This window comes from Oncorhynchus masou, chromosome 23 (genome assembly GCF_036934945.1).
Source record: "Oncorhynchus masou masou isolate Uvic2021 chromosome 23, UVic_Omas_1.1, whole genome shotgun sequence".
In the NCBI taxonomy this organism is placed as follows: domain Eukaryota; kingdom Metazoa; phylum Chordata; class Actinopteri; order Salmoniformes; family Salmonidae; genus Oncorhynchus; species Oncorhynchus masou.
The window spans coordinates 39,358,293-39,502,471 of record NC_088234.1 but is presented as its reverse complement, the minus strand read 5'-3'; the positions used below and the strand labels follow the sequence as shown (position 1 = coordinate 39,502,471).

The window sequence follows — 144,179 nt, the reverse complement described above, 5'->3', positions numbered from 1 at the left end:
TAACCTCTGGCTGTGAAGGAGAAACAAGTGTTAAAGTAGCTCTGAGGAGAGTAAACTAACCTCCAGCATCCACACGGCATAAAAGAGGAGTAAAAGCGGACGCCTTTATTACAGACACCATCATTACAAGTCATTCCTCGGATGTGCGTTTTCTCCTTTGAAGTAAAAGGATTTTGTGTTTGGTTCTGAAATGGCAGTCTGGTTCGAGTTTACCGCGCACATGCTTTTTCTAATGCTAGGTTGTTGTCTTGGAACTTTGGAGGGTCGGACATTGAGCCGAACCCCATGGGGCTTGCAGGGACAGGGCAGCGATGGAACCGATTCTCCGTTTGACCGAGACAGAGCTAATCAGGATGTGGTCTCACAGCACATGTACAGGCTGTATGAGAAATACAACAGAGATCTGAAACGACTCAGAGAGGGAAACACTGTCAGGAGTTTCAGAGCCAGCCAAGGTGAGTGTGACTGTGGTATGGCTGTCTATGATGCTGGACAGGAAAATTAATGTTGATCAATTAGTAATATCCTCAACTCTGATATGCGACCTAAATTCTTGAGATGCACATACATTGTGGAGTATGTCTGTCCTCAGAGGGAAAGGCGCTGATGAGATAGGCATGGAGAGAAATGCAACGTGCATAGGCGGTGCCTTCACTCACAAAGTTATGATGAATTTATGGTTATATTATATAACAACCGAAATGTCTTTTAGTTTTTCAATAATATCAATGATGTACTGCCCCCCCCCCTCCCCTCCCCCAACTCCCTTCTAGTAGGCAACCTAATTAATTGAAATAGCCAACAGGGGGCTGAAAAAAGCCGAAGCATGTGGTCAGACACCCCAAATAGGTAGGATTGTTTTGGAACCTTCTGAGAATGCCACAGTGCTTTTTATGACGCACTTGGGCAGATCTGTATGAGTCGCTTCAGCTGTAGTGTGATCCTGCCACAGCTCCAGCCGCAGACGAGCAAGAATGTGTGTAGAATTCGCCCCCAAGTGGAGCCCAGCTGCTGCGCTGGCCACGACAACAATGCGGTAACTAGGAGACAGGCGGACACCAATAATGCACCATATCTATTTTCCCTTAAAGGGGCCACTGAATCCTGGGCTGGAGTATGAAGGCTTAGCATGCATTGATGCCATTTTCCTGTGGTGTTTTTTTATGAACAAAACAGGCCCACATTAACTTAACATTTTGTTTAATTTATTTAACCTGTATTTTATCAGGGAGTCATACTGAGACCAAGGTCTCTTTTACAGAGGATCCCTGAATTAAATAAATTACAGAAAATACGCATCAATATGCTTTTTAAAAGACAGCTGTCCAGATGCCCAGATATTTCTAAGCATTATGGACGTATGCTTAAATCAGTTATTTTTATGCTCTCTGGAAAACAACATATACTTAGTTTTACCTGCATTCAATACAAATTTTAGATCGATAAAAATTTTCTATAGTAAAATGAAGATTAAACTGGTCAACTGTGGGGGTAATAGCATATACAGCAGTATCATCAGCATACAGCATGCAGGTTACATTTTTTTGTTAATGTAAACAGTAATAAGTACAGGACCCAGAATCAACCCATGTGCGACACCTTTCGTAATATCCAGGAAACCTGATTTAACACCATCAGTAGATACACATTGAGTTCTATCTGTCAAGTCATTGTTAAACCAGCTACATGCAGCCTGGTCTCGGCCAACTGAGGAAAGCCTCTGAATTAGCAGTAAGTGATAAAACTGTATCGAAAGCCTTTGACAGGTCAAGGAAGATCAATGTTGTCTTTTATCCATACAGGTAACCACATCATTCATAACTAGGAATGTGGCCGAGAGAGTGCTATGACCTGTTCTAAAACCTGACTGATCAAAGATAAGAAATATCTTAGCTGAGAATTAATCAAGGTTTCTAATATTTTAGCTAGGCAAAAAAAGTTTAGAAATAGAGGGGGAAATGATTTAGGTCGCAAGGGTCACCACCTTTGTGAAAGGGGAGTACATGGGCCACATTCCGAACCTTGGGGATGGTACCAGATATAATCGTCAGGTTAAAAATATTGGTTAACTATTCAGCAATCAGGGGGGCAGAGAGCAGCAGTAAAAATGGATCAAGCATGTCCTCCCCAGTGGAGTTTTTTTGACATCAATCTTAAGCAAGGCATCTAGCACATCACAGATAGTCAATTGTTGAATTGAAAAAAAAGATTCACTAGAAGTTGACAGGTTAGACGTTGAGTCAGCCATAGGCGGGCAGAGGGAGAAGCAGTCTATTGAATGAAAAGGGTCAATTAAACCACTGTTTATCTCAAATAAAAAGCCTGCAGAGATAAAATTGTGATTAAAAGCATCACTTATTCCACTCTTCTCAGTTATGAAGCCAGACTCAGGCAGAACTTGCTTAGGCAGGGAAGAAGAGGAATTTGTACGCTTCAGTGCATATACTGTTTTCCAAAATGTTGAAAGATCACCAGCAGAGCCATAGATAAAGCTTAAAAAATGGCTCGGTTTAGCTTTTTTAATCGAGATACTACGTCTGTTTCTCCATTGTCTGAAAGTTTACCAGTCCACAACACAGTTTTCCTTGCTTTGGCCCAGGTCTGATTTCTCATCTGAATGGGCTATGATAGCTCCGAAAGAAAATCAAGGGTTAGATCTATCTTTGACTCTGAATTGTTTAAAAGGGGCGTGTTTATCTGCCAGAGGAATAAATATAGAGGATAAATGTTCTAGAGCCAAAAACGTTTTACAATGTCTCTTCTTAATTAATTAAACAAGGATTAGTATTTTTCTGTTTTGTAAGGTTGGGGGATTGTGGACACCAGGTCATCTGATGTACTCTCCTTCTTGGTCAAATAGCCCTTACACAGCCTGGAGGTGTGTTGTGTCATTGTTCTGTTGAAAAACAAATAATAGTCCCACTAAGCACAAACCAGATGGGATGGTGTATCGCTGCAGAATGCTGTGGTAGCCATGCTGGTTAAGTGTGCCTTGAATTCTAAATAAATCACAGACAGTGTCAGCAGCAAAGCAGCCCCACACCATAAAACCTCAGATTATCTAAGCATTTGAATTTCCCACCGTAAAGTATGGAGGAGTCTCCATAGTTTACGGTGGGAAAACACATGCGTAGATCATCTGTTCACCCGCACTGCGTCTCTCAAAGACACGCTGGTTGGAGCCAAATATCCAATTTGGACTTCAGACCAAAGGACAAATTGCACCGGTTTGATGTCCATTGCTTGCGTTTCTTGGCCCAAGCAAGTCTCTTCTTATTAGTAGTGGTTTCTTTGCAGCAATTCGACCATGAAGGCCTGATTCACACAGTCTCCTCTGAATAGTTGATGTTGAGATGTGTCTGTTACTTGAATTCTATGAAGCATCTATTTGTGCTGCATTTTCTGAGGCTGGTAACTCTAATGAACTTGTCCTCTGCAGCAGAGGTAACTCTGGGTCTTCCTTTCCTGTGGCGGTCCTCATGAGAGCCAGTTTCATCATAGTGCTTGATGATTTTTGCGACTGCAAATTTTCCGTATTGACTGACCTTAATTGTCATGCCTTGACCTTAGAGATCATTTTAATTCTCTATTTTGGTTAGGTCAGGGTGTGACTAGGGTGGGCAATCGATGTTTTCTATTTCTTTGTTGGCCTGGTATGGTTCCCAATCAGAGGCAGCTGTCTATCGTTGTCTCTGATTGGGGATCATATTTAGGGGGCCTTTTCCCACCTGTTGTTTGTGGGATCTTGACTTTGTGTAGCTGCCTGTGAGCAGCCCAGAACGTCACGTTTCGTTTTCTTATGTTTGTTTTTGGTGAGTTGCATATTTATTAAACATGTGGAACTCTGAGTACGCTGCGCCTTGGTCCATTCATTCAGACGATCGTGACAGAAGATCCCACGGACCAAGCGGCGTGCCCAGGAGGATCAGGGATCCTGGGCCTGGGAGGAAAGCCAGGAGTGGAGGACATCCTGGACGTGGGACAAAATCATGTCAGGAGACAGAAGCCTGCCATGGAAGCTGGCGGGGGCAGCGAAGAAGCAACAACGACGACACCGGGGTTCACGGCCAAGACGGAAGCCCGAGAGGCAGCCTCCAAAATATTTTTGGGGGGGCACACGGGTTGGTCGGCAGAGCCGAGGTGTGAACCAGAGCCAGTCCACACGGGGTGGTCGGCGGGGCCGAGGGTTGAACCAGAGCCAGTCTGGGAGAGGAAGGTGAACTTGGAGGGGACTGAAGGGAGTGAATCAGAGACAGTCAGTGAGTTGATGGGGAAATTGGAGGAGAGTGTTATGAGAGAACTGTTGTGTGTTGGTGCATGAGGCATGACATTCGCCCTAAGGAGCGTGTCCTCAGTTTAATGCCGCTAGCCATCTGGTGAAGACTGTGCCGGCCCAACGCACTAGGTCTCCAGTACGCCTCCCCAGCCCTGCACGTCCTGTGCCAGCTCTCCGCACTCGCTTTGAGGAGCGTGTTATTGTTCCGGTACAATGTGCGCCGGTTCTATGCACCGTGTCTCCAGTGCACCTCCACAGTTCGGTACGTCCTGTGCCAGCTCCCTGTACTTGCCGTGCGAAGGTTGTCATCTGTCCAGGACACGTTGTGCCAGCTCTAAGCTCCAGACCTCCAGTGCGCCTCCACAGCCCGGTACGTCCTGTGCAGGCTCCATGCTCCAGGCCTCCTGTACATCTCCTCAGCCCGGTATGTCCTGTGCCAGCTCAACGCACCAGGCCTCCTGTGTGTCTCCCCAGCCCGGTACATCCTGTGCCAGCTCCACGCACCAGACCTCCAGTGTGCCTCCACAGCACGGTACGTCCTGTGCCGGCCCCACACTCCAGGCTCCCTGTGCGTCTCCCCAGCCCGGTACGTCCTGTGCCAGCTCCACGCACCAGGTCTCCCGCGACGGTCTGCAGACCAGAGCCTCCTGCGACGGTCTGCAGTCCGGAGCCTCCGGCGACGGTTCCCAGGCCAGAGCCTCCGGCGGCGGTTCCCGGTCCGGAGCCTCCGGCGACGATCCACGGCCCGGAGCCACCGTCGACGATCCACGGTCCAGAGCCTCTGGCGACAATCCACAGTCCGGAGTCCCCGGCGACAATCCACGGCCCGTTTCCTCCGGCGACGATCCACGGTCCAGAGCCATCTGCGACGATCTACTGTCCGGAGTCGTCTGCGACTATCTACTGTCCGGAGCCGTCTGCGACGATCTATGGTCCGTAATCCCCAGCGATGATCCACGGTTCGATTCCTCCGGCGATGATTCACAGTCCGGAGCTTCCGGCGATGATCCCCGCACCAGTTGGCGGCGCTACGAGCGGAGCAGGATCTGCGTCCCTCACCGGAGCCGCCACCGAGGGTAGATGCCCACCCGGACCCTCCCCTATAGGTTCAGGTTTGCGGACGGGGTCCGCACCTTTTTGGGGGGGTACTGTCACGCCCTGACCTTAGGCATCCTTTTAATTCTCTATTTTGGTTAGGTCAGGGTGTGACTAGGGTGGGCAATCTATGTTTTCTATTTCTTTGTTGGCCTGGTATGGTTCCCAATCAGAGGCAGCTGTCTATCGTTGTCTCTGATTGGGGATCATATTTAGGCACCCTTTTCCCACCTGTTGTTTGTGGGATCTTATTTTTGTGTAGCTGCCTGTGAGCAGCCCAGAACGTCACGTTTCATTTTCTTCTGTTTGTTTTTGGTGAGTTACATATTTATTAAACATGTGGAACTCTAAGTACGCTGCGCCTTGTTCTATTCATTCAGACGATCGTGACATTAATGTCTTAAAGTAATGATGGACTGTCGTTTCTCTTTGCTTATTTGAGCTGTTCTTGCCATAATATGAACTTAGTCTTTTACCAAATAGGGCTATCTTCTGATTCCCCCCCCCCCTACCTTGTCACAACACAACTGATTGTCTCAAATGCATTAGGAAATATAGAAATTCCACAAATCAACTTTTAAGAAGGCACACATGTTAATTGAAATGCATTCCAGGTGACTACCTCATGAAGCTGGCTGAGAGAATGCCAAGAGGTTGCAAAGTTGACATCAAGGCAAATGGTGGCTTTTTGAAGAATCTCAAATATAAAATATATTTTGATTTGTTTAACACTTTTTTTTGTTACTACATGATTCCATATGTGTTATTTCATAGTTGAGGTGTCTTCGCTATTATTCTACAATGTAGAAAATAGTAAAAATATAGAAAATCCCTTGAATGAGTAGCTGTTCTAAAACGTTTGACCTGTAGTATATATGGCCACTCCTCTCCCTATCTAGAATCTGTCACATCAAAATATATTAGAATAATTTACTTAGAAGTCTTCATCAGATACAGAACCATTGAACCATGTTTCTTAGCATGTTTAGGTCCATTAGACCAATCCCATTGCGAGATTTAAAGTCAGATGGGTATATTCAGCTCATTCCCATAAGAGCTAACAGGCGTAGGGTCATCTGCAGCTGTTTGTTGAATAAGTTGAGACTTTGCCAAGGTCCTGGGCCAACCACGTGAGAGCAAAGTAGTCTGAGCATTTGACAAACCTCCCTTAATTCGCTGGATGCAGTGGCTGGGGCGGAAACTGGGAGAGCAGTGTTGGCAGAGCTCAGTCTACCTGGATGAAGCTCCGGCCAAAGGAGTGGCTGTTGGTGCTCAATTCTGTGTGCGCACAGGAGGCCTTGGTGTGCCTCCTGTTGCAGGGTTGGGGCTGCCATTGGGGGCAGGAGTGTCCCAGGCCTGTCCTGGGCATGGGAGTAGGGAGGGTAACCAAAACTAGTCTGGGAGGGAGGTTGTGGGGGTAATTGAGGAGGGTGGTGTGGAGGGCAGTGTGGCTGGCAAAGCTCCATACTCTCAGCATATGAGGGCTGATGATGTGAATGATACATGGTGTGGACTGCATCATGTGGTGCACTACCCTCAACAGTGTTTTTCCAGACCCTATGGTAGTGGTCGGTGCTGGGTGGAGCTGGGCTGAGTTGAGGTGGGCCTGGTCGGGTAGAGCTGTTCTGTGATTGGTCAGGTTATGTAGAGCTGGCTGTGCTGTGATGGGCCGGGTCTGGTAGAGCTGTGCTGAAGCGAACCAGGTCTGGTTGAGCTGTGCTTTGATAAGCCAGGTCTGGTTGAGCTGTGCTTTGGTAAGCCAGGTCTGGTAGAGATGTGTTGCGATGGTTCAGGTCTAGTAGAGTTGTGATGGGCCGGTTCTGATTGAGCTGTGCTGTGACGGACCTGGTCTGGTTGAGCTGTGCTGCTACGGACCTGGTCTGGTTGAGCTGTGCTGCGACGGACCTGGTCTGATTGAGCTGTGCTGCTACGGACCTGGTCTGGTTGAGCTGTGCTGCGACGGACCTGGTCTGGTTGAGCTGTGCTGCGACGGACCTGGTCTGGTTGAGCTGTGCTGCTACGGACCTGGTCTGGTTGAGCTGTGCTGGTACGGACCTGGTCTGGTTGAGCTGTGCTGAGTCGGACCTGGTCTGGTTGAGCTGTGCTGCGACGGACCTGGTCTGGTTGAGCTGTTCTGCGACGGACCTCGTCTGGTTGAGCTGTGCTGCGACGGACCTGGTCAGGTAGAGCTGTGCTGCGATGGACCTGGTCTGGTTGAGCTGTGCTGCGACGGACCTGGTCTGGTTGAGCTGTGCTGTGACGGACCTGGTCAGGTAGAGCGGTGCTGAGGCGGGCCTGGTCCCGGCACGCAGTTCACGGGAGAGAAGTGGTGGAGGGTGGTGTGGGGGGGGGCAGTGTTGCTGGCTTTTCTCCGATCTCTGTTAGGCACCGGGCACAGGTCTTAATAATATCGTGTTCACACTACAGGTTCCCCAAGGGGAACCACACCCCCCGCTCAACTCAAACCGTGGCGCACAGAATGCAAAAATATTCTTAGAAATATTTAACCTCCACACATTAACAAGTCCAATAGCTCAAATGAAAGATAAACACCTTGTTCATCTACCCAGCGAGTCAGATTTTTAAAATGTTTTACGCGAAAACATAGCACATATGTATATCAAACCACCACAAAGACACAGACGATATGTAGCCATTTTGTTGAACAAAAGATGCAATCACAAACGCAGGATTAAAAGAAAAATAATTCACTAACCTTTTGAAAATCTTCATCAGATGACAGTAATAGGACATGTGACACAGTACATTTATGTTTTTTTCAATAATATGCTATTTATATCCATAAATCTCCGTTTACATTGACGCCATGTTCAGAAAATGCTAAAAAATGTCCGGAGAAATTATAGACAACTCCGCCAGATAACGCCAGATAACAGCAATACACATCATAAACTTTGACTAAATATACATGTTCTACATATAGTTAGAAAGATACACTGCTTCTTAATGCAATCGCCTTGTCACATTCATTTTTAACGTTACAGAAATCGTTAGCTATTCAATAATCTGAGACGGCGCTCAGATGTAAGCAATATTTCTCCGCTATGTTGGAGTCAACAGAAACACAAAATAACAACGTAAATATTCCCTTACCTTTGATGGTCTTCGATCAGAATGTAGTGGAAGGAGTCATACTTACCCAAACAGTGTTTGGTTTCAAGTCGTGTGTCTTTGTGTTAGCAAATGCGACAAATTCCAGCTGAAATGCATCCAAAATTACTTCTGGTCTCGAGGGGTTGCGCATCAAAACTTCAAAATTACATATTGTATGTCGACTACACTGGTCAAACTAAGTGCAGAATCAAGCTTTAGGATGTTATTAACGTACAAAACAATTCTCAAATCCACCGGACAAACTGTACTCTTCTCGTGCAAGATGGAACAAAGGGCGCTCTGTGCGCAACACGCGCCTGAAAGTGCATGTATTTTCTCGCGACAACCAGTATTTTGCCTGCCAAAGGGTCAAAGCTCGCGGGATTTGCACAATTAAAGTCTCTACTGATAGAAGACATCTCCCGGAAGACATAGAAACTGATCCCAGATCCATAGCTGGTTGGGAAGGGTGGGGGCGATGACGTCAAAGTTGGCCCAACTTTCCTGATGAGAAAAATAGTTTGGGAGATTGGCTGCCCTGTGAGTTCTGCTATACATACAGACATAATTCAGACGGTTTTAGAAGCTTTAGAGTGTTTTTTATTCAATAATTATTATTATATGCATATATTAGCAATTTTGGACAGATTTTTTTTCAGTTTACTACGGACACGCAATTCATCCAAAGGGGGCAGTATTGTCCCGAGCCTTAACAGGTTTGTCTGATTTGCGTCTGATTTGTCTCAGGGAGTTGGTGGCTGGTCTGCTACTCCTGTGGGGTGAGGTGGACTGGCCACCCAGAGCAACATCCTTTAATGGCCTGGCGAAGGTGGGGACTGCCTCTGTACAGGTGTACATTGTCATAAAGACAGTCATAAATCTCTCCTTTGGAGCAAGGTAGATATTACTGTCTTTGCAAGCGGGTAAATGGTGGAGGCCCTCTCTATCACTCCCCTTAGTGATGTGGGCACCCTGTGCTGTTTGGCACACAGGTCATTGGTCCCTGTGTGAATGATTTTTTGACTTGGAGAGCTAGGCTGGGCCACAGTCAAGTGCTCCATAAGCTCTCTCTGTTGTTGGGCACTTTGACACCTTTTTATTTGGGAAAGTTGTATTCTCTAATTTAATCGTTCCATTTGAGTCAATCATTAATATTATGTCTGGTTTCTCGTCAGGTCTATGGAGGATGGCAGGAGTAATTACAGGCCGTGAGATGGGGATGGAGGGGGTCAGCTGGGTTGGTGCATTGGTTGGTTGGCTTGGTTGGGTTCGTTGGTGGGTTCTGATTCAGCTGTTGGCCTGGTCCAGGGTTTTTGTGGGACCCTTTGTAGAGTGGATGGTGGCGGCTAAGAAATTCCTGCCTTAGTTCATATAGCTCTTTCTGCAGGTTGTGTATGTGGCTGGCGTTGACTGTGCCGGATAGTGCGCCTCTCTCCGTCTGCACACTGCCACCCTGAGAGCCGAAACATCCTGCCAGTCTAACTGTCGTCCTCAACATTGTTCATTGCACACGGCAGCTCCCAGATCCCATCCCTATGCTGACGCACCAGGCTGATCTCCTCCTCTATAAGATGCTGTGGTACTGCAGGTGTCGCGTGTGAGAGAGGCGTGCTCAGGGCTGTGTCTGCTCCAGGTGAGGGAGGGAGAGGGACACTGGGGACTACATACCGAGTCACAGAGGGAGTGAAGGCTGTTGTAGGTAGTGACAGTAGAGAGGTAGATAAATTCTCTCTGCACTTCGATGAATAATGAAACAGCACATTACACTTAGATTAAGATACTTTCTCAAGGTTCAGAATGTTTCACCGCTTCAGCCTCCTTTCCAAGTGCTCTTCTGCTTATTCTTTTGTTCATCTGAATGCTTGTTTCCCTATCAGGCCTGAACGATCCTCCAGAAATCCCTTAGAAATCCTTCCGCTGTCTCCCCCAGGGGGTTTTGTGCTTGTTTACCTCTGTCCTAATTCTTGTGGTTGTTCTTTTGTTGGGTTTATAATCGTCCTATCCCATCCCTTCCTTGGGTTGCCTGATGATTCAGCAGTTGAGTCTTGCAAGAACCAAGTCGATCGATCTCTCAAAATCTCTCCAAACCATTTGCACAAACAAACGTTCCCCTCGATGAGCAGAACACAGCAATGCACTAAAATAACTCAACTGTTTACATATAATATAAAAATGTCAATTTAAGGAGGAGCTCTCCTTTAAGTGGTTATCAGATATCATAACACATGTTTGTTTTTTTTAAACTGCAGAAGCCATGTCATCTAAAGAGAGATGTAAGGGAGTTTTGACAACAACAGGAGATCTGTAAAAACATTAGGTTAGTGTCTAGGTGCGTGGCAGACAGTGTTGGCTGTATTAGTGGCTTAGGGGAAGCTTTGGAGGAAACTGAAATAAGCGTTTCCATATGCCTGAGGCTGGATACAGAGTAATGTATATCTCTTAAGTCACTCCATACATCCGCAGACGCATATACAATGGACAATACGTCTGCTGTTTGCCTAGTGTACATCATGAATATGTTATTCATGCCTCCCTCCCCCCACTCCTCTGCACCCATCTCCCTCCCTCACTCACTCCCCCTCTCTTCTCCTCTCCTCTCTCCCCATCCCCCTCACCCTCTCTCTTTCCTTCCCCATCTCCCTAACTCTTCCCCTCTCCTATAACAGCCAGAGAACGATGGGTTCCCTCTCCAGAGTCTGGTTCCACTCAAGGTTTCTTCCCACCTAGGGAATCAATGTGCCTCTGTCTGCTCTTTAGTTGTTAAGGCCTGGGTCACTGTGAAAGACTATCTGAAGTAACATATTTCTCCCCCTGTAGACTCGTCTGACCAGAGGACGTTTTACCATCTGAACCTGACGTCTCTCCAGGACTCAGAGCTCATCCTCTCTGCCACGTTTCACTTCTTGTTCGACCGGTGCCCACGGCCAAGGGCCTGGATGGGCAAACGCTACAAAATCCCGGCCTGTCGCTCTCTAAACCTCCACCCTGCTCCCTACATCCACCTCTTCCTTCACTCCAACCCCTCTGGGTCAGGGTTCAATCCAGGGTCGCAGGTGTCATTGCTAGGCAACGTGACATTTCACCCTAACCAGAAAGGGTTGTGGCAGATGCAGGACGTGACTGTGGCGATAAAAGAGGCCAGGGAAAAGGGCAGTCATTTTGTGTCGGTGGAGCTGGACTTTGGGCTGCAGTACCACAGACAGCCAGAGGACACACTGTCGGGGGCCAGTCTACCTTATTTGTTGATGTATGCTGATGACCATGCACTAGATGAGCCCAACAGTGTGGCACAGACTTTACAGAGGTATGGCCCTGAGGCTGAGGTGAAGGAAAATTCTTCTCACCCTTCTCGTCTTCCCCCTAAACAGGGGTCAAAGAGTCGTGTGAGAAGGGGGGTACCATCCCATCCAGACTCCATCCAAAACAACGAGCTACCAGAGGTGGAGTACAGGCCTAGCGGATCCAGGAAAGATGACCTGTTTGAAACCGCCTATCACACCCTGAAACCTATCAATCCCAAGCATGGGAGGAAGGAGAGGATGAGGAACGGCCAGGACGGAGAGGAAGAAGTGAAAGATGGAGAGAGGGATGGAGGGAGTCAATCGCCAGTTCTGAGCTTGGACGAGAGGACCCCAAAGAAGAGCAGCGATGGAGGGAGTAGGTTGCAAGACAACATTGAGGGAAGGAGTGATGAAAGAAACGATAGAGGGAAGGCAGGAGGAAGTAGGTCACCAATGCTGAGTTTTGATGCGTGGACAATGCGCAAGGCGAAGAAGAGACAGTGGGGATCGGAGCCCCAGATTAGGAGCTGCTCTAGGAGGACACTCAGGGTTGACTTTGCCGACATCGGCTGGAGTGAGTGGGTCCTGGCGCCTGAAGCCTTCGATGCCTTTTACTGCGCTGGAACCTGTGGATTCCCCATGCCCAAGGTAAAGACTCAGACTAGCCGGATTTGAACCCATGTGAAATCCAGTCTTTGGTAGCCTTCTGAGCTAAAGGCGAGATACAGATTCAATACATATGGCCAATGTTCGAGCACAGAACAGAGCTTATGTAAGGCAGAGAGGACACATGACTGCGGAGAATGTTTTTCTGGTTCTCAATTTGGAATTGCTCCATTGCTCCCAGTCTGATGATATGTCTACAACATTTATGAAATAGTATAAATCAGTAGATACATTACTGGCGGACACACTTACATATATGTTATGTTTTCCCTACTTGCACTTTATTAAATGAATAACCATTGTGCTCCTAAATCATAGATAGCTTTTATCAAGGCTAGTCTTCCTTCTTTAAAAAAAACAAACAGAATAACCTTAATGTAATTTTTCCTGTTGAATTATTACAGGCATTTGCCCGTTTTATTACAGGCATTGCCTCTACCTACATGTTCATATTAACTCGATTGCCTTAACTAACCTGTGCCCCCCGCACATTGACTGTACAGTATATAGCCTCGATACTATCATTTTATTGTTGCTCTTTAAATATTTGTTCTTTTTAAATGTTCTTATTTATTTTTTACTTCAGTTTATTTGAGTAAATACTTTCTTAAGACTTATTTTTCTTAAAACTGCATTGTTGGTTAAGGGCTTGTAAGTAAGCATGTCACTGTAAGGTCTAAGGCTCTGGTATTCGGCGCATGTGACCACTAAAATTGGATTTGATTTGAAGTTACAATGCTGTAACCTCTCTCTCTCTCTCTCTCCGTCTCTTTCTCTACCTCACCGGCCCTTTCCCATTCCCTCCCCGTTGCTTCCCTCTCTCCCAGGTGCTGCATCCCTCTAACCATGCAACCATCCAGAGTATTGTCCGTGCGGTTGGGATAGTTCCAGGGGTCCCAGAGCCCTGCTGTGTCCCAGAGAAGATGAGCCCTCTGGTGGTTCTCTACCAGGACGAGGGAGGTAACCTGGTGCTCAAGGTCTACCCCAGCATGTCCGTGGAGAGCTGTGCCTGCAGATAGACCCAAAGGACAGAGGGGAACAATGTTGGACAAGACAGGATGGAATGGCAGGAATTTAAAAGGAAAAAGGGAGAAAAAAAAGGGAAGGAAAAAAAGACACGAGATATATTCATAAACGGACGGATGAGTCGAGGTGTCTGTCCATCTCTTCGTCCCTTGTGTCCCTCAGGCGTTTGACGCTGAGATAGGTGAACGCAAAGAAGCGTTGAAGAAGCACGTTATCTGTCATTGCAGCACCAGTCATGTCCTCCAGTAGCAGTAGACACACGCCACCACAATATTCTCCACATCTACCATACCCTCGTCAAAGCAGCATCACCACTTCAAGGACTACAGGTACTGAGAGAGCTCTCTCCCTCCAAACAACTTTAATTAAAATTGTTACGTTCAAAACCAGGGATGCTTGACTGGCGCTGTGTTTAGTTTTAGTTTTTTAGGCACTGATCATGCTTACTTTAATATACCCATTTCAGAAAGAAGATATGGCATGTTACTTCTAAAAAGAAATACACTGAGTGTACAAAACACCTTCCTAATACTGAGTAGCTCACCCCCTCCTCTTTTTCCATCAGAACAGCCTCAATTCCCCGTGGCATGGACTCTAGGGGTCAAAAGCGTTCCACAGGGATGCTGGCCCATGTTGACTCCAATGGTTCCTACAGTTGTGTCAAGTTGGCTGGTGGATCATTCTTGATACAGACAGGAATCTGTCGAGCGTGGAAAAACCCAGCAGCGTTTCAGTTCTTGACACAAAGCGGTGTGCCTAGCACCTACTACCATAACCCGTTCAACAGCACTTAAATATTTAGTCTTGCCTAGGGCAAGTTACGGTGACCATTTTACCGCAACCGTGGCGGCACGTCACGACGGCAGTCAAATTCCACGTTTTGTCACGGTAATTAGGCCTACCAAACTAGTATCCTACCAAACTAGTATCCTACCAAACTAGTATCCTACCAAACTTGTCACTCTTATCACTCTGACATCAATGAAATTGTTATTGAAAATCAGGAGTATAACCTACCTGGCTGGTATGAAAATGAAACACAGGAAAAGCATCCTAAATTCTCTATTTAAGTGCATAGATGACATGTATATTTTTTCCCTGCCCCTGTTTCCAGACAGGTGCATGATAATGGTCCATTCTAAATCAAAACAAATTTCACACATATATTAATTAGTATATGTAAAGACATGATCAAATCAAGAATAGTCTAATGGGTGACAATATTAGCCTATCACTTGTGAATGATGCCCAGCCTGTGTGCAGTAAGGCAAGAAACTGCGGGGGGGGGTTTGCGATTTTTAAAAATCATAGTCTCACACCTCATGTATGTTTTGATAAGGTTTGTATCACAACTAAAGTAACTTCTTAAAATTAAGCACATTAATCTGCTTCACACCGGGTGTAGAGCCTAACTGACATACAACACGTGAGTTTCAAGTTTGGTGAAGATCATTTTCACCATTAAAAAATGCAACTTTATAATAAAAGTATTACATGCTTATTTGCATTACATCCTCATTGCTATTAAAAGTTTATTTTTTAGGATCTACCGCATCCCACAACTGCCCCAGGCTAGGTTTGGAATATTTATTTCTCGCAAAGAATAGCATAAGTCAACTTTTGTACTATGTGGGATAGCAGATTAACATAGAATAGTGCAGGGATCATCAACTAGATTCAGCCGTGGGCCAATTTTTCAATATTCTTTTACATATATACATGTATATACACACACACTACTGGTCAAAAGTTTTAGAACAGCCACTCGTTCAAGGGTTTTTCCATTTTTACTATTTTCTACATTGTTGAATAATAGTGAAGACATCACAACTATAAAATAACACATATGGAATCAAGTAGTAACCAAAAAAGTGTTAAACAAATCAAAATATATTTTATATTTCAGATTCTTCCAAAAGCCACCCTTTGCCTTGATGACAGCTTTGCACACTTGGCATTCTCTCAACCAGCTTCATGAGATAGTCACCTGGAATGCTTTTCAATTAACAGGTGTGCCTTCTTAATTTGTGGAAATTCTTCCCACCTTAATGCGTTTGTGTTGTGACAAGGTAGGGGGTATACAGAAGATAGCCCTATTTGGTAAAAGACCAAGTCCATATTATGGCAAGAACAGCTCAAATAAGCAAAGAGAAATGACAGTCCATCATTACTTTAAGACGTGAAGGTCAATCAATACGGAACATTTCGAGGAACTTTGAAAGTTACTTCAATTGCAGTTGCAAAAACCATCAAGGCTATGATGAAACTGGCTCTCATGAGGACCGCCACAGGAATGGAAGACCCAGAGTTACCTCTTGCTGCAGAGGACAAGTTCATTAGAGTTACCAGTCTCAGAACTTGCAGCCAAAATAAATGCTTCACAGAGTTCATGTAACAGACACATCTCAACATCAACTGTTCAGAGGAGACTGTGTGAATCAGGCCTTCATGGTTGAATTGCTGCAAAGAAACCACTACTAAAGGACACCAATAAGAAGAAGAGACTTGCTTGGGCCAAGAAACACAAGCAATGGACATTAGACCGGTGGCAATTTGTCCTTTGGTCTGGTGTCCAAATTGGAGATTTTTGGGTCCAAACCGCCGTGTCTTTGTGAGACGCGATGTGGGTGAACGTATGATCTCTGCATTTGTGTTTTACACCGTAAATCATGGAGGAGGAGGTGCTTTGCTGGTGAGACTATCTGTGATTTATTTAGAATTCAAGGCACACTTAACCAGAATGGCCATGACATTATTCTGCAGCAATACGCCATCCCATCTGGTTTGGTGGGACTATTATTTGTTTTTCAACAGGACATTGACCCAACACACCTCCAGGCTGTGTAAGGGTTATTTGACCAAGAAGGAGAGTGATGGAGTGCTGCATCAGATGACCTAGCCTCCACAATCCCCCGACCTCAACCCAATTGAGATGGTTAGGGATGAGTCGGACCGCAGAGTGAATGAAAAGCATCCAACAAGTTCTCAGCATATGTGGGAACTCCTTCAAGACTGTTGGAAAAGCATTCCAGGTGAAGCTGGTTCAGAGAATTCCAAGAGTGTGCAAAGTTGTCATCAAGGCAAAGGGTGGCGACAATGTAGAAAATAGTAAAAATTAAGAAAAACCCTTGAATGAGTAGGTGTTCTAAAACTTTTGACCGGTAGTGTGTATATACTGCAAATTGGTCGCTAAGAAGCCTAAACCGATATAATATTTGACTAAAACATAATAATTTCACACCTTGATTACATCTGGGAACATTTTCCTGCGTTGGGTGCCGTCTTTGGATAGGACGTGAAAATGGGTGTCCTGACTCTGTGGCAATTAGAAATCCCATGGTGCTTATTGTAAGAGCAGGGGTGTTTTCCCCGGTGTCATGGCGAAATTTCCAAACTGTCCACATTCCATCATGGCCACCTAATCATCCCCCTCATTACTAATTGGCGGCAGGGTAACCTAGTGGTTAGAGCATTCGACTCGCAACCGAAAGTTTGCAAAATTCATATCCCCGAGCTGACAAGGTAAAAATCTGTCATTCTGCCCCTGAACAAGGCAGTTAACCCACTGTTCCTAGGCTGTCATTGAAAATAAGATTTTTTTCTTAACTGACTTGCCAAGTTAAATAAAGGTAATATATATATATATATATATATATATATATATATATGTATATATATATATATATATATATCACTCCTCACCTCTCTACCTGAAAGCTGAAGTGTGGTTAGAGTTCTGGCACAAAAATGAAAATTCAGCAACAAATAAATTTGCTCAGAAAACTTGTGGGACCAAATAAAACCACCCGCGGGCCACCAGTTGGGGAACCCCGGTGTCGGCTCCATTACATGGATTTATTGGACTTTAAAATGTAAAGGTCTGCATCAGTGGCTTCTGGGCTATGCATGGAAGCCAGGAGATGCTAAATGTGTTACTGTTAATTAACAGTCAATTACCATGAGACCGGAAGTTATTTGCTCAACAATCACTGGCAGACAAATGTCATGACCACCACAGCCCTAGTCTTGCCCATTCTCCCTTTGAATGGCACACACGCAATCCGTCTCAATTGTCTCAAGGCTAAAAATCATTCTTTAACCTCTCTCCTCCCACTCATCTACACTGATTGAAGTGGATTTAATTCTAGTGTCATCAATAAGGGATCCTATATTTCACCTGGATTCACCTGGTCAGTCTATGTCATTGACAGAGCAGGTGTTCATAATGTTGTGTACATTCAGTATATATGGCAATATTTTTATGACCCACTTTCAAACAACCCCATATTTACTACTTACTTGTAGGTATACCCCTTTTATATATATCAGTGGCTAACTGGAAAATTAGGAGGGGTGGGAGGTGTTTACATTTCAAATTAAGAAGGTATTAAACAATGGAAGTGTTGATGAATTTACCTGCAAAAAAAGCCGAGAACCATTCACATAGACCTGATACCTATATTTTGGTTACAGAGTTTGTGAAATTGACGGAATCAGGTCTTTAGGTGGGATTTAATTTGCCATGTATTTTTTGTACCCCCTATCTATTTCAGATACTCAGTAAAGCTAGTATTAAAACCATGGCATGGTAAAATGGTGGGATTTTAGTCTGTATATGAAAGGGATTGGAGACAGAGTCCAGGGTCATGTTCATTAGGGCACACCGTAGAAAAATATTTTTTCAACAGAAAATGAAAACAAGGGTTTCTTATTGGACAAGTTCAGATAGTACCCCCCCCCCCCCCCCCCCCCCTCCATGCCTACTGAGCAGGAACCTGGATCCTCATTCACCAATACTGTACATACTGTACTATACATCCCTATACTTTCCCCTATCTGAACAGTGCACAAAGGGATGGAGCTCATGTTGTTTTGTGTTCGTGTTTGTTTTGTTTTTTTTGGCCCAGATTCATTGGTCGCTCAAGCTAGAATTACGGTAAAAGACCTCAGTGTTCTATATGGGCAGCTTACAAAGTACATGTATTAAATACACAGAAAGCTTTAAAACAGATGCATTCAAGTAGCACTATAAGGTTAAGCATACTGTGTACGTATCATAAGTGTTTGTTTGAGGGACGTTTGTTTGTGTCATGTTGTAAAAAATGTTATTATAAAGTTTTTTTCTACTACTAAAACTACTCTCAAGTGAATCATAAAGATAGCTTTTGGAATTAGTTTGTCTTTTTATTCCCTCCTTAATAATATTTTCAAGCCTGTTATGTATAAGTGGAAGAAAGCCAGAAATATTTTCCTATATTGTATGTGAGAGTATTTTGAAATTAATTTGTCTGGGTGACCATACTATAACACATCGCTTTGGTGCAATTTTCAGAAGTATGTGGTAGATTTTCACAACTCTTAAGAAAAGCCTCAAAACTGATCAGCCAAAGGCATTTGTTTCAAAACTCTAAGCACATTTTTATTGACCAAGTACAACACAAATTCATATTGAATTTGGTAAAAAGTGACTAAGTGTTTCATCTAGAAATATACTGAGCAAAAATATGAGTGCAACATGCAACAATTTCAATGATTTTACTGAGTTACAGTGCGTATAAGGAAAGCAGTCAATTGAAATTAATTTATTAGGCCCTAATCTATGGATTTCACGACTGGGCAGGGGCGGAGCCATGGGTGGGCCTGGGAGGGCAGAGGTCCACCCACTTGGGAGCCAGGCCCACCCACTTGGGAGTCAGGCCCAGCCAATCAGAATGAGTTTTTCCCTACAAAAGACCTTTATTACAGACAGAAATACTCCGTTTCTTCAGCTCTTCGGGTGGCTGGTCTCAGACGATCCCGCAGGTGAAGAAGCTAGATGTGGAAGACCTGGGCTGGTGTGGATACACCTGGTCTGCAGTTGTGAGGCCGGTTGGACTTACTGCCAAATTCTCTAATATGACGTTGGAGGCGGCTTATGGTAGAGAAATGAAAATTCAGTTCTCTGGCAACTGCTCTGGTGGACATTCCTGCAGTCAGCATGCCAATTACACACTCACTCAAAACATGAGACAACTGGCCATTTTTTTTACCCCTTTTTCGTGATATCCAATAGGCAGTCTTGAACCATTGCTGCAACTCCCGTATGGACTCGGGAGAGGCAAAGGTCGAGAGCCATGCATCCTCCGAAACACGAAGCCGCCAAGAAGCACTGCTTCTTGACACAATGCTCGCTTAACCTGGATGCCAGCCGCATGTGTCGGAGGAAACACCGTACACCTGGCGACTGAAGTCAACGTGCACCGCGCCCGGCCTGGCCTGCCACAGGAGTCGCTAGAGCGTAAAGGGACAAGGACATCCCGGCCGACCAAACCATCCCCAAACCCGGACGATGCTAGACCAATTATGCGCCGCCTCATGGGTATCCCGGTATCAGATATGTCTATGTCCTGGGAAATGTTCTTGTTACTTACAAACTCATGCTAATCGCATTAGCCTACATTAGCTCAACCGTCCCATGGAAGGGACACCGATCCCTGAAGAAGTTAATTAATCAGTATCTTAGTATGCCACACATGTCAGGTGGATGGATTATCTTGGCAAAGGAGAAATGCACATTAACAGGGATGTAAACAAATTTGTGCACAAAATTCAAAAGAAATAAGCTTTTTGTGCATATGGAACATTTCTGGGATATTTTATTTCAGCTCATAAAACATGGGACCAACACTGTACATGTTGCGTTTATATTTTTGCGTGTTTCACTCTTCTCTTTTGTTAAAACAGATTTTAGTATTACTAAATCCAACTGCCCTGAATTGATGATCACTTTGGTAAACCTATAGATTTTACATGCAAATTGGTTTGTACAGATTTTGAGAGCCACGTGTTCGTAAAGTAAAAAATATAAAAAGTATGATATACAGGGTATTCAGAAAATATTCAGACATTTTCCACATTTTGTTATGTTACAGCCTTATTCTAAAAAATACTTATAAATCTACACACAATTACCCAATGATTACAAAGGGAAAACAGGTTAATCAAATTTTTGTCAAAAAAATGTATTGATTTGGAAAGGCACAACACTGTCTAAATAAGGTCACACAGTTGACAGTGCATGTCAGAGCAAAAACAACAATCCACAAGGTCAAAGGAATTATCCGTAGAGCTCCGAGACAGGATTGTGTGGAGGAACAGATCTGGGAACCTTCCAGAAGGACAACCCTCTCTGCAGCACTCTACCAATCAGGCCTTTATGGTAGAGTGGCCAGACAGAAGCCACTACTCAGTAAAATGCACTGCTTTTCCTTCACTCTGAGGTCCAGCTCATTCCAGAGTGAAGGAAAAGCATATGTGGGAACTCCTTCAAGACTGTTGGAAAATCATTCCTCTTGAAGCTGGTTGAGAGAATGCCAAGAGTGTGCAAAGCTGTCATCAAGGCAATGGGTGGTTCCTTTAAAGAATCTGATATATAAACTATATTTGAATTTGTTTAACAATATTTTGGTTACTACATGATTCCATATGTGTTATTTCATAGTGTTTATGTCTTTACTATTATTCTACAATGTAGAACATAGTAACAAATTAAGAAAGAAAGTTGAATGAGTAGGTGTGTCCAAACTTTTGACTGGTACTGTATATCTAAAATGATTTAAATCCAGAGCTATATCAGACTTGGATTCGCCTTCCCAAAAGATATTTCCCCAGGTGCATGAACAGTGAGGATATTTACGGAGGTTTTGATGAGAACCTATGGCCAGATGCTTAAGATAGGCTTGATGCAAACTAGTGCCATCGATACATTATTGTTGCTTTAATTTCTTTAATTTGTTTATGTTGTGAAAGATGTCTTCAGTGATCACACCTTTGATCCACATGGGATATAAATGATGGAAATTGGACGTTTAGACAATTTTATGGGTAGTGCAAGTGTATTGCCTAGTGTGAAAACAGTGTAATGTACAATACTGTAGCATACTACATTCAAATGGCAATTCTGAAACATGTATCAACACAGTTTTTTGCTATTGGATTAACTGGTTGTTAAACTAACAACATTGAGAAGACATCATTGTGTTGTGTTTTGGTGATGAAACAAATGTACTTGGGATCAATGGTTATGTGGTGAAAGACGTCTACAAACAAAATGAATGAAAAATGAAAGGTTTTGAATGTACGACTGGCTGCGTTACAGGTGTTACCAGTTTAGAGTTTTGTACGAAGAGTTTTGAAAATTCACCACATACTTGTAAAAAAATAGTGCCAAAGCAATAAAAAAAGTATTATATTTTAGAAGGAGATATTTGTTTTTGTACATGTGTTTTAAATTATGAAAAAGTTGCCATTATAAGAACTAGAATAAAAAGTAATTTAATCCAACTTTGTCAATGGAATATGTCATTGTTTTTAAGTCACTATGTGGTGAAGATGGTGACAATAATGTTTTGAAGTATCTAACTCTATGACAAACATGCAAAAACTTTAAGGCCACAAACCTGGCTGCTTGCTTTAACATGCTTTCAAGGAGGAGGCCATTTTGAACCAGATGACTCCAACTGCCCAAACAGCTCAAACTGTGTCTTAGCAAGGTACTATTTTATACCAAGATTAAATGGAGGTGGAGAGATGGTTTAATCCTTCATTGACAACGGTAAAAGGTTCCACTTATAAATCCTGCCATGTGGGTAGAAAATTATGAACATCCGGCATATTACATTTACCCAAAGCTATGAGAGGGTAAACTTCTCGTTCCAAGGTGAACCCACTTTAACACAGCCAACGTGTGTGTGTGTGTGTGTGTGTGTGTGTGTGTGTGTGTGTGTGTGTGTGTGTGTGTGTGTGTGTGTGTGTGTGTGTGTGTGTGTGTGTGTGTGTGTGTGTGTGTGTGTGTGTGTGTGGTGTGACTGATGCCGCTATAGACCATTGGCGGACACAAGAAACAACCAGGCAGTAATTACGATGTCATCCACTTGAATTTCAAAAGAAGGAGCATTGCACTTCACCTCGCTACCCATCTGTGCCCCATTCAAGAGGAGAATACGTTTGAGCGCAGGATGCTCCCCTCAATGGCCTTTTTCCCCTTCTGGGTGATTTCACTCCTCTTGAACTGAGACTCTTGTCAGCCTGTCATTCAGTCCCTAAGACCCTCACAGAGTAACCAGGTTTTCACTATTTGGCTATGAACCAATTGGATTGATTTAGCCTAAGATAGGCTAGCCTACTTACTGTACTTTCTAATCATAGTTGTTAAATTGGTACAGAGCTAGCTACATGCAGAGCGAGCTACACACCCACCTACTGGTCATGTAGGCCTAATATAAGACTTTAACATTTTTCTGTATTCAACTTCAGTGTATGAAAGTGTGAGAGGTTCATTACCTTGAGATTACAAACTGTAGCCTTGACATTGAGTTCAATGAGGGTAGTAGTGAGACCGTTCAACAAGAAGGAGTCCTCTAAATACCCTGTACCCTACTTTTAAATCATGAGAATTATTTGGGCAATCATCTTTTCACACTAGACCATTTGTGCAAGTACAATAATGGTAATAGCATACCATGATGATAAATATTAGAGTTGTGGCCGACTGAGTTGAAGACAGATTTCAGGTCAGTTCATTTAAAAAAATGTCCTGTGTCTCTGAACAGCCTCGCGGTCCAGCAGCTGTGCTCTGTTTCTGGCGGTCCGACTCCCTTCAGACCAGCAGCACAGGGCAGAAATTTAACCCCGACGTCAGCTGTAATCAGCATCATGCGTGAAAATCCTGTCGAGCCGTCAGCTTAATATGCAAATGTGGTTCAAAGCCTCCGTTCAGGGAAGAACCACAGTATTCCTGTTTTATAAATAAAGTGCAGTTTAGCTGGGAGGGCTAAGGGCAATATTTGGGTTTCCAAATGGAGACTGAACAATTAATGGAGGATATGAAGGCAGCTATTATGAGACGACAGAGGATTTTCTGTGCTCGTCTGAAACGGGTCTTTCCGCAAGTGATTAGAACCCGAGGCGAACCGTCATTCTGTTAATTAGGAGGACTAATATTGTGTGGATTTATATAATCACATTCACATTTATTCTGTAATGTCTTAAACAGAACTATGATTGTTTAACTGAATAGTCACAGCCAGAGTCTGTGCTTTCCACGGTAAATGCTATTGGGTTTGGTTACGTTGTGATTGAACTCAGAGAGGTCGAGGCCTGACTTACCCATGAACCTTCAGGGCCTGGTACCTACTTCCCGCCTCATTTGCCTGCAACAGAGAGGTAATGTCTGTAGGCCAGGTTTACCCTGCAGTCTCAATTTAGGTTTAGGGTGTTTTCACCAAAAAAAAGTAATTATCTTTAAATAGTTTCTATACTAGAGTGAAACTGAAAACTCTGTACGGACTTAGGGTAGCAAGAAGAAATTGGTTATTTTGGTTAAACAAAGGATGCCTTTCTTAAAATTAATCACTAAAAAGTCAATATTGTAAATAGATTCAGATGCTTCCATTTCAACCCCTAACTTCTATGCTGACCATGTGGTGTTCAGTTCACTAAGACTATCTGAAAGGACTAGACAGTCAGCAATATGGCTGAAGCGCCGCTCTAAAGGCATCACTCTTCTGTCAGATCTATGAGAACACTTAGGGCAGGGGAAAGAGACTTGGGCTGAGCACCTGACTTCTGAAATGGAATTGGACCTGGTCAATCATGTGGAAAGAGCTCACTCTAGAGGTGAGTTCAATCTTAACAAGTAAAACTGAGAAGAAATGTCATCTTTCCAGCTTTATCAAAGTGAGAAATTGCCAAATGGTTGACCTTGTGTGCCATTTGACACTGGTTCTTTTTGTCTTCAGGTTACAGACTAACAATGACTTTGCCCCCTATAGGCCACCATAGACAATCCATTATATCCAGTGATTAAAGGTAGAATCTTTAGTTACTACATACAATTGTGTGCTTGTTAATTCATGCAATATACCCATTGATTCTTGAAGACTATAGCTCATGAGCTTAGTTCAACTGTCGTACCAATCAGAACCCAAAATATAGGCTTTTTATTCCAATGTTTGTAAACAATGCAAATGTGAACATAAACTGTATAGCCGAAAAACATGGTTAAAACTACACTTTTGACATCATGGATGGTCAGTCCTTGGATCCATAGCTCTGTCTATGAATTTGAGAGTGGTTGCATTTCTCCAAGCCCATCCATCATCTTTTTCAAAAGCAGAGGTGAGATGACCGCTTTGTTGTTGATTAAATTAAAAAAAAAAATTCTTCAATGTTTAGCATAATTAACCAGACAATGTTCAACTTGGCAGATTTAGGGCCAGAATCAAGCAGATCCGCTTTAACCGATATTCGTATAGCTGGTGTTTTGTTGGAGGTGGAAATGCGATATGCCTCATTCACATTAACCATAAATAAGCACTCTGTTACGTGCCGGATGTCATTCATTTGAATGGGGAACTATATTTTTTTTTATGGTTCGAAAAACATAAAATATATTCTGAAATATATCAATTTACTTTGAATTTCCACGACCTATCTGCAATTCCATAAAAGTTTCAAACATACTGGGAAGATGTCTTTGACAACCCATAATCACAGAAGCAGGTCTTCAAACTCACATACAAAACAACAACAGATACATACTCAAGAGCCTTTCAGTTAAAGACATTTTTTATATTCTGTCAACAAAGATAATGCTTTGCATTTGGGGTATTGAGCAAGACTCTAAATGCAGATTCTGCAATGAAGAGGAGGAGGACATAATCCATCTGAATTGGTAATGTCCAACAATGAGCTCATTTTGGCTACAAGTTCAAGGCCGGCTTTCCCATCACTCCATCAAACCACATATTAACCCTTTGCCTACAATTTCCACATCTAATTAACATAATTTAAAAATCAGTCTGTTTAAGGTAGAGATATCTGTTGTTTGCATGGACTGATCATCTTAAAACAATTCCATATGTTAGCTTAACCCCCCCCCCCCCGGCTTAGACAGGGCTTAGAATCTAAAGGGATAACCCTCAGCTTGTCATCTTTGGTGACCTCAATGTTCATAGTCCTTCAAATAACTGTCAGGACCCGGTTTCGAACCTGGGTCTCCGGAGTGAGAAACAGTCACTTAACCAACTGAGCCACGAATAGACAGCAGAACCCAGAAGATGAGGCAGACACAGCAGTACTTAAGACGGTGTATTTAATAAAGAAAAAATCCTAAAATAAAAAATGGCAAATCCAAAAGGTGGTAGGTAAAACACAAAAAAAAAAAAAAAAAAAAGAAACTCACTAAAACTAAACAAAAACAAAAAACAGAATACTACAAGAACTTCACCCGGAATCGACAAGAGCACACAGAACACTAGGGCAGGGTGCCAACATACAAACACAGAGCACAGAACTGAGGGAAACAAAGGGTTTAAATACAATCAGGGGAAACGAGACACAGGTGCAAACAATAATGGGGATCAAGGGAAAAACACAGGGACAAAAAGCACAATGGGGACATCTACTGACAAAAACACGGAACAACCCTGGCCAAATCCTGACAGAATCCCCCCTAGGAACGGCTCCTGACGTTCCTACCAGCTCTCTCAGGGTGGAGGACCCTGAACTGACGAATGAGGTCAGGGTCCAGGATGTCTTTGGCAGGAACCCAGGAGCGCTCCTCAGGACCGTAGCCTTCCCAGTCCACCAGATACTGCCAGGACCGCTGCACCCGGCGGGAATCCAGTATCCGGTGGACGGTATAAGCCGGCTGGCCTCCAATGACACGAGGCGGAGGGGAGGTCTGTCTGCCGGGACAAGGGGAGAAAAACAACAGGTTTTAACAAAGACACATGAAATGTGGGATTAATCTTAAGGGATCTGGGTAAGTGTAGGCGATAAGAAACTGGGTTAACTCTCCTGGCAACCTTGAAGGGACCGATGTATTTTTGGGACAGCTTGCGAGACTCCACCCGTAGAGGTAAGTCTCTTGTGGAGAGCCAGACTCTCTGGCCGGGGCGCAGGGTAGGCCCGGGACGGCGACGTCTGTTGGCTTGTTGTTGATACCTCTGTGAGGAACGCATCAGATTAAGACGGGTCTTCCTCCACATAAGCCGACAGCGTCTGACGAATCTCAAGGCTGAAGGCACTCTGACTTCTGCCTCCTGGTCCGGGAACAATGGAGGAGCATAGCCAAACTGACACTCGTGCGGGGACATACCAGTGGAGGAGGAGCGCAAGGTGTTGTGCGCGTATTCGGCCCAAACAATAAAGGATGACCATGTGGACGGGTTGTCACGAGTCATACATCGGAGGGTGGTTTCCAGCTCTTGATTCATCCTCTCTGTTTGGCCGTTGGACTCCGGATGGTACCCTGAAGATAGACTGGCAGAAGCCCCCATGAGTTGGCAGAAGGCCTTCCAAAACCTTGAGGCGAACTGGGGACCTCTGTCAGAAACCACATCTTGAGGAATGCCGAAGACTCGGAACACATGATTAATTACCAACTCAGCCGTTTCCTTGGCAGAAGGTAACTTAGTCAGAGGGACGAACCTGGCCGCCTTTGAAAACCTGTCGATTATGACTAGGATAGTAGTATTGCCATGGGATGGAGGAAGTCCAGTAATAAAGTCCAATGATATATGGGACCAGGGTCTGTGGGGAACAGGTAAAGGGTGAAGGAGTCCTTGAGGGCGGAGGTGAGAAGATTTGCCCTGGCAGCACACGGGGCAGGCATTGACGAAAGTGGCAACGTCTTCTCTTATGGTAGGCCACCAGAACTTACGCTGGATGAACTCCAAGGTGCGACCTACGCCCGGATGACAGGTGAGGCGAGAGGAGTGCCCCCACAGAAGGACCTGAGTCCTCACTGCCTTGGGGACAAACAACCGATTGGCAGGACCTCCTTTAGGGTCCGGTTCGCTAGCTTGAGCACGTCTCACGGTATCCTCAACTTGCCACGAGATCGGAGCCACAATCTTAGCAGCAGGAAGGACAGGCATGTCCGTGTCATCTCGAATGGCAGGAGCGTAGACTCGGGACAGGGCATCCGGTTTGAGATTCTTCGACCCGGGCCGATAGGTGAGGATAAACTGGAAGCGATTGAAGAAAAGAGACCATCTAGCTTGTCTAGAGTTCAATCGCTTCGCCTGCTGGATATACTCCAGATTCTTGTGGTCCGTAAGCACTTGAAACGGGTGAGAAGCCCCCTCGAGCCAGTGTCTCCATTCCTTCAATGCCATCTTAACCGCTAGGAGTTCACGATCCCCCACATCGTAGTTCCTCTCAGTCGGGGTAAGCCGGTGTGAGAAGAAAGCGCACGGATGAAGCTTCTTGTCTTCACCCCTCTGAGACAGGACAGCTCCAACACCAACCTCTGATGCGTCTACCTCCACCACAAATGGTTCATCCGTAGTCGGTAGTATCAGGATGGGAGCAGAGAGGATGCGCTGCTTGAGTCCTTGGAAGGCCGTCTCAGCTTCTCTTCCCCAAGAAAACCTTGCATTGCCACCTTTGGTTAAAGCTGAGAGAGGAGCTGCCACCAAACTGAAGTTCTTGATGAACTTGCGGTAAAAGTTTGTGAAGCCCAGGAAACGCTGAACATCCTTAACGGATTTGGGGGTGGGCCAATCCGCTACCGCCCCTACCTTCCTAGGGTCCATTTGGATTCGACCGGGTTCCACTACAAATCCCAGGAATTGTACTCGGGATGAATGGAATTCACATTTTTCCGGCTTAACGTACAGATGGCTGTCCAGGAGGCGTTTGAGTACTTGTCTGACATGCTTAGTGTGTTCTTGAAGGGAGCTCGAAAAGATGAGGATGTCATCCAAGTAAACGAACACAAATATGTTAAGCATATCCCTAAGCACATCATTTATGAGCGCTTGGAACACCGCTGGGGCGTTGGTCAGGCCGAAGGGCATCACCAAGTATTCATAGTGACCAGTAGGCGTGTTGAAAGCGGTCTTCCACTCGTCACCAGGTCTGATCCGCACAAGATGGTATGCGTTCCGCAGGTCAAGCTTAGTGAAAACAACTGCTTCCTGGAGCAGCTCGAAGGCTGTGGCCATAAGGGGTAGCGGGTAACGGTTACGGACGGTTATGTCATTGAGTCCCCGGTAGTCGATGCAAGGACGTAACCCACCGTCTTTCTTGGCCACAAAGAAAAACCCTGCTCCCGCCGGGGAGGTGGATGGACGCATGAGGCCTGCTTCCAGAGAGTCCTTGATATAGGTATCCATAGCAGCTCGTTCGGGTGGAGATAGGGAAAAGATCCGACCCCTGGGGGGCAAGTGCCCGGAAACAGGTCGATGGGGCAATCGTAAGATCTATGGGGTGGTAGCATGGTGGCCCTCTGTTTGCTAAACACCAGTTTGAGGTCATGGTAACACTCGGGAACTCGGGTCAGATCGATGGATTCTAAAGACTCGGGAGTAGAACTCGGGGAATTCTGGAAAATACAAGTAGCTTGGCACGTAGGACCCCACTGCTTGATAGTGCCCACAGACCAGTCGATGTGAGGGTTATGGCTGTGAAGCCAGGGGTATCCAAGGACGAGAGGGAACTCGGAACAGGAGATCAAATGAAAGTTCATCAATTCCTGGTGTTGTGAAACTGAAAGTCTCAAGGAGGTAGTGACATGAGTGACAAGTCCAGATCCCAAAGGGCTTCCATCCAATGTAGTAACCCTCATGGGGTCACTTAGAGGTTCAGAGGGAACGCCATTCTTCTTCGCCCAGACACCATCCATGAAGTTACCTGCGGCTCCAGAGTCTACCAAGGCTTGAAGGTGAAGCTTGTGGTTGTCCCAGGAGAGGGTGACTGGAATGAGCAGACGGGAGTTGGACGGATGGGAGGAGGTTATGTTTCCCGTTACAGTTCCCCCGGTCTGTACGGGACAGAGCGTTTCCCTGGAGCCCGGGACACGTGGAACGGAAATGGCCCGGTTTGCCGCAATATAGACAGCGTCGCTCCCTCATCCGGCGGTCTCTCTCAGCCTGGGAGATGCGTCCAATCTGCATGGGTTCCGGTGGAGCCAGTGATGATAAAGGTGGGGACTCGGAGCTGGGACTGATAGGGGCTAGAGGTCTACGGTTGAGTTCTCTCTCTCTCAGACGCTGGTCAATGCGTGAGGCCAACTTGATCAGGGACTCGAGATTGTCCGGTGGTTCCCGAGTGGCCAGTTCATCTTGGATAGTGTCGGAAAGGCCTTTCAGAAAGCACACCGTGAGCGCCTCGTTGTTCCAGCCACTCGCTGCTGCCACCGTGCGGAACTGGATGGCATAGTCCGTCACGCTGCGCCAACCTTGATGGAGAGTCAGGAGCTGTTTGGCTGAGTCAGAACCACTGCTTGGGCCTTGAAACACTCGTTTGAATTCCTCAGCAAAGGCAGAGTAGCTGGCACAGCAGGAACTATGGGCATCCCACACAGCAGTAGCCCAGGCCAGGGCTTTTTCCGACAGCAGGGTGATGATATATGCGATCTTAGACCGGTCGGTGGGAAATGACGAGGGTTGCAGCTCAAAGGAGAGAGAACATTGAGTGAGAAACCCTTTACAAGCACTTGGATCACCTGAGAACCGTTGGGGAGGTGGAAGACGAGGTTCAGCCAGGGGGTTAACTGCCATGGGTACGTGAACTTGAGGTACTGGGACGGGAACTGTTGCCGGGGTAAGTCGATCAGATACTTGCTTAATGGAAGTCAGCATCTCCGACAGAAGATGAGAATGTCTAGCCATTAAGGCCTCTTGCTGAACCAGGGCGGCTTCGTGGCGTTGGACAGTCTCCTGGTGGTGGGACAGCGTGGCAAAAGGTCCTGGGAACTGGCTGCCTCTGGGTTCATTTTTGGCTCTGTGTTTCTGTCAGGACCCGGTTTCGAACCTGGGTCTCCGGAGTGAGAAACAGTCACTTAACCAACTGAGCCACGAATAGACAGCAGAACCCAGAAGATGAGGCAGACACAGCAGTACTTAAGACGGTGTATTTAATAAAGAAAAAATCCTAAAATAAAAAATGGCAAATCCAAAAGGTGGTAGGTAAAACACAAAAAAAACCTAAAAAGAAACTCACTAAAACTAAACAAAAACAAAAAACAGAATACTACAAGAACTTCACCCGGAATCGACAAGAGCACACAGAACACTAGGGCAGGGTGCCAACATACAAACACAGAGCACAGAACTGAGGGAAACAAAGGGTTTAAATACAATCAGGGTAAACGAGACACAGGTGCAAACAATAATGGGGATCAAGGGAAAAACACAGGGACAAAAAGCACAATGGGGACATCTACTGACAAAAACACGGAACAACCCTGGCCAAATCCTGACAATAACAACACGGTACTTCTTCTAGTTTAAATATTTATATACAAAACACGTAATTTGACATCTCTAACACCAAACCTTTTTGAGCAATTTTCAATACACCGATTCCTTTTTTTAAAGTACAATTGCTACTAGAAATCAGAAAATTCAACAGCATCAAAGAAAGTGGGAGAATCTAAGCAAGGCGGGGTGTTGGGAAGCTCTTTAGGCATATTTCTTAGACAAAGTCGACTAGTGTTTTTGAACAATAATAATTAATGTAAATATATGTTACTATAAAGGCAAAATGCTCCATATGCCATGGAATGTAAGCTAACAATGGTTTTCCTTAATTATTTATTTTGGTATTAGGGTACACCATGGCATTGCCGATGTTTTGTCCAAATGTGTTGTATCGTGTGTGTTTGTCTGTTTGAGTATTGTCATGTATATACATCGTCCTCACTTCTTGTGGTTGTCTGGTCTTGTTGTTGTCATGATCGTGTTGTTTGTATTTTGTTTAATAAAAAATATATTTTAAAAAGTATGAATTAATTAACAAACAAAGCATACTGACACTTCAGGCACTTCAATATCATGGATTGCATTTTCAACACTACAATAAATAAACTATCTCAATCTTGTCAAAAACAGAAAATACATCCTCCTACCTTGTAGGCTTACCAAGTATCGAAGGCTTGGCTTGACAAACTCTGATTGTCATTTAAAAAAAATGATGTTTCTTTCCATTCAACAAGTGGCCACTGCACAGTTCAGAATGATTGATTTTATTTATCAGTAAAAAAAAAAAACATATATATATATATATATATATATATGCACACACAGTACAGACGTCACAGACGTGGGCACAGATGTCAATTCATTGTCTATTCCACGTTGATTCAACATAATTTCATTTAAATGACGTGGAAACAACGTTGATTCAACCAGTGTGTGCCCAGTGGGTACAAAGATTTGTTAAAGTGACTGGGATTGCTCAATAAAGTTAGGGACTTATTTCCGTTGTGGTCCCTATTTGTACATCAATACATATACAATTACATAGATACAGACACAATGCAGAGATACAAACGAAAAAATGTTCAACCTCCTGATGAGTATGAAGGGGGGATTATCGGTACAATTTTTACAAGCTTGTTTGGCTGGTCTGTAGCTTATTCTTTAGATGTTTGGTTCTGCTGGTGAACCATGATGTGCAGCCATAATCAAAGTGACGCCAGACTAGCGCACTTGGTAGAGTCTTTAGGGTGTCTATAGCTAGGTTTCCATCCAATTGGCAACATATTTTCATGTGAATATTCTCAAATCTGCATAAAAACAAAATGGCCGAATCAGAATTGTGTTTCAATCAAATTGACTTGTTGAGGATAAAAGGATGTGTAAATATGTAGTGCACATACAAATAACTTTAGCCATTGAATTTCCAGGTATCGAATAAAAAATACAAGTTAAATGGGTTTCCATTGCATTTTCAGCTTTAGGCCTACTGATGTCACAAAAATGTTAGGTACAGTGCCTTGCAAAAGTATTCATTCCCCTTGGTGTTTTTCCTATTTTGTTGCATTACAGCCTGTAATTCACTTGATTTTTATGTGGATTTCATGTAATGGACATACACAAAATAGTCCAAATTGGTGAAGTGAAATTTTAAAAAAATAACTTGTTTCAAAAAATAAAAAGTGGAAAAATTGTGCGTGCGTATTCACTTTGCTATGAAGCCCCTAAAAAATATATTGTGCAACCAATTACCTTCAGAAGTCACATAATTAGTTAGATTGCACACAGGTGGACTTTATTTAAGTGTCACATGATCTCAGTATATATACACCTGTTCTGAAAGGCCCCAGAGTCTGCAACACCACTATGCAAGGGGAACTACCAAGCAAGCGGCACCATGAAGACCAAAGAGCTCTCCAAACAGGGACAAAGTTTTGGAGAAGTACAGATCAGGGTTGAGTTATGAAGAAAATATCCAAAACTTTGAACATCCCACGGAGCACCATTAAAACCAATATAAAAAAAATTGAAAGAATATGGCACCACAACAAACCTGCTAAGAGTGGGCCGCCCACCAAAACTCACGGACCAGGCAAGGAGGGCATTAATAGGAGAGGAAACAAAGAGACCAAAGATAACCCTGAATGGAGCTGTAAAGCTCTACAGCAGAGATTGGAGTATCTGTCCACAGGACCACTTTAAGCCGTGCACTCCACAGAGCTGGCCTTAATGGAAGAGTGGTCAGAAAACAGCCATGCTTAAAGAAAAAATAAACAAACACATTTGGTGTTTGCCAAAGGGCATGTGGGAGACTCTCCAAACATATGGAAGAAGGTTTTCTGGTCAGATGAGACTAAAATTGAGCTTTTTGGCCCTCAAGGAAAACGCTGTCTGGTGCAAACCCCTCTCATGACCCCGAGAAAACCATCTCCAGAGTGAAGCATGGTGGTGGCAGCATCATGCTGTGAGGATGTTTTTCAATGGCAGGGACTGAGAAACTGGTCAGAATTGAAGGAATGATGGATGGTGCTAAAATACAGGGAAATTCTTGAAGGAAACCTGTTTCAGTCTTCCAGAGATTTGAGACTGGGACAGAGGTTTACCTTCCAGCAGGACAATGAACCTAAGCAGACTGCTAAAGCTACACTTGAGTGGTTTAAGGGGAAACATTTAAATGTCTTGGAATGGCCTTGTCAAAGCCCAGACCTCAATCCAATTAAGAATCTGTGGTATGATTTAAAGATTGCTGTACACCAGTGGAACCCATCCAACTTGAATGAGCTGGAGCAGTTTTTCCTTGAAGAATGGGCAAACATCCCAGTGGCTAGATGTGCCAAGCTTGCAGAGACATACCCCAAGAAACTCACAGCTGTAATTGCTGCAAAAGGTGGCTTTTGGGGGGGGGTTGAAAACTTGAGCATGCATAACTTTTCATTTTTTTTGTCTTATTTTTTTGTCTTATTTCAACAAAATAGGAAAAATGCCAAGGGGGTGTATACTTTCGCAAGCCACTATAGATATAGTGAATGTGTTCTCTCTGGTATTGGCATGTTCGCTCTAACCCAACAGCTTGCAGATACAAACCAGGTATAGCACACTACATGATGAGATTATTTTGGACAAACTTGTCAAATGGCAGCCATCATGTCACCAGAATTAGACCCTCGATATTTATTAAAAGGAGCATCAAGCTCATCAACAGGCACTTTCACTATCCTGTGAAGTTAATCATAACCGTTTTGTCTGTAGCCTACTAAACTGTAGACGGAGCAGCCAACCAGGTGAGACTTGTTCTCTCTATCTAACGGTTGCAGTAGTCATCTTCATCATCATCATCGACTCTCCTCTTGTCCAATCAAGGCCAGATATTTGAGTCTTTCAACATGATGTCTCTGTGGAACCAGTGTATCTTCATCTGTGAGAAAAACAAGTTTGGCATGGGAACGCATGTGGAGAGGTCCTCTGCTAGCACTGGGTACTTCAAGAAACAATATTATTGGCCTCATGGTAGGACACACACACAATCAGTGAGTGTACAGTATCTCTGCTATATTGACCTTCCTAACTCTGGGTATAGGTGGACGGCATTGACGTTTTGTGTGTAAGGGAGGCCAACAGGTTCGCTGCAGACCACTGCAAAGCCAGGAAGGTGAGCTATGATTGCTTGTGGAGCTTGAGAAGATGAGTTCTGATTGGTGCAAAGATGAGAATGTTATAAGTGGTTTAAGAGCTTGAAGAGTGCTAGGAATCACCTTGTCTCAGACAGTCTAATCTCAGAGTGATGATCAGCTTCTAGTATTGCACCAGTGTCTCTTCCCTGACAGAGAGATGCTATGTGACCAACTCTGAGAGACTCTGTGGAAGAGACTCCAGTACAGAGCTGGAACTGGTCCCCGTTTAACCACTACTGACACTCCTTGTGTACTGCAGGGCCAAAAAGCATAGATATAGGAAGATGCTGAGAAACTGCTGCTCCAATAGAAATCCCTGATCAGCACTGTCTTGATGTTGGCTACCTTGTTGACTCTCTTGGATTGGAAACCTCTCTGGCAGGGTCCTATTGTCATGGAGCTGGAGACCTACTGTTACCATGGACACAGCATGAGCGACTCTGGGGTTAGATGAGATGTAATCTCTGACCTCTGACCCTGTGACCGTTCTCTAACCCCGGGTCTCTCTCTGCCTCCTCACTCCTCCTCTACTCTCTCTCTCATCCCGTACTCTGTTCTGTTTCAGCCTGACCCACCTTCTTGTGTTGCCACTCACCCTCACTCCCTATTTGAACCTGTCTAGACACCCTTTTAGTTCGGTATTGGTTTGGGATGCATCCTATTTCTCTAGCACCGCTTCCTTTCCAGGGCTCTGTCTCTCTCTCTCTCTCTCTCTCATCAACCAAGGGCTGGAGCTGAACCCTGCTAATCAGGTCTAACCCATCTGCCTGTGTGAGATTTAACTTCCTGTAGCAACCATACCCGTGAGGAGATCCAGGAAGTGTGCAGTAAGAGTGACCCCATCACTATGCTGAAGGAATGCATGCTATCCAACAACTTGGCTTCTGTCAAGGAGCTCAAGGTACACACATTTTCACCAAAATGCACGCACACACACAGACACACACACACACAAACACACACACACAGGTGGTCCAAGTGCTCAAATATTATTTTTTTATTCCCTCCTTCAATCCTTAAGTAATAGATGTAAAGATCAGGAAGGTGAACGAGAATGGGGCCCAGTTTGAGCCAGAGCCGTCATTGGACGAGCTCTGCAACCACATCTTCGCCAACAAACCGCCCATGGAGGTACGCCGGACCAAACCCCTGGGTCAAACTAAAGTATGTCAACTAGACACACACACACAAAATATGGACCAAACCCAACCCCTGGGTGAAAGTCTACTCCTCCTCTCTTCTTATCCTCCTTCTCTCATTCGCTTCTCTCGCACTTGGAGATGAGATTGTGGTTAGAGTTGAGTCTGTAGCAGCATTCCAAACCAGTTCATCACCTCTGACCCTGTGATGTCACTGGTATTTATTTACAATATGTACTGTGTAGCGTATAATATGTCATTTTATATTATGTCAGAATTGGTATGTCTTCTCCTGATACTGAGGGATTGATTTTTGAATGGGAGGTGAATTGCATTGGACAGCCCAGCACTAACAAACCTGATACGGCATATCAACCTCTCATCAAGTCTTTGATATGCTGTATCATGTGTGTTGATGCTGATATGTAAGCTTGCACACCCTATAGCTCTCCAGGAGCAGGGTTGTCCATGGCTGGCTTGGAGAGTGTGTGGAGGGTCTGGGTCTGTTTTTAAGATTTTGCTGTTTGTACAGTACCAGTCAAAGGTTTGGACACACCTACTCATTCAAGGATTTTTCTCTTTATTTTTTACTATTTTCTAAATTATAGAATAATAGTGAAGACATTAAAACTATGAAATAACACATATGGAATCACGTAGTAACCAAAAAAGTGTTATTATATGAAAATATATTTTAAATTTTAGATTCTTCAAAGTACGCACCCTTTGCCTTGATGACAACTTTGCACACTCTTGGCATTCTCTCAACCAGTTTCATGAGTCACCTGGAATGCATTTCAATCAACAGGTGGGCCTTGTTAAAAGTTAATTTGTGGAATTTCTTTCCTTCTTAAAAACCTTTTAGGCCTAGGTGTCCCGCTAGCGGGACAACTTCCGGTGAAACTGGAGGGCAAGCAATTCAAATAAATAAACATACAAATGATGGATATTAAACATTTAGTTACATATACATACATACATGTCTTATATCGGTTGAGAGCTTAAATTCTTGTTAATCTAACTGCACTGTCTGATTTACAGTAGCTATTACAGAGAAAACATGCCATGCAATTGTTTGAGGACGGCGCCCCACATCAAATTATTTTCCCACCGACACAGGTTTCATGAATTCACAAATAGCGATGAAATATTCACTTACTTTTTGAAAATCTTCCTCTGATTTGTCATCCAAAGGGTCCCAGCTATAGTGTCGTTTTGTTAGACAAAATCCTTCTTTATATCCCAAAAGGTCAGTTTAGTTAGCACCATCAATTTGAGTAATCCACTCAATCAACATGCAGAGAAATTAATCTGAAAATCTATCCCTAAACTTTGTTTCAACAAGTCAAAATACATTTCTATTCACTCCTCTGATACCCTAAAATGTAATCAAACTATAATATTTCTTACAGAAAGAAGTATGCTCAATAGGAAACTGATTTTAGCAGGTGCGTCCTGTTTTCATGGTGCGCGCAAACACAAATTTCCAAGACTATGTCCCTGTACTGTGTCCCTATTTTTGAAGTTACAAGCCTGAAACCTCGAACATAGACTACTGACACCCCGTGGGAGCCATAGGAATTGCATCCAGGGAGCTAATTCTCAGTATGACCTTATACTTGCCATTCTAAGAAGATGGTCTCTCAACAAACAAAATAATTCTGGTTGTTTTTTCTTTGGATTTTCTCCTACCATATCTACTGTGTTATATTCTCCTACATTATGTTAACATTTCCACAAACTACAAATTGTTTTCTTTCCAATGGTACCAATTATATGCATATTCTGGCTTCAGGGCCTGAGCAACAGGCAGTTTACTTCGGGCATGTCATTCAGGCGGAAATTGAGAAAAAAGGGGCCTAGCCCTAAGAATGAATGTGTTTGAGCCGATCAAAGATCATCAAGATTGTGTTATTGTGTTGCACCTTTAACCAATAGCCTAAAAAATTAACAACTCTTACAAATAAAGTATAAAGACTTTTACTTAATAAAGCCAACTTTTTATTGCCTCCATTAAGACATCCTCTATATCAAATTTGAGCAAGACTGCCCAGCCATTGTGGGAGGATAACCAACCTTCCAATTAATGGCAATGCATTTCTTAGTTGCTATAAATGCTGGGTTACTCAGTTTCTTCTGATAATAGTCTACAGCATCAATATTTCCAAGCAAACAAAAACAGGGAGAAGGGAGAATCTGTAGACATGCTGAGATAAAAGAACATACTCTTTGCCAGAATTCAGGCAGCCTTCACAAGACCATAACATATGCAAATACAGTATGTCCCCTATAGTGTTTTACACCTCCAGCAGAATAATTACATTTCTGAGTGCATGTAATTCAGTTTCCGTGGCATGTAGTATGTTCTGTGGATGGTCTTAGACTGTGGTAATATTATGTCAGATTATATGAACATGACTGGACATCCTAACATATCTGCATCCATTCATCATCAGTAACAGCGTCTCCCAGGTCTTCCTCACATGTTTGTTTTACATGCTTTGTGTCATAGCCTCTATCTACCTTTGATACAGTTTGGAAATCAACTTTAGAGGTTTGTCAGACTGCCTTGAAATAGGTTCAATCTTTGAAGCGTCTTATTTGTCCAGTGTTTGCTGCACAGAGAGAATAAAATGTTACATCTGCAGACGTTTACCTCTGCACCGTCGCAGACTGGTCTTCCCCCTGTCATAATCTGATCCTGCTCAGATGAGGTATGACAAACAATTACATTGGTGTACATTTATACATTATATTATCCATGAATCAAATCAATGGTTCAATAATTGAAATGAGCATTATTCCCAGATCCCAGACTGTAGTCTACCCATCAACTTAAGATGGAACTTTGTATCCATTCACTGATTGTTATAACTTACTGCAAAATTCACCTGAGCTCCGTAGACTGGTTTTCCCTGGCTGTCTGACCCTGCAGGAACACCTGTCACCATCTGATCCAGCTAAGACTTGATGAGCATAGTGTTTTGCAGAGCTGTTTATAACGTGTCAGTGTGAAAAGTAGTGAATTAGCTGGGGAAACTGACAGATCAATAACATTAAATACCTATACTGACTAATAAAAAATCTATTCAGAATATCGGTATTCAATCGTTTGGCCGCTGGTTTCATCACTTGATTCAGGTCTAGTATGATTGAGAAAAAAAGAATAGCTAAAGTTAGTGAGCTAGCTAGCTAATGTTAGCCAACTTTTGGCTGGTTCTAGGCAATGTACAATGTACATTATGTACATTATCCTATTTACTTCTGTTGAAACGGGACAAAGCAAAGGCTACAAAACTTTTCCATTCACACAACAGATACTGATACAGATACAGATACTGCTACCTGACAGATAGCTAGTTAGAGGCAAGCTAGCTGAACTGGCTGTGGTAGCTACTACTGAACTAGCTATTAGTAGTTCATTCACAATGAGTCTCAGACAGTTTGCAATAGAACATACCGGGGGGGGGGGGGGGCATCGATTACTACCTAAATGATTGGGATAATGTGGTTACCACCAGTGTTTGGAATACATTGAGCTCATTGACAAAACAGACCATGGGACGCCTTTTCACAAGGAGATGTATTTGTCAAAGTTTTGCAGTAAGCTATGCGATTATATTGGAGACAGGTTTATAGCAGTGAATGTCATCTATTAGTTTACTGTTATAGTATTTGTAAGTAGCAGCCAAATAGCAGCCAGGGAAACTATTTGTTCTCACTTTATGATAGAACATTCTGATTTGTCTGCCTGTGTCACGACCTTAGAGATCCTTTTAGTTGCTCTATTTGGTTAGGTCAGGGTGTGACTAGGGTGGGCAATCTATGTTGTCTATTTCTTTGTTGGCCTGGTGTGGTTCCCAATCAGAGGCAGCTGTCTATCGTTGTCTCTGATTGGGGATCATACTTAGGCAGCCATTTTTCCACCTGAGTTTGTGGGATCTTGTTTTTGTACTGTTGCTTTCCAGCCCTACAGAACAGTGCATTTCATTTTGTATTTGTTGTTTTTTCGGTGTCATCAATAAAAGAAAGATGTAAGCCTACCACGCTGAACCTTGGTCTACTCCTTTCAACGACGAGCGTTACAGCCTGACTGTGATGCTCTTTCCCTGAATTGTAATTATCGCTGTATAATTCCTTGCAAAGACTTGAGGGGCAATATTGAGTGAGTTTTGCAACTTAAGTCCCGCCCCTGTGTCTACATCACATATTTTCCGGTGTCCCTTTTGGTATAAACACTGAAGAGATGGACATACTACTACTTGCTATTCTACTTGCAAGGGTCCGTTTTCTGCTTTTATTTCGAGTTTTGCATTGCACAATATGTCAATGTTTCAAAGAAACATGGAGAAAGATTTGGGACCGGTAAAGGAGACAGGAATGGGGCCTCTGCCGGTGTGTGTGTCCTGCCAATTGTCTGAAAACTTTATCGGCTTCGTGTTTATGTGAAACATCTTCAGACAGACACCAATATGCCAGATATGGTATGTACTCTTGTCATGCAGCCGCATCCTTTGGTACAGTGTGTGTGTTTTTGATCTTGTGTTTCAATCAGCTCTTTTCTGGATGGGAGGCATTGTGAGTGGGAAATATTTGTTGCCTGTGCTATCATAATGATTAGCCATGCTAGTTCAAACATCTGAAAACAGACACTGTGGTGCATGTGTGATAATTAAATCGATATGTTTATGAAATCATTTGTTTTGAGTAAGTATTTTATCTCAAAGGAGCTCATGCAGATTATTTAAAGATGTATTTATTTATTTATTTATTTATTTTACCTTTATTTAACCCGGTTGGCCAGTTGAGAATAAGTTCTCATTTACAACTGCGACCTGGCCAAGATAAAGCAAAGCAGTGCGACACAAACAACAACACAGAGTTACACATGGAATAAACGAATGTACAGTCAATAACAAAATAGAAAAAAGTCTATATACATTGTGTGCAAATGGCATGAGGAGGTAAGGCAATATGTAGGCCATAGTAGCGAAGTAATTACAATTTAGCAAATTAACACTGGAGTGATAGATGTGCAGATGATGATGTGCAAGTAGAAATACTGGTGTGCAAAGAGCAAAAAAGTAAATAAAAACAATATGGGGATGGGGTAGGTAGATTGGATGGGGTATTTACAGATGGACGATGTACAGCTGCAGCGATCGGGTAGCTGCTCAGATAGCTGATGTTTAAAGTTAGTGAGGGAGATATAAGTCTCCAACTTCAGCAATTTTTGCAATTCGTTCTAGTCATTGGCAGCAGAGAGCTGGAAGGAAAGGTGGCAAAAGGAAGTGTTGGCTTTGGGGATGACCAGTGAGATATACCTGCTGGAGCGTGCTATGGGTGGGTGTTGTTATCGTGACCAGGGAGCTGAGATAAGGCGGAGCTTTACCTAGCAAAGACTTATAGATGACCTGGAGCCAGTGGGTCTGGCGACGAATAGGTAGCGAGGGTCAGCCGACGAGAGCATACAGGTCGCAGTGGTGGGTGGTATTTGGGGCTTTGAGTGAAGGAGGCTTTGTTGTGAAATAGGAAGCCGATTCTAGATTTAATTTTGGATTGGAGATGTTTAATATGATTCTGGAGGGAGAGTTTACAGTCTAGCCAGACACCTAGGTATTTGTAGTTGTCCACATATTCTAAGTCAGAACCGTCCAGAGTAGTGATGCTAGTCGGGCTCCAAAAACACCCAAATATTGTATGTCCTTTTAGAAACGGCAAAGCTCTGAGCGCGGTAATGCAGGTCTTTACATGTTGTACACATGAAATTGTGTCATTCTGAACTTCATCCGCAACTTCATATTCCATTGTGTCTGGACCCTTCTACAGAATGCCAAATCAAAAATAGAGATTTGGTTGCAAAAAGAAAACGACTTATCTTTTATTAAAGAAATGGCAGCAGGAGCTAGAGAAAAGGCAGCAGTGTCCAGCAAAGGCCATCTACAGCCTCATGGTACCATGGATGGTGTGTCTATTCCTCCTGAACGATGTCTCCCGTTTGTCAGGGACATGACGATGTACTTTCACAGGACCATCGATCAGTGCTGTGTTATTTTCCCATTCGCATGTTGAGGTGGTGGGTCATTTATTGATGTTTACTTTGTGTTTTTCCCTCTTATTTGCCCCGTCATCACACTTTTGAGAGCACAGTCTTCTTAATGCATCTTTTGTTTGACATGGCAAAATGCCTCCAAAAAATATGAAAAAATACATCAACATGAAGTGACTGTCACTGTGGTAGTCTTGATTGTGATTTGTATAGTGTGAATAACATTTTCGACTCTACAGATAGTTTTGTAACAAAACCTCAGGTCTTGGCACGTGCACACGAGCCAACAGCTGGCATATAGCCAACAGGTTGTCTACTTGATGAAGTTATTATGGATAACATCAATAATATTTGTATTTGTCAAACGGCAGTCATTATCATGACACCAGAATCAGACCGTCGATATTTATTGGAAAGGAGCATCAAGATCACCGTGCACTTTCACCGCCATGTGAAGTTGATCATAAAGTATTTAATATGTAGCCTAATAAACTGCATGGTTTCCCTAGTCGTAGTGGGAGGACCACGCAACATATCATCGTGTGATTCCAAGTTAACTTCAATATGATGGTCATTCTATCAATATTCCCGCATAAATGCGTTCCCGTCCCCATTCCTCGCATAATTAATTTTACCGACACAAAAAGATCCCACCATGTCGAAGGAAGTAATTATCTGTTGGCATTTACAAACTTCCGCCTTCCCTCACAGCTGTCGGGATTCTTTTTTTTATACACGGTATGACTACTCTCATAAAAACAGTAGGTGGAAACGTGGTTATTGTCCCAACCATTTTCGAGCTCACTATAACAGACAGCTCAGCAAACTAAATGCTGAAAGTAGTTGCCTAGTTAATCATGCATCCAAACAAAAATCCTGAATAGCAGTTTGGCTTAGTATACCGACACAACTGCGAATGTGAACGAATGAATGCCAGCAGAACAAAACAGCGGTACCAAGTAGGCATAGTAAAAAAAAATCTGAATATCAATCTATATTTAGGCTAGTTACATTAGCAATAAACAAACGCAATAAACAAATGGCGAATAGAGATCCAAATAACCAAAACATCAGTGAGTTGCAGTGAGATACCTACATCAGTGAGTTGCAGCCATGCACAGTGAGATACCTAGATCAGTGAGTTGCAGCCATGCACAGTTGCCTTGCCAAACAAATAGGCCTATAAGACCGCTTCAAGCATGGGAAACCATGCCGCTCATGAGTACTAAAACGGCAGCTTACGTACAGTTCCATTTACAACCACGAAATAACAATAGGCTACAAAGAAAACCATAATAGAAGGTATCTATTTCTAGGATGAAACATACCGATATGTAGCTAGACCCAGGGGCGTAATTTGGGTTCTTATATTGGAATTATATTGAATTCTGCTTATATCATCCATACCATAATAAACCTAAAAGTTCAAATGCCGACACCATTGAGTGCTTTTGAAAAGGAAGTGACTGGTTGCGGCGAAATCTCCACTGCGCTCTATCAGCACCATGGACAGCACCCTACACACGAAAGCAAGGCTGTTGAATAGCTTGCTTGCTGTGGAAGTGACTTTGCCATGCCATACTCTCGATTTTTGCTGAAATGACGCCACTGGCTATACCACCAAGATGCTGATCAAAACCAACAAGCTGGATTGTTTTTCTGAGTAATCGATCATTCCATTCTCAACGAAATATTATTGTAGGATCCCCTTCAAACGCCAGTTGGATTAGTTGAGCTTTCCTCAGGTGTAGCATGTTCCTTCTGTGCTGACTGAACACATTTGTCAAAGTGGAAAATTCGTTTTTGCATGTAGCTGTGGACTCCCCACTCATGAGCCCTATGATTTAATTTTGAATATCGTGTGGCATAGTGAGGTATGGTGCAAAACACATTGGCAAGTTGATTGTCTTTTCGGAGAGTATATTCCATCACAGACAGAAAATGTATACTGCCCCCCTCCCCTCTTGACTCTATCGCGTCTAATGTCCCCCTCAGTGGCTTTCCACACTGTCCACTGTGCTGACACAGCGCAGCAGAGACACAGATTTTGCGCCAACCTGTCACTCAAAAATGTGAACTTTTTGCTCTTTTAATACAGGGACATCAAAGCAAAACTGAGGGGGCACAAGTTTCAACTGGGGGGGGGGGGGGGGTCTGCTCATAGAGCTGGTTTATGAGCGCTCTTTGAGATAAGTACTGCTCGTATCATCATAGTGCAACAGCTCGAGTTATCTCACGGCGACAGAGTTTTCGGGAAACCGCACTTGTGGATTTGACAGCGCAGTTCCACTTCGTCAAAACATCAGCTATGCGGATTTCGGGTAAAGTGGATCTGATTAAATGGGGACCAAGTGATTAAGACTGTTCTCGCTGTCACCTTGTAGATTATGTCTTATTAGCTTGATGGTTGACACACGAAGACATGAGTCAGACTATTGTGAATGAGATTAACAAAAAAAATGTATTTTTTTAATGACGCAATTAGTTGATGTTTTTCAGCACTATAAAGCATTTCATAATAACACCTTGACCAGTATTGTTGGTTTGGGTACTAGCCCCACCTGGCCTCATAGTTGAGTCGTTACCCACCTTTAAACAAGGTAAAAAGAACAGCAAGTATCTTGGAATGAGATTGAGGCTACTGGACTCACTGGCCGTTGGATTGGAGGAAAATTGGTGACTGATGCCACCTGTTGGAATAGAAGCAATTTACGGCAATGACGTCTCAAACATGTGAGAGACAACTTGCTAAAATGGTTATTCAAAAAGATAAATGATGTGTTTCCATATTATCATCCACTGTGTTATTTGCAGTCATTTTCATCTGTATATTTTTATTCAGCAATACGTTAAATGGGCCAAAATGAAATGGGACAAATAGTTCAGGTTGTATGTCTTGTGTCACGTATGGGTGAAGCCAGGGAATATAGTGGGTCAAGTAATACAATGTCCATATGTTTCACACAAAATGTCTTTATGGAAGTGTAAAGAAAACACAGGGCAAGTGGAGTTTGGATCTGATGTTGTTGTTGTTTTTTTACATCAAAAAAAGCTAAATGAATCTACACATCTATCTCCGTACAAGCTCTGGTAATACTGTAGGTCTCGTCAGACAATGAGTAATAGACATTGAAAACATGTTTATAACAATCAGAGGTCAAAAGCAAGAGCTGCAAGCCACCTTCAGTCTCTCTCTTGAGTCCCACCCTGAGTTTCATAAGGCACGGATCAGACATACCGAGAGCTTGGACTTTAAGGTTATATCTGCAAAAAATATGATTCTGAGATAATTGTCTTTAAAGTTCTGAACCCTCATTGGTTTGAATGGTGTCAGTAATTTTGATTGTGTACTGTTTTTAACTTAACAACATTAATTGGGGTATTTAGAGTACTATATAGAACACTGAGTAAAACAAGAATGTCAATAACTAAATTTTTACAAATATGCAGATATAACCTTATAATCCCAATTACACACAATATTCCTATCACCTACTGTGCAGATAATCTAAATGAATATGTTGTGTATTCAATTTCGTATTCTGTGGACATCTAGTGGACACTCTGTGCAATCCTGAATGAGAACCTACGTGCCCAAATACGCCCTAATGCGTAATGATTAATTACTTAATTACTTAATTACTCTAAATTACTCTGTTCTACTCTTGTAATTACAGACAGTATGTCCGATGTCGTTTTCTTTAAATATACATTTTCTAATGTCTTTTCTTATGCAAAATGGTTTTAATTGTGCGATGTCATGTGACGTGAAAGGTGGTGCCGTTCCCGGAAGAACTCGTGGCAGATAGGGCAGGTAAGTTTCTCCTCTCGCCTCCTCCTCACCTGGGACTCCGCCGCGAACTCCTTCTTGTGGTGCGAGCGCATGTGTAACACTAGGTCAGACGTCATGCGGAAGGAGAGGTTACACTTGGCGCACCAGTTTTGCACTGACACCCCAATGGAGGTAAACGTTGGTGGAAGAATTGTTAAAGACGGCGTGGTTTGTAGTTGGTCTCCAATACTCCTGGACCAGTGCTCTGGCGCGTACGGGAAAGCGTTTCCATTAACCGGTGTAGGTAGTGTCTGTGCGCGAGGTAAATCACCATTCAACATATTAGTAGCCAATAGATTGTTGTATCCCAGAACCGTCTTTGAGGTAAAAACGTCTCTCATATCCTCTAGGCGGTTCAATTGAGCAGGTAATGTGTTGGATGGGTGCGCTGTAGAGCCGTTAGAAGTCCTTTTATAGGGTTTACAGAAAGCGCTTTTCTGCTCCTCCGCTCCACTGCGCAGAACGAATGAAAAAGCACTGCTGTTGCTGTTTGAGTTTAAATCAGCGCTCATCTCCCGCACTGTCTCAGAATCAGCCTCCGTTGGCTTTTCTTTCTCATGCGTAAAACTAATTTTCGCTGCTCCAACCTCTGTAAACGCACTATTTTTACATTCCACGTGGTCCTTTTTGAGCTGGTACTTCTCCGCCTTCAGTTTCAATGCAGAGCCAGTTGACTCTGGCGCAGTGGGGTGGTAGTCTCTGGTTATCTGTGTGATGTTGTTGTTGTTCGATATGTTGGTTTTCTCAAGTAGCACAGGTTTCCTCCATCGGGGATAACCCGTCTCCTCGTGTTTCCATTTCCGCGGGGAAATCTCAGCGTCTTCACTGGCGCCGTATCTTTTATGTTCCAGATCCCGAGCGATGTTGTGGAAGTCTGTGACGCGTCGTTGCCGCTTGATCTCCATGTGTTTGTGTTCGTAGGCCTCTCTGCTCAGCGCGTCATACTTCACCTGCGCGCACAGGAAGCGGCAGTGGGCCAAATAGGGATGCTCATTCTTGAAGACCTGGTTACATGTTGCGCATTTAAGCTCTGTGAAGAGATACACAATTTGTTCGTTAATATGTACATTAAAAAACACATTGGAGGAAAATTAACCCAGATATAAACTAATCAAATAACAATAGTCCATATATATTCTCTGAAAAGTTTCAGTCGTTTCCTCTTCCTTCTGTATTTTCCAATATGCATTACGCATTTACGCAGGCTACAACAAAACTCCTTGCAAAATGCTAAAACAAGCAAACAACATCGGTAACATTAGTAAGCCTATATGTTGAAATGAGGATTATGATGATGAAGATTAGGATGGTGACGAAGAGTTGTATTTCTATAGCGCTTTCCCAAGTGTCTATTTCTCTCTCACCTTCATTTTGTCCTCTGGCTGAGAAGTCAGTGAAGCCCAGTAGATGTGACAATTCCTGGTCATACCACACCAACAGTTCCTCTTCCTGAAGTATGTCCCTGGTGGTCCGGAAATACAGTTGGCCTCCCTTCAGGAACGCTTCGGTGTTCTGTTCCTCCCTGCCACACGCCGCCTGCACCAGCCGCAGCCAGGACAGCACTAGAGCAGAGCTCCGCATAGCCTCGGGGTCCACCTGTTGAGAGAAATCATTGTTAATATGCATTCATATAGACAACATTGTCAAAGTTTGAACGAGGTTCACCTCTCCTCAGTCACAGTGAAAACACTGAATTGATTCGAATTTGTAAAAGTGCAAATGTGACCGAATGGCATGGTCAATCATTTCCCACGGGTAGCCTATATGGAGGGCAAAGGAAAATGTATTAGGCTACACCAACACACATATCTCGTTGTAGAACATGTCATTTTGCTGTTGATGGTTCTTTTTTATAAGATTTAGATTTAGCCTATGTTTTTATGAAGAGACGCACTCCCTTCTATATATAGAACGACGTCTAATGTGTTCATTGTCTGTGGTATCCTAGCTTGCAAATTAAATTGTGTTATTAATAAATATTTCAAAAAAACGAACTTACTCTGAACACGTATGATTTACTTCTCTTGTCGCGGGATTTGAGCGCAATGAAGGCGACGGTGTCATAGAAAGTATTCTGAAGGATGCACGGGCCGAACTGTGCCCCAGCTGGGATGTTGCGAGTGACGTGCACGCTGGTATAGAGGTCTGTCGCGTGGTGCTGGAGGAATTTACCCTCACTGGTCCAGAGGGAACGAGATAAAAAACTCTGGTCCATGGTTAGCCTGTAGGAAAAACAAAATGCGTTAATAACAATCCATTGTTTAAAATTAATGTTATTTTATCGCCGTCTGATCCAAAGTGTAGGACATTTTAAAGGTGAGGAACAGAGCGTTTGAATGTGATGCTTTTGTCAAATAATTGTGAACATGTATTGCATTCTTATATTAAAACGTGGGCCTGATCAATTTGGCTTAAACATGCACAATCCCAAATAAGTAGCCCTATATAACTATCATTTATTCGTTTCGAAAATAGTAGACTAGATCTATGACTAGAGGTTTTGATTAGTTTTATATTTCTGAATAAATAGGCCTATTCATTTAATCGAAATATTCGTTGTTTTCCATCAGAAATCCATTTTTTAATAGCAAATAGTTCAGACTCCAGTTACAATTAGACCTATAGGAAAATGTGTTTTTTGGTTAATCATACTGTATCTTTATTATGCCACAATATGAATCACGTTCAATGTTATTACATATACATACTTTTAAATGTTTAAAACCACAGATTTGAGAGTTCATATCCCCGTGGCACCGTTGTCATTTATAAGTTGTTGTTTTTTAAACATAATTTGACTTTTTGTAGTTTATATTTTTCAACCATATTTTTGAGTGGCAAATTCTGATTTATGATATCATTCAGCTAAATTTCCTCCGACAATGTGTAGCAGGCATGTAATGGGTTTGACTTCTAGCGTCCTTTGTCTCAGTTTTTCAGCCGGTTTGTCCAATTGTCTTCCCATCTGCGCTGCAACTGCCTCGTTGGTCTACATGCGTCTCTGCTTCGAGTCAGTTTGGTCATATTAATATATTCATTATAGCCACACTGAGATTTGTTGTAAACAATGTCCATTCACAGGTTTTGGTATATTTACTTGAGCTGGACGTTGTGTCTATTTTAGTGTAGGCTATAGGCTTTTGATTAATAAGGAATATTTATTCTGGATATATCAAATACAATGCATATTAAATAAAACATTTATATAAAGATGTAGGTATTTTTCCAATAAATGTAATAGTCTAACAATGTCTGATGAGAAGGTTTTCATTCACAAGCACCAGTTGTAGCGTAAAGCTTTGCTAGAGATAACACTTTCCCTTTTCCAAAAAAACAACTAATCCAAGAGAACCCAAAAGTGTCTGTTGCATGCCCATAGCCCACTCACCGTCTGGTCGTGGAGGTAGCGTGTGGTTCGGTATGTCCGCGAGGAGGCTGGTTATCAGCAGGTACACTGGCCGCTAGAACGATTCTCCTTCCTTCGGTTGCTGTTACCGTCTGAAGACGAGAGTGATCACGACAGTGTCTGCCTCGTTACTGCCTCTCTGCTCCGCTCACACACACACTTAATGGCCGTCTTCGAGAGGATCAAAACCGTATTGTATCATGGGTAAATTATGACTGACTGACTGATCTACAAATATTAATGAGTGGTTATTTATGATGCAAGGTCTTTGTTGATCAGCATTCGCCTGCACTCTCGGCTGCAATGTCGGAACAAGCCCATTATCTCCATCAGTGACAGGAGTAGTGAGGCGTGCTTGCGCGCGCGCGCGCACACGCACACACACACCACACACTCACACAAGCTCTACCTTACATCAGTCCCTCCAGGGAAACTCTGATTGGTTCTTTTCTGGTTTTACAGTCCGGATAATTAGCATAAGAGGAACTCTGAACTGGTAAAGAGAGAGAGAGAGAGAGATGCCCATTTTTGCTCAAGGTTGCACAATTCATCGTCAGTATTGGTTTGTAGAGTCGAATTGCTAGTTGCAAAGAGATAACGTTATGCTTCATTTTTACCCAAACGAATTGTTATTAAGTTTTGTTATCCATCTTCGCTGGGAAAACCATACAAGTCATACCTGTGTTGACAAATCGAACATGGAACTATCTAATGTTCTTGGTTAGGAGCATGGAAATGAGAAGGCTTTGTAGCTATGTTAACTCATCATAAATGTAGCCTCCATCGAAATGTATGTTCAATTGCATAAGAATGCTATTCAAATCCACAGAACAATGACACAATATTTCGAAATGGTCTTATTCAAAATGAATTTACACCCAGCTGTATACAGAAGTATTTCCTATGTGTCAGTGATATTTAGTGACAAAGTATAAGCATTTCATTTTCAATCTTCAAATACCAAATACATGTTGACATTATGCCTAAATAGTAGGCCACCAACCGAAGCTGAAACATTTCCAATAGTCCCATGGTAGTTCTACTGTATTTTACACATTTCTCAGCCTGGAAGAGAACTAAACCCGTGATGCAGAATAATCTACTAAATTCTCATTAGATAATAATAATAATAATAATAAAATCGTTTCCAGTCTAATTTGATGAATAATGCATTTGCCCAGTGGCTAGGCCGGACCCCCTGGATCAGATGGCATTTAGTAAGCTAATGCTCAATTTTACATTTAGCCCCTGCAAATTAACCAGTATCCTATCGTTATTATCACCTCAGCGAGAGGCCAATTTGTCATTATCTCTTATGCACTGTAACTTCAACAGAGCTAATGCATTTCCTGAAACTCAAATACATTTACTACCAATCACTTTTTAGTTGATATCATACATTCGTTGAAATATGATGCGTAGGGACATTTATAAATTGTATGAAATAGTGTATGAAATATGCATTTCTTTACTTTTTGCATCCACAGCTCTACAATCCAGTCAATTAAGTATCCTTGTTTTATCAGACATTTTGGCTGAATCATATTGAGTAGACTTGTGAAGAACAGCGTTTCACCGGAAAGATGTTCTCTCTAACTAAACAATAAGATGTCAGGACACCTCTCCTCTGATACTCGATTCACCCTTACACTAATTGGTAGTTGGCATAAATTAAATCTGTGCCCGGGGGTGTGTGCGCCTCGCCACCGCCGCTAACTGGTATGCCCTCATCTGATGCGCTCGAAATCCAGACGTGGGGTGGAGAAAGAATTACAAAACATATATATATATATTTTTACATGTAATTTCATTTTTAAATAACTTTATGTAAATGCAACTTTTAACAAGCATAACAATACATATTTTGCTGTTTCAATCTTAAACAAATTGTTTTGCCATCCATTTCCAAGGCGCCATAATCTCAAAGCACAGCCTATACAGCAACTAAAACGTCTGGATCTCAAATTGAACTTTTTATGCACGGCAATGTATTTTTGAAGTCCACATCTCTCATCATCCGTCATGTTTTTGTAGGGTGGGGAGAAAGAGGCACTTTCTTGTGCATAGTGAAATGTGAGTCATTTCCTATATCTTTGTTGCCTATTTAACTTCCCAACCTATTATAGGGCTATCGGGATATTCATTATGATGATTTTTATCCCGGAAATGGGAAGTAATTCTGGCTGATCGGTGCCTGTCTAAGAAATCTTGAGCTGAGTCCTGTCCTCCACAACACCACCAGGAGCTGCTTGAGGCGAGAAATCCGGAGTGAAGAGGGACTTGGGACTGACGGCTGTTTATCGTATCACCGTGGACAACCGATCTAATGACCACCATATCGAAACTTGCGCACCGTTACATTGTCCTGGAGTGAATCATTATCATCAAGACTATAATGTGAGAGAGATTTCGGACTCGGTGATGTTTTGAGGTGTTAGTCTACACAACTGTCCGGGAAAGATGGCGAGAGCTTCCATTAGCGTGTCTATAGCCGTGGTGTTTTTGGGATTAGCGATTTTTACTGTCAAACTTCCCTCGGTAAAAGGAGAGATGAAAGAAGAACAGCAGGAGGAGAGGTCCTGTCAAGGTGCCTTCGATTTATACTTTGTCCTCGACAAGTAAGTGTCCGTTTTCATTTATGACTTGTTACTTTCTCCTCACTGCACATCTACTTGCAACCCGCCCAGTTATTTGTCAAACTGACTGCTGCGAGAAGCAGCGCGCCGGTCTCCCAATTCTTTCTCCCATATCTTCAAAACCGCCCTGACAAGCAAGCTATGCCACCAGTAACTTTTTCTGCTATTATATTTTTACTCAAATTATTTTGATTATTTTGATATTTCCTCAACAATAAACAAAAAACAGTAGCGTATGCTACATTTCTTAGGTCTTTACTTGTGCGTTGTCTCAGATTCATTTGATTGAATAGGAGTGTCTGTCATTAACTTCATGTGGCCATTCGGATTGTGTAGCCTGTTTTGATGTAAACACCTCGTTCATTGTGATAAATGCATAGTCCTCCCCTCCAGCCCACTGAAAGCTTCTGGGGCAAACAGTTGTTCTCCCCCAGGGGATAGGCAGGGCAGGCAGGATGCAGGGATTGAGTTACAGACTGATGACGCCAGTAGACACTGCTGCAGCTGCCAGGCAGACCATCGGAAGCTATCCCTCTAGACACTGATCTGAGGTCAGCGTGGTGCTTTTCCCCCAATGGTTAAGGATAGGATATGGGGAGGGCAGAACCTTCTCATAGGCACAGAACAGCAGCGTGAATGGTTCACTGGCAGACAGACAGTGAAAACCTTGAAGAGTAATGGTATTTTTAAAGAATATATCACCCCTGAGGTGTACAGCAGCTGTAATCCCGACTGCACAAAGACCTACTGTTAGAGGCTGTGTTAAAGTCTTCGGTACGGTATCCTCTCTCTCATCCTGCTATTGTTTCTTGGCTGCTGTTGGGCTTTTGGATGCGAGCACTGTGCAGTAACAAGGTAGAATTAGGTGGCGTTTAACACAGCTTACTGATGTCTAACAAACTAGCAGTAACGGTTGACAAATTGTGTAACATGTCAATAAAACATGCGTTTATGAATGATCTATTAATGGCTTAAAAATGATTATGACGTGTCACAGACTAATGTTATGTCCTGTGACTATAGGGCCCAGAGTTTCGCCTGGCCAGGTCATTTTCAGGAAAACCTCCTGGCCCTACCTACAACGGCTGCTACTCGTTCAGAATAGGCCAATCCCCGCTACTGGAATGCCATGGATGATAGTCATCATAACAACAGTAGGCTACTCTGTCTGTGTGATCGCTCCAGGTCCCAGAGTAGAGGCTCGGGCCGTCTAACCTCGCAACATTTCTGGTACATCTGATACAGATCAGAGAGGCGAGGAGAGGTTATAGAGGAGGACGCAGAATAGGCCGGCATGTCTGAACACGCCGAGAACTCTGACGACAGCAGTCATCATAAGGTGCTAGGCTAAACTGGCAATGTGTTGTACATAAGCAATTTTCTCCCACTGAAACAGAGAGAGGTCTTGTATATAGGTAGTGTATAGACTTCCAGGGAATTTATCAGGTGTACATTTTACATTTACGTCAGACTTACACGATCAACTCAGGTTATGTACCTTGCTCAATGGCACATTGGCAGATTTTTCACCTTTGTCGGCTCGGGGATTCAAACCAGTGACCTTTCGTTTACTGGACCAACACTCTCAACTGCTAGGTTACCTACCACCCCACAGGGTGCACAACACTGGTATTCATCACAAAGAATAAGTGTGAGAACAGACATTTGTTTGTGTAAAACTTGTGTTAGCTCCCTGACAGTCTTGTGACATACAATTGACCCAAGTTCAAACCCCAGTTAGTCACGTCCTCAGCATCACATCAGGCTAGCTGCAGTTCCTCACACTGGTTTCAGTGTTGATCAACATTTTTATATCTTTCTCCTTATGTGCCTTTTTTTAACCTTTTCTATTGTTGTGCCACTCCGAACATCTGTTAGTCAGCCTTCACACGTTACCCTTTAATCCTGAAAGTTTAAAACACGCCTTAGGTGGCTGGGCTGCCACGCATGGCCATGCCTCGCACACACACACACACACACACACACACACACACACACACACACACACACACACACACACACACACACACACACACACATCACCAAGCCTCTGGTACAGTGTCTCCACGTTGTTGTCTGGCTGTCTGGGGTTTTTAAATGCCAAGCAGTGACCTCAGAATAATCCTCAAGTATTAAAGTGTTTTAACTGTCTGTGATGTGTAGAAAGGCCTTGATTTGGTCCTGTTTAGGATCCTTTCTGTTTCTGGGCCCAGCACCTAAGAATACTGTGATGTGTGTATTACAATGTCACTTTCCAGTTTTATACACAGCATAGCAGAGGAACAGACTTAAAAGGAGTCCCAGACAGTCGGCATATTTGAGTTTACACACACACGCACGCACACACACACACACACACGAATCGTTTACATGAAATGACTCCCATCATTGACTGAGATTATATATCTTTATGTAATGTCTGATGTAGACATACTTATGAAAGTGCTTGTACCGCTCCTACAGGTTATAATTAGTGTGGTTGGTTAAATACATACAGACACACTGAATACAGCTAGAGACATAACGAGATGGACTTTCAACATGAAGTTTATGCCAATATGCCAAGAGGCAGCAATGTGTTAACGCACACGCACGCACACACACACACGCACCCCCCCCACACACACACACACACACACTGCAGAGGTGAGCCCTGTGTCCCTCCGTTATTCATACAGCAGCCTTTTCACTCCCAACCTGTTATTAGGTTTGCCCTGCTCACCAGGACCATCTGTTCCCCCTCACACAGACAGCCATTGTGGGGGAGGAGATGGGGGAGACAGGGGGAGGAGAGAGGGAGGACACCCCACTTTCCCTGCTGGAACATCTAGCCCCCAGCCTCCTGGCATTATTAGCATTTAGCATCTGCATTATTACCAGCAATTAGCCCTCATTAGCATTATTAGCGTTAGCCCCCTGGGAAATGAACTCATCCAATTGGCTGCTGTTGAATTCTGGTTGTTAGCGCTCTGCAATTCCAAAGTTGTGTAGCTTACGTACGCTACACTTACAAGCAAACTTTCTTTCTTCACTTATACCATAGGCTTTACACCCGTACGTGGTGGTGCAGTGGTTTAAGCGTTGCGCACAGAGAAATGTGGCAAATGGACATTGCTATAGTTATAGTTTTGTTTTGTTCCTTCAGATCTGGCAGTGTGAAACACCACTGGATAGAGATCTACTCCTTCGTGGAGCAGCTGGCTGAGAAGTTCCTCAGGTAGGATCTTTCATGCTGTAGTACAACTTGCCTCTTTAGCTGCGTCTCTGTGGTCTCAAATGGCTCCCTTTCCTTGTCCTCTCCTGCACTTGTGTAAAGAAGCCTCTGACAGGACTGTTTAACCCCGTCTGTCTACAGCCCCATGTTACGGATGTCCTTCATCGTCTTCTCCACTCGAGGAACCACCATCATGAAACTGACAGAGAGCAGGTATAGAGTTTCACACCGTCGCACAGTCACAATTTCGCCTGTCAATACTTGACCTGTCAAATCCCTTCAGGGGGGGGGGATCTCTCTCTCTCACTGTATCTTACCGCTGTGTGTCCCTTAGTGTTCTTAGTCTTCCCCCACTGTATTTGATCAGCTGTCATTCCTCTCCTCCCCTTCACAGGGAGTCCATTAACAGAGGTCTAACCACTCTGAGGAGGGAGGCACCAGGAGGAGACACCTTTATGAACCTTGGCCTGGAGAAGGTGATACTATCGCCCTTCAATATATCACCTCTCACTAACTAACTCATAGTATCCATACTGTTTTAATGCTTGACATCGATACTCTATCGTTCCATTTTTGTAGGCCAACGAACAGATACACTATGAGAACCATGGTAAGTGTCTGTGTGCTGTGCTGAGCACGTGTGTTTTGTATGGGTATGTGTTATACTGATTTCTGCAGACATGGCTCTGTTAGTATGTATTTGTATGCACAGGCTGGTATTGAGGAAATATGATGTTATCTGCTTTTAAAGGGACAGCCAGTGTGATCATTGCACTGACTGATGGAGAACTGAATGAGTGGCAATTTGCTACTGCACAACGAGAGGTGAGTACACACACCAGAGACAGCACGAGAGGTCAGTAGCGTCCTACTATAAAATCAAAGTTGGCGTTAACAGATTGTCAAAACGGTGTGTGTTTTCTCCATGCAGGCACAGAGGGCACGGTCGCTTGGAGCCATAGTTTACTGTGTGGGAGTCAAAGAGTTTAATGAGACGCAGGTAACTGACACTCATAAATACACATTCAATAGTCCATTCTGTGATCATCTGCAATGCAACAAGTTTATCTCATGTGTGTGTGTGTGTGTGTGTGTGTGTGTGTGTGTGTGTGTGTGTGTGTGTGTGTGTGTCCTATAGCTGGCTACCATAGCAGACACCCTGGAGCATGTATTCCCTGTCTGGGGGGGTTTCCAAGCCCTCAGGAGCATCATCAACTCGGTACGTATGGTATTTATGCCAGAATCAAAGGATAGTTTTTGGTACTTCAAGGAATTCAACACCATATTAATGGTTCAGTGGTCCATAGAAAGTGTATCTATCAGGTTATAGTTGTCGAATAACTATTTTATCATGTATTTTCTCAGTAGATAGAGTCCCAGATATACAGTATGTCTTGCCCACAACGACAAAATGTCTTCTGTGTTTTCATCTCTCAGATCATTAAGAAGTCCTGCATTGAGATTCTAGCTGCTGAACCGTCCAGTGTGTGTGCAGGAGGTAAGAGCTGGTCGTACCAAAGTTGGGTTGCACTTCTTATGAATACCCTCTTCATAATGCATTATAGATGTGTTTGAAATGCGCCATGAGCTATGCACAATGGATCTTTTGCTGTCAAACTGGGCTGAAAATATTAGTTCTGCTACCGAGTCTCTTAGGAAAAACTTTAAAGAACCAGATTAAGCCAACTCGTGGATTCAAATAAATGCAGTGACTTCAGAAAGTATTCCCCTTGACTTATTCCACATTTTGTCGTGTTGCAGCCTTAATACAGAATTGATTCAATTGATCATTAAAAAAAATATTCAGAAATATCTCATTTAGATTTCACACCTGTGAGTCAATAGATGTTAAAATCATCTTTGGCAGCGATTACAGCTGTGAGTCTTCGTAGGTAAGTTTTTCATAACTTTTCATAACCACATTGTACAATATTTGCACATTATTCTTTTTAAAATTCTTCAAGCTCTGTCAGGTTGGTTGTTGATCATCGCTTAACAGCCATTTTCAAGTCTTGCCATTGATTTTCAAGCCAATTTAATTCAAAACTAGGCCACTAAGGAACATTCACTGTCAGCTTGGTAAGGAACTCCAGGATATATTTGGCCTTGTGTTTTAAGTTATTGTCCTGCTGAAAGGTGAATTTCTCTCCCAGTGTCTGTTGTAAAGCAGACTGAACCAGGTTTTCCTCTAGGATTTTGCCTGTGCTGAGCTCTACTATGTTTCTTTTTATCCTAAAAACAACTCCCAGACCTTGCCGATGACAAGCATACCCATAACATGATGCAGCCACCACCATGCTTGAAAATATGAAGAGTGGTACTCAGTGATGTGTTGTGTTGGATTTGCCCCAAACATAACGCTTTGTATTCAGGACATAAAGTTCATGTCTTTGGCACATTTTTTGCAGTTTTAATTGAGTGCCTTATTGCAAACAAGATTCTGTACAGGCTACCTTCATTTCACTCTGTCATTTAGGTTAGTATGGTGGAGTAACTACAATGTTGTTGATCCATCCTCAATTTTGTCCTATAACAGCCATTAAACTGTAACTGTTTTAAAGTCACCATTGGCCTCGTGGTGAGATCCCTGAGCGGTTAACTTCCTCTCCGGGAACTGAGTTAGGAAGGACGCCTATATTTTTGTAGTTACCGGGTGATACACCACCCAAAGTGTAATGGATAACTTCACCATGCTCAAAGGGATATTCATTGTCTTCTTTTTTTAAACCCATCTACCAATAGGTGGCCTTCTTTGCGAGGCATTGGAAAACCTACCTTTTGTGGTTGAATCGGTGTTTTCTGTCAACTTATTATGTGGCTTGATAAGCACATTTTCAGTCGCACCATAAAAAAGGGGTTGAATGATTTTTAACACAAGACATTTCAGCTTTTAATTTCCTATTCATTTGTACAATGTTCTAAAAATCATTATTCCACCCTGACTGCATGGGGTAATGTGACACAAAATCTCAATTGAATCCATTTGAAATTCAAGCTGTAACACAACAACATGTGGAAAATGTCAAGGGGTGGGAATACTCTCTGATGGAGCTGTAGTTATTTGGATCAAACATATGGAATTTTGCCATTTCTGATTATGGTATTTGTCAAAGACAGACACCTGACAGTGAATGTGTTCTGGCCCACTGGTCCAGCTGAGTGGTGGTCATCAGAATACATTATCATAATGCGGTGTGTGAGGTGAGCGCATGGCCGACCAACCATGATGACCAAGGAAGTGACAGAGAGCGTATTGTCCTGAGAAATGAGTGTTTGTGTGTGTGTGTGTCAGGAAATTAGCTGTGCTTCTTTAAGCCTGGCTGCCTCTCTGGCCTAGTTTTCCACGTCTGATACCTTAAGTAGCCACTGAAAGAAAATGAGCGTGTGCGTGTGCGTGTGCGTGTGCGTGTGTGTGTGTGTGTGTGTGTGTGTGTGTGTGTGTGTGTGTGTGTGTGTGTGTGTGTGTGTGTGTGTGTGTGTGTGTGTGTGCGTGCGTGAGTGAGTGCGTGAGTGAGAGAGTGGTCTGGTGTGTGTAGCCAGCAGGATGGATGAGGGCTGACATGACCTTATTAGGACACACTTACTACTGTTCTGTCTCTACAGCAACCAGCGGAAGGGATTAGTGTTCACCAGACATGATCAATGTTCATTATGGAATATGAGAGAATTGGGGCGGGTGGGGGGGGGGGGAGATACAAAAAGAGAAGACAGAGAGTGCAAGAGGAAAAGAGGGAAGAGCGAGGCAGGGAGGGAGAGAGGGGGAGAGAGAGAGAGAGTGAGGAAGATAGAGATGGAAGTTATAGAGACTGGGAGTGGGAGAGAGTGAGAGAAAGAGAGACAGACCCTTCATAAAGACTTGTCTATATAATAATATGCTAATCAGGATCAGGAACGGCACGTCCTTGCCTGGTCAGCCTGTCCCCAAATGTCCCAAACAGCCTAATTTACTATTTGAATAATGAGAACAGTAATGGTCAGTGAACTAAGAGGCAGAATAAGTAGATTTAGAGGTTAAGTTGTCAATCAAGAGCAGCAAATGTAAATGTGATGTCTTTAGTACAAAGATGACGTTAGATGAAACTCTGGACTAAATCTTTTTAAAACTTTGCAATAATCCAGGACTGTTTCAAGCACTGTCCATTAATCTGAGATGACACAGCTGTCTAAGGCACTGCAACTCAATGATAGAGGCGTCACTACAGACCCTGGTTCAATTCCAGGCTTATCACAACCGGCCGTGATTGGGAGTCCCATAGGGCAGCGCACAATTGGCCCAGCGTCGTCCAGGGTAGGGTCATTGTAAATAATAATTTGTTCTTAACTGACTTGCCTAGTTAAATAAAGTTTAAATAAATAAAACATTTATTTAAAAAAATACAATATTAATGTGTAAAAGTTTTAATGCATTTTCAATTAAGATATACACTGGTATTAATTGAAAATACGTTTTCATAATACTGTGTGACAGAGTCATTCTTAACGAAGGTGGTGATAAACATGGGAACATACGGAGGCAATATGAAAGTATTTTTCCAGGACAGAAAATGCCCTAGTCCGGATGCTGTTATGAATGATAAGATGAGGGTAGAGAAGGACTGGGGCTCTTTTTCACCATGAAGCCTAACCAAAAAAGGTTATGAGATGAGATAACAAAATTGCACAGGAAATGTAAGTTAGTGCTACAGTCGCTTCAGGATTTAGATAAGGTTTAACTGTCTATATGGATCTCTCTTCCTGCCATGAGCCCAGCGCACAGTGATGGCAGCAAACACACATACATACTAACACACAAACACATATAGACGTTCTTCCAGTCCACACACAAGCACAACCAGACGCTCTTTTAACCAGCATACACACACACGTCCCTCACACTGATATAAAGTGACCAGACCGCACTGCCTGCAAACAGGCCATCAGATTGGACAGTGAACGCCAGCCACGCTATCTAACCTGACAGCACTGATCAGGCACACACACACACACACACACACACACACACACACACACACACACACACACACACACACACACACACACACACACACACACACACACACACACACACACACACGCACACACACACAGGCCAGTGAGAGGTGGTCTTGCTATCTAACCTGACAGCAGAGATTGCTGCTTTCATTAACATCTGACCTCTCACCCCGCCTCCCCCTTCCCTCCCCCTTCTGTCCACATTTCCCTGTACCCCCAACCCCTCGTCCCCATTACTGTCCCGTCGCACTAACGTGATTGAAGTGGCCACAATCGGACATGCCAAATCCCCCTACAAACACAGACACGCACATGCAAACACACACACAGCCCTGGCCTATCAACACACACAGTTTTGGCCACGCAAGGCGACAAGAGCACTAGTGACAAGTCGCAAGCCCCTGACACTCTTATAAGATGGCGTCATACTGAATGGCCACCGTTTTGCGAGCTCTGACCCAACTTTGCTATTTTGGCATTTATTGTTACATTATTTTCACTAAATGTATTCACTATCGTTTCTTATAACTGACAAGAACTTTTGAACATCAGATTCGGCAGTTATTTACCTAAATTCCGGCTTCGACTCACCTGTACTGGGCTTTTTTTGTAATTCCGACCCAATTTTTGGGTTATCCAAGAGGAAACGCCGGCGTTATAGAGGCAAGAGAGGGGGAGTACTTGCTAGATGTAGACGAAGGGAAAACTAGCCTCTGCTTCCCTCCATTCTATTGGCCAATGTACAGTCACCTGATAATAACATGGATGACCTCCGATCGCCGATTTGCTACCAACGGGACACTTGTAACTGCAATAGTCTCTGCTTTTCTGAAACATGGCTTTCGGACAAGATACCCGATTGTCAAATGTCTTTTCAGCTGTTACTGCGACATTCCACCTCAGGAAAAGAAAAATAACAAGATAGCACTTAACAAACTATGAGGCTATAAACAATCAGGAAAACTTGCACCCGGAGGCTGCTTTCCTTGTTGCTGGCTATTTTAATTCCGCATCATTAAGTCACATCATGCCCAACTTCCATCAATACGTCTCCTTTGCCACTCGGGCCGAAAAAGTCCTAGACCTCTATAACTCTACCCACAAGCAAGAATACAAGGCTCTCCCTCGTCCCCCAGACAGCAAATCAGATCATGACTCCATACTCCTGCTTCCTGTTTACTCGCAGAATGTCAAATGGGAAGTACATGTGACTCGCTCCGTTGAGAATCAGAGATTATGCTGCTGGACTGCTTTGCTAGCGCTGATTGGAATAAGTTCAGAGACTCCACCGATAACATCGACGAGCTAGCCACCTCTGCCACCTGCGTCATTAGAAATGAATCGGAGACGTTGTCCCCACAGCTGCTTCACCAATCAAAAGCCCTGGTTAACAGAGGTTGGCGCTAAACCACAGACAACCCTAAGGCTACAGCTGAGGACAACAAGTACAAGAAGTCCCGCTATGACCTCCACAGAGTCATAATATATATATTTTTTTAAAGCTAACAGGCATATTCACAGTCATTTTCAACCTCTTTGAAAAGCTATGAAAAGCTGGTTATGGCACACATCAACTCCATCATCCCAGACCCGCTAGTCCCATTAAAGTTTTCATGCCGCCCGAACAGATCCACAGACGACGCCATCTCAATTACACTCCACACTGCTCTCACCCACCGAGATAAGAGGAACACCTACAGTTGAAGTCGGAAGTTGACATACACCTTCGCCAAATACATTTTAACTCAGTTTTTCACAATGCCTGACATTTAATCCTAGTAAAATTTAGGATAACCACTTTATTTTAAGAATGTGAAATGTCAGAATAATAGTATTTATTTCAGCTTTTGTTTTTTTCATCACATTCCCAGTGGGTCAGAAGTTTACATACACTCAATTAGTATTTGGTAGCATTGCCTTTAAATTGTTTAACTTGGGTCAAACATTTCAGGTAGCCTTCCACAAGCTTCCCACAATAAGTTGGGTGAATTTTGGCCCATTCCTCCTGACAGAGCTGGTGTAACTGAGACAGGTTTGTAGGCCTCCTTGCTCACACACACTTTTTCAGTTCTGCCCACACATTTTCTATAGGATTGAGGTCAGGACTTTGTGATGGCCACTCCAATACCTTGACTTTGTTGTCCTTAAGCCATTTTGCCACAACTTTGGAAGTATGCTTGTGGTCATTGTCCATTTGGAAGACCCATTTACAACCAAGCTTTAACTTCCTGACTGATGTCTTGAGATGTTGCTTCAATATATCCATATAATTTTCCTAATTTTCCTATTTCATCATCTATTTTGTGAAGTGCACCAGTCCCTCCTGCAGCAAAGCACCCCCACAACATGATGCTGCCATCCCCGTGCCTCATGGTTGGGATGGTGTTCTTCGGCTTGCAAGCCTCCCCCTTTTTCCGCCAAACATAACGATGGTCATTATGGCCAAACAGTTATATTTCTATTTAATCAGACCAGAGGATATTTCTCCAAAAAGTGTCATCTTTGTCCCCATGTGCAGTTGTAAACCGTAGTCTGGCTTTTTTGTTGCGATTTTTGAGCAGTGGCTTCTTCCTTGCTGAGCGGCCTTTCAGGTTATGTTGATTTAGGACTCGTTTCACTGTGGATATAGATACTTTTTTACCTGTTTCCTCCAGCATCTTCACAAGGTCCTTTGCTGTTGTTCTGGGATTGTTTTGCACTTTTCACCCCAAAGTACATTCATCTCTAGGAGACAGAACGTTCGCGTCTCCTTCCTGAGCGGTATGATGGCTGCATGGTCCCATGGTGTTCATACTTGCGTACTATTGTTTGTACAGATGAATGTGGTACATTCAGGCATTTGGAAATTGCTCCCAAGGATGAACCAGACTTGTGGAGGTCTACCATTTTTTTATGAGGTCTTGGCTGATTTCTTTCGAATTTCCCATGATGTCAAGCAAAGAGGCACTTAGTTTGAAGGTAGGTCTTGAAATACATGCACAGGTACACCTCCAATTGACTCAAATTATGTCAATTAGCCTATCAGAAGCTTCTAAGGCCATGATATCATTTTCCTGAATTTTCCAAGCTGTTTAAAGGCACAGTAAACTTAGTGTACGTAAACTTCTGACCCACTGAAATTGTGATACAGTGAATTATAAGTGAAATAATCTGTCTGTTAACTATTGTTGGAAAAATTACATGTGTCATGCACAAAGTAGATGTCCTAAACGACTTGCCAAAACTATAGTTTGTTAACAAGAAATTTGTGGAGGGGTTGAAAAACAAGTTTTAATGACTCCAACCTAACTGTATGTAAACTTCTGACTTCAACTGTACGTGAGAATGCTGTTCATTGACTACAGCTCAGTGTTCAACACCATTCAGAAAAACATTCCAAGGAATATTCCATAGTGTTGTGTTTCTAGGAAGTTTCATTGGTTCTTGTAGAATACTTCTGTGTCTATGTATATCATTGCCAATGGCTAATTCTATTGTTACTTCCTAGAGAAGAACAGGTACTCGGGGACAATGGATTCAAGGTTGTGTTGGGGGGAGGGGGAAATAATATAGTCTCAACATAAGATAAGCTGGTCTTGTGCATCACTGTATGTAGCGTAGTGTGCTTATCACCTTTCTCCACTTCTTTTTAGGGCATTGGGCTCTCTTTCACCTGGAAAGGTTTCCTGTAGCCTGTTCGGGGCTTCATTGGCACCTGTGCCCTCCATCCTCTGTGTTCCCTTCCATACCCACTGCACTGCCAGGAATCAGAGTTGAGACTTTTTCCTCCAATGACTGCCTGATCAGAATAAATTGCGTGTGTATTTTCCTCAGCTTAGCAGACAGGTCCCCTTTTCCCTTGTGCCTTCAGAATGTTGAGTTTGGTTTAATAGTTCCACAGCTTAAAGATTGACATGCAAGTGTATCTACCGCTGCAGATCCTCTGGTGATACATCTACGCCAAGCTCCTCTGAAATCGGCTTGATCACGTAGCTGGAAAGGTCTCCTTTTTCCTTGTCTTCCAGTAGGGACAATATTCTCATGTTGTTTGGTCTCATTCTGTTTACTTGCTGGTGCAGTTCATCTTCTGAAGTTTGCACATTTGCTTCCAGAAGTCCAATTTTGTAGTCCTGTTCATCCATGCAACTGTACCTGGTCACACCACCCTGGATTACTGACCTCTGCCTGCCCTGACCCTGAGCCTGACTGCTGTTCTGTATCTTTCGGATTCTGCTCTGGACTACTGACCTCTGCCTGCCCTTGACCTGTCTTTTGCCCCCAACCCCCCCGTTTTTTTTTTAAAATAAACTCGTTATTTTGAAGCTGTCTGCATCTGGTTCTTCTCCTGAGCCTGGACATTTCCTGGATATACTTCATCTGCTTATTGCTCTAATTTGTATCTCCAAGTTGTTCTTCGTCTTTCCCATAAGGGAAGCTATGGCTTGTTGGGTTCAAGTCGCAGTGTCGCTTTACCCACAGATTGGTCCGCTGTCGTATATAACTGACCGCTCACGCTCTCACGTATGCTTGGGGATATGTTGAGTTATCGATTCTTTTTAGTACTACATTGAATTTTATAACTGCATTGTTGGGTTTTGAGCTTGCAAGAAAGGCATTTCACTTTACTTGTCCATGTGACATTAAAACTTGAAACTTAAACAGCACGCACACACACACACACACACCCACATGCACTAGATACAGCCAATAAATACAGCTCTCAGTGTCACAGGCAAACGCAAATGTGACCAACAGTGAGAGAAAGAGCAGAACATCTTCAAATGTGGCACTAAATATCACAACATGAAGAACATGAATGACTTTGTTTTTACATTAGTGCTGAACATGACATTCACTTCAATACAGCAACATAACTAATTATGATGTATTGGTGGCATTTCAGCGAGAGTGACAATGTTTTACCTTAGTTGCCTTGACCTTTTTAAAACACTGTTTTTTCCCTTGTGGGGAACACACACACCGTGATGTCTTTATCCAGTGAATTGTACACTTTCTGTAGCTTTAAATGTTAAAGGTGTGGCGAAGGTTCATTTATATTAAGAAGGGATGAGGCTAGAATATGCCTCAGTGCACAGCAAAGATCACACACAAACGTGCATGGAGGAATACACACACAGACACACCGTTGATGTCATAGGTAAGTTCAGATCTACTCTGTTTCCACTGGTAACCCTGCAGACCGCTTTCTAAGCGAGCCCCCCCTCTCTCCACAACAAACGCTGTACACACATACACACCACTGACACGCACACTCACATTCCAACATATGCTGGTTTGCTTCCATCAATGCGCTTTAGTGGTGCCTGGGGGTACCGAAAGGTCAGAGACACACACACACATATTCCTGTCCACACACACATACAGTCACTCAAAACCCTCCCGGCTGTGCAGGCAGAGATTTGTGAACAGCAGCACTTTTAGCATTAGCACCAGTGGAGCATATGCCTGTACACACACGCACCACGCACATCAGCACACTCACAACGTTAGCACCAGTGGAGCATATGCCTGTACACACACGCACCACGCACATCAGCACACTCACAACGTTAGCACCAGTGGAGCATATGCCTGTACACACACGCACCACGCACATCAGCACACTCACAACGTTAGCACCAGTGGAGCATATGCCTGTACGCACCACGCACATCAGCACACTCACAACGTTAGCACCAGTGGAGCATATGCCTGTACACACACGCACCACGCACATCAGCACACTCACAACGTTAGCACCAGTGGAGCATATGCCTGTACGCACCACGCACATCAGCACACTCACAACGTTAGCACCAGTGGAGCATATGCCTGTACACACACGCACCACGCACATCAGCACACTCACAACGTTAGCACCAGTGGAGCATATGCCTGTACACACACGCACCACGCACATCAGCACACTCACAACGTTAGCACCAGTGGAGCATATGCCTGTACACACACGCACCACGCACATCAGCACACTCACAACGTTAGCACCAGTGAAGCATATGCCTGTACATACACGCACCACGCACATCAGCACACTCACAACGTTAGCACCAGTGAAGCATATGCTGGTTGTTTTTCTCCAGCTTGAGTTGAGTCTTCCTGAAAGGTTAAGCATGGAGCACAATAAGAGAACAGGCAAAGAGCCTCAGGCTGTGAACACTTTCTAATGTAAAACAGGGCCACATGAGACAAAGGCATAGAAGTGGCAGAGAAGTGCTGCTGCCATCCTCACAGTCATATTTTTCAAAACAAATTTTCACGAGACTACTTTGCTAGAAAAGTATAATGCATTCAAATAACGTTGAATGGTTGGAGATAAATGGTTCTTACCGTTTCTGTTTCTTTCTCTCAGAGTCGTTTCAGGTGGTAGTTCGAGGGAACGGTTTTCTCCACGCCAGAAACACTGACCAGGTCCTCTGTAGCTTCAAACTCAACGACACACACACTCTGGGTGAGACACACAAACATATATGTTTTATGTAAGAAATGGGGACATCATTTTGTCTATAATTATATACTAAGAACATGTCTGATGAATCTCTCTCACACACACAAATGCTCACACACACATGTTTTCTGTGTTTATTTGCAACATGAAAGCTACAGTACACAGTTGAAACAAGTGGTCACTGCTCCTCTGTTTTGGTAAAAAGCTGAGGGATGGCCCTGGAGAAATGTAACCACTCTCGAATTCATAGACAAAGCCATGGACTGACCATCCAATTATAGTTTAAACCATGTTTTCAGGCTATACAGTGTTTGTTAATGCAAACATTGGATTAAAACAAGCTTATAGTTTGGGTTCTGATGGGTTACGAAAGTTGAACTAAGCTCATGAGGCATTTATAATTTATATTATTTAAGAATCAATGGGTATGGGCCTACCGATTGGCGCAGCAGTCTAAGGTGTCACTACAGACCCGGCTCTGATCCTGGACTGTGTCGCAGACGGCCGTGACCGGGAGACCCATGAGATGGCACACAATTGGCCCAGCGTCGTCCGGGCTTAGGGGAGGGTTTGGCCAGCCAGGATGTTCTTGTCCCATTGTGCTCTAGCTACTCCTTGTGGTGGGCTGGCCGTGTACACGCTGACTTTGGTCGCCAGTTGTACGGTGTTTCCTCCGACACATTGGTGCAGCTGGCTTCTGGGGTTAAGCGAGCAGTGTGTCAGGAAGCAGTGCGGCTTGGCAGGGTTGTGTTTCGGAGGACGCATGGCTCTTGACCGTTGCCTCTCTCGAGTCCGTACGGGAGTTGCAGCGATGGGACAAGACTGTAACTACCAATTGGATATCACGAAATTGGGGTAAAAACAATCAAAAATAGTGAATCAATGGGTACGTATCATTAATTTACAAGTCCAAAAATGAATGTTGCAACTACGGATTCTAGCTTTAATATGATGTTAAACCTCTTCAATTAACAGAATATAATGTTTCTTTAGATGAGAGGCCTGCTGGTGTAGAGGAAACCTTCCTGCTCTGTCCTGCTCCTGTTATAAAGGAAGTAGGAAGGTAAGTTACTCCTTTATCTACTGCAGTATTCCAGCGTATTCTTCAATCCTGCGTGGTCCTGGAGTACTACAGGAAGTTAGGGCATTAGTTCCAGCCTACTAACCTGCCCACTCTGTAGCGCTCTGCCACTGCTGCTGGATTGGTAGATTGGTTTAGCAGATCAGTGTCCTTGAAACGAATTAGGGCCAAAGTCGTTTGTTGCTGTGATCAATCAGTCACCGCTAACAACCTTAGACAGTAATCAGAGAGAGAATGAGTTAGAGAGAGGAAAGGAAAGAATAGAGGAGGAGAGATGTAGAGCCTAAGAACATGGTTTAATGAGACTTGGGGGAAAAAACGCAGGGGAAAGACAGAGTGTGTGCGCGTCGAGTTTGCTTGTGTGCATGTGAGTGTGTGTATGAACACAGTCACTACGGATGAGAGACGTATGCCCTGTCTAAAGCCTTCACCCCAGCATCCTCCGTAGCCACCCCAAATTTGAGAGCACCTCAGGGGGCAGAGAAAGATCTACTCTGGGCTAGAAGCTGGGACAAACTGCCCTCCAGCCCAGCACATAATTATACCGCTGTCCCCGACCCACAGACACCTCCAGGTGATCAACTGTCTTGTTGCTGTCACTCAGAAGTCTGAGGAGGGCTTGAGATTTTCTTGACTCGCGGTTAGATCGATTCACCACTGCAACCCACTCTTAAAGACACAATTTGCTTGCAAGCTGTAGCAAGGAGAGAGAGTTTATTATGTGTCTTTGTTTACTGTGACATTGGATTTAAAAGTTGGTTTGGTGAGTGTATTTTATTTCTCTATTTCTCCGTCTGTTATTAGTCAGTCTGCTTATTGATGGATCGAAATGTACAGAATGGTTAACTGAAAGAGGGAGGGTCATGCTTTTTAAATTTCAGTCAAAGGGACGGTTTAGTATTTGTTAAATCTAATCCAGCAGAGGGTCAATATTTCAATATTTCTCAGTGCTTAAGAATTAATACCTTATTAGGCTAGATATCGATGTGTGCCTGATGCTGTCCCCCATTTCTGATTCTCCACTTGGCGCTCAATATCAAGTGCACTTATAGGCTATTTAATGTAGTCTCAATCATTATCCATAACCTATAGGCTATAGGCTACAAAGTGCATGCTCGGAGAAGCACAAAGGTAATATTTTTAAGATAGCTGCTGGGATGGTGTAAATTAAACTAAACTGCATTACACACTGCAGGGGATATTCCAACCCTGAGTCCCGGCCTGCTCTGCTCTTGCTGATCAAAAACGTTTTTGTGTGCTGCTTAACCAATGGCTGTGCTGCGTAGGAGGAGGAGAGTCAAAGGTTTCTTCTGACATTGTTTGTCGTTGATTAAGCCTAATCTTGCACGTGGACTAGCCTATAGCCTAAATTCTGTTCAGTTTGAGATTGAGAGCGTGAAGATTATGCGGAGGACTGGAGGTCAACTTTGATACCTTGCTATTACTATATTTGATTTGATTAAAAACAATCGGTTTCTTGCCCCTTATGTATTTATCAGAGTTATTAAACTCTTAATAAGCCAGATTCAAGTCATTTAGAATGTGGTGCTGAAACATGAAGCAGTAGCAGATTCAGAAGACACAATAACCCATATATGTTTACACATTTATTCAAAATAAAAACAAAAACAGAAATACTTTATTTACATAAGTATTCAGACCCTTTGCTATGAGACTTGAAATTGAGCTCAGGTGCATCCTGTTTCCATTGAGTCCACCTGTTGTAAATGCAATTGATTGTACATGATTTGGAAAAGATTACCAAACGTATAAGTCCCCACAGTTGAGAGTGCCTGCCAGAGCATAAAACAAGCCATGTGGTCAAAGGAATTGTCCGTAGAGCTCCAATACATGATTGTTGGAGACTTTTATCTCCCTCACCAACTTTAAACATCTGCTATCTGAGCAGCTAACCGATCGCTGCAGCTGTACATAGTCCATCGGTAAATAGCCCACCCAATTTACCTACCTCATCCCCATACTGTTTTTATTTATTTACTTTTCTGCTCTTTTGCACACCAGTATCTCTACCTGCACATGACCATCTGATCATGTATCACTCCAGTGTTAATCTGCTAAATTGTAATTATTTGCCTACCTCCTCATGCCTTTTGCACACAATGTATATAGACTTTTTTTCCTTTTTCTACTGTGTTATTGACTTGTTTATTGTTTACTCCATGTGTAACTCTGTGTTGTTGTCTGTTCACACTGCTATGCTTTATCTTGGCCAGGTCGCAGTTGTAAATGAGAACTTGTTCTCAACTAGCCTACCTGGTTAAATAAAGGTTAAATAAAAAAATTCAAACAATTGTGTGGAGGCACAGATTTGGGGAAAAGTACCCAAAAAATGTCTGCAGCATTGAAAGTCCCAAAGAACACAGTGGCCTCCATAATTCTTAAATGGAAGAAGTTTGGAACCACCAAGACTTTTCCTAGAGCTGGCCAAACTGAGCAATTGGGGGAGAAGGGCCTTGTTCAGGGAGGTGACTAAGAACCCAATGGTCACTATGACAGAGCTCCAAAGTTCCTATGTGGAGATGGGAGAACCTTCCAGAAGGACAACCATCTCTACAGCACTCCACCAATCAGGACTTTATGGTAGAGTGGCCAGACAGATGCCACTCCTCAGTAAAAGGCACATGACAGCCCACTTGGAGTTAGCTAAAAGGCACATAAAGGACTCTCAGACCATGAGAAACAAGATTCTCTGATCTGATGAAACCTGTATGCCAAGCGTCACATCTGGGGTAAACCTGGCACCGTTCATCACCTGGCCAATACCATCCCTAAGGTGAAGCATGGTGGTGGCAGCATCATGCTGTGGGGATATTTTTCAGTGGCAGGTAGACTAGTTAGGATCGATGGAAAGATGAACGGCGTAAAGTACAGAGAGAAACCTGATGAAAACCTGTTCCAGTGTGCTCAGGACATCAGACTGGGGTGGAGCTTCACCTTCCAACAGGACAATGACCATAAGCACACAGCCAAGACAATGTAGGAGTGGCTTCGTCTCAAGTCTCTGAGTGTCCTTGACTGGCCCAGCCAGAGCCCGGACTTGAACACGATCAAACATCTCTGGAGAGACCTGAAAAATGAGAGAAGCTCCCCAAATACAGGTGGGCTAAGCTTGTAGCGTCATATCCAAGAAGACTCAATACGGAAGAGGTAAGATGCTACACTACAGGACTGTTTTGCTAGCACAGACTTGAATATGCTTCAGGATTTATCCAATGGCATTGAGGAGTTTACCACCTCAGTCACCGGCTTTGTCAATAACTGCACCGATGGCGTCGTCCCCACAGTGACCGTACATGCGTATCCCAACCAGAAGCCATGGATTACAGGAAACATCCGCACCAATCTAAAGGCTAAAGCTGCCGCTTTCAAGGAGCGGGACACTAATCCCGACGCTTATAAGAAATCCTGCTATGCCCTCAGACGAACCATCAAACAGGCAAAGCGTCAATACAGGACCAAGATTGAATTCTACTACACCGGCTCTGACGCTCGTCGGATGTGGTAAGGCTGGCAAACTATCACAGACTACAAAGGGAAACCCAGCCACAAGCTGCCCAGTGACGCGAGTCTACCAGACGAGCTAAATGCCTTTTATGCTCGCTTCGAGGCAAGAATCACTGAAACATGCATGAGAGCACCAGCTGTTTGATCACGCTCTCTTTAGCCAAGGTGAGCAAGACCTTTAAACAGGTCAACATTCACAAAGCTGCGGGGCCAGACGGATTACCAGGAAGTGTACTCAAAGCATGTGCAGACCAACAAAGCAGACCAACAAAGCAGGCGCAGACCAGTCTTCACTGATATTTTGAACCTCTCCCTGACTGAGTCTATAATACCTACATGTTTCATACAGACCACCATAGTCCCTGTGCCCAAGAAAGCGAAGGTAACGTGCGTAAATGATTACCGCCACAAAGCACTGAAGTTCTTTTAAAGGCTGCTCATGGCTCACATCAACACCATCATACCAGAAACCCTAGACCCACTCCAATTCGCAACAGATCCACAGATGACGCAATCTCAATCGCAATCCACACTGCCCTTTCCCACCTGGACTAAAGGAACACGTATGTGAGAATGCTGTTCTTTGACTACAGCTCAGTGTTCAACACCATAGTGCCCACAAACTCATCACTAAGCTAAGGAGCCTGGGACTGAACATCTCTCTCTGCAACTGGATCCTGGACTTCCCGACTGTCCGCCCTCAGGTGGTAAGGGTAGGAAGCAACACATCTGCCATGCTGATACTTAACACGGGGGCCCCTCAGGGGTGCGTGCTTAGTCCCCCCTTGTACTCCCTGTTCACCGACGACTGCATGGCCAACCATGATTCCAACGCCGTCATTAGGTTTGCTGACAACACAACAGTGGTAGGCCTGATCACAGACAACGATGAGGCCTATAGGGAGGAGGTCAGAGACCTGGCAATGTGGTACCAGGAAAACAACTTCTCCCTCAATATGAAAAACACAAAGGAGTTGATTGTGGACTACATGAAAAAGTGGTCTGAACAGGCCTGAAAATGCACCCCTGCCTGGTATGGCAACTGCTCGGCATCTGATCGTAAGGCGCTACAGAGGGTAGTGTGTTTGGCTCAGTACATCACTGGTGCCAAGCTTCCTTTCATCCAGGACCTATTTATTAAGCGGTGTCAGAGGAAAGCCTACTTACAAGCCCTTAACCAACAATGCAGTTCAAGAAATAGACTATTCTCTCTGCTATCGCACGGCAATCAGTACAAAGTGCAAAGTCTATGTCCAAAAGGCTCCTTAAAAGCTTCTATCCCCAAGCATTAAGGCTAATGAACAATTTCTCAAATGACCACCCGGACTATTTACATTGACCCCCCTTTGTTTTTACACTGCTACTACTCACTGTTTATTATCTATTCATGGTCTCTTTACCCCTGCAAGTGCCTTGCAAAAGTATTCATCCCCCTTGGCGTTTTTCCTATTTTGTTGCATTACAACCTGTAATTGAAATAGATTTTTATTTACATTTCATGTAATGGACATACACAAAATAGTCCAAATTGGTGAAGTGAAATTTTAAAAGGATCTTGTTTCAAAACATTTGAGGGAAAAAATGGAAAAGTGGTGCATGAATATGTATTCACCCCCTTTGCTATGAAGCCTCTAATTAAGATCTGGTGCAACCAATTACCTTCAGATGTCACATAATTAGTTAAATAAAGTCCATCTGTGTGCAATCTAAGTGTCACATGATCTGTCACATGATCTAAGTATATATACACCTATTCTGAAACGAAGTCTGTAACACCACTAAGCAAGGGGCACCACCAAGCAAGTGGCACCATGAAGACCAAGGAGCTCTCCAACAGGTCAGGGAGAAAGTTGTGGAGAAGTACAGATCAGGGTTGGGTTGTAAAAAATATCAGTATCTGTCCACAAGACCGTTTTAAGCCGTACACTCCACAGAGCTGGGCTTTACGGAAGAGTGGCCAGAAAAAAGTCATTGTTTAAAGAAAAATATAAGCAAACACATTTGACTCCCCAAACATATGGAAGAAGTTACTCTGGTCAGGTTCGACTAAAATTGAGCTTTTGGCCATCAAGGATAACGCTATGTCTGGCACAAACCCAACACCTTTCATCACCCCGAGAACACCATCCACACAGTGAAGCATGGTGGTGGCAGCATCACGCTGGGATGTTTCATTGATAGGGACTGGGAAACTGGTCAGAATTGAAGAAGTGATGGATGGCGCTAAATACAGGGAAATTCTTGAGGGAAACCTGTTTCAGTCTTCCAGAGATTTGAGACTGGGACGAAGGTTCATGTTCCAGCAGGACAATGACCCTAAACATACTGCTGAAGCAGAACTCGAGTGGTTTAAGGGGAAACATTTAAATGTCTTGGAATGCCCTAGTCAAAGCCCGGACCTCAATTCAATTGAAAACCTCTTAAGGATCCTCCCCTTTTTTTCTATTTTCGCCTAAAATGACATACCCAAATCTAACTGCCTGTAACTCAGGCCCTGAAGCAAGGATAAGCATATTATTGGTACCATTTGAAAGTAAACACTTTGAGGTTTGTGGAAATGTGAAAGGAATGTATGAGAATATAACACAATAGAACTGGTAAAAGATAATACAAAGAAAAAAAACAGTTATTTTGTATTTTTTTTGTTAACTGCTAGCTACTCTTCTTCCGTGGCATAACCCAACGGGAGAAGTGTTTCCCTAAAAGCTGTCTTTGTTTAAACATCTTCTATTGTACAGAATGTGAATAGCTTAACCAATTGATAGTGACAGACTTAGATTACTTCCCAAGCAAAATCAGCCTCAAAGAAATGAACAATTATATACAGTGCATTAGGAAAGTATTCAGACTTTTTCCACATTTTGTTACGTTAAAGACATATTCTAAAATTGATTAAAATGTTTTTCCCCCTCATCAATCTACACACAATACCCCATAATGACAAAGCAAAATCAGAGTTTTAGAATTTTTTGCAAAATTATAAAATAAAAAACTAAAGTATTCAGATATTTTCCTCAGTACTTTGTTGAAGCACCTTTCAAATTTGATTTGTAATATGCACCGAATACAACAGGTGTAGACCTTTCCGTGAAATGCTTACTTACAAGCCCTTAACCAACAATGCGGCTCAAGAAATATAGTTAAGAAAATATTTACTAAATAAACTAAAGTAGAAAATTACATAAGAAAGAAAATTACATAACAATATCAAGGCTGTATAGGAGGGGTTGAGGTCATTTGTACATGTACAGTGGCTTACGAAAGTATTCACGCCCCTTGGCATTTTTCCTATTTTGCTGCTTTACAACCTGGAATTAAGATACATTTTGGGGGGGGGTTGTATCATATGATTTACACAACATGCCTACCACTTTGAAAATGCTAAATATTTTTTATTGTGAAACAAACAAGAAATAGGACAAAAAAACAGAACTTGAGCGTGCATAACTCCCTAAGTCAATACTTTGTAGAGCCACCTTTTGCAGCAATTACAGCTGCAAGTCTCTTGGGGTGTGTCTCTATAAGCTTGGCACATCTAGCCACTGGGATTTTTGCCCATTTTTCAAGGCAAACTGCTCCAGCTCATTCAAGCTGGATTGGTTCCGCTGGTGTACAGCAATCTTTAAAAACTTATTTGGGATCGGTGTCCAGTCCACGGGACGGTTGAGCTAATGTAGGCTAATGCGATTAACATGTTGTAAGTAAGAACATTTCCACGGACATAGACATATCTGATAATGGCAGAAAGCTTAAATTCTTGTTAATCTAACTGCACTGTCCAATTTACAGTAGCTATTACAGTGAAAGAATACCATGCTATTGTTTGAGGAAAGTGAACCATTTTGAACATGAAAAGTTATTAATAAACAAATTAGGCACAACAGAAATATGGAAATGGTTCATTGGATCAGTCTAAAACTTTGCACATACACTGCTGGCATCTACAGGCCCAAATCTAAATTGCACCTGGGATGGAATAATACATTATGGCCTTTCTCTTGCATAAAAATACAAAAGAATGGTTGGTTTTCTCTTTGTATTATCTTTTACCAGATCTATTGTGTTATATTCTACTACATTCCTTTCACATTTTCACACACTTCAAAGTGCTTCCTTTCAAATGATACCAACAATATGCATATCATTGCTTCCCTGAAGCAACAGGGAAGTTACAGGCAGTTAGATATGGGTATGTCATTTTAGGCTAAAATTGATAAAAAGGGGCGGATCCTTAAGTTATTTAATAGCTTACATTTTTCTGTGTCTGTCTGGTGTGGAAAGATAGGCCTAACTTTTTAAAGTACGATGCTCAGTTGCCTAATGATGGCTCAGATTTATTAATTATTTGCAAACAGGGACAGTTTCGTTGCAAACAAGACACACTGATTTGACATTGGAGAAACGTGACAAGATAAACACATAGGCCTATCTCTCTGTCCATTCTTAGCCTGTAATTTCAGTCATTTGTGTGGTATTAAGTTTCTGGTGATATGTAAAAAAAAAATTTAAAAAATTGGTAGAATTTCATGAACATATTTTAAAAGGCACAATGCTTTTAATATAAAAGAGATCTTTCCACCCCTACTCTTGTCCACACGGTCTGCAAACCCACAACCTTCTGGCCCGTAGCCCACGTTGACACGTAATGCTTACTGAACAAAGAACTTATTCTAAAACTGCATATCTAAAACTCTGGTCTGTCCAAGAAGCGAGGGTAAACAGTAGACATGTTCTCTTCTATCCACTTTGTTTTCATTATTATTTTGGTTATAGGGGATGGTCACTTGTGTTTTTTTTCAAGCTCTCAGGGAGGGTTTAGGTCAAATATGTTTCGCTGAAGGGAGGGCCATCTATTTGCATTTCAGGGGTCTTATTTTCTCAATGTAACCCGTATTATAAATCATGTTCATTCCCTTAAACCAACTGCTTGTATACTGTTCAGCAAAAACTAGAAGGGTAGAAAGGAGCAGTCAATACCTGGCTGTCAGGTTGGCTCGTGCCCACAACCACACCCACACCCCCCACTCCCTATGGGCATAATTGTGCTGCTTCTCCATTTCTGTGCCCATAATGGTGCCCATGAGTCTCTGTGTTGTTCTATTACTGTTACTGTGTCACCCCATTAGCACATGCTCGACCAACAACACTTGGGGCATGTGAGTAAGAGGAAATCAACTGTGAACAACCCAAGGGCGAGACGATGAGGCCTGTTTTTATGTGTTTACCCTAAAGGTCATCATATTTCTATCTTTCACACTTGTCTGAAAATGCATAATCATGAGGTTATTTTTAAAAACATGATGGTTGATGGTTTGGTTATGTGTCATTAACAATACTGTATGTCAAACTGCACTTAGTATTCCAAACCCCCCCCCCCCCTTTTGCCCTCAGAACAGACTCAATTTGTCAGGGCATGGACTCTACAAGGTGTCGAAAGTGTTCCACAGTGATGCTGGCCCATGTTGACTTCAATGTTGTGTCAAGTTGGCTGGATGTCCTTTGGATAGTGGGACAATTCTTGATACACACGGGAAACTGATGAGCGTGAAAAACCCAGCAGCTTTTCAGTTCTTGACACAAACCGGTGCACCTGGGACCTACTACCATACCCCGTTTAAAGGCACTTAAATTCTTTGTCTTGCCCATTCACCCTCTGAACGGCACACATACACAATCTATGTCTCAATTATCTCAATGCTTAAAAATCCTTCTTTAACCTGTCTCCTCCCCTTCATATACACTGTTTGAAGTGGAGTTAACAAGTGACATCACTAAGGGATCATAGCTTTCACCTGGATTCACCTGGTCAGTCTATGTCATGGAAAGAGCAGGTGTATTAATGTTTTGAATACTCAGTGTATATTTGAACCCCCCCCCCCCCACACACACACACACACACACACACACACACACACCCCTCAGCCCTGTCTCATATGATGAAGTCATCATTGCTGCTGTCACGCAAGCATATGGTGACTGGAAACCTTCTGGAAGAAGCTACACAAACACATATACACACACACTCATGGCAGAGGGCTGATTGATGGGTGGTACGATGGCTCTGTCACCAGGGTGCTGATCGCGCTGTGCCCCCTGCCTGCCCAGAGAGAGAAAGAGGGAGAGAGAGAGAGAGAGAGATAGAGGTACAGAGGCAAAAGAAAAGGGGGAAAAGGGAGAGGGAATACATATTTTTCTGTGAGTCTCAGTAGTGATCTCTGGTTTTCTCTGGTTTTCTCTCTCCATTCTGTTATAGAGAGAGGGAGAGGGAGGGGGAGGTCCTTGAAGGGAGTCTGGGGGGATGTACTCCCTCTCGCCTCTCCTCCCCTCCTCACCTCCCCCTTTTCCATTTCCTGTCTTTGTTTGCTCCCTCCTTTCTCATCCACCCTCAAATGACCTCAACCCCCCTTCCCCTAGCCTCCCCCTTCCCTTCCCTCCCCTCACTCAGTCCTAAACCACACTCTCAATGACCCCTCTCTTCTCTTGCCTCCTAAATCATTACAACTCACTTACACACTCTGCTCTCAAATATCAACCCACCAACCTCAAATCACTATTTAGTAGAGTTTTTTTTGCAACAACCCTACACACACAAACACACACACACACAAACACACATGTACATTCCTCCCCTCTGTATGTGTCTCCACGATCTGTGTTGTAGATAGAAGCACTAACATTAGGGCGGGGAAGTCGCTCAGTGGCCTAATGACAACTTTCCACATTGGGACTCTGGAATTAACCCAAAGTCCACAGGTCCCATCCTTTTTAAAGACTTGCTGGCAGTCGACAATGCAATCCTAACAAATGTTACTTTTCTACCCTGACCCCGTAAAGACGCATTCCCCAACATGTTAAGCCTTACAGGTCCCATACCGAACCAAAGTCCACAGGGCCAAATGGGATGGCTGTCCGAAAGCAGGTATTAGTGAAAGAGAGCAAGAACAGACAGATACGGAGAGAGGAATGTGTTAATGGCCTAGATCTTATTCATGTGTCAGATTTATAAAGAAAGCCATGAGTATCAAACGTAGATCTGTGTGCAGGTGGGCATCCACGTGTCCCTTGACATGATGCATGTAATGTCGTGCGTTCATGCTACAGTCTCATTTCTACCTTTTATCTTCAAAACAGAAACTATTTTCCCATTAGCGAACATGCAATTGTGCAAGTATTTTGAGTAAGTATTCTTGGTCCTAGAGTCATGAAATGTTCCGAGTACATTGAGGGGAGTTACAGCTAAAATTGGCAAAGATGTTGTTACAAGTTTTTCATACGACAGCGACGTTATGCAAGTATGCAACGCAATAACTCAATGAACTATGTAAAATGGCGATCCTGCGTGATTGCATAGAGACTCAAATTGTGGGCTGCACATATTTTTGGTACGCAAGTACGCAGAACAGCCATTGTAAGTAACTAATTGTGTACTTGCATTGTTTACTTAAGGTATATATTAAGCTTAAGTCTGAAAAGAGCGGCCTCCCGGGTGGCGCAGTAGTTAAGGGCGCTGTACTGCAGCGATGAGACAAGATAGTAGCTACTACAACAATTGGATACCACGAAATTGGGGAGAAAAAGGGGTAAAAAGAGAAAAGAGCATGGATGTGTTTTTTTCAGGGGATTTGGGGGGGGGGGATATGGGTTCTGAAATGTGTGTTGTGAGGGTTGATGGGTAATGTAGTGCTGTGTGTGTGTTGCAGGGTGATCTATCTCCAGGTCAGTATGAATGAAGGACTCTCCTACATCACCAGTTCTGTTCACATCACCACCATCGAATGTGTGAGTACAGCGATGTTCAACAATATGAACAAAGGCTCCAAAAATGACAGAATAATAAAAATTGTCTGGGACTTCCTGTGTGGAAGCACCCCATGCTTTCAATATACTTTGTATCCCTTATTGTTTCCTTTATTTTGGCAGTTACAGTGCCATGCGAAAGTATTCGGCCCCCTTGAACTTTACGACCTTTTGCCACATTTCAGGCTTCAAACATAAAGATATAAAACTGTATTTTTTTGTGAAGAATCAACAACAAGTGGGAGACAATCATGAAGTGTAACGACATTTCTTGGATATTTCAAAAACTGAAAAATTGGGCGTGCAAAATTATTCAGCCCCCTTAAGTTAATACTTTGTAGTGCCACCTTTTGCTGCGATTACAGCTGTAAGTTGCTTGGGGTATGTCTCTATCAGTTTTGCACATCGAGAGACTGAAATTTTTTCCCATTCCTCCATGCAAAACAGCTCGAGCTCAGTGAGGTTGGATGGAGAGCATTTGTGAACAGCAGTTTTCAGTTCTTTCCACAGATTCTCGATTGGATTCAGGTCTGGACTTTGACTTGGCCATTCTATTTTTGAACCATTCCATTGTAGATTTTGCTTTATGTTTTGGATCATTGTCTTGTTGGAAGACAAATCTCTGTCCCAGTCTCAGGTCTTTTGCAGACTCCATCAGGTTTTCTTCCAGAATGGTCCTGTATTTGGCTCCATCCATCTTCCCATCAATTTTAACCATCTTCCCTGTCCCTGCTGAAGAACAGCAGGCCCAAACCATGATTCTGCCACCACCATGTTTGACAGTGGGGATGGTGAGTTCAGGGTGATGAGCTGTGTTGCTTTTACGCCAAACGTAACATTTTGCATTGTTGCCAAAAAGTTCAATTTTGGTTTCATCTGACCAGAGCACCTTCTTCCACATGTTTGGTGTGTCTCCCAGGTGGCTTGTGGCAAACTTTAAACGACACTTTTTATGGATATCTTTAATTAAGAAATGTCTTTCTTCTTGCCACTCTTCCATAAAGGCCAGATTTGTGCAATGTACGACTGATTGTTGTCCTATGGACAGAGTCTCCCACCTCAGCTGTAGATCTCTGCAGTTCATCCAGAGTGATCATGGGCCTCTTGGCTGCATCTCTGATCAGTCTTCTCCTTGTATGAGCTGAAAGTTTAGAGGGACGGCCAGGTCTTGGTAGATTTGCAGTGGTCTGATACTCCTTCCATTTCAATATTATCGCTTGCACTGTGCTCTTTGGGATGTTTAAAGCTTGGGAAATCTTTTTGTATCCAAATCCGGCTTTAAACTTCTTCACAACAGTATCTCGGACCTGCCTGGTGTGTTCCTTCTTCTTCATGATGCTCTCTGCGCTTTTAACGGACCTCTGAGACTATCACAGTGCAGGTGCATTTATGCGGAGACTTGATTACACACAGGTGGATTGTATTTATCATCATTAGTCATTTAGGTCAACATTGGATCATTCAGAGATCCTCACTGAACTTCTGGAGAGAGTTTACTGCACTGAAAGTAAAGGGGCTGAATAATTTTGCACGCCCAATTTTTCAGTTTTTGATTTGTTAAAAAAGTTTGAAATATCCAATAAATGTCGTTCCACTTCATGATTGTGTCCCACTTGTTGTTGATTCTTCACAAAAAAAATACAGTTTTATATCTTTATGTTTGAAGCCTGAAATGTGGCAAAAGGTTGCAAAGTTCAAGGGGGCCGAATACTTTCGCAAGGCACTGTACCTGTAGAATGAAGGGAGAGGTATCGCTCGAGTCGCAACAAAATTAAATATAACTTTGCGAATGACACAGTTTCATGTGCACAGCATTGAAAGACCTGCGTCACTATAATAAAAGCTTTTCCAGTTCTAACGGGATATATTTGAGTATTTCCGTGGCATTTGTTCATGTGTTTTACGGGCTCCCATACCACACAACGAGGATGAAGAAGGGATTTTCTGTAAGGAGCTTAAAAACATTTGAAATCACAAAAAAAGGTGACTGGACCCTTCTATAACACACCATTTACATCAAAAATGTTGATTTTGTTGTAAAAAAAATACAACTTATTTGGGGCGGCAGGTAGTCTAGTGGTTAGAGCATTGGGCCAGTAACATAAAGGTTACTAGATTGAATCCCCGAGCTGACAAGGTAAAAATCTGTTGTTCTGCCCCCTGAACAAGGCAGTTAACCCAGTGTTCCTAGGCCGTCATTGTAAATAAGAGTTTGTTCTTATTCACTTACTTGCATAGTTAAATAAATAAAAATAAGCACTAAGCAACATTCAGCAACACATATCCTGAAGCAATTAAAAATAATGTTCTTTGGTATAATCTTGCCCTTTTTGTATTTCTGTTCTTCCTATAGTTTCCTCCTCTTTTTTCCTATTCTCTGCGGTCTCCTCTGCTCTCTCTGTCATCAGAGGAGGCTGTGGGTATGTTCTCTCCTTCATCTTTTGATCTGTCTGTAGTCACACCAGAATTGTACTGTAATCCAGTAAACAGCCCCCCTTCAATCTCATCTCAGTCTAACTCCAAACAAGATACCATATTGGTTTGCAATTACACCTTTGCTGTGTCTCTCTGTGCAGTTTGATGGGACCCTCCTGCTGATCTCATTGCTAGTGCTGACACTTTTGTTGGGCTTGCTGTTCATGTGGTGGTTCTGGCCCCTCTGCTGCACCTTGGTAAGACTAGCTCTTGTGTCGTCATTCAGTATAGTCAGGGGTATTACTATGGGAATTGTAGTTATTTTGCGCATAGAGAGGGAGGATGTTTTGTTGTGTTTAATGTATCTTCGTCCTGATTTACTTGTTCAATGTGAATGGTTCTCTCTCCAGGTCATTAAAGAGCCCCCACCACCTCCTCCCCCAGAGCCAGTAAGTCACACACATAGATATTCTAAAATTCTGTTTTCCTGATGTTACTAGGATGCAAATGTCCATTCTAGTGTTATATTTAATTGTGTGGTCACCCAAGGAAACTCCTCTACATGTCTGAATGGTTACACAGCGTACCTCCACTCCCATAGTCATATTTATACGAATAAAACCTTTAATTTAAACCTCAACTCCTAACTAACTCTTCCCATGTCAGGAGTCTGATGATGAAGATGGTATGCCCAAAATGCGATGGCCCACAGTGGACGCATCCTACTATGGAGGGAGAGGGGTGGGGGGCATCAAACGCATGGAGGTATACCTTCAAGCGCACACACACACACACACACACAAATTATAGCAGTGCCGACCCTGTGCGGAAATGGATATCAGATAATATAGAATTGTCTGAAAGGAATTCCTGTCGTGTGTGTGTGTGTGTGTGTGTGTGTGTGTGTGTGTGTGTGTGTGTGTGTGTGTGTGTGTGTGTGTGTGTGTGTGTGTGTGTGTGTGTGTGTGTGTGTGTGTAGGTGCGGTGGGGGGATAAAGGCTCTACAGAGGAAGGGGCTAAGCTAGACAAGCCTAAGAATGCAGTGGTGAAGATGCCTGAACAGGAGTATGAAGCGTACCAACCCAAACCACGCACACCCAAGCCCTGGAAACCTCCTCAGGACAGAAGGTGGTACACACCTATACAGGTAACACACAAACATAGAACATTGCTAGCTCATTCGGGTTTCAAAACACAGTACCCCATAATGGCAAAGCGAAACACACATTTTTTTAGAATGTGTTGCAAATTTATTACAAATAAAATACAGAAATACCTTATTTACATAAGTATTCAGACCCTTTGATATCAGAGTCGAAATTGAGCTCAGGTGCATCCTGTGTCCCTTCATATGTTTCGACAACTTGATTGGAGTCCACCTGTGGTATATTAAATTGATTGGACATGACTTGGCACACACCTGTCTAAATAAGGTCCCACAGTTGACAGTGCATGTCAGAGTAAAACCAAGCCACAAGGTTAAAATGCCCATAGAGCTCCGAGACAGGATTGTGGGTCAAGGCACAGATCTGAGAAGGGTACCAAACATTTCTGCAGTATTTAAGGTCCCCAAGAACACAGTGACCTCCATCATTCTTAAATGGAAGAAGTTTGGAACCACCAAGATCTTTCTGGAGCTGGCCGCCCGGCCAAACTGAACAATCGGGGGAGAAGGGTCTTGGTCATGGAGGTGACCAAGAACCCGATGGTCACTCTGAAAGAGCTCCAGCATTCCTCTGTGGAGATGGGAGAATCTTCCAGAAGGACAACCATCTCTGTAGCACTCCAACAATTAGGACTTTATGGTAGAGTAGCCAGATGGAAGCCACTCCTCAGTAAAAGGCACTTGACAGCCTGCTTGGAATTTGCTAAAAGGCACCTAAATGATTCTCAGACCATGAGAAACAAGATCTGATCTGGTCTGATGAAACCAAGACTTTTTGGCCTGAATACCAAGCGTCACATCTGGAGGAAACCTGGCACCATCCCTATGGTGAAGCATGGCGGTGGCAGCATCATGCTGTGGGGATGTTTTTCTGTGGCAGAGATTGGGAGACAAGTCAGGATTAAAGGAAAGATGAACGGAGCAAAGTACAGAGGCGATCCTTAATGAAAACCTACTCCAGAGCACTCAGGACCTCAGACTGGGGTGAAAGTTCACCTTCCAACAGAACAACGACCCTAAGCACACAGCCAAGACAACGTAAGAGTGGCTTTGGGACAGATTCTGAATGTCCTAGAGTGGCCCAGCCAGAGCCTGGACTTGAACCCGATCAAACATCTCTGGAGAGCTGTGAAAATATCTGTCCAGTGACACTTCCCATCCAACTTTACAGAAATTGAGAGGATCTGCAGAGAATGGGAGAATCTCCCCAAATACAGGTGTGCCAAGCTTGTCGCGTCATGCCCAAGAAGACTCGAGGCTTTAATCACAACCAAAGGTGCTTTAAAAAAGTACTGAGTATAGGGTCTGAATACATATGCAAATGTGATAGCTTCACTTCTTCACTCTTCTCTCTTAACTCCTCTTTTTTATTCACTCTCTTATTCCTCCTCTTCCTCCCCAACTAACAATGTTTTTAATGTGATGTTACCCAAATGTTTGAGTTTCAAGTTTTCCATTAGTTAGGGGAACATTCCATCATTCTAAACACAAACATTTAGAAAATTTATTTTGCATTATTTGGTGTTAAAGTTAGGAGAACATTCCCTTAAGGTCAAACAGAACTTATCTATATATCTATATAGTTACAATGTTCTCAGAATATTTAGTGCCTTAAATTTAAAAAAGTATTCACACCCCTTGACTTTTTCCACATTTTGCTTTGATACAAGATGGGATTAAAATTGATTTAATTCCATTTTTGGGGGCCACAATCTACACAAAATCCTCTGTAATGTGAAAGTGGAAGATAAATTCTAAAATTTGCAAAACATTCCTACAACTACAGTATATCTTGATTACATAAGTACATAAGAGGATTTTTTTTTGAGTACATAAGATGTTATACATGTTAGAATCACCTTTGGCAGCGATTACAGCAGGCTTAAAAGGACTTATATGCTTTCTAAATATGGTGTACGGTGTTTCCTCCGACACATTGGCGTGGCTGGCTTCCAGGTTAAGCGGGCATTGTGTCAAGAAACAGTGCGGCTTGGCGGGGTCATGTGTCGGAGGACGCAGAGCTCTCGACCTTGTTTCCTCCGACACAATGGTGCAGCTGGCTTCTGGGTTAAGCGAGCAGTGTGTCAAGAAGCAGAGCGGCTTGGGGGTCGTGTTTTCAGGGGACGCACGGTTCTCGAACTTTGCCTCTCACGAGTCCGTACTGGAGTTGCAGCGATCGGACAAGAATGTAACTACCAATTGGATACCATGAAATTAGGGAGAAAAAGGGGTAAGGAAAAACACGTTGCATGTTTAGTGAATATTTTCAAATGGTCGCTCTTGATCAAAACGTCTGCCCCTATCGCTGTGAACGTCTCACAGAGCTCTACCTTTGCTTCCCGAACTTGTTAGGAACTCGCCTTTCATCTCATATTAAACAGAACAGTTTTATTGTGTTTAAAATCTATCATTTATTTTAGATTAAAGGCTATAAATCGATCTCTGAATGTGCTACCATGACAAAAACCACTCCCTCCTGCTGTGCTATAATGTAAGGATTGCAGGCATGTGCTTTGTCAGTGGTTGTGATATATGGTTTAGCCAGGAGTTGATGGACAGTCGAAAGAGTGAATGAAATGGTCGGAGAGACATCCCAGCTGCAAGTGGTTTCAGGTTTCACATCCTACATCACACTGGCTCAGAAAATATACTACTGTGTCCAGAGGAAACAGGTCTATCGCTTAATGCAAGCTATTTGGTACCAGAACCACGCACATCCCCTAAACAGGGGACTTTACATCTAAGAGGTTTTAAGTCTTTATGCCACGCGGATGTGAAGGGTTAGACGTGTTAGACAGCAGCCGGCTTTCTTCAGCTTCAGATCTGAATATCAAACAGAAGTTGTCATACCTACTAGAAGAGTCATATGCTTTACCTTCTTCATACACAGTACCTTATGTCATGTGGTATCTTGGTCTGCATGGTTGGTGCTGATGAGAATAGCCAGTAGAATGTTCAGTATTGAACATTTTGTTCGATGGTATCTGTCTGCTGGTTCCACATACTCTGTTTCTGCTTCTGACCTTGTGACACTTTCAAGCCACTGGCTTTATATCTTATCCACCCTCACTAATCTTACTCCTTTATGTTGCAATGCTGGTGGCCTCTTGATCCATATCTACTCATCTCTTTTTCTCCAGGCTTCTTTTTATCTTTTTATGGACGTACTTATCCATCCATCTTTCCTTCCTACTGCAGCTTCCTTTCTGTTGCAATTCTAGCCTCTGACAATTTAAACTTCTTCCACTAGCATAAAAATGCAACTTTTAGATAGCTGCATGAGTCAAACACACAAGAAACTTTATACATTTTCTAGTTAGAGGTTCAAGCATTAAAGTTACAAGAAACTATGGCTTTTTCATTTTGTGACAAAACTTAAATTACCTCAAAATCAAATTTGGTGTTGATTAGTCAAGCTGATCCGGTAAAAAATATGTTTAAAGACCTGTGTTGATTGACAGTTTGCTGTTCCAATCAGAGGGCAGAGTGTTTGTTTCACAAGTCGATGTTGCATGTTTTTTGCAAGGGCAATACTGCAGCTACTCTCTTTGGCTGTGTGGAGAGTTTAGTTTAGAAGGATCCCCATTAGCTACTGCACATGCAGCAGCTACTCTTCCTGGGGTCCACATAAAACGTACAAATGCATGACAAAGTACAGAACAGTTACTGTATATGGATGAACAATGACTGAGCGGCATAGGCAAGACGAAATAGATGGTATAAAATACAGTATATACATATGGGATGAGTAATGCAAGACATGTAAACATCATTATTAAAGAGGCATTAATAAAGTGATTAGTGATCCATTTGTTAGAGTGGCCAATGATTTCAACACAGAGGCAGCAGTGATGGCTGTTTAACAGTCTGATGGCCTTGAGGTAGAAGCTATTTTCCTGTGACATAGGGTGCTGTAGGTGTCCTGGAGTGCAGGTACTTTGCCCCCGGTGACGCATTGTGCAGACCACACCACCCTCTGGAGAGCCCTGTGGTTGTGGGCGGTGCAGTTGTCATACCAGGCGGTGATACAGCCTGACAGGGTGCTCTCAATTGTGCAACTGTAAAAGCTTTTGAGGGTTTTAGGTGACAAGCCAAATTTCCTCAGCCTCCTGAGTTCGAAGCGGCGCTGTTGCGCCTTCTTCACCACACTGTCTGTGTTAGTGGACCATTTCAGTTTGCCCGTGATGTGTATGCCATGGAACTTAAAACCTTCCACCTTCTCCTCTGCGGTCCCGTCGATGTGGATATGTGTGTGCTCCCTCTGCTGTCCACGATCAGCTCCTTTGTTTTGTCGACATTTGTCGACATTGAGTAAGAGATTATTTTCCTGGCACCACATGATTGGCTATATCAATCATATCAATTTCAATGAACGATAAAGATTAATTGTATTTTCAGCCCATCATATCATTTAAGGTGCTCCAAAGTTTTTTTCAATGGTAATATGTAATTTCTCTTGTTTTGATAATATAATTTCTTAAGACACCAAATTTCAATATGTACAGTATGTCAACCAATCAGCTGAGAAGCCTGACTTGTTTGACACCTTTTTTGCATAATTTCTTTGAACCATACCATTTTTTAATTCATCATCAATCCAGGGGGCTCACAGTAGTTCTCACGGTTAGTTTCTTAGCAAGTCCATGCTTGTCAAGAATAATTTTACAAATAGTCCCAAGTGCTGGATCTGAATTCCCCTCCTTAAACACATCAGACCAACATAACATGTTTTACATCGTCAATAAAAGTCCTGAGAAAACATTTTGTATGATATCTGATGAATAATTGTAGGCCCTGCCTTTGCTACTTCGGCTGTCATTGTTATTGTCACAATGTTATGGTCACTAGAGCCAGTGGGAACTGATATTGCTTTGTAGCAAAGTTCTGCAGCGTTAGTGAAGATATGATCAATACAAGTGGATGTCACAGATCCAACACTGTTGGTATACATTCTAATTCGGGGGTAGGTAACCCTGGTCCTGGAGTGCCGCAGCCACTTCATGTTTTTGATTTAACAGACCTGGAAGACCAGGTGTGTTGAATTTAGGCAATCACTGAACTGATCAATTAGCTCAATTGGTCAGGTGTGGTGCCAAGTGTGAACAGAATTCTGCAGTACCTGCGGCACTCCGGGAACAGTGTTTCCTACCCCTGCTTTAGTTGGTTGAGTGATAACCTGGGTCATGGTACATCATTAGTAACAGTAAGATGCTTCCTCTTGAGAGGACAACTAGATGATAATAATCCAATGTTCAGGTCACCAAGAAAACACATTTCTTTGTTGACATCAGAGACCTTATCTAACATTTACACACATTCTCCAGATACGGACCGTTTGCACTTGGTGACCTATAAGCAGCACCCTAAAAGGCTTGTGAAGCTGCAACCACAGAACTTGAATTTCATTTGTCATGAGATTCTCTTTGAGCTTTACAAGAATATAATCCACAGAGACTCTGTGCCTCAAAATGAGTGACAAAACGGTCCAAAACCTGGCCAGATCATTCGAGTCCTGAGTCTAGGGTCCAAGTCAAGTTATTTTATTTGATATCAAATTGGTGACTCGAGTCCAATTCATGTGACTCGAGTCCATAACTCTGGCTTGAACCCCCGGCATGGCTGCTTGAAACTATATTTGTCATTATCAGTCCTGACATCATACAACAACAGTTTATTAGCTCGATGCAATAGCCTTCTATGGTAGAATGTTCCGCTGTGAATAAGGACTATGGTATTCACCAAGATAAATAAAGAATTAATAGAGCACCATAGAAAAGCTTATTTTTTTACCCCCAGCTTTTAATATGATCCCCTGATGGATCCTTCTTCTTCCACTCCCCTTTCTCTATCTGCAGGGGAAGTTGGATGCTCTGCGGGCTCTGTGTCATCGAGGATATGATCAGGTGTCCCTGATGAGACCTCAGCCCGGAGACAAGGTGAGACTGTTACTATTCACACACAGGCACACACACACAGGAATCCCCCTATAGAGTCTGGTTCCTCTAAAGCGCTCTTCTGGGTCGTTTGTGTGTGTTCCAGTGATCCTTTTCAATGAAGCATCTGCATTCTCTGTACCATAGAAATGGCAGGTGCTAGTGAAACAATCACAGTACTATACTATTAGTCACTGGTAGCTCCCATAGTACAGCTATCGGCCTCACACACACACACACTCACACACACACACAGATGGATGTTTCTATATAAACTCTGTGAATAAGCTGCTGAAATCTGTCTCTTACTGACACACACATGTGCACACATACTTTCTGAATGAACCGCCAATAACATATCTTTCTGTCCTACACACACAAAGCTACTATTGTTCAAACACAGGGAGAGTTATGTACTGATACTGACCGGGAGTTGATGGAGTTTCCAGCTTTATGTAGGAGTCCTCTGCTACTCTCCTGAGAGAAACTGCGAGCTCAGATACAGTAGTTTGCCTAAAAAGATATTTAAAATAAGGATCAGGCAGAGATGATGTCATTTAACACGACAGTGAGTACAGATAGGAGCCACCTTTCCAGTAGTCTCTGTTTCATTCACTGGGAAGAAAATATGTTTTGGGATGTGACAGGGTCAGGTTTACTTCATGACTGCTGTTGTTTGTGTTATGTTGGTGTTATTGTTGTGCAAAGAAGGGGAGGGGAGAGACAGAGAGAGACCACCCGCCCTCTCTATCTCTCTTCCTTTTCAATGAGAATCTTCTTCACATTACTCCTCTCTTTCATCCTCTTTCTCTTCTTCTCCCTATGTCTCTCACTTTGTCTCTCTACTTCTCTGTCCTTCTCTCTCACTATCTCTATTCCATCTTTCTCTCATTCTCCCTCTCAGTGCTCTTTGTTTTTATCTCTCTGTACCCTTATCCTGTCTTTCACACCTTCTTGACTGGGTGAATGGGTTAGGGTTAGAGGGGAGAGAGGTTAGAGGTGCCTTTAACAGAACCTTGGTGGTCTGATTTAACACCTTATTAAACAGTGAGGCCCTAAATTCGCACACTCACACATGCATACATGTGCACACATGCACAAACACACATCGATAGGTACTAAAGTCACACACACAAAAACACAGAGCGAGAGGCCCTAAAGTCACACAGGGGACATTACACAGCCCATTGAGAAGGAGTCCCATTGTTGAGTTGAGAGGGGAAAAGAGAGTGTAGCAACAGTAGATTGATGTGGGCAGCCTGGTTGGTTCTGACTGCGGTGGTCTGGTCGTGAAAAGGGAAGCAGCAGAGCAGCAGACCTACACCAGAGACAGCATATGGACACAATGAGAACACAAGCTCATGAATATCAGAGAGAGAGGGAGGAGGGAATCCCCTCCATATGCTGCAGTAAACCAGCGTGGCGAGCCGGGTGTATTGTAACCAATGTGGTTTGGGGTAGGGGAGAGTTGTGTCTCAGGTGCTTATTGCCAACATTCTCTCACTGTAGAATTATATACGTTTTTGCACTTTTCTCCAAACATCAAATTTCAAAGTGTTTTTGACATCCGGGGTTGACTCCTGCTCAGCATTGTTCAGTTTCTCCAAACTTCAAATATCGAAGTTGCTCCAAACGTCAAATCTCTAAGTTAAAGGGGAAGTTCACCCAAAACCACTTCTGGCCACTTTATAACATTTGCCTGGCAGTACCCCAGACAGTTTTCAGGTCCATTGTTTCATATGAAAATGCAGAATTTCCAAAAGTACTTCAAATGCATTCAAAACTATGTGTATTTATTGTTACATGAACAGCGATTGATGTCTCGGCACTGAATTGCCAAATAAATGTTATACTTTTTATGTAAAAAGTGTTAAAAAAAACATAGTCCTACTTCATGCTAGTGCAAAGGCCTTCCATTTCATTTGTAATCTGGTAGATACTCTTCTTCGTGGTTCCTAGATTGATAATTACAGGAGGCAGGACGAAGGTGGGACAAAGGAGCATCTTACTATTGGTCTTCAAGCAAGGAAGTCAGAACGAAAGTTAAAGTAAACAATGAGATGGTAACGTGTCAAAAGTATATTTTCTGTTGTAAATGTCAGACTCCACTCTGTGGTCTTGGAGTTACGGTCTAGCGGAAAGATGACAGAAGTGGATGCTGAGTTAGAATGAAGAAGCGCGCCAAGTAAATTTGGTGAAGACGAATGTTCTGGCTGGACAACAGTAGCATTTGAAAACTGGAACAAAAAGGAAATTGTCTAAAATTGGAGTGGAGGATACGTGTGTAAATGATAATGAATCGCTTCTTGTTGGGATGCGTTGGTTGAATAATGATGCATATGTGGGAAACTCGTTTGAGGTATCAAAAATGGTGAAGTATGAGCTGGGAACAGTGGAGTCTGTCAGCGTAACCAGGATTGGTTTTATTTGGATTAAATGTATTTCTGAAGAGCAGAGAAAGATTGCAGCGGGCCTCAAAAGAATCCGGACAGCAGAAGTTTTGTGTTTTGAAATTCGGAGTAGAGCACCTGTCAAAGGTATGTTCAGGTTGAATACCTGAAGAGAATTCCTGGTGTAGTTGGTGCCCGGCCTCTGATCCGCTGGGTGAATGGAAAAAAAGAGGAAAGTCTGTCGGTCCTGTTGTTTTTTGATAAAGAGCAAACGTCTACGCATGTGAAGCTTGGTTATGTAAAATACGATGTAAGAGCATTCGTCCCCAAACCATTACAGTGTAAGAATTGTAAAGGATTTGGCCATGTTTCAAATGTGTGCAGACGGACAGAGTGTATTGAAGACCGGCGTGTAGAAGGACGACAGTATTGCAGTTGTGGTGGGAATCATGATCCTGAGTTCCTGGAGGGCCCTTTAAGGGTGAAGGAAATTGTGGTGGGAATCATGATCCTGAGTTCCTGGAGGGCCCTATAAGGGTGAAGGAAATTGTGGTGGGAATCATGATCCTGAGTTCCTGGAGGGTCCTTTAAGGGTGAAGGAAATTGTGGTGGGAATCATGATCCTGAGTTCCTGGAGGGCCCTTTAAGGGTGAAGGAAATTGTGGTGGCAAAAGTTATAGAGCGGTCAATCAAATCTCCTATGTGGAGGTGATTAAAAGAATTGAGAAAACAAGTGATGCTAGTGAAGATATGGTTGTGGATACACAACAGCCTGTAGTAAATGTTTGCTGCTAGACAAAATATATCCTGTGTGTTAAAAAAGTGGATTTTTTTTTGCGTTCTTTGCCACAGTTATAAACTGTACAGCACAAGTCTCAAAGAAGTCGAAGAAACTGGACATCATAGTGGCTGCGGCAGAATTATTTTTGAGACTCAAGGATTTTACATCTGAAGACTTGCAAAGGGGTATTGGCGACGGAAGACCAGCCCTCCCAGGTTCCCCTTGAGCCTGTGTAGGGATCAGATCTGTTTTTTTTTTTTTACAGAAAAGTTGATTTAGTTTACTATATCTTTTTGGGTCGTTATTTTGGTAGTTCAGTTTTTGGGGAATCCTGTTTCCATAGAAGAAGAAAAAGAAGAAGCGATGGTAACGTTAGCTAGTAGCTAGGCTAGCGGTTAGTCATCTCTGAAGTAAGGTGAACAATGTTAGTAGTTGAGTAGCTAAGTCAAGTTGGACAAAATTAAGTGCATTGTACCAGGGTGCGATAATGTTCCGGTCGGATACAAATATAGTACACTGCACATTTCTAATCTTTTCCTGTCCGCGATGGAGCTGTCTGTCAGGCATGGCTGCAGGCCATCCGACATATTTGTCACATGCGCCGAATACAACGGGTGTACAGTGAAATGCTTACAAAGGTGTGTTGTAATAATTTCCTGCTTATGGTGTCAATATGATATATCAACCAGCTGTGGTTGATCATGTGATCACTTTGTGGTCACTGACGACAATGATGACCTGTTGAAACCGGGTTCTGTTTCCACCATCTTTCCACCATGGACAGGAAAGATCCAACCATTCAAGGTATGTTGCTAGCTAGCTAAGTTGCTAACACCTGTAGCTAGTCACCATAAAGTCATTTATAACGTTATTTGTTTGCCGTTCCCTGAAATAGTTTGTGATATTTTTAGCTTAGCTACTAACTTACTCTAACGTTATACAGTCCTACAGACTGTTTAAAAATTTAAAAAAAAAACGTTGACAAAATTTCCATTTCCATTACACTGATAAGAAATTCTATATTCTTTGCTACTAGGCTTTACATTTTCCTGTAGTGCTATTGATTGCAAACAATTCCTTGCCCTAGCTATGGTCCATGAGTAGGACACTTATCCCTAGCCAGAGCCATATAGGTAAATGTATGGCTCTGGCCCTAGCTAGGTGCATGAGTTGTAATGACGGCAAACTAGCCCAACCTTTACATTATTTCAATTTAAACATTTACATTTCTCTGCTACACCAGCCAACATCACCATTGAAACCAAGCCAGATGCCACTTGTCCTGCGCTTGCAATTGAGAAGCCCTTTACAGCCTCACCCCTTTATGGTCTGCCGAGGAGGTCCCTCAACATCAGGGAGTTACTATGAACCCAGCTATGGAGCAAACAACACACAGTACGAAGGTAGACTATACTCCACACACCTGATTGACTGGAATTACCATTTCATTTTATTTTGACTTCTGACTTCCATTTTTTCTCTGTGAGTAGGAGGTTGAATCAGTAACCCTAGCGACAGGAAGACAGCCCATGTTTTGCTCACTTTAAGTATCCATTTATTGAGGCAAGGACCTCTCTTGTCATCCTGGATCACAACGAAAATTCAGGACGTGCACAAGCCACTACAGCTTCAGGTATAGGACACATCACATTGTCTGGTTTAATACCTCTTATGAACAGATTGATCCTCTCCCTTTCTCACCTCTCATCTACAGTGCCTTGTAAAAGTATTCATCCCCCTTGGCGTTTTTCCTATTTTGTTGCATTACAACCAGTAATTTAAATACATTTTTATTTGGATTTCATGTGATGGACATACACAAAATAGTTCAAATTGGTGAAGTGAAAAAAATTACTAGTTTCAAAAAATTATAAAAAATAAACAATGGAAAAGTGGTGCGTGCATATATATATTCACCCCCTTTGCTATGAAGCCCTTAAATAAGATCTGGTGCAACCTATTACCTTCAGAAGTCACATAAATAGTTAAATAAAGTCCACCTGTGTGCAATCTAAGTGTCACATGATCTTTGTATATATATATATGTATATATATATATATATACAGTGCCTTGCGAAAGTATTCGGCCCCCTTGAACTTTGCGACCTTTTACCACATTTCAGGCATCAAACATAAAAATATAAAACTGTATTTTTTTGTGAAGAATCAACAACAAATGGGACACAATCATGAAGTGGAACGACATTTATTGGATATTTCAAACTTTTTTAACAAATCAAAAACTGAAAAATTGGGTGTGCAAAATTATTCAGCCCCTTTACTTTCAGTGCAGCAAACTCTCTCCAGAAGTTCAGTGAGGATCTCTGAATGATCCAATGTTGACCTAAATGATTAATGATGATAAATACAATCCACCTGTGTGTAATCAAGTCTCCGTATAAATGCACCTGCACTGTGATAGTCTCAGAGGTCCATTAAAAGCGCAGAGAGCATCATGAAGAAGAAGGAACACACCAGGCAGGTCCGAGATACTGTTGTGAAGAAGTTTAAAGCCGGATTTGGATACAAAAAGATTTCCCAAGCTTTAAACATCCCAAGGAGCACTGTGCAAGCGATAATATTGAAATGGAAGGAGTATCAGACCACTGCAAATCTACCAAGACCTGGCCGTCCCTCTAAACTTTCAGCTCATACAAGGAGAAGACTGATCAGAGATGCAACCAAGAGGCCCATAATCACTCTGGATGAACTGCAGAGATCTACAGCTGAGGTGGGAGACTCTGTCCATAGGACAACAATCAGTCGTATATTGCACAAATCTGGCCTTTATGGAAGAGTGGCAAGAAGAAAGCCATTTCTTAAAGATATCCATAAAAAGTGTTGTTTAAAGTTTGCCACAAGCCACCTGGGAGACACACCATACATGTGGAAGAAGGTGCTCTGGTCAGATGAAACCAAAATTGAACTTTTTGGCAACAATGCAAAACGTTATGTTTGGTGTAAAAGCAACACAGCTCATCACCCTGAACACACCATCCCCACTGTCAAACATGGTGGTGGCAGCATCATGGTTTGGGCCTGCTTTTCTTCAGTAGGGACAGGGAGGATGGTTAAAATTGATGGGAAGATGGATGGAGCCAAATACAGGACCATTCTGGAAGAAAACCTGATGGAGTCTGCAAAAGACCTGAGACTGGGACGGAGATTTGTCTTCCAACAAGACAATGATCCAAAACATAAAGCAAAATCTACAATGGAATGGTTCAAAAATAAACATATCCAGGTGTTAGAAGGACCAAGTCAAAGTCCAGACCTGAATCCAATCGAGAATCTGTGGAAAGAACTGAAAACTGCTGTTCACAAATGCTCTCCATCCAACCTCACTGAGCTCGAGCTGTTTTGCAAGGAGGAATGGGAAAAAAATTCAGTCTCTCGATGTGCAAAACTGATAAAGACATACCCCAAGCGACTTACAGCTGTAATCGCAGCAAAAGGTGGTGCTACAAAGTTTTGACTTTGGGAGGGTGAATAGTTAAACACGCTCAAGTTCTGTTTTTTTAAACTTATTTCTTGTTTGTTTCACAATAAAAAATATTTTGCATCTTCAAAGTGGTAGGCATGTTGTGTCAATCAAATGCTACAAACACCCCAAAAATCTATTTTAATTCCAGGTTGTAAGGCATCAAAATAGGAAAAATGCCAAGGGGGGTGAATAATTTCGCAAGCCACTCTACTTCCCTCTTATCACATGTAATCATCATTTTTTTTCTTACTCTCAAACCAGACCCTATTCCCACTTTATGTAGAAGTTTGATTTGGTTCAAAATAATAGCAGATTGACGACATCATGCTTGTGCACTCCATTTTATACCTGCCTCGGAGGGAATGGAAAGAGAGGGGTTGTTGGAACAGACATGAGGATAGGGCAATGAACTATACTGTCTCAAATTGTATCTTTGCTCAATCTCTCAAATCTTTGTATCCTTCGTACCCTTTTCACACCCAAGGTTTCTCCACACATGCCTTCTCCAATAATCTTTTCAGGAGAATGCAAGGAAAGTGTAATTAAGACTCATTTAAATGTTTTGTTATTGTCACACATCCTTCAGGAGATCCGAGAAGCCGTGTTAAGTATTCCAAACAGGCCAAGGACTGGGTAGAGAAGCGAGTGTCTGGAGAGAAGAAATTAAACTTTAGAACCAGATTGGTCCCGCAGGCTGTCAAGTGGCGGGAAGATAGACGAGTTATAAACAAAGACTTCAAAGTTAACACACCAGACTAACCTCAAAACATCTCCCCGGTTGAAAAACCAACCGAGGAGGAGCTGGTGGCAAAATGGCGGAACAGGTTTACACAATAAGTATCACTGTGCAAGTGTAATTTTGAGACACAACTGAACTTTTCAGCCTAATGATGGCAGTGGCAGTATAATGTGCAACGTCATCAACAACATGTCATGTAATCATTGGTGGCTGCGTGTAGTGTTACTGCTATGTAGACCACCTAGAACATTCTCTACCTCAGGTTTATTCCTTCCGGTAAACCCTTGGCATGGAAATCAGAATGAATACACTTGGAACCTCTAATCATGGCAATTTGACTGGTAATTAGGGGATAATGCCCGAAAAGCCGGTGTTTTGGAGGATATTTTGGGATGGGTGTTGTTAGGCCCGAGACCAAGCCAGTATATCCTCAAAACACCGGCTTCGAGGGTGTTATCACTTTTATACAACGGGTTAACAACATACTGAAATAATGATTGACATATTTGAATTAAAAACTGTATTTTGATTAATTTACTCATACCATTTCATCCTTCCATAAGATATAGTCCCGACACAAATCTAGGGACGCTACCCAAGCCGGCTTGGTCCTTCGTTCTATCAAATCGGTTGCCAGAGACGCGACCCAGTCGTTCAGTCTTTTTGTTCTGTATCTATGGATGCAACCCTGTCGTTTGTTCTCAATGTTCAATTGCCATACTGGCTGGCAACGTTTTTATCCCTTGCTTGCTAGCTAGCCAATTACGGCTAACTTACACTTACGTCAACAACTGCAGCCAGAATAACAGCAAAGTAGCTGCATTTGCATTTGTTTAAGCTTGTTTTCTAGTGACATTTATTTGGATACATCCATAACAATGAGCTAATGAGGCGCGATTACACCTGGCATAGAAAATATGCCCATTCATGAGGACACTGTTGTTCAGAGGAGCTAGACAACGACACAGCTAACACAATCACTTCAAACTGAAGCTGGAAAGACTGCAAACTAGCTACACTTGTTTCGTTTGACCTGTTTTCAATGGACATTTCTTTGTATATATCCATAAAAATTATACCAACTGATTCATGATTTCGACTAGCTGAAAAACGTTGCCTGTCTGTCTGTCTCGTCCCTACATATTCATTACTATAGGACAGCTGGAGATCGAATTTGATTATTGAAACAATGTTGCAAATGTTGAAGAGAAAGAAGGCAAGATTTATACAAATCTCCGCTATTGAAAACTAAATATTAGTCGAAAGGAAATGTGAGATAATGTCTAGATACTTTTTATAGTGGAGAACAAGTTCATAAATTGCTTGGCTGGGCTGATGAGACAGTGGATTGCACAGTCAGATGGAACAGAGTAAATAGGCATTTTAAAGTCATAGATTTAGCCAGTGTTAACTTGTGGAATAGACACATCGGGAATGCAGTTTTACACAATCAGCATTCAGGATTAGACCCACCCGTTGTATAAACTCGTAATGGCTGCCTGGTATTGTGATGCAATAATTTCCATGGTAACATTCAAATGATGCTAATTACATCAGCATTGGCTCATACAATGGAATGGAATGTCTGTTGAGTGGTTTCAACAAATCACAGCACAGATTGATGGGTACACTTCCTGCTTTTACTTTATGCTTTTACTTACTGCTTTGCTCTTATGGGTACACTCCCCAGTCTGCCCATTTTTCCATCATTGTTTTGAATGGGAACAACAGCTATATTCAATAAGGGGATTCGATGCATCTGGCACCCAGATAGTAGGATGATAGTAGGATGATCATGTCCCAGATTGTGCGGGACAGTCCCGCATTGTAGCCCTTTGTAATTTCCTCAAACGTGTGATGCTCATTAGTTGCTCATTCAACATATTTGCTGCTTCTTCATGCAAAACTGTTTTAAAGTCTCCCTTCCTAACTGTTTTACATTCTCTGGGACGAACCAGAAATGTTTCATTGGCCAAATATTCCCAGATCTTCATAAAAGCCACACGTGCTCTCTTGTTTCGCCATCACCAAATGTTGCGGGAGGTAGGCTATAGCAATACTTGGTGCGCTCCGTTCGCTGCAGTGGAAGCATTGGTGTAGTGTCAAGCTACCACTTCTCACAATGGTGCTTGTTTAATCAAGTTCGATCAAAGCTGAATCAATGTCTTGGAAGATCACACAATGATTCATTTTGTATTTTACATAACAGAACCAAATATATTTGCATAGTATGGCTTTACTGTTAATCCAAAAACATCACCTTTCTTATGAGATTTTAGGATGGTTAGCTGAATAGTCACATTTTTCTTCTCATGCGGCCAAAACTATGCCACGAGGCAGAATGTGCTTGGATTGAAACAAAATACCGGTAGGCCATATAGTATTAACACCGTCTGCTCTAATTTGGTCACGAAACAGTGAGAGAAAGAACAATTGTCAGATAGTGTATTGAAGAATGATTCATTCCTGTCCTGACTTTTCCTAATACCATTGCAGATCTACATTAAAGCCCAAAAAAGACAGCCGTGGTGTCACTCTTCATTTCTTGGTTCTTCCGTGGTACATATAACGACCGCTACAGATTTGGGCCGCGACCCGGATCAACATAGCCCTAGCAGAGTTAGTCAAACAACTGGGTCGTGAAATAGGAAATCAAGTTGCCACGAGTCTAGCAGGGGCTGCTCCAAGCACTCCCCAGCCCATAGTACTAATTCCCGATTGGTCAATGGTCAATCTAATTCTGAAGTCAGACATCAGAAAACCACCCCACTTCAGGGGTTATAGCACATACCGGTGCACAGTGACTGAATGGCAAGAACTTATGCAAGCTTACTTGAAAAAGAAGGGATGCAGTATATAAGAACAGGGGCAAGAGATACAGGACTGACTAATGGGGCGGGCTAAAGACATATTCAGGGTTGGGCTCCGTGGAAACCCTCTCGTTAACTTAAGCAGAGACCCTGAAGCTAAATACAATATCCTGAGGCAGCACTTTGGAGAGACAATCTAATCCTCAATTCCATTAGGATACTTCTATGAAACCTTACCAAGACAGTCAGAGAGCTGCTTGGATTATTTGGTCAGACTGAGCAAAGCAGTTGACCTTTCCAGTGAGTGCTTGTAAAGACAGGGGGAAAGAGTGGATGATGCCCTCTAAATACAACTGCTGTTTTCAACCAGGATCTCAGCGATCACTGCCTCATTGCCTGCGTACGTTATGGGTCCGCGGTCAAACGACCACCCCTCATCACTGTCAAATGCTCCCTTAAACACTTCTGACCTCATCCAGTCAGTAGAGGATGCTTGGTTGTTCTTTAAAAGTGCTTTCCTTTACCATCTTAAATAAGCATGCCCCTTTCAAAAAATGTATAACTAAGAACAGATATAGCCCTTGGTTCACTCCAGACTTGACTGCCCTTGACCAGCACAGAACCACCCTGTGGCGTACTGCACTTGCATCGAATAGTCCCCACGATATGCAACTTTTCAGGGAAGTTAGGAACCAATACACACAGTCAGTTAGGAAAGCAAAGGCTAGCTTTTTCAAACAGAAATTTCAATAAGCATTTCTCTACGGCTGTCCATGCTTTCCACCTTGCTATCCCAACACCAGCCAACAGATCTGCACCCCCTGCAGCAACTCGCCCAAGCCTCCCCCCACTTCTCCTTTACCCAAATCCAGACAGCTGATGTTCTGATTGAGCTGCAAAATCTAGATCCCTACAAATCAGCTGGGTTAGACAATCTGGACCCTCTCTTCCTAAAATTATCCACCGTCATTGTTACAACCCCTATTACTAGTCTGTTCAACCTCTCTTTCGTATCGTCTGAGATTCCTAAAGATTTGAAAGTGGCAGCGGTCATCCCTCTCTTCAAAGGGGGAGACACCCTAGACCCAAACTGTTACAGACCTATATCCATCCTGCCCTGCCTTTATAAAGTCTTCGAAAGCCAAGTGAACAAACAGATCACCAATAATTTCGAATCCCACCGTACCTTCTCTATGCAATCTAGTTTCCAAGCTGGTCACGGGTGCACGATATCATAACCGCCATCGATAAAAGACAGTACTGTGCAGCCATCTTCATCGACCTGGCCAAGTCTTTCGACTCTGTGAATCACCGTATTCTTATCGGCAGACTCAGCAACCTTGGTTTCTCTAATGACTGTCTCGCCTACTTCTCAGATAGAGTTCCGTGTGCCAAATCGGAGGGCCTGTTGTCCGGACCTCTGACACAGGGTTCAATTCTCAAGCCGACTCTTTTCTCTGTATATATCAATGATGTCACTCTTCTGCGGGTGGCTCTTTGATCCACTTCTACGCAGATGACGCCATTCTGTATACAGTACATCTGGCCCTTCTTTGGACACTTTGTTAACAAACCTCCAAAAGAGCTTCAACGCCATACAACACTCTTTCTGTGGCCTCCAACTGCTCTTAAACGCTAGTAAAACTAAATGCATGCTCTTCAAGACTGTAGACAGTAGACTGTAAACTCTCCTTCCAGACTCACATTAAGCATCTCCAATCCAAAGTTAAATCAAGAAACGGCTTCCTATTTCGCAACAAAGCCTCCTTCACTCATGCTGCGTAAAACTGACTATCCTCGTAAAACTGATTATCCTACTGATCCTTGACTTCGGCGATGTAATTTGCAAAATAGCAAATAGCAAATTGGATGCAGTCTATCACAGTGCCATCCGTTTTGTCACCAAAGCCCCATATACTACCTACCACTGCGACCTATATGCTCTCGTTGGCTGGTCCTCGCTACATATTCGACACCAAACCCACTGGCTCCAGGTCATCTATAAGTCTTTGCTAGGTAAAGCTCCGCCTTATCTCAGCTCACTGGTCACCATAGCAACGCGCTCCAGCAGGTATATTTCACTGGTCATCCCCAAAGCCAAAATCTCTTTGGCCGCCTTTCTTTCCAGTTCTCTGCTGCCAATGACTGGAACGAATTGCAAAAATCGCTGAAGTTGGAGACATATCTCCCTCACTAACTTTAAGCGTCAGCTGTCAGAGCAGCTTACCGATCACTGCAGTTGTACACAGCCCATCTGTAAATAGCCCATCCAACCAACTACCTACCTAATCCCCATATTTGTTTTTGTTTTTCTGCTCTTTTGCACACCTGTATTTCTACTTGCACATCCTCATCTGCACATCTATCACTCCAGTGTAAATTGATCAATTGTAATTACTTCGCCTATTTATGCCTTACCTCCTTACTTCATTTGCACACACTGTATACAGATTTTTCTACTATTGTACTGTTATTGACTGTACGTTTGTTTATCCCATGTGTAACTCTGTGTTGTTGTTTTTGTCGCACTGCTTTGCTTTATCTTGGCCAGGTTGCAGTTGTAAACAAGAACTTGTTCTCAACTGGCCTACCTGGTTAAATAAAGGTGAAAGATAAAGATAAAAGGTGCAAGCCTTTTGAAAATTGGACCGTTGGAGATTTACAGGAAATGATTGACAGCCATCACAGAGACGAACAGTCAGCCAGACACAAGGCGCAGAGTACTGCCAAGGTAGAAGATGCGATGACCCCCAACGCTTGGTGTATGACTCAACAACAAGCTGTCATCATCGGTCATCATAATTCAGCCATACCCACTAACTAACAGTGATCAGGCTTCATAAACAAAGTGATTTCTCTCTTGGAAAAGCATATAAAGACATATATTTTTTGTGTTGTTTGTAACTTATTTTTTAAACTTATTTTGTACATAATGTTGCTGCTACCGAAAATAACTTCTGGACATCAGAACAGCGATACTCACCTCGAATTGAAAGAAGCTTTCATCGCCGGAACAATGAATTGAAGATATTTTGCAGGAGGATGTAAGGCTATCTGTCCACCAATTGAAGCTCAATCGAAGTTGGGTGATGCAACAGGACAAAGACCCAAAACACAGAAGTACATCAACAACAGATGATCAGATACAATTTTATGACCAATTTATGCAGAATTCCATGTAATTCACATACTTTTTCTTGCTACTGTTATTTACAATGACGGCCTACACTGGCCAAACCTTACGCGGATGACGCTGGGCAAATTGCTCACTGCCCAATGGGACTCCCAATCACAGCCGGTTGTGACACAGCCTGGGAATTGAACCAGGGTCTGTAATGACACCTCTAGCACTGAGATGCAGTGCCTTAGACCGCTGCACCACTCAGGAGTCCAAAGGACATCAATAAGAAAGAGACTTGCTTGGGCCAAGAAACACGAGCAATGGACATTAGCCAGGTGGAAATCTGTCCTTTGGTCTGATGAATCCAAATTTGAGATTTTAGGTTCCAACCCCCGTGTCTTTGTGAGATGCAGAATAGGTGAATGGATGATCTCCGCATGTGGTTCCCACTGTGAAGCATGGAGGAGGTGGTGTGATGGTGCTTTGCTAGTGACATGGTCTGTGATTTATTTAAAATTCAAGGCATACTTAACCAGCATGGCTACCACAGCATTCTGCAGCGATATGCCATCCCATCTGGTTTGCGCTTAGTGGGACTATCATTTGTTTTTCAACAGGACAATTACCCAACACACCTCCAGGCTGTGTAAGGGCTATTTGACCAAGAAGGAGAGTGATGGAGTGATGCATCAGATTACCTGGACTCCACAATCACCCAACCTCAACCCAATTGAGATGGTTTGGGATGAGTTGGACCACAAAGTGAAGGAAAAGCAGCCAACAAGTGCTCAGCATGTGTGGGAACTACTTCAAGACTGTTAGAAAAGCATTCCAGGTGAAGCTGGTTGAGAGAAAACCAACATTGTGCAAAGTCTACTTTGAAAATTTTTACATATATTTTAAATATATTTTGATTTGTATAACACTTTTTTTGGTTACTAAGTGATTCCATATGTGTTATTTCATAGTTTTGATGTCTTCACTATTATTCTACAATGTAGAAAATAATAAAAAATAAAGAAAAACCATTGAATGAGTAGGTCTTTTCAAACTTTTGACTGGTATTGTATATAAACATGTCGAGTTAGGCTACTTCAAAGTAGCCTTATCCATTTGATCCCAGATTAATTGAATTGGGGAATGATTTTATATAAATATGACAAAGTATTTGGTTGTAATTAAACAGTATTTTTATATCAAGATTAGCAACCATCCTCCAGGAGAGCTACAGGCATTTCGTCGAGCCTTGGACTAACCTCGTTGTAGCCTAAACACCAATTGCTCAACAGGACCTTGATAAGCAGACTTGGGTGTTTCAGGGCTGGATCTGCACAAGCCTGCACACGCAGTGCAGTTCTACTTTGCGGGGGTTTGACTTCTTTGTGGGGGTTTAAGTGCCTCAATCAAGTGTATAACGGCAATAGATGGTAGGCCTGCATGCGATCAGATACAGCAGCATTTCAGTGTCATTAATGGTTATTTTTTTCCTGTCGGCTATAATAATACTAGGCATGGACAATATGTATGAAACCTTAACAGTGAATAAATAATAAGAGGTCTCTATAGCATAATGTCATTTGTGAATTTCGGCGAACAGTCTAATGTACCAACTTGGGGGAGGGGGGGACAGTTCCTGTACTTCTCGCATACTTCTTTCATATCAATCACTGATCAGCATGTGTTCGAGGAATGACGACAGGTGGCCGGTTTTTGAGTTTCTTTCCTCTCGTTAATGGGATGCAACTGAAGCAAACACTGCTCGATTAAATCTTGTAGGCTGATATTTTCCTCTTTTTTTCTCTCTCATTACGGAGTCCTCTCTCGCCACTTGACTTTGAACAACGTGATCTTGCAGTAACACTGCCTTCTTACAAGGGAATGACCTCAGCAGGTCATCAAGGTATTGTTTGTTCTTAAAAAATTCTACATTGCGCCAAATTTGCTCGCACCCTGTGTTCCATAACGTCATAGAAAATATTAATGTTGTTTCCAACTACCAATCAACAACTGCATATTGAAAGTTGAGATCATAGTTAAGATTGCCGAAAGCAGTGGTAAGGAGTGGAATGTTAACTAAAGATACTGGTACTCACTACTCAGGCAAGTCATAACCTGCCTCTGGTGGGAAACAAACACAGCTCCATTACAACCCTCAGCATACCCAGCCTCTCAGTCCCTCTCTCACACACACCCACACACTTGTTTTTCTATCCTCATGGGGACCTAAAATGTATTTCCATTCAAAATCCTATTTTCCCTTACCCCAATTGTAACCCTAAACCTCGCCCCTAAACTAACCTTTGTCCTCGTGTGGATGTGGGAAATGTCCCCACGAAGGAGAATTTCCCTGAAACCTAACCCTAGCTTTAGGGTTAACTCCTAATTCTAATTGTAATCCTAGCCCCCTAAAGCCAAAATAGCATTTGTCCTCGTGGGAAATGTCCCCACAAGGGAGAATTTTCCTTGTTTTATTATCCTTGTGGTGACTTTTATGTCCCTGCGAGGATAGAACAAAACCCCACGCATCGCGGCGTTTCATGAGAGTGCGCTCTGAACTGACAGCTCTGCATGTCACCTCACATGACCTTAAAAGTATCCACTCACACACACACTTCACAGGCAACTGTATAAGATCCCTCCATCACACAACCAAGGATCCACTTACACACGCTATGCATATAGCGGAACAAGACCCTTATTCTGCAGATGTGATATCTCTATTTGGCCAGAGGTTCCTGTGAGTTTGGTGGAGAGAGAAGATGGGAGGTCCTGATTTGCGTTGCCTATTTAATAAACAAGGCCCTCTCCTCCCTCTTTCCTACTTTTCCCTATTTCCTCTCCTCTCTGCTGTGTGACAGGGCCATCAGGGGACAATGAAAGGGAATCTCTTCTGTCACAATTTGGCTTGTGGCCTTTCAACTTCCCATCTGGTTGGGTGACGTGCTTTCACAGAGGATGACATACACACACACACACACACACACACACACACACATTGTGGCAGAAACTGGTAACCTGCTGATGGCCATTCATGAACCCATTAGAGTGAGAGTAATGTGGAGAGATGGGAGAGTGAGATGTGTGTGTTTGTCAGAGATGGGAGATTTTCATAATTGATCTGGATGTCTTAGTGCTTTGTGTTATATTGTTGAGCTCGTTATCCCTGTGCCTTTTCTTGTTGTGCTTTTCGTAGTTGATGTGCTTTTTAACCATGTGCTTTTGTCGTTTTTGTTGCACTTTTTTTCGTTGTGCCTTTTATTGTTTTGATTTGTCATTAAGTTGTATGACAATTTTTAAAATACATCCAATACCTATGTATGAATAAAAACCTGGAAGATGACTCAAAAACATACAGAGATGAGATAATGCTTTGTCTTTTCACAGAAATGTGTGTTTGCATCTGAAATTGGCTACCTAAATAACAATACAGAAATAAAAAAGTCAATGTCTTTTGATTTCTCCCCTCATTTCACCTCGAGATTTGAAGATGTATTCTGCCCAGTTAATGACGTGTGAAAGACTTGTAAAGGGGCTTTGTTGTGAGGGCCTGTGTGTGTGTGTGTGTGTGTGTGTGTGTGTGTGTGTGTGTGTGTGTGTGTGTGTGTGTGTGTGTGTGTGTGTGTGGCTCAGAGACGATGTGTTACAGACTCTGGAAAGTTGTTTCCAGTTAAACGGCCCAGTTCTAAATTCTCTGCAACACTCGGACCACTTAGAGGAGTGGATTCTTTAACACTTGTTTTTATTAGCACCCTAATACCATTATTCTTAGTTTGCATTGTTCCCCCCAATCTTCACCTATCTTGATGCAAACAGGACATATACACACGCACATGTGTGTATGTGCGTGCTGGTTTACTTTGTCACCTTTTAATCAGAACTCTGCAGCCAAACAGTGATGTAACTAACTGTGGAAAGGGCGTCTGTGTTCTGAACCCCTGGTCTAACTTGGTTCCGTCTGTCTGTGTTGCAGGGTCGATGTATCAACTTCACACGCGTAAAAAACAAGGAGTCCATTCGACCCCCTTCTGCCCGTCGCTCTCAAACCCTTCCCCCTCCTCCAGTTCAGAGGCCTCTAGTCCAACCGTCCTCACCTCCCCCACACTCCACTCCTCCCTCCGTCTCCATCCCTCCCTCCCGTGCACCCCCGTCCAGCCGACTTCCCCCAGGCCCCCCTCCAGCCCGTGCACCCCCAGGCCCCCCTCCCGCTCGCCCGCCACCCAGGCCCTGAGGACAAGACAAACCCCTATTACGCCCTCACAGTAGTAACACCCCCCAAAAACACTCTCCTCACACCACCAAGAGCAAAGGTATTTATTTAATACACAGGTTCAGGCTTTGATCTCAAAGGTTTGTTGCTGGACAGCAAGTATCATATTTTGGTGAATACCAAATCAACTACTGAGTTCACAGTAAATGCCTCTGGTCTTTAGGAGGTGCAGACAAATTCTGTTTCCTCAAATTGTGTTGTCTTATGAACAGAAATACAATTGTAATGGTATTGAATCGTACATGGATTGAATCGTAAATAGGTCAACTCGGCCAGAGGGATATTGTGAACCTTGACATTGGAGGTTTACAATATCCCTCTGCTGGCCGAGTTCACATATTTAAAGAAATGCCATTGGTTGGTGGAGAAAAAGTTTAATATCTTTGATAGGCTGATGAGGAATTAAATGTAACCTCAAACTTAAACTTTATGTTTGTCTGGAGGCCAGGCTAAAGGTCCCTCACTAGAGACTAAAATGATAATCTGCTTTGTGTTCATCTGTTAACAGTGAAAAACATTTGTCTATCATTAAAGCATTTTCTTTCCAATATTTGTGTCCAGCATTATTATTCTGTGTACCAGGTAAAATAATTGTCCATATTTGCCTTTAAAAAAAAAGTAAAATACACTACATTACCAAAGGTATGTGGACACCTGCTCATCTAACATCTCATTTCAATATCATGGGCATTAATATAGAGTTGGTTCCCCCTTTGCTGCTACAACAGCCTCCACTATTCTGGGAAGGCTATCCACTAGATGTTGGAACATTGCTGCGGGGATTTGCTTCCACTCAGCCACGAGCATTAGGCACTGATGTTGGGTGATAAGGCCTGGCTCACAGTCGGCTTTCCAATCCAAAGGTGTTTGATGCGGTTGAGGTCAGGGCTCTGCAGGCCATTCAAGTTCTTCCACACCGATCTCATCAAACCATTTCTGTATGAACCTCGCTTTGTGCACTGGGGCATTGTCATGCCGAAACAGGAAATGGCATTCCCCAAACTGTTGCCACAAAGTTGGAAGCACAGAATCGTCTAGAATGTAATTTTATTCTGTAGCATTTCACTAGCCGGAACTACGAAAAACAGCCCCAGACCATTATTCCTCCTCCACCAAACTTTACAGTTAGCACAGTGCATTGGGTCAGGGAGCGTTCTCCTGGCATCCGCCAAACCCACTGCCAGATGGAGGAACGTGATTCATCACTCCAGAGAATGGTGGTGAGCTTTACACCACTACAGCCAACATTTGGCATTGCGCATGGTGATATTTGGCTTGTGCCGGGCTGCTTGGCCATGGAAACCCATTTCATGAAGCTCCCGACTAACAGTTCTTGTGCTGACGTTGCTTCCAGAGGCAGTTTGGAAGTCAGTAGTGAGTGTTCTAACCGAGGACAGACCATTTTTACACGCTTCGCACTTCAGCAGTCCCGTTCTGTGAGCTTGTGTGGCCTACCACTTCGCAGCTGAGCCGTTGTTGCTCCTAGACGTGTCCACTTCACAATAACAGCACTTAGTTGACCGGGGCAGTTCTCGCAGGGCAGACATTTGACAAACTGACTTGTTGGGAAGGTGGCATCCTATGAAAGGATGCCACATTGAAAGTCACTTTGGTCTTCAGTATTCTATGGCCAATGTTTGTCTATGGAGATTGCATGGCTGTGATCGATTTTATACACCTGTCAGCAACAGGTGTGGCTGAAATACCTGAATTCGCTAATTTGAAGGGGTGTATCTGTATACACCAGCCCTAAATGCAAGTGACTTTCCCAGTCATGTTAACCAGTTGAGCTGATATGACGAGTATAATAAATAAGTTATGGTGCTGAAACCTACACATATTTATTATTTTATGTTAATAAAAAGTCATGTTTTTTTCTTCAGGAAATGTGCTTTTAATTAAACAGATTACACTTTCGGTTCTGTTAAGGCCCTCATTGGTAAATGTAGTTAATTTATCGTACTGTAAGGAAACTCTCAGAATGAGTTCATAATTACTCAGTGCTCCCAAATATCAAAAAGGCAATAAACAGTGTCTATTTATTCCCAGAATGTGCCAGAACGTCTGCCTACCCCCTCAGAGAGGCATGGGAAAGTCTCCTCAGAGAACCTCTGGTTTAGATAGATAATTACTCAAATGGTCATCGGTTCCGTGTGCAGCCCTACGACTAATTATGTAATAAGTGACAGCTTCACATGACTCGCTTGTCTGGCGACTCTTTCTTGGTCTGTACAAAACCCACTTCTTTCCCTAGCCCCCCCCCCCCCTTCTCCTCCCTAGACCCTACCCCAAAAATATTTGAATTTACATTAATAATTTGCTGACCACAAGACAAGAACTCAGGCTTCAAGTGATGACAGATCTCACACTCACCAACCCTTGTGCACAGTCTCATGGTCTTCATTATCTTGAAATCTGCTCAGGTTACAGAGGGCATTCTCTCATGAGACTTACATAGCACAGCTATTTGGGTCTGGGTGACGAGATTAGAAAGAGTGTGAGGGAAGGAAGGAGAGAGCAAGCAGGCCAGACTTCCTTTGCTCTGCTGTGTCAGAGGGGTTGGTCAGAACAATGAACAGTAGGAGTGTTGTAGTACTCTAGTCATCTCATGAATGGAGCCATTCTGTTGCTCTCCTGTTCACGGTTGCTTTAGTACAGCGGGAACAGGGCTCCACCACAGAAATGACAGACTGCTTCATTCAAACACGACAGCCAAAGCCTCCCAAGGATAAACTCCCAGCCTCCCCAACCCTACAGCCAATTTGGTATGCCGCCTTGTAGATCTGGAAGAAAGGGATGAGTGTACGTCTTATAGAAGAAGCCATATTGCTGATGTTAATCAAATCTAAAAATGGAGAAGTGTCTGGGGCTAGGTGTTGATTTTGAATTTGGCAAAAATCCACTTCCGTTAACTATTTCATTCATGCCAATCTTAAACAAAGAAAACTGTTAAATCTGATGAATCAATAGTTTAATACATTCAAACAGTAATCCTAATTTCATGCGCAGGAATATGAATTTTAACCAACTCTTGTTTATATTCAACCGCAATCTAGACCACCATCTAGCGGTCAAACAGAGCAATAACAAGTCATTCTTAATTTTCACACCAACATTTTTTCCCCCCCCATCCTTAAAAGTAGGGCACATAAATACATTTAAAAAACAGATGTTTATCCATCTTTACACATTTTAATTGAATACACCTATAAAGCTAAAGTTTCATGTGTATGCCTGATTGTTATCAATGGATACAATGGGAATTATGCAAGACCCCCCCCCCCAAAAGAGAAATCTACAGATCCATTTGAAGACCTTTTCAAATTCTCGTTCCTTCTCCCATTCTGTTTCTCGCAGACATACATGGACTGCTTGTTCGGGGGGGGGTATGCCCAAGCAATAAACTGCATAGACTCAGACCCATAGAATTAGCTTTAATTAGATTTCTATGCACAGTCCCTCTTGGACAACAGGCAGAAGGACACACTTTCAACTGTTGGGATGTAAACCTTTCAGGCCCTCCTCTTGTTCCTTTGCATCCTCTTCCCAGACTGCGCTCCCTTCTGGGCCCCTCTCACCATGCCTTTAAACTGTCCCTGCATCTTTGCTTTCTTCCTACACACACACAAAACACAACAAAGGGTTATTAAGCTTTCACCATTACAACTCTACTACAATGTTTATTACTAGTTCATTACTATGCGTTTACCTGCGGTTCAGCTGTGCTTTCCTCAGAGGGATGTAGGCATATGGATCAACCTTTCCTTTCCTCTTCACATCTCCTTTACCCTTCTGGAGAAAAAAACAAAAAGCACACACTTCAGCCCTGCAGAGATTCAACAAAGAGCTGAGCTGACCAATAGTCCCCGCTTGAAATCAACCTAAACACACTTCAGCCTGTGTGCATGTGTCACCTTGGCCTTGTAGTCTCCCCCCAGGTCTCTGCTCCCACCCAGAGGTCTGTGGATCCCCGAGCCTCCAGCTGAAAGAAAGAAAACTTGCATGAATGCATACACACAAGAGATGGCTGAGACCAGCAACCAGAACACACAGACAAATAGAGACAGACTTCTAGTCAGCTGTACCTTTGTATTTCAGCTGGGGTTCAATCTCCATGTCATCATCGTAATGACCATCCCGGAATGTCCTCCTCTTAGTCTTTATCTAAGAGAGAAAGAGATGGGGGGGGTTCAGAGGTTTCAGAAGTTGTGTCAGCAGAGGTAGGAAGTAACACACTTCAAATACTCTTGTTACTGTCAGAGTAGCTTTTCCGAGTACTGGTACTCAAGTATTTTTTTTAGTCAGTAACAGTTATTCTACTTGAGTGGGATTTTTCAGTACTCTTTCCACCCTGGTGAATGGGGGAGCTTGTGAGTGAGGGAAAGAGTATAAATGGGTGATTGAGTGAATATCAGCCAGTTCCATGACATTAAAAGTAACAGAGGGGTGAATGAGTGATTGATGGTTGAAAGAATTACAATTGTTTATTTCTGGAGTCTGAAGAATATTGAAGTCTGGCAACTTTGTTTATGCACTTTATTTTGTATTGATTATTTTTTATTATTTAGCTTTACATTTGAATAGCTTATTTGATTTTTTTAACATAGATGTGCCTTGTTACAACTGATAAATTAACCTAGTTCCTACTGTACATTAATTTAATATCTTCCATTAATAAAAGGAAAAGATAAGATTACCTGAAAATTGTTATACTAACCAAATTAGCCAATTCTCAAGGTCAATCTTTAATAACTCAATTACTTTTACTCTGAGTACCTTTTAAATAAGCTACTCATGTTTTTTTACACCAGTAATTTGACTTCTACTTGAGTAAAATTTCATTACCATCTTAATTGTAAAGTCTGGCATGAGAACGATAGGGGCTATCTGCAAAAGCTGGGTGTCTACAGAAAGCTGAAATTCTTGGCTATTGATCGGTGCCTTAAATCTTGGGTGTGATTTACTACCATATATTTTGGCATACAAATATATAAGGGGAGGCCGAGCCGATGACCTAATTTCAAGATGGCTACTACTTACATTCCGGTTAGCGTTGTGAAGCATAAACAAAATAAACACTGAATACGTTGATACACACCGACAGCCAGGACTCCACAAATCATGGGAATATATTATTTGTCTGCATGTGACCTAGTTATTGATCACCAGCCCCAAGAGTGAAAATGTTTATTTTGCTCAACATTTTCATCAAACATCTTACAAGGTAAGCTTCGAGTTGGTCTGTGTTTGACCTATAGCAACATGGGGGCATCAAATGAATCCTTAGGTTGGTAGGAACAAATCTAACATATTGACAATGTTATCGGAAGATGTATGACTTAATAGCAACATTGAATGTCCACTGAGTGACTTTGCGCATCAAAAATATGTTGCTTGCTTACACACTGTAGGCATCCATTACACAGGGGATTGGTTATGGCACATTGACAGTTTTGTAGCCAATGAGATAAGCTTTCCAGGGATATGCAGTTCACCTGGGTGGGACAAAGCAAGGCCTAGAACCTTTCATGCGTAATGCAAAATATTGCTACCTGGCTCAGACACAAGACGCACAGAGCATGCTACATTAACAATGTAAACAGACTGAAATTAAAGTGACATCGCTTTAGCATAAAAGATGGCGTCTCAAGGGGGAAAAAAAACGTAAAAAATATTTGGACAACGAGGATTTCGACTTGGATCCCCTTTTAGAGTTATAAGTTGTCTGCATTTTGCGCTTTTGATTTAGTTTACATAGGCCTATGTAACAAGTCATTTCAATGTTTATATAATTCCAAAGTAGTTATTGTCCATGTTTCATATTAGTTCACTGTATGCCTTTTCATCCTTGTAACTTTGGAGAGGCCACTAAAGTCATGACCATTGTTTATTTGTGCTTCTATTTGCACTACTACCAGGTCCTCCACTAGACCAGGAAATAGTATAAGACTATTTCAACACTTTGTTGACATTGCTACAATAAAATAGCTTTAATTCTCCACAAGCAGATGACCAAAGCAAAAAGGTCAAACCCCTCTTTCCCAGTTGGCCTTCCGAGAGCAGTTGGTGTTGGGAATGGCTGAATTGGGGGCCCAAATCAACCTCACAACTATCAACAAGACCCCCCACTCAAGGAGAGTGCCACTATCCAACTCGCATGCCAAGTGAAGTCACAACATGCACAAGCTATGGTGAAAGTGGAATCTAATCTATCTACACTTTTGATGCAAAACAAAAGCCATTTGTAAATAGTTCAGCTTATTTCTATTCTTGCACCTTTTTTAGTGAAGGACACGTGTGTAACCAAGTTGATAAGACATTTTTATATATTGTTGTGTGTATATCTGTTGCATATAATATATATATATATATTTTTTAGAAACAGTTCATTTGTATGTGGGGACAATACATTGGATATGTCTAGGCTAAATGTTTAGGCACTTTCGGGAGTTTGAAAAAGGAATATTCATCGCTAGTCTGACCAATCGTAATCCACATTTCAAGATTGTTTTGATCACGCGGACTGGGATATGTTCCTGGTAACATCTGAGAATAACATAGACGAATACACTGATACGGTGATTGAGTTTATCAGGAAGTGTATAGGAGATGCTGTACCCACTGTGACTATTAGAATCTACCCTAACCAGAAACTGTGGACATATAGTAGTTTACATAAACTTAAGTTTAAATGTTTTGGCTAAGGTGTTTCACAATTCCTGACATTTAATAATAGAAAAAAAAATTTGGTCTTAGGTCAATTAGGATGACCACTTTATTTTAACAATGTGAAATGTCAGAATAAAAGTATAGAATGATTTATCTCAGCTTTTTTTCTTTCATCACATTCCCAGTGGGTCAGAAGTTTATATACACGCAATTAGTATTTGGTAGCATTGCCTTTAAATTGTTTAACTTGGGTCAAACGTTTCAGGTAACCTTTCACAAGCTTCCCACAATAAGTTGGGGGAATTTTTGGCCCGTTCCTGCTGACAAAGCTGGTGTAACTGAGTCAGGTTTGAATGCCTCCTTGCTCGCACATGCTTTTTCAGTTATGCCCACATATTTTCTAGGATTGAGGTCAGAGCTTTGTGATGGCCACTCCAATACCTTGACTTTGTTGTTCTTAAGCCATTTTGCCACAACTTTGGAAGTATGCTTGTGGTCATTGTCCATTTGGAAGACCCATTTGCAAACAAGCTTAAAACTTCCTGACTAACTGTCTTGAGATGTTGCATCAATATATCCACATAATTTTCTTTCCTCATGATGCCATCTATTTTGTGAAGTGCAGCAGTCCCTCCTGCAGCAAAGCACCCTCACAACATGATGCTTCATGGGTGGGATGGTGTTCATCGGCTTGCAAGCCTCCCCCTTCTTCCTCCAAACATAATGATGGTCATTATGGCCAAACAGTTCTATTTTTGTTTCATCAGACCAGAGGACATTTCTCCAAAAAGTATGATCTTTGTCCCCATGTGCAGCTGCAAACCGTAGTCTGGCTTTTTTATGGCTGTTTTGGAGCAATGACTTCTTCCTTGCTGAGTGACCTTTCAGTTTATGTCAATATAGGACTCGTTTTTACTGTGGATATAGATACTTTAGTACCTGTTTCCTCCAGCATCTTCACAAGGTCCTTTGCTGCTGTTCTGAGATTGATTTGTGCTTTTCGTCCTAAAGCACATTCATCTCTAGGAGACAGAACGCCTCTCTTTCCTGAGCGGTATGACGGCTGTGTGGTCCCATTGTGTTTATACTGGCATACTATCGCTTGTACAGATGAACGTGGTACCTTCAGGTGTTTGGAAATTGCTCCCAAGGATGAACCAGACTTGTGGCAGTCTACAATATTGTGTTAAATCTTTGCTAATTACTTTTGATTTTCCCATGATGTCAAGCAAAGATGCACAGATTTTGAAGGTAGGCCTTGAAATAGATCCACAGGTACACCTCCAATTGACTCAAATGATGTCAATTAGCCTATTAGAAGCTTCTAAAGCCATGACACCATTTTCTGGAATTTTCCAAGATGTTTAAAGGTGCAGTCAACTTAGTGTATGTAAACTTCTGACCCACTGGAATTGTGATAGATTATTTCACTTATAACTCACTGTCTGTAAACAATTGTTGGAAAAATTACTTGTCTCATGCCAAAGTAGATATCCTAACAGACTTGCCAAAACAATAGTTCGTTAACAAGAAATTTGTGGAGTGAAAAAAACGAGTTTTAATGACTCCAACCTAAGTGTATGTAAACTTCCGACTTCAACTGTAACTCCTATCATTTCCTCATAATCTCCCAGATGTTTCTTTCCAAATACATACCAAGTCTTTGCATGTCAGAATCATGTAATTACACATGAATAGCATGTACCTTTGGGTATGTCTATTTAGGCGGAAATCTACGTTTTGCCATTACATTGAATGAGGTTAAACTGTACTTCCACCTGAAGTAGAATATTCAGTACTCTTCCCACCCTTGTGTCAGTAATCTCAGCAGGCAACTTCTTACACAATGATATTAATTTTGTGGCAAATCCTAACTTTATCCAACCTAATTAATGGCAATGGGAGACTTGGGCTGCGTTTACATGGGCAGCCCAATTCTGACATGTTGCACAATTATCAAATGATTTGTCAAAAGACCAATTAAGTGGCAAAAGATCGGAATTAGGCTGCCTGTGTAAATGCAGCCTAAGTGAACTTTAGGGTTGACGCATTTAACAGGTTGGGTTGTAATCAAACGGGTTGTAAATCCCTCCGATGAAGCCAGTTTCACGAGTGTTTGTGCATATTGTCCCGATGCTACAACATGAAAGGAGCTTTATTCGGGACATGGGGAGGTTGTGTACCATGTCTAGGAAAGGAAGTCGCCACAGTGAGCACAGATCCCATGGTAACGTGGAAAACAGTTAGGCAACGCTGATGGATACTCACACTCTTGACTCCAGCCTCCTCCAGAATGTCTTTCATCTCTCCCTCATCATCTGTAAGGGAAGAGAGAAACATCATACTGAAATGTGAACAAAAAAGATGGATTTGTGGATTTATAAAGCCCTTTTCACATCATAATTTAGCTACACAGTAACCCAACCTGGACCGCAAAGAGAAAGCAGAAGCAGGTTATGACTATTACTAGATGTAGAGATGGAGTAATGTGGGTGAAGGCAAAATACTCATTTCCATTTCCACAAACTGGAAGATAAAATATATTTTTATTTTAATTAGTTATAGATGAAAATGTGGTTGAAGAGAATTTCAGATCACTTCTCTCTCCTCCCATAACAAAGAGTGAGTTTGGGTGTCTGTGTCCTACCATCTTTAGTCTTGTCTCCCTCGTCATTGTCCTCTTTGATGATGAGTCTTCCGTCTGGCGTGACCTTGAAGTTGTGCTGAACTTTTGCCCTCTTCTTCGTGTCTGGGTTGGTGGCTGAAACACACACACACTCCCAGGTCAATACATACACTCTCCATACAAAACAATTAATCTCCTTGTCTACCAAAAACCATGGGTCGTGATCCTTAAGCACCAAAAAGAAAATGACATTAACAGCAAGAAACTACATTGACTTGTCGAATAAGAACTGCTCATTTTAATATCGCAAAATGTTTAAAACATTTTCCTTTGCATGTCCTAATGAACAAATCTAGATCAACATTAGTCATATTTCATTCCAGACAATCCTTCCTTCCCTCGATCACTTCTCTTTGTTGATCGGAGACAACCGGGTGGATGTTAGCAGTAGTTCTAGACGTTTCATCCTGATCTGAATGACCAAAGGGAAGGAAATACACTCCCTGGAATGAAACACAGCAGTAGTTTCAACACCACAAAGTTGAGAGTAAAGGCTCCATTACCCAAGACCCTCTGGGAGACAGTGGGATCCAGGAAGTTGAGTGGTTCATCTCCCTGTCCCTCCTTCAGCCAGGCCCGCCCCTTCTGCTTTGTGGGCTTCTTCTGGGTCTTAGCGCCCTTAGGCCTTTCGTCATCTGACATATCAGAGTCAGACTCGGCCAAGATCTCCTCAATACTGAGGGAGGGAAGAGGACAGAAGAAGTGATGAAGAGAGAGTCACAAATCGAATGTTAAGATGTGTATTACGGAGTCAAGAGTAGTGTAGCGTGTGCATACCTCGCTCCCCTGGCTCTTGGCTTGTCGTCCCCGCTGTCTGAGTCGTCGTGGTCTTCTTCCGCCAGTCTTGATCTCTTGGTTCTGGCCTCAGCCTTACGGATGTTCACCAACACCTTATGATGCTCCGCAGGCAGCTTGCTTTTCACCAACTCAAACCTACAAATCAAATGTATTTATATATCAGCTGATGTAAGAAGGGCTATCTCAAAGTGCTGTACAGAAACCCAGCCTAAAACCCCAAACAGCAAGCAATGCAGGTGTAGAAGCACGGTGGCTAGGAAAAACTCCCGAGAAAGGCCAAAACCTAGGAAGAAACCAGGCTATGAGGGGTGGGCCAGTCCTCTTCACAATGTACATTGCCCTAAATGTACATAGTCTTGGATTTCACTGTTTTTTTAACTTGAATGTTTTATAACGTGCAGGTAACTGCGAAAAATAATGGAAACACTTGAGTAAATGAGGGAACAAAGTACACTGAACAAAAATATAAATGCAACAATTATAAAGTTCATATAAGGAAATCAGTCAATATAAAACGAATTTGGCCCTAATCAATGTATTTCACATGATTTAATCAGCTTCTTGCTATGCCACACCTGTCAGTGGATGGATTATACTGGCAAAGGAGAAATACTAACAGGGATAAACAAATTTGTGCACAACATTTTAGAGTAAAGATTTGTGCGTATGGAAAATTTCTGGGATCTTTTATTTCAACTCATGAAACATGGGACCAACACTTTACATGTTGTGTTTATCTATTTTTTTTCAGTGTACACTATCGGTCAAAAGTTTTAGAACACCTACTAATTTAAGGGGTTCTTTATTTTTTACATTTATTAATAATAGTGAAGACATCAAAAACTATGAAATATCACATATGTAGTAACCAAAAAAAAAGTGTTAAACACAAATATTTAATTTTTGAGATTTGTCAAAGTAGCCACCCGTTGCCTTGACAGCTTAGCACACTCTTGGCATTCTCCCAACCAGCGTCATGTGGTAGTCACCTGGAATGCATTTCAATTAACAGGTGTGCCTTGTTAAGTTAATTGGTGGAAATTCTTTCCTTCTTAATGCGTTTGACCCAATCAGTTGTGTTGTGACAAGGTGGGGAGGTATACAGAACATACCTCTATTTAGTAAAAGGCCAAGTCCATATTATGGCAAGAACAGCTCAAATAAGCAAAGAGAAAACGACAGTCGATCATCACTTTAAGACATGAAGGTCCGTCAATACGGAACATTTCAAGAACTTTGAAAGTATTTTCAAGTGCTGTCGCAAAAACCATCAAGCACTATCAGGCCTTCATGGTTGAATTACTGCAAAGAAACCAATAAGAAGAAGAGACTTGCTTGGGCCAAGAAACAAGCAATGGACATTAGACCGGTAGAAATTTGTCCTTTGGTCTGGAGTCCAAATCGGAGATTTTTGGTGTGGGTGAATATTGTGAAGTATTGTGGAGGTGGTGTTATGGTTTGGTGGTGCTATGCTGGTGACACTGATTTATTTAGAATTTAAGGCACACTTAACCAGCATGGCTACCACAGCATTCTGCAGCGATACGCCATCCCATCTGGTTTGGGCTTAGTGGGACTATCATTGGATTTTGAACAGGACAATGACCCAACACACCTCCATGCTTAGTATGGGCTATTTGACCAAGGAGACTGATGGAGTGCTGATGTGTTATTTCATAGTTTTGATGTCTTCACTATTATTCTACAATGTAGAAAATGGTAAAAAATAAAAACCTTGAATGAGTAGGTGTTCTAAAACCTTTGACCGGTAGTATATATTGAAAGCAGATACTTCCACACAGGTGTGGTTCCGGAGTTAAGCCCTTCCGGAGGTAAGTCTACATATGGAATTGTTGTAAGATAGTCATACCATGGATCATTTAGCCCTTTGATTTGGGATTTTAGAACCCCTGTAGGTCGGTATAACATCCCATAATGCTTAAAGTCATCTATACAAATGTGGGGCAGGCCAGTATTTTGGCTACCATGGCAATGCCCCCATCCACAGGGCAAGCGTGGTCACAATGGTTTGATGAGCATGAAAACAATGTAAACCATATGCCCATGTAGTGTTGAACGGCGTACTGAAACTTCTGTACCTTTTCCAATACTGAACATGAAATAAGTTTTCGGTACTAGAGTTTGTTGCTTCCGGTAATGTCAACTGTGTCTCACGGATCAAGTCAGTCTATCAGCACAGCCGATGTCCCCCTTCTGTGCAGCATGAGTGGGGAGCTAACACTCTTGAATAATGCGACACGGCATGTCGAAACGGTTACAAAAACAATGCAAGGAGATACCGATAGATTTCAGCTTGGCCGTCTAACCTTCCTTGCTAGCTTACAGTTGAAGCTAACATCAATAAACTCCCCTCGTTCTTTGTGAAACGCCCACAAAATATGCAAAGCGTATTGCCACAAACTTTATTAATTCACTTAAAATCAGTCCCTCTCGCACATCCCTCCCAAATATTATCTACTGGCTCAGCGAACTGACTGTGTGTGTGTGAGAGAGTGGTCTCAGACGTGCCGTGCCCCCCCTTGTGAATGACATCATTATTAGGGGTGTACCAAGTATCTCGGGCAAAACACGTATCATACAGGATATGGAACATCCATGCCAATGTATGTACAATATCCACGTATGTCCCTGTCCATTACTGCCATGTGGGTATTGATAAAAACAGCTACAGCATGCCACTCTTCAACTCAGATCCACATAAGGCTAATCATCTAACAAGCAAACTAGAGTGAAAAGTGTCAAATCAAATATGTTTCCTAAACTTACCCAAACTTCCTGATGAACTTGGTGAAAATGTTTTTCAGTTTCGTCCTGAAGTGTCTTCTAACGTCATCCTTGATGTTCCCAACACCCTCCATCTGAGAGAGAGACACAACAATGTTCAAGCAAAGTTCTGCAAACCAACTTCAGCACCAACATAAGTGGTTTTCTGCTACACAGACCCAGAAACCCAACACATATCGCACACAACCCTACCATCACAGTGACGTGTCCAGCCAGTGTCTTGGGGTCCATGACGAAGAGGATGACCTTGACGAAGCTGAGCGCTGCTTTCACAATCTCCCTGGTCCGAGACGTCAGCAGCAGGCACACGTTGTGTAGGAGGTGCTCCATCGATCCCATGTCTATAGAGTCTGACACACACACACACACTTTGTAACAGCTGCACCAGTGATGAAATCAGCTAGAGCAGGGCTGTTAAACTCATGCCACGGAGGGCTGAGTGTCTGCGATTTTCACTCCTCCCATGTACTAGATTGATCAACTAAGGTCACTGATGAGTTAGGAAGTCCCCTCACCTGGTTGTCTATGTCTTGACTGGATACAAATTGAAAGGAAAGAATTAATGGAAACCAGCAGACACTCAACCCTCCATGAAACAAGTTTGAAAGCCCTGAACTAGAGGGACATAAACACACCATAAACACACACTGTAAACAGTGTCAGTGAGGGGAATAGAGTTGGTTTACCTTTGTACTCAAAGACCAGTCTGGTGAGAGCCAGGACTGTACATGTGATCATCGTGACCGAGCCGGTCAGCCCCACGTAGACCAACAGTAGGTACTGCTCCAAGGCTTCTACAAAGGGACAGGGACAGAAAGACGGGGAGTAACTCTACGTGATAGTAAGAATCTAGAGGACATGTAAGCCTAACCAAACGCCTCTGGTCGAGTAATCCTTACCTTTGGCATCTCCACAGAACCTGATAAAAGCGTTTCCTATCTCCACCAGTAGAGTGTAGGCGTTCTTACGAGCTCCCACTGACACCTCCTTAGTACATATGATCACCTAGGAAAGTTAAAGAATAGTGTAAGTTTGTGAGTGCTAGCGTGAGTATGTGTGCGCTCGTGTGTGTGTGTGTGTGTGTATATATATACCTCTGGTAGCAGGGCAGTGATGAAGTCTCTGTGTTCATCACTCAGCTGTTTCACAATGTGGATAAGACACTTTAGTCTGGGCTGAGAGAGGAAAAGGGAACGAGAGGGAGAGTTAGACAAAATTGAGCTGGTTGAGCCGACCTTGCACTCAGTTAAGGGCGAGGAGTACACACAGTCTTACCCTCTTGGCGGGAGATGAAGCATTCTTCAGTGTCCCCAGCAGAACGTGTTTGAGCGTCTCTAGGTGAGAGAGAACGAAAGATCTACACTCCTCCCTCTCTCCACCACACATCTCCTCCAAACGCGGTATGCCTTCTTCTGCATGTGTGGCTCCTTATTCTAAACACCCAAAAATCAGAAAGGGAAACATGTATGAGCTGTGGGGGGGGAAATAAATCTGTTATTCAACTCCTGTTAATCTAAACAATATATTACGCACTTTTAAAAGTGACGTGTTTAGCATTTAAAATAATATGGCTGGTTTGGAAAACATCTCAACATCTTTGCGCAGTCAAAATGTCACATGTCCTAACCTCCAGGTATGGCCTAATCAGCTCAAAGGTCTGACTCATTGTGACCTCATCTACACAGGGTGCCATGGCAACCATCAGGTCCATTACAGACAACCTGGGGAGAGACACAGATGTAAGATTCTGATTTCATTTTGTTAAATGTTAATAGGAATGTGGTCTTGGCATTGTACAGTAATGTAATTGGCAATTCAATTGTAATACAGAAATGTAATCTTATAATTCACCCCAAACATAACTAACTAAGCACATTCCTACCGTATGAACTCAGTGCTGTCTGGGCTGTTGAGTCTTTCTGTAGCTTTCGATAGGAAGGTACACACCATCTGAGAGGTAAAACATTACACCACCAGGAGGAGACAAAACGTACATTTTTGTTAGGCATTTTGTTGAGGCATGGAGGTGTGCGTCTCTAAATGAATGAGCATGAAAGAGGCTCTCAGTTTTTCCTAGATTCTGTGAATCTTCTCTTCTCGCCTTCTCAACTCAGGGGAGGAGAAGTCAGAGGAGAGGAATTTTGGAACTTGTCCTCCATTGCGTTTTGAGAAGGAGGCGAGGAAATCAAAAGAAAGATTGTGATCGTTAAGGAGCCAGAGTGTGTACCTGTGGGTCTGTGACAGTCAGGTAGACTTTAATGGTGTCTAGAACAGCCATCCTGTAGGGGCCAATGTCTCCAGGAGCAGGCTGCTGGCTGAACACGTTGAACAGGATGGGCAGGAAGTTCTTGGCAAAACGCCCCACCTCCGCCTTCTCCTCTTCTACAGGGGGAACATAGCAGAGGAGCGTTTAGCAACTGACCTACATAGCGTGTGTGTAATAGAGGAGGTTCTGGGAACTATCATCACATGAGAAACTTGAGCTAATGTCTAGGCTTTATGTTTGTGTGTGTGTGTGTGTGTGTGTGTGTGTACCGGTGTTACAGCTCTTGGTGATGAGTGTGCGTATGGCCTGGCAGATGGTCAGTCGTAGGTCAGGCCGTTCGTTGATGGCCATGCCCAGTGCCCTTGCTACACCTTTAAACGACACCAGCAGGTCCAAGGGCCCCAACAGAACCCTGGCAGCATGGTCCAGATCTGACGGGAGCAGAAACACACCAGTGAGTACGGTCCAAGAATGGACATGGTCCAGGAATGGACACACTATCACAGAACACACCATATCACAGTGAGAAAACGAAACACCTTATCACGGTGCAGATGTGACAGGGACACACAACACCTCAGTGTCGGAACACCAAGAGGCCATACAAATTGTATTAAATGTTTTTAAAGTGAGGCGAGCAACAAACAAAAAATATATAGTCAAAACCTATCAAGACTCATCAAGAGATGAGTTTAAGAGGCATAGTTCAGCCATAATTTGAGAAAGTTCTGTCTCTCTTTACTGGAAGCAATTTTTTTGTTTTAAGAAAAATGAGCAGCATCCGTTAAACATGTCATTAAATGTATATGGCCTAAGTAGGAGTAGTACAGCTATGACAGGAAGTACACAATAGCTTTGACAGGGATGCAAGGAGAGAGACAACACTCAAGTCTGGTAGATATGTAAGGGATAAACACTGACACTGTCCTTTTTTTGGGGGACGGGGACGGGGGACAATGGACGATGAGGAGCGGTTTATTCCACCCATACCAAGGTTGCCAAACAAAACTAAAGCACAAATTTACTGGTCGAGTCGACTTTTATCGATACTTTCAGCCGGTAAGTAAATTCATACCATTTCATCCTTCCACTAAAACCTGGTCATTCGTTCTATTGGTTAGATTGCTAGAGAAGCGGACTGGCCATTTGTTATTTTGGTAAAAGGTTTCTGGAGACATGCACCAGTAGTTAATTATAATATTAGATTGCTTCCAGCCTGCGTAGCATTCTTTTCCATTGCCAGCTAACAAAGTTAGGTCAAACAGGGCCGCTAGATTAACAGCATTGGCTTAAGCTGTTTTCTAGTGACATTTGTGGATACATCCATAACAAGTAGCCTATGCAGATGAGCGATTTCGGCTGGTACAGAAAAAGTTCCCGTCTCGCCAGGAGTCAGGAAAATCTGCCAATATGACATATAAATTCAAACTGAAAACATCTGGTCAAACGTAAAAGCATGTTGGAATGAGAGCACAGCGCCACTTGCGTCATGACTGCAACATAGTATAAGAGGGACCAGAGAAAATCATGTTCAAAGCTCACTATCTTAAGGTCATCAGACGCTGTAAAAAACAAGTCTCTGGAAACAAATTATTTTTTTATTTTTTTACATTTATTTAAGTAGTCAGTAAAGAACAAATTCTTATTTAAAATGACGGCCTAGCCCGGCCAAACACCAACGACGCTGGCCAATTGTGCGCTGCCCTATGGGACTACCAATCACGGTCGGTTGTGATACAGCCTGGAATCAAACCAGGGTCTGTAGTGAATCCTCTAGCACTGAGATGCAGTGTCTCAGACCGCTGTGCCACTCGGGAGCTCAAATCAATGCTTTTTCGTTGTTGGACCACCGTTTCCAATGAAACGCCCATCCATGAGCTACTTGCTATGGGTGTCACTGCTATTAGCTTCACGACTGACATTTGGATCAGCGATGTCAGCCCCATGAGCATGCGGAGTCTGACTGCACAGTGGGTCGACGAGGATTTTGCACTGAGGAAAGCCGAACGCGCTGGTTCTCTTACCGCTGCTGCCAGTTCAATGGCATTTGAGATGTTTGAAACGTGAACACACTCCAAGCTCCATTCGAACAACTGACTCAAAAAAATAAGCTGATCAACTGTGTCTGCAGCAGACGTGATTCCCGGTGTCATGGCATTGAAACGCCTGCTCAACAAAACTGCCGACAGACCGTGGGGTTAAAACTCGCAAAAGTACTCTACCAGAGGCTGTGAACAAGCGAGTCGGTGGCATTCTCTCTGAGCCTCTTTACTGTGTTGCCACCATGCTCGATGCTAGCTACAATGACCGCTATTTCGATGCAGACAAGAAACAGGGTTTACATGAAATGTTAGACCCAGCTGGACAAGATGGAAACGGACACAGTGACCGTGCGTACCGACGAAGAGGACCCACGACAAAAAAAAGAGGCCACAGACAGACAGAGCTGAAACGTCACTGCTTGACATGTATGATGAAATCCCCGTTGAGAATGAAACAACGGAACAAACGAAAAACGAAACAGCACAGCAAGTAAATGAAAGAAAAAGGTTTTGATTATGTTTTAGTGGTGATGGGGACATACGTACATGCCACCAAAATAACTTTTTGGTCAGTGTGTGTTTCAGCTATTTAACTGCACTAGAATGCTTAAAAAGGCCGCTACATTTTTAAATATCAGTATTGTTTTTTTTGGCGAGGAACATATCGCATATCGGCCAAAAATGCCATATCTGTGCATCCCTACTGCATGGTACAGTGATTTCGAACAGTAAAAAGGTGCCCATTGTTGGAACTACTTCAGAGAGATATATTAAACGCCCACTCTAGAATCCCTTTCTAGCCAATCAGAATGGAGTATACAGCAATGCCGTGGTATAAATGACAGATATAAAACACCCTCACAGTATGGAGACCTAATCTAACAAGATTCTTACCTGCAGCTGGAGTGTCTTGTAGACTTTAGCCTCCAGTTTCTGTCCTGCCTTCTCCAACTCCTCAGCTACAACACAGACAGGCACAGAAATGAGCGATGCATTGTTGTTTACGCTTACACCCATTCACACACAAACCATTATTTACCTCTCTGTCGGAGCGTGGCAGCAAGCGGCAGGAGATATGATGTGTAGTAAGCCAGTTGCGTGTTCTTAACATGATCCCGTATGACAGGGATCAACCAACTACGAGGGAACTCCAGATTGTCTCTGCCAACACACACAAAATTATTAATCTGGTCAACTCTGAAAAGACACAATACAAACTAACCTTCAAAAAAAACAATTCAATCCACAAACATAATAAACAGCTATAACTTAGTAACAAACAGTAATCACAGGAGCAGACATACTCCAGTCCAGTGATGTTGAGCGGTACAGCGGTCAGCAGTACTTCAGGTCCCATGCTCTCTACAGCGCCACCTACAGCCAGGTCCAGCTCACCACAGAACGGGAACCGGGGGGTGGAGCGCAGGTCCGCTAGAGACTGGAGAGACTGAGAGAAACAAAGTTCAAATGATTATCCAGTTCTAGAACAAGTGGTAAGTAGTTGGGCATGACAAAGCCACTGTGTGTGTTAACTTGGTCCTGTCGGGGAGCATTACCTTGGTCATGACCGGGTGCGTTTGTTTCCCTGCTGCTCTGTAGAAGCAGCCCAGCAACTGCAGAACAAACGGCCAGGAGGCGTGGAAACGATACGACAGACCCTCCTCCACGATACTACAATACACAAGAGGCAGCATAAAACTGGATATCAAAACAAATATCTATAAATAAACTCCTTAATTATGCCTTGACCCCTGCGTGAGTCAGTGAGTGAGACAGAAATTGTTTTAGCTTGATGTTCCAAATCGAAAAAAAAATCAAGGACGTTCTTTGTTTCATTAGCACAGACACCAAGCCCCTCCCCCTGCCACTCATAACAAAGAGACGAAAGATCCCTTCCTCCTCTCTGACAAGCAGTTCACTCACTATTTGCATTTGAGGTTTGGTCAGACATAAAAAAAATAAAAAAAAATAAATATATATTTATTTTTTTAAATAAAAATGTTTAAAAAAAAAAATAGGTCATATGGACACCGAAAGACACCGAGACATTTTAACGTAATAGAGGAAATCTTTACCTACGTAACAATACCCGTTTAAGTATCAACTCCGAAAATGTTGGACTGGGCAGAGCCTACTAAGACAGGAGTATCAATGAACATGATTGTGGAAAACTAATACTCAATTTCATGCGTTTTATAAAATGTGCACTGAGCATAAAAATAATTTGTGTAAGGAATTGGCAACTTGTTCTCATTCTGAGAAATAAGCTTCTTCTTATCCAGGTAGGCCATTTTGATTTCAACATCTAAAGAAAGTGAACAGGGTATGTTGTTCCAACAGTTGGAGACAGACAGACAAGGGTGTATTCATAACTGCTCAACTGTTATACCTTGTAGGCAAGCAAATAGATCAAAGTTGGCTAGACTTTAAATATAAAGATTAGCTGGCTACTCAGTGGGCTTGTCCTTGATTATGTGACCTGTATTAATTGTCTATAATGCCTTCTACCAGAAGTTGGTCATTAATAGCTGATGTGCATGGTTCTAGTTACACTTGTAGCAAAAAGGTCATTTTTATAGAGAGACTTGAAAGCCAGATCAGTGACTATTGCAAAACAAAAACAGGTTAAACTATTTTGCTATAAGAATTAAACTATTAGTGGGTCTTATGGTTGAAGTCTTATGTTTAGCCTAGGTATAACTTTACAAGCCCTGAATTCATTAAGATTATTCCTGACTGTTTGAAATACCTTTAATTATGCAACAAAGCTTATTTAGCGAAAAAAAGAACATGAATCAGCTATAAGTTTTAGGCCATATCACCCAGCCCTAGTGAGTGAGCGCACTATCCCTAGGTGAGTGTGTGTGAGTCTCACCGGAACATCTTGCAGACGTAGGAAGGGTTTCCAGAGGAAGCGGTGGGGCTGACGGGGCCAATCTCCTCCATGCGAGGAGCCACACACTCCGACAGCAGAGTCTACAGCACACGAGCACAGTTAGGGCCACTTAACAGGGTAGGTGTAAACAATGTGGTGAGCTTGAAGTATGTTACCTTGAGTGTATTGGTGGCAGCAGAGACGACCTGTGGGTGAGGTGACAGGAGGCAGGACATGGCTGTGGAGAAGAGACGAGGGAGATGACCCAGACTTAGAGATGACTGAACACTGAGGAGAGAGAGAGAGAACATTCAGTTACCGTAATTTCTGGACTATTAAGCGCCCCACTGAATTATTTAAAAATATGTATTTTGTACATAAATAAGCCGCACATGTCTATAAACCGTAGGTGCCTACCGGTACATTGAAACAAATGAACTTTACACAGCCTTTAAACGAAACACGGCTTGGAACAAAAATTAAACAGTAGCCTACCAAGAAAGTCATTGGTCACTATCTTCCTCCTCCTGTGCACTGAAACCACTGAAGTCATCTCCTTCGGTGTCGGAGTTGAATAGCCTCAGAATTGCTTCATCCGATGTTGGATCGTTTTCATTGTCGCTCTCCTCACTTTCATCCGGAGGCAAATTCCCCGCTGAACTGCCCTCAACAACACGCAGCAGTCCAGCCTTTTGAAACCAGTTGATGATAGTGGATTTTTTGACAATGCTCCATGCTGTCAGGACCCACTGGCAGACTTGACCATAAGTTGCTCTTCGCATGTGGCCCGTTTTAGTGAAGGATTTCTCCCCACTTGTCATCCAAGCCTCCCACTGAACACGGAGCGCCACCTTAAATGCACGATTTACACTGATGTCGAGTGGCTGCAAATACTTTGTTGTGCCCCCAGGAATCACAGCTGGAATTGAGTTTGTCCTCTTGATGGCTACTTTCACAGAATCTGTTATGTGGGCCCTCATGCTGCCCAACACGAGCAATGCCTTGTTCTTGTGAAAGAATCCTCCCGATCGCTTGCCGTAACACTCCGTATGCCATTCATGCATTAGGCCTTCCGTCATCCATCCTTTCTTGTTGACTTTCATAACAATTCCTCTCGGGAATTTCTCTTTTGGCATCGTCGTGCGTTTAAAAACCAACATCGGTGAAAACTTTTTCCTCGTAGTCGGGAGGGAGCTGCTGACAGACTCGTCCGTACCCTGATGGACAGGCCTTTACTACGTCTCATAAATCTTAGACACCACGATGGTCCACCTCTAAAATCCTCAAACTTCATTGCGGTGGCGATTGTTTTGGCTTTCAGTCGGATCTGCACAGTTGAAACACCTCGGCCGTCTGCTCTCTGTGTGTTGACCCAGTCTTCAAGCTCATTTTATAGTTCGGGCCATCTGCTTTTCTTCCCTCTGAAAGCTTTTGTTGTCTTTTTGCACTGAGGCAGTTCCTCACGCTGCCGTTTCCAACGTCTTATCATCGACTCATTAAGGCCAAGCTCCCGTGCAACAGCTCTATTTCCTTTTCCAACAGCCAGATCGATCGCCTTCAACTTGAAAGCTGCATCATATGCATTTCCCCGTGTCTTTGCCATGATGAGGGTGACAAAATGACTACCGTAATCAGAATGATGGGAAGTTTGAGCGCGCTCGATTTACGTCACATTATGTGACGGCGCTCAGTTTTTTGGTGGCATGAATCTTGTGAAAGCGGGAAAAATCCATAAATTAGCCGCTTGTATAAACCGTCCGGAAAAAGTAGCGGTATAGTCCGGAAAAATAAAAATAATATATTTTTTACTGCTGCCGGTGTAGTGTACCCTGGTGTAGTGTACCCTGGTGTAGTGTAACCTCCCGGTGCAGTACCCTACCCGGCCAGGTGAACGTGGGCTTTCTCCATTACAGCCAGCCAGGCTAGTAGAGGCTGCAAGTCATTCTCACTGGGCAGGTAGTCATACAGGGCCTGAAGAGAGAAAGAACATAACACAGCACCGTTAACCCATTTTCAGCCCAGGTTTACAGTGTAATTGGGGGTATGAATATGTGGTGGTGTTTTTGGATCCCAGGCTGTGACTTTAGCTTTGTGACCTTACCGTGATGATCTGAGCATTGAGTTCAGCAGACAGGGTAACAGGGTTGGGTTTCCCACTGAACAGCTTATGGAAGGCCTGCATGGCACATGCTGTCACCAACTAGAGAGAGAAAGCAGGGAGAGGTCAGTTTGGGAAGGTGAGGTGTGTGTGTGTGTGTGTGTGTATGTATGTATTCTCACCACGTGGCTGAGGGTCATCACCCTGAGCAGAGTCTCACAGCAGGACTTGACGGCATTGAGAGGGAAGGTGACCATGAGGTCCTTCAGGAGACCCAGGACATGCAGGGTGGTGGTGTCCTCCTTACTGCCTGAATAAAAATATCCAGAGAAGCTTAATCAAAGGGTCATGTAAGGGGGATTTGAGTTCTCTAGCTTTGCTTCAGACCTTCTTAAAGACAGTGTTGCAGTAGCATAATCATCATCCGCAAGCACTGTCAGTCAAAGCTTTGAGAGTACAGAGTTAAAACAACGGTCCTCATAAATAAAATTACAGACGTAAATCGTTGCCTCTGCATTCAAATAAAACCATGGACAAAAAAAATAAAAAATCCAAAGGTTGGGGGTTGTACCTCCTGCCTGTTCAATCTCTTTGATGCAGAACTTGGCGGCCATCGCGGCAGCAGGGTGGTGGGTCGGGGCGTTGTCTGTAAACAGTAAGTCACTGCCTCTCAGGATGGAACACACACCATGCTGCGCTGCTTTACGGATCTGAGGTGGAGAGTGGAAACAATTGATTGCCAAATGATTGTGAATATAAGGTACTCTGTGTGTGCGGGGGCACACGTACCTTGGGCTTGCTGTGGACAGTGAAGCTGAGTAGACCGTGGTATGTCTGCAGAGTAGACGGGTAACTCCACACTGTAACATCCTGCTTCCGCAAAAGAGTGGAGAGGCACGACAGGATCTGGAGAAAGAAAACTTTATTTAAATATTCAATGTGTGTTATGTTAAAAAGGTACCCGCCGGACGGACACACACTCACCCATCTGAGTGCGGAGGCGGACTCTGAGCTGGCCAGGGTGGACATGACGTCCATCAGAGCTTTGGCCGTGTCAGAGAACTTACAAATCAACACTGGTGCAGGAACCCTGAGGGACACAACATACATATTCAAATCACTTAAATACTTAAACACATAAACCACAGTCAGACCTAAGACAGTAGGAAGATTTCTATTGACCCAGGTTTATTTGACTAAAGCATTGTCGCAAAAAATATAATTATGACGTGTAATGGAAATGGCAGATAAAGGAGACATTTTTTAATGAGGCCGGTAGACGTACAGCCAAATTCTCCAAAATTTGGTGGCTCCGAGAGAGATTCTCACGTAAAATACAGAGATAGCCATTACTCCAATCGGTCAGAGTGAAAAATGAATTGTCCCGACTGATATATTATCGAATAGATATTAGAAAAACACCTTGAGGATGGATTCTAAACAATGTTTGCCATGTTTCTGTCGATATTATGTAACTAATTTGGAATATTTTTCGGCGTTTGGTGACAGCAATTTCCGGGCGATTTCTCAGCCAAACGTGAAGAACAAACAGAGCTATTTCACCTACAAAAATAATATTTTGGGGAAAAATGAAGTTTGGCTGTCTACCTGGGAGTCTCGTGAGTGAAAACATCCGAAGTTCAGAGGTAAACGATTTGATTTGATAGCTTTTCTGATTTCCGTGACAAGTTTGCCTGCTCCTAGCAAGGCATAATGCTATGCTATGCTATGATAAACTTACACAAATGCTTGTCTAGCGTTGGCTGTAAAGCATATTTTGAAAATCTGAGATGACAGGGTGATTAACAAAAGGCTAAGCTATGTTCCAATATATTTCACTTGTGATTTTCATGAATAGGAAGATTTTTTTCTAGGAAGATTTATGTCCGTTGAGTTATGCTAATTAGTGTCAGATGATGATAACGGTCCCGTTGACGGACTGGGCGTCACTACAGGTTAAATCACTGGACAAGTTTATGTAAACAGAGCGAGTGGCCACAGTTAGCATAGGTGAGAGCTGTGACGAACTGTGGGACTAACCGTTTCATAACCAGGTTGAGGAGGTAGGCTACAGCAGCCAGAGACTCCCCTGAATCCACTGCCTCCAGGGTGGTCATCTGAAACCAGAGAGAGAGAGACACACACCAAGTTTAGTCTGAAAACAAACCATTGTTCTCCTGGTTAGACCAGAGTATTGTCCACTGTACGTATGAATTCTGATTGACTTCAATGCAGGAGCATAATGCAACAGAGAATAACATTCATTTTAATATGCCTCCAGTTTGTTCGCATGTGCAAGCATCCAACGCAATTACACCTTTGTAGGAGGGTCATTCATCTAGTGATATTGAAACTATGATAGACAGGCACAAGCGGTAATTAGGCCCTACTCACCAGAGCTGCAAAGTACTCTGTTTCCGTCTCCTTCCCTCCCTGAGATCGAATCACCTCAGTCACCGCAGCCAGCACTGCACATATCTATGGGACGAGACCGATACGAATAGTGAATATCTTTGGCAAGTAATTGGTTTAGACCCTATGCAGCAGAGAGGTTAACATAACATCAATACAACAGTGATACACCGTTGATGTCAGCTTCTGTTACAACATTTTCATCTCACCTTTATTTAACTAGGCAAGTCAGTTAAGAACAAATTCTTATTTACAATGACGGCCTACCCCGGCAAAACCCTAACATACAATGCATTCGGAAAGTATTCAGACCTTGACTTTTCCCACATATTTTACAGCCTTATTCTAAAATTGATTAAATACATTTTTCCCCTCATCAATCTACACACAATACCCCAAAATGACTAAGCGAAAGCATGTTTAGAAATGTTTGAAAATGTATTAACAGAAATACCATATTTACATAAGCATTCAGACTTTGACTATGAGACACAAAATTGAGCTCAGGTGGATCCTATTTCCATTGATCCTCCTTGAGATGTTTCTACAACTTGATTGGAGGTCACCTGTGGTAAATTCAATTGATTGGACATGATTTGGAAAGGCTTAACTGTCTATATAAAGGTCCCACAGTTGACAGTGCATGTCAGAGCAAAAACCAAGTCATGAGATTGAAGGAATTGTCCGTAGAGCTCAGAGACAGGATTGTGTCTAGGCACAAGTCTGGTAATGGGTAACAAAATATTTCTGAAGCATTGAAGGTCCCCAAGAACACAACGGCCTCCATTCTTAAATGGAAGACGTTTGGAAAACACCAGGACTCTTCCTAGAGCTGGCCGTCCGACCAAACTGAGCAATCGGTGGAGAAGGGTCTTGGTCAGGGAGGTGACCAAGAACCCGATGGTCTCTCTGACAGAGCTCTAGAGTTCCTGTGTAGAGATGGGAGAGCGTTCCAGAAGGACAACCATCTCTGCAGCACTCCACCAATCAGGACTTTATGGTAAAGTGACTAGACGGAAGCCACTCCTCAGTAAAAGGTACATGACAGCCAGCTTGGAAAAGGCAACCAAAGACTCTCAGACCATGAGAAACATGAAAACCCTGAATGCCAAGCGTCACATATGGAGGAAACCTGGCATCATCCCTACGGTGAAGCATGGTGGTGGCAGCATCATCATGCTGTGGGGATGTTTTTCAGAGGCAGGGACTGGGAGATTAGTCAGGATCGAGGGAAAGATGAATGGAGCAAAGTACAGAGATCCTTGATGCAAACCTGCTCCAGAGCCCCCAGACTGGGGTGAAGGTTCATCTTCCAACAGAAAAACAAACCAAAACACACAGCGCAGGAGTGGCTACGAGACAAGTCTCTCACTGCTGTGCAGTGACACTCCCCATCCAACCTGACAGAGCTTGAGAGGATCTGCAGAGAATATTAAGAGAAACTCTCCAAATACAGGTGTGTTAATCTTGTAGCACCTTACCCAATAATACTTGAGGCTGTAATCTATGCCCAATGTGCTTCAAAAAAGTACTGAGTAAAGGGTCTGAATACTTATGTAAATGTTATTTAATAAATTGCAAACATTTCTAAAAAAACATTTTTGCATTGTCATTATGGGGTACTGTGTGTAGATTGATGGAACAAAAACAATTTAATCATTTTTAAAATGCTGTAATGTAACAAAATGTGGAAAAAGTCAAAGGGTCTGAATACTTTCCGAATGCACTGTACGTGCACTTACCAGGTCATTTAGAATAGTACAGCCCCCCAGAGTTACACACCTCTTTATGGGCAGCTGAGTTGGACTCCCAGAAGCGCTGCACCTTTCTGAAGGTGAGGTTAGAGCAGTCCGACAACCCGCTGAGGAAGGTCCCTGCGCTCCTCTCTGAAAGGGCCTGCTCTGCCGTCTCCTCCATACAGGCATCTCCCTGGTCACCCGCACCCCTCTCCAGGGTTCCTGCCTGCAGCTCATTGTGCAGCTTGAGTGCATCAACTGTCAGGTCACTCTTCTCTGGAGAGCGAGAGAAGATATCAGTATCTAAGGGTCGTGTACTACTGACTGACATTAGGTCCTCTTAGTGGATGATGGTTTTAAAATTGGGTAATGCAATTACAAATTCAATCATTTTCTAATCAAGTGACAATGGCCAAGAAGTCTGTGTTTGGAGGATATTTTGGAACCAGTGTTAGGCCCGAGACAAACGAGTTAAAAACATATTCAAATAATGATTGACGTATTTTAATTAAAAAACTTATTTCGATGAATTTATTCATACTATTTCATTCTTGAACAAGCCGGCTGGTCGTTCTATTGGTTCGGTGTTTCTGTTCTGTATCTATGTAAGAGACCCAGTCGTTCTTTCCAAATGTTCCATTGCCATACTGGATTGCAAAGTTCTTATCCCTTGCTTGATAGCCAACTACGGCCAACTTACAGTCACGTCAAACTTTGCAGACAGAATAACAGTAGCTGCACTTGTTTAAGATGTTTTCTAGTGAAATTTATTTGAATACTTCCATAACAATGAGCTAATGAGGCGCGATTTCACCTGGCATAGAAACTGTGCTCTCTCACCAGGACACTGTTGTTCAGAGGAGATAGCTAACAACACAGCTAACAACTTCAAACTGAAGCTGGAAAGACGGCAAACTAGCTGCACTTCTTTTCATTGCACCTTTTTTCAATTCACATGTCTGTTTACATCTAGAAACTATGCCAGCTGATTCATGATTTCGACTGGCTGAGAAACACTGCATGCCTGCCTCCCTATCGACCTGACTCCCGACCCTAACGTTACACGTTCATTACAATGGACAGTTGGAGATCGAATTTGAATATTTTAACCATGTTGCAAATGTCGGAGACAGACAATAAGGTTTACAAATCCCCGCTGTTGAATACTAAAAGTTAGTCTAAAATAAGTGTGTGATAATGTCTAGATGCTTTTTAAAGTGGAGATCAAGTTTATAACTTCCCTGCCTGGGCTGATGAGACAGTGGGTTGAGCAGACAGACGGAACAGAGTAAATAGGCTGATCGAAAAGAAAGGAGGACCAAGGCACTTCATATAATTAATTAAAACACCTTTAGTATGACATGTTCAATAGAAAGTTTGAAAAACCCGACGTGTTTGTATTTTTTTTTTGAAGTCCCTGATTAAGGCCATGCATCGGATTTTAAAAACTTTGTTTAATTATAGGAACAGTGCCTTGGTCCTCCTTTTTGATGACCAATTTACCCCTTTTACCAAAGAGCACCTTCGGTCTACCAAAATGTACTATTGTGTACCTTAGCGCTTCCCTTCCTCTTTCTAAGCGTAAATAGGCTTTTTAATGTCATAGATTTAACTGGTGGTAACTTGTGGAATAGACACGGGTTGGAATGCGCTTTTAACCAATCAGCATTCAGGATTAGACCCACCCGCTGTATAAACGCAGTTGAGGCATGACGGATCACGTGGTTTATTGCTTAAATATAGAGACTGAAGGATGTACAATGGGTTGTTGTTTTGGGGTCGAATGTTTAGAAATATTCCATTAAATAGTGTATTGCACTAACAAAACTCTCTAGGTCACGATGAGCCTAACCATAAAACAGTCCAAAGCCCGTAGCATAGGATTGTGTTAGTTCGAACTACTATGGTCGACACTAGGCTCGTTGGAGCTAGCATATGAAATGACTCATAGGTCAGCATAGCTGCATTATTAACACAGCAATGAGAATGGACTCAAACGACACTGACAACTTTCCAGAAAGTTAGAAACGTTACAAAAGTTGAAAACAGCTAGCCTTTCTTTGTTTAGAAATTGTGTAATACAGACTGCTTGCTAACTTCGCTGAGTGGCTGACTTTCCACGTGTTGTCTCGTCTCAGGCCGAGCACGCTGCAAATGCTTACCCGAGGGGCGGCTGAAGAAACGGCTTTTGGCAGCCTGTCTGAATCGGCTCGTCTGGGGGTTCGAGTCGCTGCTGTGTCCCTTTTTCCATCGCTTCAGTTTCGATGCGGCCCCAGATTTTAATTTTCCAGATTTCACCATATTTTCAAATAATACCAACCACTCTGGCTCAGAAAAGCATTTGTCGCATGTGGCTCTTGTCGCTCTCCCAATGACGTAGTAGGGATGGGATCGCCCGAGTCTTCTTCTTCTTCTGTGGCTTTTATGTCAGACTACAACCCAAAAAGGTTTATTACTGCCACCAACTGGACGGGGTTGAAAAAATTGAGTATAAATAAAACCCATACGTGACAGGAAAAACTAACTAATCTACCTAAAATAAAACAATAAAAAACATCTTCAAATCTCCCTTCTCAGGCTCTATGACCTGAGAGGATGGTAAAGGCTTTTGACGTTACTCCATGCAACTCCATGCAACTCCTCAGCCGAGAAGTCTCCAGTCCATGGAACAGTTCCACGCATCCACAATAATATCTATTTTCCTGGACTTCCTTTCCACCTTGACAGTGCAATTAATCACCACAGGCTAGATAAGGATCATATCACCTCCAACTTACCTGACACCCTAGACCCACTTCAATTCACATACTGCCCTAATAGATCCACCGACGATACAATCACCATCTCACTACACTCTGCCCTATCCCACCTGAACAAGAGGAATATCTATGTAAGAATGCTGTTCCTTGACTACAGCTAAGCCTTCAAAACCATAGTACCCTCCAAACTCATCATTAAGCTCAGGGACCTGGGTCTGAACCCCGCTCTGTGCAACTGGGTCCTGGACTTCCTGACAGGCCGCCCCAAGGTGGTGAAGATAGGAAACAACACCCCCACTAAGCTGATCCTCAACACAGGAGCCCAATAAGGGTGCATGCTCAGCCCCCTCCTGTACTCCCTGTTCACCCATGACTGTATGGCCACGCACGCCTCCAACTCAATCATCAAGTTTGCAGACAAGACAGCCTACAGGGAAGAGGTGAGGGCCCTGGCGGAGTGGTGCCAGGAAAATAACCTCTCCCTCAACATCAACAAAAATAAGGAGCTGATCGTGGACTTCAGGAGACAGCATGCCCCCATCCACATCAACAGGCCGCAGTGGAGAAGATGAAAAGATTAAAGTTCCTCAGCGTACACATCACTGAAAATCTAAAATGGGCCACCCACACAGACAGTGTGGTGAAGAAGGTGCAACAGCGCCTCTTCAACCTCAGGAGGCAGAAGAAATTTCTATTGGCCATTAGGCCCTCAAACTTTTACAGATGCACCATTGAGAACATCCTGTTGGGCCTTGTCACCGCCTGGTACGGCAACTGCACTGCCCGCAACCGCAGGGCTCTCCAGAGGGTGGTGCGGCCTGCCCAACGCATCACCGGGGGCACACCGCCTGCCCGCCAGGACACCTACAGCACCTGATGTCACAGGAAGACCAAAAAGATCATCAAGGACACCAACCATCCGAGCCATTGCCTGTTCACCCCGCTATCATCCAGAAAGCGAGGTCAGTATAGGTGCATCAAAGCTGGGACAGAGCGATTAAAAAGCAGCTTCTATCTCAAGATCAACAGATTGTTAAATAGCCATCACTAGCCATCACAGCCTCCACCCAGTACTCTGCCTTGAACTTAGCCACTGTCATTAGCCGGCTACCACCAAGTTACTCAACCCTGCACCTTAGAGGCTGCTGCCCTATGTACATAGGCATGGAATCACTGGTCATTTTAATAATGTAACGCTTGTCTCTTTAATAATGTAATGCTTGTCACTTTAATAATGTTTACCATACTGTTATACTAATTTAATATGTATATACTGTATTCTAGTCAATGCCATCCAATTAAACTATTGCTGTATACTAGGCCTGCCCCGACCCCAAGCAGTGCTTGAGTCACTACAGACCCGGGTTTGAGCCCAAGCTGTGTCACAGCCAGCCATGACTGGGAGACCCATGAGGTGGCGCACAATTGGCCCAGCGTTGTCTGGGTTAGGGGGGGGTTTGGCCATCCAGGATGTCCTTGACCCATCGTGCTCTAGTGAATCCTTGTGGCGGGCTCAGCACCTGCAAGCTAACCTCGGTCGCCAGTGTGTCAAGAAGCAGTGCGGCTTGGCAGGGTCATGTTTCGGAGGACACAAGGCTCTCGACCTTCGCCTCCTTCGAGTCAGTACAGGAGTTGCAGTGATGGGACCAGACTGTAACTACTAATTGGATATCATGAAATTGGGCAGAAAAATGGGTAAAAGTACCCCCACCTCCTAAAAAAAAAGAAGAAGATTATTCTCCTGCTTGCTTTCGCAGATTCTTCCATTACTCTCCTTAAGTTCCCGGCAATAGGATACAACCTTTCTCATATGGAATGCAAATTTATCTTACCATTTCTACCGATTTGAGTGACAGTTAGGGTTTTCATATGCAAATTTACGTGAAACAGTTTCTTCTTTTTTTTATAACGTCTTCATATCTCAAAATCATTGACATGTAGTTAATCCAAATTCGATCCAAATCTAAAGGAAAAGTATAAAACCTAAAAAGTAACTTCTATTGCCATTGCTAAATATGTATCAACTATTAACTAGGTCCGGCCCGAATATGCTAGCAACCTTGCAACATTGTATAAAATATTCTGGGCCCTCAGAGTTTCCTGTGCTAGTGAGCTCAGAACAGAAACAGCTGTAGGCTATTTGCACAAGGGATCAGAAACCGTGCTTGATTTAGGCAGGAGCTCACTGGAGCTGAGAACCCGGCACCTCAAAATGTTTCACTGCTTGAGCTCCTGTTTCTCTTATAGAATGTTAGCTAAAAACTATTGTGGAGCTCCTGCACCTAAATATAAAAAGTACCAGCACCCAAAATGAGTATCGGAACCTATTTCAGTCCAAGTCGAGCACTGATAAGAAGTAATCAGGTAGGCCTATTTTATGACATTTCCACTGGATCAGAGCATTAGAATTTTCCCTTTCATGCTGAGTGGTTATCGAAAGGGAAAGAGCTGGAAAGATTTTTGCTGGAAAGATTGGCCATGCAGCATTTATGGTGATGCGGTCACAGCAGTAGTCAGGGCATTCATACTTCTTGCGCTTTGCGGAGCAGTGCAGAGCTGTTATCAAGGAAGTGTGTTTGTGTTTCTATAGGATGTAGCGCCCCCACCTACAGTCAACCAGTCATGTCAATGCGGAGCTATACAGAGCCCTCTGCATTGTTACAACATTTGGGAGGCGCATTGCGATGCAGTATGGAGCTCAAGTCGGCCTCTGCATGACCCTGGAGGCTCTTATATAGCTTCACACCCTCCATATGGAGCCTCCGACCCATTTTCGGATCAATCATAAATTGGCTTTTAGTCTAGGTGTCCGCAATGGATTAGTTCACTGAGATGAGTGTAAATATATACAGTATCAGTCAAATGTTTGGACACACCTACTCATTCAAGGGTTTTTCTTTATTTTTACTATTTTCGACAGTGTAGAATAATACTGAAGACATCAAATATATGAAATAACACATGTGGAATCATGTAGTAACCAAAAAAGTGTTTTTTTATTGCGTGGATTCATCACTTTAAGTGTGCACTTCCCCAGTGGCGTTCTGGATTTTTGCTTTAGATTCCGTCTCTCACAGTTGAAGTGTACCTATGATAAAAAAATTACAGACCTCTACATGCTTTGTAAGTGGGAAAACCTGCAAAATCGGCAGTGTATCAAATGCTTGTTCTCCCCACTGTATGTATGTATATATATATATATAGTTAAGCAAACTTTACTAGGCATGTTGTCAACCAGCACATTAATAAAGTAAGTAATAACTGGTTTCCTGTATAACATCAATATTGCAACAAAGCCTACAAACATTTACAATTGCAAAATCACAAGAATGGCTTCAGATCAAAGTCTACATTAAGACCGAAGGGAGCAAGGGTCTTTAAATTAAAGACAAGTTCCAAGTAGTGTAAGAAACTTCTTCTTCATCTGATGATGAGTAGGAAGTATCGGACCAAAATGCAGCATGGTACGTGTCCATGTTAACTTTATTAAATGAGAACTTGAGAAAATACTAAATAACAAAGTCCTGGAAAGAAATGAAAATCAAAACAGTTCTGTATGGTGAAGACACAGACACAGAAAACAACTACCCACCAACACCAGGTATGAACAGGCTACCTAAGTATGGTTCTCAATCAGAGACAACGATTGACAGCTGCCTCTGATTGGGAACCATACCAGGCCAAACAAATAGAACTATAACACAGAGAACAAACATAGAATGCCCACCACAACTCACGCCCTGACTCATGCCCTGACCAAACTAAAATATAGGCATAAAAAAGGAACTAAGGTCAGGACATGACAGTACCCCACCCCCCAAAGGTGTGGACTCCGGCTGCAAAACCTAAACCCATAGGGGAGGGTCTGGGTGGGCATCTGTCCGCGGTGGCGGCTCTGGGTAAAATAAAGCGCAAATTAAAAGTACGTATCTCGGAGCACCAGTAGGTGCAAAAACTCAACTTACCCAGTTGCGGCCCACTTTTTGGAAGAAAACCACTCGATTTCGTCTCTACGTTATATTGGCATCGAACATGTCACCCTCCCCAGGACAGGGGGTGACCTCGACAACATATTGTTAAAACGAGAGGCTGCTTGGATCTTTAATTTAAAGACCCTTGCTCCCTTCGGTCTCAACGTAGACTTTGATCTGAAGCCATTCTTGTGATTTTGCTAATTGTAAATGCTTGTAGGCTTATGTAGCCAAATTGTATCTATGATCGTACGCTATCCATTTATGTTTTTTGTATGCTATATATTAATGAGAATTAACCAACGACATCAGGCCACACCTGGCCATGATTAGAAACCTGTGTGTCTTTTGACACTGTATGAGTCATCCCGCAGTGTTTGTCATTATACCCTGATGAAGACAGCTTGTCTGTCGAAACATTGGACATAAATATTTTTGCATCTGAGCCCCTAGAGTGTGCTGCTCTCCTTTATTTTTTTAGATAGGTTTTCCTATCATAATTAGAGAGCTAGCTAACGTTGCCTTCAGAGTTACATTCCTACCACACCACCCTCGTAACGTGCCCGAGCGTTGCAAAATAAATGTACACATGTTATTCAATCGTTGCACCCACACTGCTAGCGCGCATCAACGAGTGTCTGCGTAGCCAGGCGCTAAAATAGTTATTGGTTCTATTTGTGATGCTTGATGTGCTGCGAGTCCAGCCTCTCCCATCTCCTCATTGGTTTTTAGGAGTGTTAGGTTCTAAATATCAGAGTAAGAACTCGACGGACTCTTTGAAAGCTTAAAACAAGTTTTTTCACCCCAAAGGGTCGAACAGCTGCACAGACAAAGACACATTTCCCCAATTTTGGGTGCAATCTCCTCCTTCTCTCTAAACACTCCATCTATGTTGCTAGGCAGGAAATTAAGTGACGCAGGAAATAAACTGCTCCTTCTCCTTTAACGTGACCTGACCTGACCTCGGCCCCCTTCATCACTAATCCACGGCTCCCCACCCTTATCAGTGCCTGCCAATATGTGATAGTTTTCCCTGCACTCAGCACATTCCAAGCTTAATTGCACCCACCATATACATTCCTCCTACAGATAACCATTCACTTCTGGTGTAGACCCTAGACTATGGCACCCCTCATGTCTCTATTATAACTAATGATTAATAATATTTAAAATGTTAGTTTACTTTAATGTAGAAGTAAGATAGAAACTGGCTGACTCATGAAGTGCTAATTTAAAATGAGCAGACTGGTAGGACTAACACTATTTGGCTGGTAGGGATAACGTTAGCATGCTAGTTGGCTAGCAACCTTGCAACTGATTTGTAACAATATATTCGTAAAGTATTTGCATGTAAGTTGGCTGAAAATTAAATTGAAACCCATATTCATGATGAGTGCAAACATTTTATTTTAATTTGGTTATACTTTTGAAGTTACTTCTGTTGAAGTTTACATTATAGGGAATAGGCTGGCTTGCCGGGTCCTCCATATTACTTCACACCCCTCAAATGTTTTTCCATTATGACTCCGGAATTCTGATCAGTTTTATATAATAACTCAAAAAATAGAAAAGTGAGGTGTAACTTTGCATTAGGACTTTTGATGCGTATTCTAATGCAAATCCATACTGTATGTTACATGTGGTTACGCTTATGCTACCTCTGCTGGCAGAATCTCAATTGGTTTTACTCGCCGCCTGCCTCCTCTCCTCCATCCTCTCTCCTTCAACATTTTGAAAAATGTCAAAACTAATCAAGGAGAGACGGTGAGGATAGGGAACATGGAAACAAATAGTCGCTCACTACTACCATAGTCGCTCACTGCTGATATTATTGCTATTCACTACTTCTATTGTCACTATCCCACTAAAGATTACTATACTGCTATTTGTAATGCAATCACTACTACTAGCTTCAAATGTTCAATGATAGCAATTTAAACGTATAAACCTCTTTAACTACCATAAAAACCTTTGAACAGCTAAAGGAAGACACAATTTGTCATGAAAAATGACTGTTTCTAGTTATATTCTTCGGGTGAAGATAAAATGTAACTTTTTAATAATATTTAGCATCTGTACTTAAGGATGAATTTTCAATACAAACTAGGACAAACTACTTCAGTTTACATTTAGAATATTTATTAATAAATAAATTAACAAATATTCATACACTTTCCAGCATTTTCTCCATAATTGGTTCGAAAAATACAGTAGATGGAAATCAAATCTGCTATTTTCACCTTTATAAACCGGTATATTCTCCATATGCCATGATTCTCTTCCCGTTCATTATACAGTTTGTCAGTGCTTTGCCAGGCAATGCTGTTATGAACTTGAGTGAAGACCCAAAAGCGGTTTTAACAGAAAACAGAGTTCTTTAATGAAAATACAGGAATGGCATAAATCCTCTTCCAACGTTGTCAGCGGAACAAAAAGAACGTTAGTATAGTGCAGGATGCTCCTGCCAGGCAGACTCCGACAGGACAGGACAAGGTGGAAGCAAACGAGACGACAGCTTGCTTCTGGCATCAAAAACACAAACAAGAATCAGACACTGAAAGTAGCAGGAACAGAGAGAGAAATAGAGACCTAATCAGAGGGGAAGAGAGAACAGGTGGGGAAGAGTGAAAGAGCTAGTTAGGGCAGATGTAGAACAGCTGAGAAATGAGAGACAGAGAAGGTAACCTAAAAGACCAGCAGAGAGAGAGAATGAAGAGAAAGGACAGGAACAGACATAACAAGACATGACAGTACCCCCCCCCACTCACCGAGCGCCTCCTGGCGCACTCGAGGAGGAAACCTGGCGGCAACGGAGGAAATCATCGATCAGCGAACGGTCCAGCACGTCCCGAGAGGGAACCCAACTCCTCTCCTCAGGACCGTACCCCTCCCAATCCACTAGGTACTGATGACCACGGCCCCGAGGGCGCATGTCCAAAATCTTACGAACCCTGTAGATGGGTGCGCCCTCGACAAGGATGGGGGGGGGGGGGAGGGACGAGCGGGGCGCGAAGAACGGGCTTAACACAGGAGACATGGAAGACCGGGTGAACGCGACGAAGATAGCGCGGAGAAGAAGTCGCACTGCGACAGGATTAATGACCTGGGAAATACGGAACGGACCAATGAACCGCGGGGCCAACTTGCGAGAAGCTGTCTTAAGGGGAAGGTTCTGAGTGGAAGCCATACTCTCTGACCGCAACAATATCTAGGACTCTTGGTCCTACGCTTATTAGCGGCCCTCACAGTCTGCGCCCTATTACGGCAAAGTGCCGACCTGACCCCCTTCCAGGTGCGCTCGCAACGCTGGACAAAAGCCTGAGCGGAGGGGACGCAGGACTCGGCGAGCTGAGATGAGAACAGCGGAGGCTGGTACCCGAGGCTACACTGAAAAGGGGATAGACCGGTAGCAGACGAGGGAAGCGAGTTGTGGGCGTACTCTGCCCAGGGGAGCTGTTCTGACCAAGACGCAGGGTTACGAAAAGAAAGACTGCGTAAAATGCGACCAACAGTCTGATTGGCCCGTTCGGCTTGACCGTTAGACTGGGGATGAAAGCCGGACGAGAGACTGACGGAAGCCCCAATCAAACGGCAAAACTCCCTCCAAAATTGAGACGTGAACTGCGGGCCTCTGTCGGAAACGACGTCAGACGGAAGGCCATGAATTCGGAAAACATTCTCGATAATGATCTGAGCCGTCTCCTTAGCAGAAGGGAGCTTATCGAGAGGAATGAAATGAGCCGCCTTAGAGAATCTATCGACAACCGTAAGAATAACTGTCTTCCCCGCTGATGAAGGCAGTCCGGTGATAAAATCTAAAGCGATGTGAGACCACGGTCGAGAGGGAATGGGAAGCGGTCTGAGACGGCCGGCAGGAGGAGAGTTCCCAGATTTAGTCTGCGCGCAGACCGAACAAGCGGCGACAAATCGACGCGCGTCACGTTCCCGAGTGGGCCACCAGAAACGCTGGCGAATGGAAGCGAGCGTACCCCGAACGCCGGGGTGGCCGGCTAACTTGGCAGAGTGGGCCCACTGAAGAACGGCCGGACGAGTAGGAACGGGAACGAACAGAAGGTTCCTAGGACAAGCTCGCGGCGACGGAGTGTGAGCGAGTGCTTGCTTTACCTGCCTCTCAATTCCCCAGACAGTCAACCCGACAACACGCCCGTCAGGAGAATCCCCTCGGGGTCGGTGGAGACCTCAGAAGAACTGAAGAGACGAGATAAAGCATCAGGCTTGGTGTTTTTGAGCCCGGACGATAAGAAATAACAAACTCGAAACGAGCGAAAAACAGAGCCCAACGAGCCTGACGCGCATTAAGTCGTTTGGCTGAACGGATGTACTCAAGGTTCCTATGGTCAGTCCAAACGACAAAAGGAACGGTCGCCCCCTCCAACCACTGTCGCCATTCGCCTAGGGCTAAGCGGATGGCGAGCAGTTCGCGATTACCAACATCATAGTTACGTTCTGACGGCGATAAGCGATGAGAGAAAAACGCGCAAGGATGGACCTTGCCGTCAGAGAGAGAGCGCTGAGAAAGAATGGCTCCCACGCCCACCTCTGACGCGTCAACCTCAACAACAAACTGGCTAGAGATGTCAGGTGTAACAAGAATAGGAGCGGATGTAAAACGATTCTTAAGAAGATCAAAAGCTCCCTGGGCGGAAACGGACCACTTAAAGCACGTCTTAACAGAAGTAAGGGCTGTGAGGGGAGCTGCCACCTGACCGAAATTACGGATGAAACGACGATAGAAATTAGCGAAGCCCAGAAAGCGCTGCAGCTCGACGCGTGACTTAGGAACGGGCCAATCAATGACAGCCTGGACCTTAGCGGGATCCATCTTAATGCCCTCAGCGGAAATAACGGAACCGAGAAAAGGGACAGAGGCGGCATGAAAAATGCACTTCTCAGCCTTCACATAAAGACAGTTCTCCAAAAGGCGCTGGAGGACGCGTCGCACGTGCTGAACATGAATCGAGAGAGACGGAGAAAAAATCAGGATATCGTCCATGTAAACGAAAACAAAAATGTTCAGCATGTCTCTCAGGACGTCGTTAACTAGTGCCTGAAAGACAGCTGGAGCGTTAACGAGGCCGAAAGGAAGAACCCGGTATTCAAAGTGCCCTAACGGAGTGTTAAACGCCGTCTTCCACTCGTCCCCCTCCCTGATGCGCACGAGATGGTAGGCGTTACGAAGGTCCAATTTGGTGAAAAACCTGGCTCCCTGCAGGATCTCGAAGGCTGAAGACATAAGAGGAAGCGGATAACGATTCTTAACTGTTATGTCATTCAGCCCTCGATAATCCACGCATGGGCGCAGGGACCCGTCCTTCTTCTGAACAAAAAAAACCCCGCTCCGGCGGGAGAGGAGGAGGAGACAATGGTACCGGCGTTGAGCGAAACCGACAAATAATCCTCGAGAGCCTTACGTTCGGGAGCCGACAGAGAGTATAATCTACC

General features: G+C 43.1%; 4 protein-coding genes and 1 pseudogene across 6 annotated transcripts; 3 read left to right on the top strand and 2 right to left on the bottom strand.

The window, feature by feature from the left end:
* The first annotated feature begins 190 nt into the window (after nucleotides 1-190).
* gdf10a (growth differentiation factor 10a) lies at nucleotides 191-13,907 on the top strand. The gene is made up of 3 exons (XM_064930789.1): nucleotides 191-455; nucleotides 11,303-12,414; nucleotides 13,260-13,907. Exons 1-3 carry the CDS (start codon nucleotides 191-193, stop codon nucleotides 13,449-13,451), a joined length of 1,569 nt encoding a protein of 522 aa, XP_064786861.1. The 3' UTR covers nucleotides 13,452-13,907.
* Nucleotides 13,908-32,604: 18,697 nt separating this feature from the next.
* Nucleotides 32,605-35,555, top strand: LOC135510099 (pyruvate dehydrogenase E1 component subunit alpha, somatic form, mitochondrial-like; annotated as a pseudogene).
* An 8,868-nt stretch (nucleotides 35,556-44,423) lies between these two features.
* Nucleotides 44,424-49,118, bottom strand: znf488 (zinc finger protein 488). The gene is made up of 4 exons (XM_064930788.1): nucleotides 48,787-49,118; nucleotides 47,398-47,620; nucleotides 46,763-46,994; nucleotides 44,424-46,428 (listed from the first exon to the last, which is right to left on the bottom strand). The coding sequence occupies exons 2-4, from the start codon at nucleotides 47,611-47,613 to the stop codon at nucleotides 45,311-45,313; spliced, it is 1,566 nt and encodes a 521-aa protein (XP_064786860.1). The 5' UTR covers nucleotides 47,614-47,620; nucleotides 48,787-49,118; the 3' UTR covers nucleotides 44,424-45,310.
* Nucleotides 49,119-50,850: 1,732 nt separating this feature from the next.
* Nucleotides 50,851-106,147, top strand: LOC135510813 (anthrax toxin receptor 1-like). Of its 3 annotated transcripts, none has more exons than XM_064932065.1 (18): nucleotides 50,851-51,422; nucleotides 54,586-54,657; nucleotides 54,796-54,867; nucleotides 55,049-55,130; nucleotides 55,234-55,264; nucleotides 55,406-55,479; nucleotides 55,586-55,654; nucleotides 55,793-55,873; nucleotides 56,092-56,152; nucleotides 65,996-66,094; nucleotides 67,085-67,154; nucleotides 78,398-78,476; nucleotides 81,071-81,166; nucleotides 81,320-81,358; nucleotides 81,576-81,674; nucleotides 81,889-82,056; nucleotides 87,930-88,010; nucleotides 104,191-104,781. In XM_064932065.1, exons 1-18 carry the CDS (start codon nucleotides 51,265-51,267, stop codon nucleotides 104,269-104,271), a joined length of 1,512 nt encoding a protein of 503 aa, XP_064788137.1. In that variant the 5' UTR covers nucleotides 50,851-51,264; the 3' UTR covers nucleotides 104,272-104,781. The 3 variants fall into 3 exon arrangements, with proteins under 3 accessions (XP_064788137.1, XP_064788138.1, XP_064788136.1); XM_064932066.1 differs by lacking the exon at nucleotides 104,191-104,781 and adding an exon at nucleotides 103,188-104,183 and having other exon boundaries at nucleotides 50,852-51,422; XM_064932064.1 differs by lacking the exon at nucleotides 104,191-104,781 and adding an exon at nucleotides 105,303-106,147 and having other exon boundaries at nucleotides 50,854-51,422.
* A 2,406-nt stretch (nucleotides 106,148-108,553) lies between these two features.
* Nucleotides 108,554-134,368, bottom strand: rrp12 (ribosomal RNA processing 12 homolog). The gene is given in 36 exon segments (XM_064932063.1): nucleotides 108,554-109,214; nucleotides 109,309-109,391; nucleotides 109,514-109,581; nucleotides 109,685-109,763; nucleotides 114,537-114,586; nucleotides 114,916-115,029; nucleotides 115,458-115,630; nucleotides 115,732-115,887; nucleotides 118,540-118,631; nucleotides 118,750-118,907; nucleotides 119,244-119,351; nucleotides 119,457-119,562; nucleotides 119,652-119,732; nucleotides 119,833-119,954; nucleotides 119,957-119,990; nucleotides 120,185-120,278; nucleotides 120,440-120,507; nucleotides 120,785-120,939; nucleotides 121,093-121,227; nucleotides 121,230-121,254; nucleotides 123,760-123,824; nucleotides 123,905-124,026; nucleotides 124,170-124,312; nucleotides 124,422-124,536; nucleotides 125,741-125,841; nucleotides 125,917-126,028; nucleotides 127,620-127,711; nucleotides 127,842-127,940; nucleotides 128,021-128,148; nucleotides 128,410-128,548; nucleotides 128,628-128,744; nucleotides 128,823-128,928; nucleotides 129,879-129,955; nucleotides 130,233-130,316; nucleotides 132,033-132,262; nucleotides 134,149-134,368. Coding segments are annotated over 36 exon segments (3,873 nt in total). The 5' UTR covers nucleotides 134,288-134,368; the 3' UTR covers nucleotides 108,554-109,111.
* Between the last annotated feature and the right edge of the window lie 9,811 nt (nucleotides 134,369-144,179).

Coding starts and splice junctions, on each gene's coding strand:
- LOC135510813 (XM_064932064.1), top strand. CDS start 51,265: ATGGCGAGAGCTTCCATTAGCGTGTCTATAGCCGTGGTGTTTTTGGGA. Junction 55,480..55,585: donor TTGCTACTGCACAACGAGAG/GTGAGTACACAC, acceptor TTCTCCATGCAG/GCACAGAGGGCACGGTCGCT. Junction 55,874..56,091: donor TCAGGAGCATCATCAACTCG/GTACGTATGGTA, acceptor TTCATCTCTCAG/ATCATTAAGAAGTCCTGCAT.
- gdf10a (XM_064930789.1), top strand. CDS start 191: ATGGCAGTCTGGTTCGAGTTTACCGCGCACATGCTTTTTCTAATGCTA. Junction 456..11,302: donor GAGTTTCAGAGCCAGCCAAG/GTGAGTGTGACT, acceptor CTCCCCCTGTAG/ACTCGTCTGACCAGAGGACG. Junction 12,415..13,259: donor GTGGATTCCCCATGCCCAAG/GTAAAGACTCAG, acceptor CCTCTCTCCCAG/GTGCTGCATCCCTCTAACCA.
- znf488 (XM_064930788.1), bottom strand. CDS start 47,613: ATGGACCAGAGTTTTTTATCTCGTTCCCTCTGGACCAGTGAGGGTAAA. Junction 46,995..47,397: donor GTAAATCATACGTGTTCAGA/GTAAGTTCGTTT, acceptor TTCTCTCAACAG/GTGGACCCCGAGGCTATGCG. Junction 46,429..46,762: donor AGCCAGAGGACAAAATGAAG/GTGAGAGAGAAA, acceptor ATCTCTTCACAG/AGCTTAAATGCGCAACATGT.